This window comes from Symphalangus syndactylus, chromosome 13, assembly GCF_028878055.3.
Source record: "Symphalangus syndactylus isolate Jambi chromosome 13, NHGRI_mSymSyn1-v2.1_pri, whole genome shotgun sequence".
Taxonomy (NCBI): domain Eukaryota; kingdom Metazoa; phylum Chordata; class Mammalia; order Primates; family Hylobatidae; genus Symphalangus; species Symphalangus syndactylus.
Genome location: NC_072435.2, coordinates 38844544 through 38978015, shown reverse-complemented (window position 1 = coordinate 38978015; position 133472 = coordinate 38844544). Strand labels below are relative to the sequence as shown.

At 54.0% G+C, this 133472-nt stretch overlaps 11 protein-coding genes and 2 non-coding genes across 49 annotated transcripts in view; 9 read left to right on the top strand and 4 right to left on the bottom strand.

The window, feature by feature from the left end:
* The window catches only part of HOOK2 (hook microtubule tethering protein 2), a 16596-nt gene extending 8659 nt beyond the window's left edge, over positions 1-7937 (top strand). For 7 of the 14 annotated variants that reach the window (XM_063616091.1, XM_063616095.1, XM_063616098.1 and 4 more), the window contains 12 exons: positions 444-645; positions 2412-2522; positions 2632-2719; positions 3071-3140; positions 4293-4430; positions 4519-4612; positions 4809-4843; positions 5450-5532; positions 5614-5717; positions 6746-6856; positions 6925-6996; positions 7093-7937. In XM_063616091.1, coding sequence (XP_063472161.1) covers positions 444-645; positions 2412-2522; positions 2632-2719; positions 3071-3140; positions 4293-4430; positions 4519-4612; positions 4809-4843; positions 5450-5532; positions 5614-5717; positions 6746-6856; positions 6925-6996; positions 7093-7242 — 1258 coding nt within the window. In that variant the 3' untranslated portion in view covers positions 7243-7937. The remainder of the gene's footprint in view (positions 1-443; positions 646-2411; positions 2523-2631; positions 2720-3070; positions 3141-4292; positions 4431-4518; positions 4613-4808; positions 4844-5449; positions 5533-5613; positions 5718-6745; positions 6857-6924; positions 6997-7092) is intronic. The other 7 variants (XM_063616093.1, XM_055236196.2, XM_055236194.2 and 4 more) reach the window with 3 other exon arrangements.
* A 4753-nt stretch (positions 7938-12690) lies between these two features.
* Positions 12691-19101, bottom strand: BEST2 (bestrophin 2). Its single transcript, XM_055236198.2, has 9 exons — positions 18913-19101; positions 18249-18343; positions 16109-16342; positions 15863-16017; positions 15438-15515; positions 15129-15281; positions 14961-15041; positions 14601-14755; positions 12691-13212 (listed from the first exon to the last, which is right to left on the bottom strand). Exons 1-9 carry the CDS (start codon positions 19062-19064, stop codon positions 12786-12788), a joined length of 1530 nt encoding a protein of 509 aa, XP_055092173.1. The 5' UTR covers positions 19065-19101; the 3' UTR covers positions 12691-12785.
* A 4245-nt stretch (positions 19102-23346) lies between these two features.
* On the bottom strand, positions 23347-36463 carry GET3 (guided entry of tail-anchored proteins factor 3, ATPase). Of its 3 annotated transcripts, none has more exons than XM_063616125.1 (8): positions 36304-36463; positions 33708-33915; positions 32715-32862; positions 26128-26276; positions 25895-26045; positions 24362-24469; positions 24074-24271; positions 23347-23695 (listed from the first exon to the last, which is right to left on the bottom strand). In XM_063616125.1, exons 2-8 carry the CDS (start codon positions 33866-33868, stop codon positions 23564-23566), a joined length of 1047 nt encoding a protein of 348 aa, XP_063472195.1. In that variant the 5' UTR covers positions 33869-33915; positions 36304-36463; the 3' UTR covers positions 23347-23563. The 3 variants fall into 3 exon arrangements, with proteins under 3 accessions (XP_063472195.1, XP_055092174.1, XP_063472196.1); XM_055236199.2 differs by lacking the exon at positions 36304-36463 and adding an exon at positions 34181-34267; XM_063616126.1 differs by lacking the exon at positions 36304-36463 and adding an exon at positions 34008-34230.
* Positions 36464-36614: 151 nt separating this feature from the next.
* On the top strand, positions 36615-41047 carry TRIR (telomerase RNA component interacting RNase). 2 transcript variants are annotated; one of them, XM_055237617.2, is made up of 3 exons: positions 36615-37052; positions 40265-40342; positions 40620-41047. In XM_055237617.2, the coding sequence occupies exons 1-3, from the start codon at positions 36708-36710 to the stop codon at positions 40725-40727; spliced, it is 531 nt and encodes a 176-aa protein (XP_055093592.1). In that variant the 5' UTR covers positions 36615-36707; the 3' UTR covers positions 40728-41047. The 2 variants fall into 2 exon arrangements, with proteins under 2 accessions (XP_055093592.1, XP_055093593.1); XM_055237618.2 differs by lacking the exon at positions 40265-40342 and having other exon boundaries at positions 36625-37052.
* Positions 41048-48356: 7309 nt separating this feature from the next.
* On the top strand, positions 48357-72809 carry TNPO2 (transportin 2). 9 transcript variants are annotated; one of them, XM_063616086.1, is made up of 26 exons: positions 48368-48548; positions 48951-49067; positions 51311-51422; positions 52949-53024; positions 53108-53257; positions 56539-56645; positions 56733-56866; positions 56947-57028; positions 57102-57224; positions 57332-57450; positions 60366-60426; positions 60518-60683; positions 61189-61341; positions 65381-65606; positions 65810-65981; positions 66409-66495; positions 66578-66685; positions 66778-66936; positions 68205-68292; positions 68480-68578; positions 69086-69181; positions 69864-69939; positions 70160-70259; positions 70339-70413; positions 70558-70659; positions 70768-72809. In XM_063616086.1, exons 1-26 carry the CDS (start codon positions 48514-48516, stop codon positions 70849-70851), a joined length of 2907 nt encoding a protein of 968 aa, XP_063472156.1. In that variant the 5' UTR covers positions 48368-48513; the 3' UTR covers positions 70852-72809. The 9 variants fall into 9 exon arrangements, with proteins under 9 accessions (XP_063472157.1, XP_063472156.1, XP_063472158.1 ...); XM_063616087.1 differs by lacking the exon at positions 70768-72809 and having other exon boundaries at positions 48357-48548; positions 69834-69939; positions 70558-70685; XM_063616088.1 differs by lacking the exon at positions 70768-72809 and having other exon boundaries at positions 48369-48548; positions 70558-70685.
* On the top strand, positions 65658-65727 carry LOC129461351 (small nucleolar RNA SNORD41). The gene has a single exon (XR_008650503.1). It is a non-coding gene; the product is annotated as a small nucleolar RNA SNORD41 (small nucleolar RNA).
* On the top strand, positions 68334-68410 carry LOC129461382 (small nucleolar RNA ZL2). The gene has a single exon (XR_008650527.1). It is a non-coding gene; the product is annotated as a small nucleolar RNA ZL2 (small nucleolar RNA).
* Positions 72810-75883: 3074 nt separating the features above from the next.
* On the top strand, positions 75884-84750 carry FBXW9 (F-box and WD repeat domain containing 9). Its single transcript, XM_055236420.2, has 10 exons — positions 75884-76349; positions 77614-77753; positions 77831-77959; positions 81838-81950; positions 82035-82126; positions 83544-83692; positions 83779-83892; positions 84025-84114; positions 84218-84283; positions 84365-84750. The coding sequence occupies exons 1-10, from the start codon at positions 75941-75943 to the stop codon at positions 84437-84439; spliced, it is 1377 nt and encodes a 458-aa protein (XP_055092395.1). The 5' UTR covers positions 75884-75940; the 3' UTR covers positions 84440-84750.
* A 244-nt stretch (positions 84751-84994) lies between these two features.
* Positions 84995-86213, bottom strand: GNG14 (G protein subunit gamma 14). Its single transcript, XM_055236421.2, is given in 3 exon segments — positions 84995-85411; positions 85414-85615; positions 86078-86213. Coding segments are annotated over 2 exon segments (318 nt in total). The 5' UTR covers positions 86078-86213; the 3' UTR covers positions 84995-85295.
* A 5096-nt stretch (positions 86214-91309) lies between these two features.
* DHPS (deoxyhypusine synthase) lies at positions 91310-98257 on the top strand. 8 transcript variants are annotated; one of them, XM_055236801.2, is made up of 9 exons: positions 91310-91721; positions 92963-93127; positions 93362-93483; positions 93565-93661; positions 93741-93827; positions 96569-96674; positions 96754-96857; positions 97839-97964; positions 98047-98257. In XM_055236801.2, exons 1-9 carry the CDS (start codon positions 91515-91517, stop codon positions 98140-98142), a joined length of 1110 nt encoding a protein of 369 aa, XP_055092776.1. In that variant the 5' UTR covers positions 91310-91514; the 3' UTR covers positions 98143-98257. The 8 variants fall into 8 exon arrangements, with proteins under 8 accessions (XP_055092776.1, XP_055092777.1, XP_063472193.1 ...); XM_055236802.2 differs by having other exon boundaries at positions 91385-91721; positions 97903-97964; XM_063616123.1 differs by having other exon boundaries at positions 91385-91721; positions 98032-98257.
* WDR83 (WD repeat domain 83) lies at positions 98148-104432 on the bottom strand. 2 transcript variants are annotated; one of them, XM_055236807.2, is made up of 9 exons: positions 104100-104432; positions 103896-104016; positions 103708-103813; positions 103370-103418; positions 103160-103286; positions 101078-101145; positions 100877-100985; positions 100678-100792; positions 98148-98457 (listed from the first exon to the last, which is right to left on the bottom strand). In XM_055236807.2, exons 1-9 carry the CDS (start codon positions 104200-104202, stop codon positions 98308-98310), a joined length of 948 nt encoding a protein of 315 aa, XP_055092782.1. In that variant the 5' UTR covers positions 104203-104432; the 3' UTR covers positions 98148-98307. The 2 variants fall into 2 exon arrangements, with proteins under 2 accessions (XP_055092782.1, XP_055092783.1); XM_055236808.2 differs by having other exon boundaries at positions 98148-98390; positions 104100-104233.
* Positions 104433-104499: 67 nt separating this feature from the next.
* On the top strand, positions 104500-105916 carry WDR83OS (WD repeat domain 83 opposite strand). The gene is made up of 4 exons (XM_055236810.1): positions 104500-104639; positions 104760-104865; positions 105374-105471; positions 105566-105916. Exons 1-4 carry the CDS (start codon positions 104590-104592, stop codon positions 105630-105632), a joined length of 321 nt encoding a protein of 106 aa, XP_055092785.1. The 5' UTR covers positions 104500-104589; the 3' UTR covers positions 105633-105916.
* Positions 105917-107193: 1277 nt separating this feature from the next.
* Positions 107194-128677, top strand: MAN2B1 (mannosidase alpha class 2B member 1). 5 transcript variants are annotated; one of them, XM_055237195.2, is made up of 24 exons: positions 107194-107425; positions 108164-108266; positions 108445-108618; positions 108987-109180; positions 110209-110341; positions 110583-110728; positions 113288-113404; positions 116397-116479; positions 116563-116683; positions 116766-116844; positions 117344-117453; positions 117844-117951; positions 118212-118328; positions 119018-119203; positions 122121-122218; positions 122311-122428; positions 124986-125104; positions 125196-125297; positions 125774-125861; positions 125986-126066; positions 126800-127027; positions 127612-127767; positions 127875-127977; positions 128452-128677. In XM_055237195.2, the coding sequence occupies exons 1-24, from the start codon at positions 107264-107266 to the stop codon at positions 128562-128564; spliced, it is 3039 nt and encodes a 1012-aa protein (XP_055093170.1). In that variant the 5' UTR covers positions 107194-107263; the 3' UTR covers positions 128565-128677. The 5 variants fall into 5 exon arrangements, with proteins under 5 accessions (XP_055093170.1, XP_063472154.1, XP_055093171.1 ...); XM_055237196.2 differs by having other exon boundaries at positions 107211-107425; positions 116400-116479; XM_055237194.2 differs by having other exon boundaries at positions 107211-107425; positions 116394-116479.
* Positions 128678-133472: the final 4795 nt, after the last annotated feature.

Genomic DNA, 133472 nt, shown 5'->3' with positions numbered 1-133472 from the left:
CCTTCTGTAACCACAAAGGGCTCCGCTGGGCCCCTATAGCATCTCTGTAATGCGAAAGTACTAGTGCACCCCCCAATTGCACTTCTAAGGACCCCATAGTCCTCTTGTCCCACAGCTCCCCCAGTGACTCCAAGGTGTCCTTGGCAGATGCTCAGACCTCTCTAGACTCCCCATCACTCCCCCTATAACCCCACCTACTGTGTCCCCACAATTCCACCCCAAAGGATCCCTGATTATAACCCTGGGCTAACTAACCATTGCTGTAACGACTCTCAACAGCTCCAGGCCCTGATTGACCCCTGACCCTCGACTTTCATGACCCCTTCACCTTGAACCCGAAAGCCTCAGGCTGAACAACACCCTCTGCTCCAAGGGCCACTCCACATCCCAGCTGACCCCTGATCAGAGCTCTCAGTCCTCCCTCTTCCCTCCCACTCCCCTAGGCAGTCCTCGGAGCGTGCTGGGCAGCTGGAGGCCACGCTGACCAGTTGCCGACGCCGCTTGGGCGAGCTGAGGGAGCTGCGGCGGCAGGTGCGGCAGCTGGAGGAACGCAACGCCGGCCACGCCGAGCGCACGCGGCAGCTGGAGGATGAGCTGCGCCGAGCCGGCTCCCTGCGCGCCCAGCTGGAGGCGCAGCGGCAGCAGGTGCGGCGGGGGCGGGGTTAGGGCCTGGGCCCCGCCCCTGGCAGCGAGTCCCTCACCGTTGGCCCGCCCTCCGCCCACCCCTGAGCCCCTCCCTTACTTGTACGTAGGCCACGCCCTCCGGGCCTCCTCCCTCCACCCAGGCTGCTCTTCTGCCTGGGTTAGTAAGCCTTCCCTTACTTAAGGGAAGGTACTTCCCTTCCCTTAAGTACCTTTCCTCTAAATTCTTTGATGCCCGTCCCTTCACCATGCTGCTTGATTTACTTGGGGCTACCTACCCATGTAACAAAACTCGTGATAAATTGAAAATATCCTAAAATGCATACAGGCCAGGCCTGGTATCCCAGCGCTTTGGGAAGCTGAGCCGGGAGGATCACTTGAGCCCAGGATTTCGAGGTTGTAGTGAGCTGTGGCTGCATCACTGCATTCCAGCCTGGGTGACGGGGGAGACCCTGACTCAAAAGGAAAAGGCCAGGTGCGGTGGCTCGCGCCTGTAATCCCAGCGCTTTGGGAGGCCAAGGCGGGCACCCCATAACTCCTTCTGTAACCCCACATCACTTGAGGCCAGGAGTTTGAGACCATCCTGGCCAACATAGCGTAACCCTGTCTCTACTTAAAAATACAAAAATTAGGCTGGGCGTGGTGGCTCACACATGGAATCCCAGCACTTTGGGAGGCCAAGGCGGGCGGATCACGAGGTCAGGAGATCGAGACCATCCTGGCTAACACGGTGAAACCCCGTCTCTACTAAAAAATACAAAAAATTAGCCAGGCGTGGTGGTGGGCGCCTGTAGTCCCAGCTACTCTGGAGTCTGAGGCAGGAGAATGGTGTGAACCCGGGAGGCGGAGCTTGCAGTGAGCCGAGATCGTGCCACTGCACTCCAGCCTCGGCGACAGAGCGAGACTCCGTCTCAAAAAAAAAAAAAAAAAAAAAACTTAGCCTGGCTGGTGGCGTGCGCCTGTAATCCCAGCTACCCAGAAAGCTGAGGCACGAGAATCGCTTGAACCTGGGAGGTGGAAGTTGCAGTAAGCCAAGATCGCATCACTGCCCTCCAGCCTGGTTGAGAGAGGGAGACTCTGTCTCAAAAGAAAAAAGTAAAAGATATTAAAAAAAAGAAAAAGAAAAATAGAGCTGGGCATGGTGACTCATGCCTATAATCCCAGCACTTTGGGAGGTTGAGATGGGAGATCGCTTGAGGCCAGCAGTTCAAGAACAGCCTGGTCAAGATAGCAAGATCCCATCTGTTTTTAAAAAATAATTTTTTTTTTTAAAGAAAATCCATTGAACATACCTTACCTACCGAGCATCACAGCTTACCCTAGTCTACCTTAAACATGCTCAGAAAACTTACCTTAGCCTAGTTTGGCAAAATCATCTACCATAAAGCATATTTTATAATAAAGCGTTGACTATATAGTGCAATTTATTGAAGACTAATTCATTGCAATTGAAAAACAGAATGGTTGTATGGGTTCTTACTGTTAACATTCACAGTTGGCTGGGTGCAATGGCTCACACCTGTAATCCCAGTGCTTTGGGAGGCTGAAATGGGAGGATTGCTTGAGGCCAGGAGTTTGAGATCAGCCAGGGCAACAGAGCAAGACCCTGTCTCTAAAAAAACCAAGCAAAAATCATACACAGCTGAAAGCACCATAGTAAAGTAAAAAAAAAAAATAAGTCAAACCATCCTGGATCGGGGACCATTGTACTCAGCCCCTGCCCCTGCTCCCATCCCTGCAGTCCTTATTCCTCCCCTCTCTGTGTTCAGGTGCAGGAACTGCAGGGCCAGTGGCAGGAGGAGGCCATGAAGGCCGAGAAATGGCTATTTGAATTCCGCAACCTGGAGGAAAAGTATGAGTCGGTGACAAAGGAGAAGGAGGTGAGGCCGAGGTCCCACTGCCCAAGCCCCACCCTGCCAATTCTGGGGTAGCCCATTTCCCAGGAGGCCCAGCCTGACCCGTGGAGTGTCTTGTACCCTGTCCCTGCAGCGGCTGTTGGCGGAGCGGGACTCCTTGCGGGAGGCCAATGAGGAGCTGCGCTGCGCCCAGCTGCAGCCGCGGGGGTTGATCCAGGCCGGTGAGATGAAGCCCCATCCCGGGGTCTTACCTGTCCTGGTGTACTGTTTGGGCAGAACAGGTTGTGTCCCAGTGCATGTCTAGGTTGAGGACAGAGCTAGGCCAGGCTGGAGGTGACCAGAAAGAGGTGACATGGTCAAATTGAAGAGAGAGGCTCAGGGTCTCAGGGTGGAGCAAAGGCTAAAAAGCGAGGCCAACCCTCCCGGTTCTCTATCAAGCCAGAGATGGAGCTTGTGTCAAGCCAGGCTGTTGGCTGAACTTGAAGCCCCAAAAGATGATCCTTGGGAAGAAGACCCTAGGGGCGGGGACAGGGAATGCGGAGAGACCTGAAGACTTTTCTCGCATTCTTCAGATCCCTCACTGGATCCCACCTCCCCACCCGTGGATAACTTAGCCGCGGAGATCCTGCCTGCGGAGCTCAGGTATCTTGGGGTCACTCAAAACTCTGGCCCCACCCAGGCCTGCCAAGGCCCGCCCTCAGCCCCGCCCCCCCTCCCACCTTCTACTAGCCCCGGTTGCTTGGTCTCCGTCCAGGTCCTAGCCGGGCTCCTAGGCCCACTTACTCCTGATTTGGCTCTGTCCAGCCCTACCAGATGACTTTGCCTCTCAAGGGTCTATCCTTAGTACACAAATTATGTCCAACACCTGGCTCCACTTCCTGTACAAAAATCCTGTGCCCTAGCCCCGCTGACTTTGATCCTTTCCCCCAGCGTCCACCCCTGTCGGTGTAGCCTTTGTGAGTTTCAGTCCCCTGTGCCCTGCCGGGATTAACTCTCCCACCCCAGGCCAGGCACGGTGGATCACGCCTCGAAGTCCCAGCACTTGGAAGGCCGAAGCTGGAGGATCACTTGAGCCCAGGAGTTTGAGAGCAGCTTGGGCAACATAGTGGCCCTCTCTACAAAATAAAAATGATTGAAAAATCCCAAAAACGACCGGGCGCGGTGGCTCACGCCTGTAATCCCAGCACTTTGGGAGGCCAAGGCGGGCAGATCACAAGGTCAGGAGATCGAGACTATCCTGGCTAACACGGTGAAACCCTGTCTCTACTAAAAATACAAAAAAATTAGCCGGGCGTGGTAGCACGCGCCTGTAGTCCCAGCTACTCGGGAGGTTGAGGCAGGAGAATGGCTTGAACCTGGGAGGCAGAGGCTGCAGTGAGCCGAGATCGCGCCACTGTATTCCAGCCTGGGTGACAGAGCGAGACTCCATCTCAAACAAACAAACAAAAAGCCAAAACTAACCAAACAAAAAAATAAAAACCCGAAAATCTGTCCCATCCTAGTTCTTCCCATTTCTGCTTCCCGCTTTCCAGCAGTCTCATCCCAGCTGTTCGAATCCACACTTGTAGCTCCGCCCCTGCCTAGCCCCACCACCTACCCCAGCTTAGAGCTCAGTCCACTTTAACCCTGGGCCGGGAGCCTGAACCCCTAGGAGGTCCTCGGTGCTCCAACCCCATGGTCTGGCTGGGCTCTTCCCCAGGGCTCTGTCCCGCCCCTAGCTCCACTCGCCCTAAGCCCCAGCGAGCCTGCGGGGTGACTCGATCCTGGCCCTGCTCTCTCCTCCCGGGTCGGCAGGGAGACGCTCCTGCGGCTTCAGCTGGAGAACAAGCGGCTGTGCCGGCAGGAGGCGGCCGACCGGGAGCGGCAGGAGGAGCTGCAGCGCCACCTGGAGGAGGCCAACCGCGCGCGCCACGGGTTGGAGACGCAGCACCGGTGAGCGCCTGGGGACCTACCTGCGCAGAGCAGGGACAGAGGGGGCCAAAAGTGGGCACAGTCACTAAGCGGCCCCCCACCCTTGCAGGCTGAACCAGCAGCAGATATCCGAGCTGCGGGCCCAGGTGGAGGACCTGCAGAAAGCACTGCAGGGGCAGGGGGGCAAGACCGAAGACGTGAGTGTCACCCACCACCTCCCAGCCTGGCCCTCCCTTGTGCCCCAAAGTAACCCTCCTCTCTCTCCCATGCTGCCCGATGCCCCATACAGGCCATTGTAAGTACCATGGGCCCAGGATGGTACCCCCTACCCTCACCCTGGGAAGGAAGAATTAGGGCCTCTCTGGACCCCCCACTCACCTTGCCTCTTCTCTCTCCCAGTCCATCTTGTTGAAAAGGAAGCTGGAGGAACATTTGTAAGTCACAGAAAGAGAGCACTTCTGGTGGGGGCATGGATTTGACATTAGTGGGGAGTTTCTTAGGCGTGTGCCACCATGCCTGGCTGATTTTTTATATTTTTAGTAGAGACGGGGTTTCACCATGTTGGCCAGGCTGGTCTCGGACTCCTGACCCCAGATGATCCACCCGCTTTGGCCTCCCAAAGTGCTGGGATTACAGGCATGAGCCACCGCGCCTGGCCTTCTTTCTTTTCTTTTACCTGTCTGCTATTGAAGAGATTTGTATTCTAGAAAGATCCTGGCTGCTGGATGGAGTGGTTGAGAGTAGAAGCTAGCAAGGGAAGATGGTGGCTGGACCAACTTGGGAGCTTTGGGATGGAAAGAAGTGGACAGCAGGGGGCTGTTCCAGGGGATATCTGCTAAGGGTGCGGAGGGTTGTGGCTCTGATAGCTGAGGAGCTGGTGGGACCAGGGCACACAGCCCCCAGGCATGAGGGGCAGGCAGAGAGGGCTCTGTGGCCATGTAGGGGCATTTCTGGCTGGCGGGGAGGTCTGTGGCTACCACTGGGACAAAAGAGAAGCCAGCTTGGAGGTCAGCCCACTGCTGCTCATCCCCGGCCCACAGGCAGAAGCTTCATGAGGCAGATCTGGAGTTGCAGAGGAAGCGGGAGTACATTGAGGAGCTGGAGCCACCCACTGACAGCAGCAGTAAGTGAGACCTAGTGACCAGAGGGTGGGGAGATACCAGAGCCCAGCAGCGTGGAGCTGATGGGCCACCTCTTCCGCCAGCAGCCCGGCGGATCGAGGAGCTGCAGCATAACCTGCAGAAGAAGGACGCGGACTTGCGGGCCATGGAGGAGCGATACCGCCGCTACGTAGACAAGGCCCGCATGGTGAGGACACTGGGTGTTCCCACAAGTTGCCTGCCCTGGCTTCTTCCTTTTTGTGCCTCCTATTGAGTCAAACCTCCTACTTGCACATCTGTGCCCGCAACTCATACCTGTCATACCCCACCATATGACAGACTTCTGCATGATTCCCCACTGCTACTGATTGTCACATTAAAGTACTGCACAGATGGCCGGGTGCCGTGGCTCACGCCTGTAATCCCAGCACTTTGGGAGGTCAAGGCAGGCGGAACATGAGGTCAGGAGTTCGAGACCAGCCTGGCCAACATGGTGAAACCCCATCTCTACTAAAAATACAAAAATTAGCTGGGCATGGTGGTGGGCGCCTGTAATCCCAGCTACTCAGGAGGCTGAGGCAGGAAAATAATTTGAACTCTGGAGGCGGAGGTTGCAGTTAGCTGAGATTGTGCCATTGCACTCCAGCCTAGGTGACAGGGCAAGAGTCCATCTCAAAAAAAAAAAAAAAAAAAAAAATGTACCGCACAGCCAGGCGCAGTAGCTCACGCCGCTAATCCCAGCACTTTGGGAGGCTGAGGCAGCTGATCCCTTGAGGTCAGGAGTTCGAGACCAGCCTGGCCAACATGGCGAAACCCCGTCTCTACGAAAAATAGAAAAATTAGCCGGGAGTGGTAGCATGCACCTGTAATCCCAGCTACTCGGGAGGCTGAGGCAGAAGAATCACTTGAACCTGGGAGGCAGCAGTTGCAGTGAGCTGAGATTGTGCCACTTCACTCCAGGTTGGGCAACAGAGCCAGACTCCATCACAAAAATAAAAATAAAGTAAAAATAAAGTACTGGATGGATGGGCACAATGGCTCATGCTTGTAACCTCAACACTTTGGGAGGCTAAGGCAGGAGAATTGCTTGATGCCAGGAGTTCAAGACCATCCTGGGCAACATAGCGGGACTCTGTCTCTATAATGAATGAAAGAATGAATGAATACACACACCCCAGTATGTCCCAGGGGGTTTCAAGGCCAAAGCCACCTGGCTATGACTTTCTCAACCTGTAGGTCATGCAGACCATGGAACCTAAGCAGCGGCCAGCTGCGGGGGCACCTCCAGAACTCCATTCCCTGAGGACACAACTCCGAGAACGGGATGTCCGCATCCGACACCTGGAGGTGGGTGTCCTTGTCCCTTTACGCTGCCTCCAGCGTATCTAGGCCCCTGACACTTGCCTCCTTGACAGATGGACTTTGAGAAAAGCCGAAGTCAGCGGGAGCAGGAAGAAAAGCTGCTCATCAGTGCCTGGTATAATATGGTAAGTGTGGGGTCTGGGCTGTAAGATCTCATGGGTAGAGTATTGGTGGGGGGGTCCTGTGAGCTCACCTGACCCCAACCACACCTCCTCCTGAAGGGCATGGCCTTGCAGCAGCGAGCTGGGGAAGAGCGGGTGCCTGCCCATGCCCAGTCATTCCTGGCACAGCAGCGGCTGGCAACCAATGCTCGCCGTGGACCCCTGGGACGCCTGGCATCTCTGAACCTTCGCCCCAATGACAAGCACTGACAGACCTCACAATCAAGCCAGCCTGGGCTCCACCCACCCTGGCTTCCTCCAACTCACATGGCACCCAGCATTGGGCTTCAGCCAGCTGCTCGAGAGCTTTGAGGCTGTGATCTCTGCTCTTCCCTCTCCCAGACTGGTGGGGAGGGAGGGAGGGAGGGAGGTATAGGCCTGTCCTTTTTAGCAATGTGATTCTTATCATTGATTCTCTCTCTGGAGTTCATGTGCTGCCTGGGGAGACTCTGATTTTATATTGGAGAAAAATAAAGGCCTTCAATCTGCCCTGGCTGTGCTCTGGGCACCAAGGTGAGGGAGAGAAAGTGGGCCAGAGGCTTAGCCCATTGCCTTTAAGAAAAGCTTAGCGGCCAGGTGCGGTGGCTCATGTCTGTAATCCCAGCACTTTGGGAAGCTGAGGCAGGTGGATCACCTGAGGTCAGGAGTTTGAGACCAGCCTGGCCAACATGGCAAAACCCCTCCTCTACTAAAAATACAAAAATTAGCAGGTCATGGTGGTACATGCCTGTAATCCCAGCTACTTGGGAGGCTGAGGTGGGAGAATCGCTTGAACCCGGAAAACAGAGGTTGCAGTGAGCTGAGATCATGCGATTGCACTCCAGCCTGGGCAACAGAGCAAGACTCCATCTCAAAAAGAAAAAAAAAAGAAAAGAAATAAAAGTTCGGCTTGCATTCTTACTAAAGTGTGAGTGACCAATAGCACCATCCAGAGGTAGGTGAGGATCACCTTTGTGTGTCTGTGAATGTGTGGTGGTTTTGTTTTTTGGTTGTTGTTGCTTTTCTTTCTTTTTTTTTTTTTTTTGTGATGGACTCTCACTCTGTTGCCCAGGCTGGAGTGTAGTGGCACGATCTTGGCTCACTGCAACTTCTGCCTCCTGGGTTCAAGCGATTTTCCTGCTTCAGCCTCTTGAGTAGCTGGGACCAGTTGCGCATGCCACCATGCCTGGCTAATTTTTGTATTGTTAGTAGAGACGGGGTTTCACCATGTTAGCCAGGGTGTTCTTGAACTCCTGACCTCAGATGATCCGCCCACCTCAGCCTCCTAAAGTGCTGGGGTTACAGGAGTGAGCCACCACACCCGGCCACTAAGCTTTTCTTAAAAGCAGTGGGCTAAACCCTGGCCCACTTTATCTCCCTCACCTTGGTGCCCAGAGTTACCAGAGTGAGCCACCACTGTGGAACAATCACAGCTCGCTGCTCAGCCTGGGCAACAAGAGTGAGACCCCATCTAAAAAAAAAAAAAAAAAAAAAAAAAAAAAGACAGAAAAAAGAAAAAGACCCAGAAAGGAGGCCTCACCAAGGAAGTGACATTATTGAAGCAGAGACCTGAAGGAGGTGAGGGAGAGGCCATGTTAGTATTTGGGGAAGATCCAGGCAGAAAAGTTTGCACAAAGGCCCTGAGATGACACCTCGCTTGGTGTGCTAGAGGGACAGTAAGGGGACCAGAGTGGCTGGAGCGGAGTGCATAAGAAAGCAGAAGGCTGGGCGCGGTGGCTCACGCTCACGCCTATAATCCCAGCACTTTAGAAGGCCAAGGCTGGCGGATCATGAGGTCAGGAGATCGAGACCATCCTGGCTAACATGGTGAAACCCCGTCTCTACTAAAAATACAAAAAAATTAGCTGGGCGTGGTGGCAGGTGCCTGTAGTCCCAGCTACTCGGGAGGCTGAGGCAGGAGAATGGCATGAACCAGGGAGGCGGAGGTTGCAGTGAGCTGAGATTGTGCCACTGCACTCCAGCCTGGGCGATAGAGGGAGACTCCGTCTCAAAAAATCAAAGGAAAACAGAAGGCCGGGTGCGGTGGCTCACACCTGTAATCACAGCACTTTGGGAGGCCGAGGCAGGCTGATCACGAGGTCAGGAGATCAAGACCATCCTGGCTAACACGGTGAAACCCTGTCACTACTAAAAATACAAAAAAATGCTGCCGGGTGCGGTGGCTCACGCCTGTAATCACAGCACTTTGGGAGGCTGAGACGGGCGGATCACCTGAGGTCAGAAGTTTGAGACCAGCCTGACCAACATGGAGAAACGCCGTCTCTACTAAAAAAAAACATACAAAATTAGCCGGATGTGGTGGCATACGCCTGTAATCCCAGCTACTCGGGAGGCTGAGGCATGAGAATCGCTTGAACCTGGGAGGCGGAGGTTGTGGTGAGCTGAGATCACGCCATTGCACTCCAGCCTGGGCAACAAGAGCAAAACTCTGTCTCAAAAAAAAAAATACAAATACAAATACAAAAAGATTAGCCAGGCGTGGTGGCGGGTGCCTGTAGTCCCAGCTACCCTGGAAGCTGAGGCAGGAGAATGGCGTGAACCCGGGGGGCGGAGCTTGCTTGCAGTGAGCCGAGATGGCTCCACTGGCACTTCAGCCTGCGCGACACAGAGAGACTCTGTCTCAAAAAAAAAAAGAAAAAGAAAAAGAAAGCAGATGAGGGTGGGGAGATTATTCAGGGACTTGTGGGCTGCAGAGAGTACTTTAACTTTTATTCTAAGTGCGGTAGGAACCATGGAAGAGTCTTAAGAAAGGAGGGATGTGACCTGGCTCGGGTGTTCATAGGCGTCCTCTGGTGGCCACTCTGGGAGAAACAGGCTTAGGAGGCCGGGGCCAGAGCTGGAAGACCAGGTTGGTAGTCCAGGTGGGTGGGTGGGTGATAGTGAGGGCTCTGGCCAGGCTGGGGTCCTGGAGGAGTGAGAAATGGTTGGATTCTAGATACAATTTAAAGGCAAAGCTGGCAGGGCACGGTGGCTCATGCCTGTGATCCCAGCACTTTGGCTGGCCAACATGGTGAAACCCTGTCTCTACTAAAAATACAAAAATTAGCTGGGTGTAGTGGGCGCCTGTAATCCAAGCTACTTGGGAGGCTGAGGCAGGAGAATCACTTGAACCTGGGAGGCGAAGGTTGCAGTGAGCCAAGATCATGCCATTGCAATCCAGCCTGGTGACAAGAGCGAAATTCCATCTCAAAAATAAAATAAAAATAAAAATTAAGGCAAAGCTGTTAAGATTTGCTGCTGGGTTGGTGTGGCCGCTGGGTTGATGTGATGGCCCGTGGTGGGAATAGGAATCCACATGACTTCTTTTTTTTTTTTTTTTTTTTTTTTTTTTTTGAGACAGGGTCTTGCTCTTTCGCCCAGCCCGGAGTGCAGTGGTGCAATCTCGGCTCACTGCAAGCTCTGCCTCCTGGGTTCACGCCATTCTCCTGCCTCAGCCCCCCGAGTAGCTGGGACTACAGGCGCCCGCCACTGCGCCCGGCTAATTTTTTGTATTTTTAGTAGAGACGGGGTTTCACCGTGTTAACCAGGATGGTCTCGATCTCCTGACCTCGTGATCCGCCCACCTCGGCCTCCCAAAGTGCTGGGATTACAGGCGTGAGCCACCGCGCCCGACCTTTTTTTTTTTTTTTTTTTTGAGACGGAGTCTCGCTCTGTCGCCCAGGCTGGAGTGCAGTGGCGCAATCTCGGCTCACTGCAAGCTCCGCCTCCCAGGTTCACGCCATTCTCCTGCCTCAGCCTCTCCGAGTAGCTGGGACTACAGGCGCCCGCCACCACGCCCGGCTAATTTTTTTGTATTTTTAGTAGAGACGGGATTTCACCGTGGTCTCGATCTCCTGACCTCGTGATCCGCCCGCCTCGGCCTCCCAAAGTGCTGGGATTACAAGCGTGAGCCACCGCGCCCGGCCACATGACTTCTTTTGGCCTCATCATCTGGAAGGACAAAGCTAACACACAGGGTGGGGCAGATTGGGGGGCTGATTAGGAGCTGGATTTCAAGTGTGTTATGTTTGAAGTGTCTGTGACATCTCTGCAAGGAGACATCTAAGAGGCAGTTGGCTTTCTGGGTCTACAGTTAGAGAAGGGATCCTGGCTGGATTTCTTTTTCTTCCTTCTTCTTTTTCTTTCCTTTTCTTTCTTTCTTTTCTTTTTTAGATGGGGTCTCACTCTGTTGCCACCCAGGCTTGAGTGCAGTGGCACAATCTCACTGCAATCTCTGTCTCTTGGGTTCAAGCGATTCTCCTGCCTCAACCTCTGAGTAGCTGAGATTACAGGTGCCCACCACCTTGCCTGGCTAATTTTTGTATTTTTAGTAGAGACGGGCTTTCACCATGTTGGCCAGGTCTCGAGCTCCTGACCTCAAATGATCCACCTATCTCCGCCTCCCAGCTGGGATTACAGGTGTAAGCCCCACCGCACCAGGCCTTTTTTTTTTTTTTTTTTTTTGAGACAGGGTCTCACTGTGTTACCCATGCTGGTGTGCAGTGGCATGACCATAGCTCACTGCCTTGGCTGGATTTTTATATTCAGGAGTCATCAGGAGTCTGTGTGATATTAAATTAGTAAAACCTGAAGCCCTGAGGGCCTGTGAATGCAGAGGCTTGAGGGAAGAACTCATGATCCTGGGACAGTGGCTGGCTCATTAATGAGTAATGCCAGGGCACTGATGTGGGTGTTTCAGAGAGCAGAGTCTGGGAAGAAGCAAGCAGGGCACCATCATAAAACCTGGAAGAGGTGAAACCCTGTCTCTACTAAAAATACAAAAAATTAGCCAGGTGTGGTGGTGCGCACCTGTAATCCCAGTTGCTTGGGGGCTGAGGCACAAGAATCCCTTGAACCAGGGAGGTGGAGGTTGCAGTGACCCAAGATCGTGGCACTGCACTCCAGCCTGGGTGATGAAGTGAGACTCTGTCTCAAAGAAAAAAAAAAAACCTAGAATAAGCTGGGCATGGTGGTTGTGGTGGTGGAGGAGGAGGAAGAGGAGAAGGAAGAAGAAGAAACCTGCAGCTGGGCTTGGTGGCTCATGCCTGTAATCCCAGCACTTTGGGAGGCAGAGGCGGGTGGATCACCTGAAGTCAAGAGTTCGAGACCAGCCTGGCCAACATGGTGAAACCCCGTCTCTACTAAAAATAAAAAAAAATTAGCTGAATGTGGTGGTGAGTGCCTGTAATCCCAGATACTTGGGAGGCTGAGGCAGGAGAATTGCTTGGGCCTGGGAGGCAGAGGTTGCAGTGAGCAGAAATCACACCATTGCACTCCAGGCTGGGCAACAGAGAGACTCCGTCTCAAAAAAAAAAAAAAAAACCTGCAAGAACTCCCAAATTTTACTTAGGACAATGGATAATGTCTGGCAGGAGAAATCAGACTAACAACGTTTGAGTAAAAATCACTAGCAATTTATTGAGCACCTACTGTATACCAAATGCTTTAATGCCATTCTTTCATCCTCATGACAACGCAATGAGGTAGTCAGTCACATCTTCACTTGAAGGAAAGAATTCAGGCAGGACACTGATGGAGACCTCTCAGGCAGTGGGGGTTGGGAAGTAGAGCTGGTGGTCAGGGCGGGCTGGTCCAAGAGTCTGGAAGAACTCCCGCCCCTAGCACAGCGCCAAACCCAGGCGGGCAGCGGGAGCTGGTCAAAAGTATAGGTGGACTTTACAAAGGCACACGAGGCTTGTGCAGACCGGGGACACCTGCCTGGGTGCCGTGCAGGGACCTGGTTCCCTGTCCTTAGGGGGCTGGGCTCTAAGATCTCAGGCCAGATTCTCCTCCTCCTCGCCAATAGGGCTGGGCAGCCAGGGTGGCGCCGGACCCCGGGGCCCGGGCATGGTCACGATGCTGAAGGGCTCGACAGGCCCAGGGAGGAGGGTAAGCGGTTCGTGACACGCAGGGGGCGGGGGCTCGGGCTCAGGCAGGCCGGGGTCGAGCAGCGAGTCCCCGCAGCTGCACTCCGGGGCCGCGCCTTCGGGGACAACCGCGCATGAGCAGCTGGCCCCAGTAGACGCCTCCGACACGCAGCTGTTCTTGCGGAGTAGGAAGGACAGGCGCCGGCCCAGCGGGCCTCCCGCGGCCATGCCCGCGCCCGCCGGCAGGAGGCGCTGCAGGAAGTCGCCAGGCGCCTCGCCCATCGGTCCATCCAAGCCGTCCAGCCGCTGGAACTGCATGTCTTCTTTGGCCAGCCTGCAGGACCGACAGTGGGCCAGCGCTGCGGCCTCGCCTCTTGTTGACAGAGCAGGGTCCCAGGCGTGCTGATTTCCCTGACCCTACCCACCGCTTTGTCCCACTTATCCCCAAAGACCTTAACTCCTAAACCCAGAGCCTGGCCTCACCCTGTGTTTGCACTTCAACTTGGATCTTCAACCTCAGTTGTGGCTCAGCCCCATTTCCTTTTTTATTTTTATTTTATTTTATTTTATTATTTTTTGAGACGGAGTCTCGTTCTGTTGCCCAGGCTGGAGTGCAGTGGCGCGATCTCGGCTCACCACAACCTTCGCCTCCCGAGTTCAAGTGATTCTCCTGTCTCAGCCTCCTGAGTACCTGAGACTACACATGCGTGCCACCACACCGGCTAATTTTTGTATTTTTAGTAGAGATGGGGTTTCACTATGTTGGCCAGGCTAGTCTCTAACCCCTGACCTCGTGATCTGCCCACCTTGGCCTCTCAAAGTGCTGGGATTACAGACGTGAGCCACCGCACCTGGCCTATTTTTATTTTTTGAAATGGAGTTTTACTCTTGTGGCCCAGGCTGGAGTGCAATGGCGCAATCTCGGCTCACTGCAACCTCTGCCTCCCAGGTTCAAGTGATTCTCCTGCCTCAGCCTCCCGATTAGCTGGGATTACAGGCGTGGGCCACCAAGCCCGGCCAATTTTGTATTTTTAGTAGAGACAGGGTTTCACTATGTTGGCCAGGCTGGTCTCGAACTCCTGACCTCAAGTGATCCACCTGCCTTGGCCTCCCAAAGTGCTGGGATTACAGGCGTAAGCCACCGCGACTGGCCTTTATTTTCATTTTTTAAGAGACAGGCTCTTGCTCTGTTGCCCGGGCCAGAGTGCAGTGGTGTCATTATGGCTCACTGCAGCCTTGAACTCCTCAGCTCAAGCAATCCTCCCACCTCAGCCTCCTGAATAGCTGGGACTACAGGCGTGCACCACCACGCTTGGCTAATTTTTTATTTTTAGTAGAGACAGGGGTCTCACTATGTTGCCCAGGCTCGTCTGAACTCCTGGGCTCACTCAGAGGATCCTCCTGCCTCAGCCTCCCAAAGTACTGGGATTACAGGCGTGAACCACTGCTCCTGGCCTCAGCCCTCACCTCCTTTGGAATCACCTCTGACCCATCTGATCCTCACTGACCTCAGCCCTTAGCTCTGTCCCCAGTCAGTGGCCCAGTCTCAGACCTTGACCTTGTCCCCTGACTCCTATCTTAGCTTCTGCCCTTATCACAGTCCTGAGACTTTAGCTCTTATCCCCATCTCTAGAATTGATTCCTCTTAACCTTTTCAATCAGATATGCCCCACAGAGCCATAAGCCCTGTCCCAAGCGGCCCTGCCCACCCAACTGGCTCACGTGATGTCAAAGGTGGAGCCCTGGAAGGAAGGCTGCCGCAGCTGGAAGACAGTAGCCGCTGTGTATGGGGCGCGAGCCTCGGCTGCATCCCAGTACAAGTCCTTCTCTAGCACAGCCAGGTCATCATACATCTCATCCACTGCCAGCATGGACACCTATGGGTGCAAACACACAGGGTAAAGTGGGGGCAGGGCAACCCTCCGGGGCCACAGGGTGGACCCCTTCAGGTGGGTGGGGACCACAGAGGGAAGGATGGTTGGGGCGAGACCTGGCAAGACTTGGCAGGGGTGGGACCAGAATCCTGTTGGGCACTCCGGGATGATCACCACCTGGAAGTCTCACCTGGAACCTGAGTCTCACCTGGAAGTTTCTATCGATCAGAAAGTTGGTCTCAAAGTCATCATCGTCCTCTCCGAAGGGGTTGATGAGCTGCTCAGCTACCTGAGAGGAGAAGGAGGAGTTAGGTGGAAACTTGGGAACCCCATGCCTGCCACACCCACGAAATTCCAGCCTGGATCACCCACCTACCTTGAGCCAGCCAGCATAGAAGAAGAACTGCAAGAGGGTGAAGATGGGCACACACAGGTCTAGGTCATGGTCTTTGTAACCCTGAGCCGGGTCCAGGAACTGGCGACCAATGAGGCAAGCCAGGAAGTAGCTGTACAGTGCGATCGTCACCACCTGGGCAGGGTGGGGCAGGGCTCAGGGGGGTCTTTGAGGGCCAAGGCTAGGATTGGGCATCATTATGATGGGGGTCTTAGCTAGCTCTCGGTTTCCCCTTGGAAACCAGGCATCAGGGCCACTGACACCGAATATAAAGAGGCACGATGGGGTTACCTGGGTGTAGACGAGGGGTACGCTAATCCAGTCATAGTGAAAAAGCATTCCACATTTGCCCCGAAAAACATTCAGCTCCTGGGGGTGGATACAGGTCATGAGGAGGCCTGAATGGTGAGCTCACACAGGGATATTAAGTGTAGGTACGTGGGATGGAGGTGGGTGGCCACCTGGTGGGAATTGGGAGTGTGCTTTGGGGGTTCCAGGGAGCATATTTTGTGGTGAGTGTGCACCTGGATGAGGGACCATGCACCCAGGGGCTGCCCCTCAAGGGCGTTGGAATCAGCCCCTTGGAGGTAAGAGTGCACCTGGTGAGGGTGTTTGAAATCGGCCTCGTGGGGGTGCTTGGAGGGCCGCCGTTAACACAGCTCCAGGGGTACAATTTCCCTGGTATTCTATACGAATGACTTCCTGGTTGGGCCCACCTCAAGCAGCAGCTTAAGGGCGCTGTTGTCGCGGATGCGGCCTTCGCGTCGGGCCTGCGCCGCCAGGTTGGAGAACCAGACGCAGGGCACCCAGTACTTGTTGTAGGACGAGTTCAGGTTTTCAAACTTCTTGCGCTCCTCGCGGGTCATAAACCCTGGAGGAAAGGGGTCAGGGATAGCTCGCCCCTTCCCCCGCTCCACCCGGTCCTTGCCCGGTCTCTGCCCTGCCTCTGGCCGAGTACTCACCAGCCTCCACCACGTGGTCTATGGTGGGGAAGCGCTTGAACACCGCAGTGCTGACGGAGCGCAGGATGAGCACGGCCGAGAGCCCTGCGTAGCGCATGAGTGTGCGCCGGTAGAGGCGGCCGCGGTCGTCGCGTCCGTGCACGGTGCCCGCCACCACGCACATGAGCGCGTCGGGCAGCGGCATGCATAGGTACTGGCTCCACCAGCGGTTCACCACCAGCGTCACATAAAAGCCTGCAGGGGAGCGGTGAATGGGGGCTCAGTGGGGACACCACGGCCAGAGGTTTGGGGGCCCAGGTTGTGGGAGAGGGGGCAACATAAGGTCTGCATCAGGGAAACCCGAGCGTGATGGCCAACCTGACCACTTTTGGGCTGGGAACTTGGGGGTCCAGCCCTGAGGTCAGAAAGGACAGTTGCCGGGCGTGGTGGCTCACGCCTGTAATCCCAGCTCCTTGGGAGGCCGAGGAGGGTTGATCATGAGGTCAGGAGTTTGAGACCAGCCTGACCAGCATGGTGAAACTCCGTCTCTACTAAAAATACAAAAATTAGCCGGGCGCGGTGGCTCACGCTTGTAATCCCAGCACTTTGGGAGGCCAAGGAGGGTGGATCATGAGGTCAGGAGTTTGAGACCAGCCTGACCAGCATGGTGAAACTCCGTCTCTACTAAAAATACAAAAATTAGCCGGGCGCGGTGGCTCACGCTTGTAATCCCAGCACTTTGGGAGGCCGAGGAGGGTGGATCATGAGGTCAGGAGTTTGAGACCAGCCTGACCAGCATGGTGAAACTCCGTCTCTACTAAAAATACAGAAATTAGCCGGGCGCGGTGGCTCACGCTTGTAATCCCAGCACTTTGGGAGGCCGAGGAGGGTGGATCATGAGGTCAGGAGTTTGAGACCAGCCTGACCAGCATGGTGAAACTCCGTCTCTACTAAAAATACAGAAATTAGCCGGGCGCGGTGGCTCACGCTTGTAATCCCAGCACTTTGGGAGGCCCAGGCGGGCGGATCACGAGGTCAGGAGATCGAGACCACGGTGAAACCCCGTCCGTACTAAAAAATGCAAAAAATTAGCCGGGCTTGGTGGCGGGCGCCTGTAGTCCCAGCTACTCGGAGAGGCTGAGGCAGGAGAATGGCGTGAACCCGGGAGGCGGAGCTTGCAGTGAGCCGAGATTGCGCCACTGCACTCCAGCCTGGGCGACAGAGCGAGACTCCGTCTCAAAAAAAAAAAAAAAAAAAAAACAAAACAAAACAAAAAAAACAAAAATTAGCTGGGCATGGTGGCGCACCTGTAGTCTCAGCTATTCGGGAGGCTGAGGCAGGAGAATCACTTGAACCCGGGAGGCAGAAGTTGCAGTGAGCTGAGATCGCACCATTGCACTCCAGCCTGGGCGACACAGCGAGACTCCATCTCAAAAAAAAAAAAAAAAAAAAAAAGGCAGAGCAGCCCTTTGGGTCACTGGCTACTTGGGAGTCACCTCAGATGTGACATTGGGATCCCAGTATGGGGATAGAGGCACAGAGCCCATGTTAGGGGCACATGGACAGACTGTTGCTTGCTGTGAAGGCATAGGGACCTAAAACAAGGGGAGAGGGGCCTGGTTGTGGGGGTGTACATCAGGGACACCTGGTCAGGCTTGTCACAATAGCCACACCCGGCCCCTGAGCCAAGAACTTCTGAAGGGGTTGGGGACAGGGTCTACATCAGGGAGCCTTGGGCAGGCCGGGGTCACATGTGGTCACTAGGGGTCCAGGACTTGTCAGAGAAATGCCCCCAGGCTGAAATTGACAGGATGGAGTCCCATGGGGTCCTTGGAGGGTTACGGGTTTGTCCCCCCTAGTAACACAACAGACACTGGTGAGAATCCCCAGGGTGACCGGGAATAAGCCTTGTGTGTGAGATGGAGTGTTCCTGGGGGCACCTCAGGGGGCACTGTGACCCCAGGTGACACCCCAGGTCTCAGAGTGTAGGGGCACATCTGGCATCTTCATGATATGGATCCAAAAATGGGGGGGCAGTGCTGTCGGGGTTGGATTTGGGGGAGGAGTCTCAGAGGGGCAGGAATGGGGGCTCCTCAAAAGGCATGAGTGGATATGGGTTTCTCAGGGACATGGGAACGGGGGACTTGGGGTTGGACCGCACCAAGCACGAAGGAGACAGGGATGAGGCTGGCATACTGGTCACAGTAAATCACAAGCTTCTCGAAGTAGCGCTTCTGCCCTTCGGTCAGCACAAAGCTGCGGGATAGAGATGAGGGGTCACAGGTCACAGGGGTGACTCCCTCCCCAGCTTCAGATCTCTCTTGCTGTGCCCCTCACCGTGGCTGGCTTCTTTTATAATAGCTGCCCCCAGCTGGGTGCTGTGGGTCACTCCTGTAATCCCAGCACTTTGGGAGGCCAAGGCAGGAGGATCACTTGAGGTCAGAAGTTTGAGACCAGCCTGGCCAACATGGTGAAACCCCGTCTCTACTAAAAATACAAAAAAATTAGCCAGGCATGGTGGCTGGCACCCATAATCCCAGCAACTCAGGAGGCTGAGGCAGGAGAATCGCTTGAACCCGGGAGGCAGAGGTTGCAGTGAGACGAGCTTATGCCACCGCACTCCAGCCTGGGTGACAGAGTGAGACTCCATCTCAATTCAAAAAATATAGATATAGATACTTGTATATATCTATATTTTTATATATAACATATTATATTATATATATGTGTATATATATTTATATTTATATATATATATATATATATATATATATAATAGCTGCCCCCCCCTTCCCTAGAACATGAGAACCCCGGGGCAGCCTCACCGGTAGGCAGCACTCAGCACCATGTAGAACCCGAGGAAGCAGAGCAGCTCTCGCCACAGGAGTTTGTAGATGCTCCCACGCCACAGCAGCAGCAGCTGCGAGAAGCCACCGAAGCGGGCGTTCGCCACTCGGGCTGTGTAGGTGACGGTCATTGTGGCCCCTGGCAGGTGTGGCCAAGGGAGAGTGGGTGGCCCGGGTGGGGGCCGCGGGTAGGGGGGGAGAGGTGCGGGGATAACTGAGCACAAGGATTCCACTCATGTTCCGGCCAGCCACCCCTTCAGTCCTGACGCTTGCCTGAGTTGCCTTCTCCTCCCAGCTTTACTCAGTCTAGTCCAGCCCCCAGTGCCCCTCCCTGACCTGCGTCTCAGGCTGTCCCCTTCCCTGGACTCCTGGCCGCAGGTTCTGGTACCTGCCGTCCCCCACGACCAAGACCCTTGAGTCCCTGCAGTCAGCTCCCGAGTCACCCTCTGCCCGATCCCCTTCACCTAGAGGCCACCTATAGCATCCCCCATTCCACAAGTCCCCAGTGCCTGAGTTTCTAGGTTCTCAAGGCTCCACCTCCCCCAAATTCTCTCAGCCCCTATTTCTGGCTCCCCCTTCTCCACTTCCCCAGCTCCCAGTCTTGACCCATTCCGCTCCCTGCACTCCCTCTGAAGCCCTGTCCCTAAGCCTCCAGGTCCCCTAGCCCCCCTGCCCCAGCCTGTGCACCTTCCGCTTAATGGCCCTGGCTCCCCCCACTCCCTTTTCCTCCCGGATCCGCCTTGACCTTTCGTCTCTCCATTCCCCTCCAGCCTTCCAAGCCCTCCACTCCCCGCCCCGGGAGGACTCCGGATGCATTCCTGCCCGCAGGTTCCCTCTTCCCTCAGGGCCCCCTATTTCCCCAAGCCTGGGCTCATCTCACCTGTGTTGAAGGTGGCTGGTGCAGGGACCCACAGGGACAGGGATGGAATGGGCGGGTGGCTTTGGTGTTGGGTGGGGCTGGGGAGTGGGCGTGCCCCCCTTTCCTGGTCCTCCTCCCTCGGCTGGGCTGCAGCTTCAGAACTTTGCTTGGAGTGCCACAAGTTTGTTACCTGGCACTGGGAGTGAAATCCGCCTTGTCCTCCCTTGCCCCTCCCTGTTCCCCTCCCAGTTGCTCACTGGCAGGTCCTAGGGATCTGGAACCCAGAGGTTGGGGGAGGAGGCAGGGACGGTCTTTTTCCCAGTCCCAGAAACACACACACTGCTCAGTGAGGCTGGATCACTCCACAGTCACCTGTAATCACCCAGTGTCACAGAGATGCACGCAGAAACACACATCATAGTCCCAGAAACAAATCTAGCTGCTCTTAAGACAGCCTTAGCCAGGCACGATGGCTCACGCTCGTAATTTTAGCACTTTGGGAGGCTTAGGTGGGAGGATCACTTGAGCCAGGAGTTCGAGACCAGCCTGGGCAATATAGTGAGATTCCCCATCTCTATTGAAAAAACAAAAAGACAGCCTCACATAACTATGGTGACCCAGAGGAGCAGTACACACTGTCACAGAACCTTCCAGAGTCACACAAGACACACCTACCTCGACGCCCCCTGCCCCCGTCACGCATATATAAGGCAGGTGGACCCTGACAGCCTAGGCTCTCCTCTCTCACACACACAGTGCTCCCAACGGTCTGAATTCCCTCATGATCACGCCATGTAACAAAGACACCCACACAACCAGCCAAGCGCCAGACCCCACCCAGACCTCAGAATGCCTTCACACACACAGTCATACACCACTGCAAGGAGGTTTTATTCCCGATCTCCCCTGTGCAAAGATGCACCCATGATCACACACCAAATGCAAAAACCCTTTCCTCAGTGCGGTGGCACACAATCCCAGGCTCAGAGCGGGGCCTGAGGTTCACCAATCTTGCAAAGACACACACAACAGCCAACCCTCTCTCAAGGGTCCCCTAGCTATCACCGCTGGTGAAACTCACCAGCATTTGTACACTAATATGTGAGGCCAACTCCCTTTCCAACACTCCCTCCCGGCGGCAGGCCCACACCCACACACACAGGTCTCAGATACTCTCAGTATTGCCACGAACACACAAGCTTGGGGACACAAAACCTTGTCCTGCATTTGGCATGGATTCTGGGCAGATGTTCATTCTTCAAAGACACACCTGTAAAGGGGACACTCCCAGCCTGGTACAAACAGTACCCGCTCCCCCTCCACTGCCCAGCCTGGAGGACATTAACACACAGATTGGTGTAGGAGGGGCGGAGGTTCAGGGGTCAAACCCTGGGATGGGCATCCTAGAGTGCTCAGGAGCCCCTCGTGCATTCTGCATAGCCCCGCCCGAGGTTCCAAGCCCAGCAGGCTGGGACGCCGTGTTCCCAGACTGGCAGATGTTCACCCTGCCCGGGGTAATTAGGAACCCGCCTGGGCTGGTCACCCTGTGACCCATGCCTTCGCTGTCCAGCTGCCGGACAGCCCATAAATGGGGGCAAGGGGGCAGCTGGGGCGGTGCCGTCAGCTGCGGAACCTGGCAAGGCGGTGGCAGGCTCCGTGCTGATGAGCTCAGTTCTCGATGAGCAGCCCCCACTCCCTAGGAAGTGTCCTTGCATTCACTGAAGCTTGCTCCTCCTTTTCATCCTCCCTCCCCCAGCTCACCCGCATCCCCACACACTTCCGACTGCTGAATTCCCGCAGGGGCTGGGGGCAGGCTTCCTGGGCTATTTGATTGGCTTACTAATTGTGACAACGAAAAATAACAAACATTTCTTGGGGTTTCCTGTCTGGTGCCGGTATAAACTCCTTGCGTGTTTCATCTCGTGGAATCCTTACAGGCATGCTAAGTTGGTCAGCTTACTATCCAAGTAGGGAAACTGAGGCTACAATGTCACATCTCATCTTGTTGGTAGCACAGCTGGGATTTGGATCTTGGCAGTTTGGCGCAGAGCCGGCTGTACCATCGTGTTTGTTTACACATGCCACCCCCACAGGCCCACACCTGCTTGTGCACACCCCAGGGAGTTAGAGTGACAAGTCTAGGCTCCTGGTGGGGTTCCCCTTACACACACACCCTGGCACACCCAGACTCTGGGTGTCCACGGTCTGAACACTTTTTTTTTTTTTTTTGAGACGGGGTCTCACTCTATTGCCCAGGCTGGAGTGCAAAGGCGCAATCTGGGCTCAGTGCAACCTCTGCCTCCCAGGTTCAAGTGATTCTCCTGCCTCAGCCTCCCAAGTAGCTGGGATTATAGGTGGGCACCACCACGCCTGGCTAATTTTTGTATTTTTAGTAGAGAGTAGTTGGAGGCTGGCCTCCAACTCCTGACCTCGTGATCCACCTGCCTCGGCCTCCCAAAGTGCTGGGATTACATGCATGAGCCACCATGCCTGGACCTGAACACCACTTTTGTTTTTTGAGACAGGGTCTTACTCTGTCTCGGCTCACTGCAACCTCTGCCTCTGGGGTTCGATTCTCCCACCTAAGCCTCCAGAGCGGCTGGGACTACGGGCACCCCAACACCACGCCCGACTAATTTTTGTATTTTAAGTAGATAGAGACAAGGTTTCACCATGTTGGCCAGGCTGGTCTTGAACTCCTGGCCTCAAGTGATCCACCCACCTCGGCCTCCCAAAGTGCTGGGATTACAGGTGTGAGCCACTGCGCCCGGCCTGAACACCACTTTGACTCATGTGTGTCCTCAGGAACCCCCTTTCTGTCCCCCCTAGCCAGCTCTGGCTTGGAACTTGTAAACTCTCAAGGTCATGCCCCATCCTGAGTCTCCCAAGTGGGGACAACAATAGCAGCCCAGGCAGTGGCAGAGGGAGGAGCGAAGGGCAGGGGATAAGGGGGTCCACTAGGTGCCTTCCAGGCCTGTGTGCCCACAGCCTGAGACCGCTCTGGAGTCAGGATGAGACTTCAGGAGCCCCTCCAGCCAGAGTCCTCTGTCACCCTGCCCACTAACCAGCCCCCTTGCTGCAGCCCTTTGCTGGGAGGGGCTGATGCCATCCCATGGGGGCAGGAATTGGGGGGTGAAGACTGTTAATCCCCAGTCTGGCAGGCCTGGCCTCTCCCCAGGGCGCTCACTAATTCCCAAACCAAACAGCAGGCAGCGCCGGGCCCACTGCCGGCCTAATCCACTCCCCACCAGCCTGGGGCTGGCCAAGGGGCCTCCCAGTTCCCACACTCTGAGCCTCCAAGGAAGTGGGCAAATGCCTCTGTCTTCCATTCCAGGCTTCACAGGCCCAGCAGGGACACCTTAACCCACACAGAATGAGACAAAGGTATCTCTCACCCAAGACACCCTCCTTCCAAAGTTGCCACAGTAAACACGCATCTCTATTAGGTCTCTGTTGTGAATGGGCCCCTCTAGATGTGACACTTCTGTCCAGTGCACAACCTGTACAACTGTACATAAAGGTGCTTACCCTCACCTCCCATTGTCAACAATACAGCAGTTTAAGATCATTTTATTGAAGAGCAAGAGGTGGGAGAGGTAGAGGGCACTACAGCTCCCCACCAGCCCCACCAGGGGGAATGGACCTCTCCCTGCCTCCTGCCCAAGTGGCTCCCCCTGTATTATGGGGGGACTTTGTGCAAACTCTGCCCCGAGGGGGTGGGGAGGGTGGAGGGTGAGTGTGAAATGGCAGTGGTTGGGGCTGGCAGCTGTGCTACTGGGCACTGGGGGGCTTGTAGGGCTCCAGGAGGAGGGCCGAGAAGGTGTTGACCTTGTCTGCCCCCCGCACCTCATGGGGTAACAGCGGCAGCTTCACGATGTGGAAGTCTTCATACAGGTCCTCCATCTGCAGCCAGGGCAGAGGGTAGAAGGCAGTGGTCAGGGGGCAGGAAGGCAGAAACAGAGTGTGGATCAATAGAAGGGGTAAAGCTAGGAAGCTTCCAGGGTCAGGGAGAGAATACAGGGCAGGAGCTTAAGATGTCATAAGTGGGAGTTGGGTCACTATGGTCAGAGATCACTGGGCTAGACCCCCTGCTCTCCAGGGTCACAGGGACCTAGGCCAGGCAAGCCACAGTCCTCCATGGCCGGAATAAGGGTGAAGGATCTGAAATGTGGGGGCAAAGGGCAGGAGGCTAGAGCAGAGGGCCAGAAGGTGGAGCAAAAGATCAGGGAATAAAGGGGCAGAGGTGCCTCTGCTGAGCCAGTGCTGGGTGGGTGGGCACACCTGGTCCAGATACTTGGCCTGGATCTTGTGGCGGGCCTCACACATCTTGCAGGGCTTCTCGGGGTCGGGGAAGACGAGCTGGTTGACGATGATATTGTGCGTGTCGATCTTGCACTTGGCCAGCTCCTGGATCAGCCTCTCTGTCTCATACAGGGACAGGAACTCAGCAATGCATACGCAGATGAAAGTTGTCTGCTCCTACAGGGCACGAGAGAGGACAGTGAGGGGCGGGGTCTGCCCCCATCCTCAGCCCCCAGGCCTCTCACCGCCAGCTAGACCACCACTCACGGGGTCCTTGAACTGTTCGCTGACTGAGCGGATGACGGGTAGCGTCTCCTCCAGCTTGGAGGCCAGCTGGTCTGCGTTCATGTCCCCCAGGCCCAGCATGTTGCACATCTGCAGGGGGGATGTGGGAGGGCTCATAGTTTACCTGGGGCTCCTTAAACCTCCTGGGTTGGGGGTTCACTAAACACCTGAGGGATGACTCCTGATACCTCCCAGTGGTTAAAGGCTCAGGCCCATGAGCAGATTCCTGGGGTTGGTCAAATACTAGCTTTGCCATTTTTCTTTTCTTTTTTTTTTTTTGAAATGGAGTCTCACTCTGTTGCCCAGGCTGGAGTACAAAGGCGTGATTTTGGCTCACTGCAACTTCCGCCTCCTGGGTTCAAGCGATTCTCCTGCCTCAGCCTCCTGAGTAACTGGGATTACAGGCGTGCGCCACCATAACCGGCTAATTTTTGTATTTTTAGTACAGGTGGGGTTTCACCATTTTGGCCAGGCTGGTCTTGAACTCCTGACCTCAGGCAATCCACCCGCCTTGCGAAGTCCTAAGATTACAGGCGTGAGCCACCACGGCTGGCCTCAGCTTTGCCATTTCTAGGGAACCATAGCTAAGGGGCTTGATCTCCCGGAGCCTCAGTTTCCCCATCTCTAAACTTTACCTCCCAGACTTGTTGTACCAGATGAGCTGATGCATATAATGTGCTCAGAATAGTGTCTGGCACACAGTAAGTGCTCAGTGTTACCACCTGAGGCACAGGTCCCCACAGGGGACACATACACACCCACACATGTACATACACCATGGTGGGTGGTGCTGGTGGTGTGCAGCACTGTGGGGGCTTTAGGGTTGTCATCGTAATAATAACCCATGGGGGCTGGGCACAGTGGCTCATGCCTGTAATCCCAGCATTCTGGGAGGTCGAGGTGGGTGTACTGCTTGAGGCCAGGAGTTCAAGACCAGCCTGGGCAACATGGCAAAACTCTATTTCTACAAAAAATACAAAAATTAGCTGGGCATGGTGGTACACGTCTGTAGTCCCAGCTACTTGGGAGGCGGAGGCACGAGAATCACTTGAACCCAGGAGGTGGAGGTTGCAATGAGCCGAGATCACACCACTGCACTCCAGCCTGGGTGACAGAGCGAGACTCCATCTAATAATAATAATAATAACCCATGGGGCATTCTCATGATCTCCATTTGCAAGACAAGGAAGGTGAGGCCCAGAGAGGTGAAGTGATTTGCTTGAGGTCACACAGCAGTTGGGTCACATGGTGAGTGTAGAGGGTTTGAAGGCAGGTTGCCTGGTTCTGGAATGTGCTTTCTGGCTCTGTCTAGGGTATTTAGTGGGCAGGGGCAGGGACACTGAGTCCTGCCTGTGGGGGAGGAAAGACAGCTCCATCCCATCCCCTCCAGGGAGAAGTCCAGAGAGAGAAGGGGTGGGAAGGGAATTGTTAGTGCGCATTTGAGGGTCTGGGGGCCCGGGCCTACTCCCACTCCCGGCTGCCTGGATGGTGCAGGTGGGGGCCCCCGCCGCCTGCCTGTGAGATGAAAGGGCTGATCTGGTTCTTGATCTGCATAAGCCGGCCCAGGCCCCGCTCCACGATGGTGGGGAAGTTGAGCAGCCTCAGTGTGTGGCCCGTGGGTGCCGTGTCAAATACCACCACCGAGAAGTTCATGCCCTTCACCAGCCTGAGGGGAGACAGGGGTCAGCCCTCTGTGTCTGCTCTTCCCCTTCCCCAGGCAGCCCCCACCCCTGCTGGCTGGGCCTGACCTCATGACTTCGGCATAGCTCATGGCCTCATCGATGCCGGGAAATGCGCTCATGGCCTCCTGCATCATCTTCTTGCCCATGCTCAGCATGTTGTCCTCCTCGAAAAACTCGTCAGGCAGCTCCGCCACGCCCAGGCTGGGGTCAATCTCCTAGGAGCCAAAGGGATGAGACTGAGGTTGCTGCTACTGCTGGGGGAGCCTTCCTACCTGGGCACAGGGCCAGGGGGAGCCTGTGGCGGGCTCTGACCACAGGCATTTCATTAGGTCACGGCTAGGGGTACCCTGAGGTAGCACTTAGGGTTTTGTATGGTTGCATAAAGGGTCAAAAACAAGGGGAAAATTGCAAGCTGTGCCCAGGGCCCTCAAAAGGAAGCTGAAACCCACTGCGGGCCATTTATACTGCTACTCCCCACTTGCAACCTGCCACTTGCAACCCCAGATACTCCCATGACTGGGCCATGACCTCCTCCAGGTCATTCATCCCTCCGCTGAGAGATTCCTTGACCACCCTAAATAACAGCACAGATCCACTGACACCCCCTGCCCTGCCTTCCTTTCTCCTTAAGGTTTAGCCCTTAGGAGCTGGGCAGGATAGCTCACGCCTGTAGTCCCAGGTACTCAGGAGAATGAGATGGGAGGATCGCTTGAGCTCAAGAGCTGGACACAGCCTGGACAATATAGCAAGACCTATCTGAAAACAAAAATTAGCCCTTCCTCACATCCCTCATGATTCCCTTATCATGTTTATCATCTGTCTCCATAGCAGGAACGTCTGCCCCTCAAGGGCAGGGGTTTTACCATCTAGCTCACTGCTGTGTCCTCAGCACTTAGCATGAACAGTGCCTGGCACAGAGATCGTCAACACATATAGAGAATCCAGCCAGGCGCAGTGCGCAGTAGCTCACGCCTGTAATTCTAGCCCTTAGGGAAGCGGAGGTGAGCAGATCACCTGAGGTCGGGAGTTCAAGGCCAGCCTGGCCAACATGGTGAAACCCCATCTCTACTAAAAATACAAAAATTAGCCATGCTTAGTGGCAGGTGCCTATAATCCTAGCCACTCTGGAGGTTGAGGCAGGGGAATCTCTTGAACCCGGGAGGCGGAGGTTACAGTGAGCTGAGATCACGCCATTGCACTCCAGCCTGGGTGACAGAGCAAGACTCTGTCTCAAAAAACAAACAAAAGAAAACAAAACAAAACACAAACATATATACAGAATCTATGAAGGGATGGCCATGGCTGGGGTCCCTGGCCAGTCTCAGACTCAATGCCTCCCTCTTTTTTTTTTTTTTTTTCCCCGAGACGGAGTTTTGATCTTATTGCCTAGGCTGCAGTGCAGTGGTGCGATCTCAGCTCACCACAACCTCCGCCTTCTGAGTTCAAGCGATTCTCCTGCCTCAGCCTCCCGGGTAGCCGAGACTACAGGCATGCCCCACCATGCCTGGCTAATTTTTTATTTTTATTTTTATTTTTTGAGATGGAGTCCCGCTGTGTCACCCAGGCTGGACTGCAGTGAGTAGCTGGGACTATAGGCGCCTGCTACCACACCCGGCTAATTTTTTGTATTTTTAGTAGAGACGGGGTTTCACTGTGTTAGCCAGGATGGTCTCGATCTCCTGACCTTGTGATCCACCCACCTTGGCCTCCCAAAGTGCTGGGATTACAGGCGTGAGCCACTGCGCCCGGCCATGCCCAGCTAATTTTTGGTATTTTTGTATTTTTTTTTTTTTTTTTTTGAGACGGAGTTTTGCTCTTGTTGTCCGGGCTGGACAATGGCGTGATCTTGGCTCACTGCAACCTCCGCCTCCCGCGTTCAAGTGATTCTCCTGCCTCAGACTCCTGAGTAGCTGGGATTACAGGCATGCACCACCACCCCAGCTAATTTTGTATTTTTAGTAGAGACGGGGTTTCTCTATGTTGGTCAGGCTGGTCTTCAACTCCCAACCTCAGGTGATCTGCCCACCTCAACCTCCCAAAGTGCTGGGATTACAGGTATGAGCCACCACGCCCGGCCAATGCCTCCCTCTTTATCTTCCTCCTTTGTCACCTCTTCTTGGTGACTTCATGGGTCCCATGGGCAAGTACCCAACTTGCAGGCCTTAGGGGTCATTCCCTGTTGGGGAGCTTGCCCACTCATCACCGCAACCTCTTCTTATGCTTCATGTGTTCTAAGCCTCTTTGGACTACTTCATCCCCTCACCTGGCTCCTGTAAACTGTCAGTGTTCCTCTTGGCTGGCACACTTATCCAGCCCAGCCTCCACAGGTTCCCTCTGCAAACACTCCCTTTCCCCCTGCTGTTGGCAAAATTCCCCACTCTGGTTACTTCCAGCTCTTTTTTTTCTTTCTTTTAGAGATAGCGTCTTGGCCGGGCGCGGTAGCTCACACTTGTAATCCCAGCATATTAGGAGGCCAAGCTGGGCAGATCATTTGAGGTCAGGAGATTGAAAACAGCCCGGCCAACATGTTGAAACCCCGTCTCTACTAAAAAAAAATACAGGCCAGGTGCGGTGGCTCACGCCTGTAATCCCAGCACTTTGGGAGGCCGAAGTGGGTGGATCGCGAGGTCGGGAGATCGAGACCATCCTGGCTAACATGGTGAAACCCGTCTCTACTAAAAATACTAAAAATTAGCCGGGCGTGGTAGCATGCACCTGTAGTCCCAGCTACTCGGGAGGCTGAGGCAGGAGAATCACTTGAAATTGGGAGGGAGAGGTTGCAGTGAACCGAGATTGCGCCACTGCACTCCATCCTGGGCGACAGAGTAAGACTCTGTCTCAAAACAAACAAACAAACAAACAAAAAACCCCAAAAACAAAAATTAGCCGGATGTGGTGGCGGGCGCCTGTAATCACAGCCACTTGGGAGGCTGAGGCAGGAGAACTGCTTAAACTCAGGAGGTGGAGGTTGCAGTGAGCTGAGATCACACCACTGCACTCCAGCCTGGGCGACAGAGTGAAACTCAGTCTCAAAAAAAAAAAAAGATAGCATCTCATACATAGCTCATTGCAGCCTCAAACTCTTAGGCTCAAATGATCCCCCTGCCTCAACCTACCGACTTACTGGGACTACGGGCACACACCACCATGCCCAGCTAATTTTGTTTGTTTTTTATAGAGAAACGGTCTCCCTTTGTTGCCCAGGCTGGTCTTGAACTCCTGACCTCAAGTGATCCTCTTGTCTCAGTCTCTGCAAGCACTGAAATTACAGGTATGGCTTTCTAGCTCTTTAGTATCACTGCACTTGAGGGCCAAACACTCCTGAAGAGTATTCCCATCTTGCTCCCCACCCTTTTGGAGACGGAGTCTCGCTCTGTCACCCAGGTTGGAGTGCAGTGGCGGGATCTCGGCTCACTGCAACCTCCGCCTCCCAGGTTCAAGCAATTCTTTGCCTCAGCCTCCCGAGTATCTGGGTTTACAGGCGCCTACCACCAGGCCTAGGTAATTTTTTTTTTTTTTTTTGAGATGGAGTCTTGCTCTGTCTCCCAGGCTGGAGTGCAGTGGTATGATCTCGGCTCACTGCAACCTCTGCCTCCCAGGTTCAAGCAATTCTCCTGCCTCATCCTCCCGTGTAGCTGGGACTACAGGTGCCGGCCACCACGCAAGGCTAATTTTTGTATTTTTAGTAGAGACGGGGTTTCACCATATTGGTCAGGCTGGTCTCGAACTCCCGACCTCAGGTGATCTGCCCACCTCAGCCTCCCAAAGTGCTGGGATTACAGGCGTGAGCCACCGCGCCTGGCTTATTTTTGTATTTTTTTTTTTTTTTTTTTGAGATGGAGTCTTGCTCTGTCACCTAGGCTGGAGTGCAGTGGCGCGATCTAGGCTCACTGCAAGCTCCACCTCCCACGTTCACGCCATTCTCCTGCCTCAGCCTCCCGAATAACTGGGATTAAAGGCACCCGCCACCACGCCCGGCTAACTTTTTGTATTTTTAGTAGAGACGGGGTTTCACCCTGTTAGCCAGGCTGGTCTCAATCTCCTGACCTCGTGATCCGCCCGCCTCGGCCTCCCAAAGTGCTGGGATTACAGGCGTGAGCCACCCTGCCCAGCTAATTTTTGTATTTTTAGTAGAGATGGAGTTCCACCATCTTGGCCAGGCTGGTCTTTAACTCCTGACCTTGTGATCCACCCGCCTCAGCCTCCCAAAGTGCTGGGATTACAGGCGTGAGCCACCATGCCTGGCCCTTGCTCCCCTCTTCTGAACACAAATCTCCAATGGGCACTTGACGATCCAGACAATTCTGGTTCCCCATGCTACCTTAAGAAGCGTTTATGTGGCATTTTCTCCCTCCACAAACTTCTATCCCGTTCACTGCTGAGACCCTTGCCTGTTCCTTGGTGAGAAAGAGAAGCCATTGCCTGCCAACACCCTCATCTCTGCCCGGGAAGTGCCCCAATTCCTCCTGTTTCCCTCCCAGTCCCTGACCCTGGCAGCGCCCAAGTTCTGGGTCTGTATGCTGGATAGAGCTCATCCCACCTGAGGACTGTCCTCTGCCAGCATCCTCACTCTGCAGCATCTCTTTATTTTATTTTATTTTTATTTATTTTTTTTGTGGAGTCTCGCTGTGTCGTTCAGGCTGTAAAAGCAGTGGCGCGATCTCGGCTCACTGCAAGCTCCGCCTCCCGGGTTCACACCATTCTCCTGCCTCAGCCTCCCGAGTAGCTGGGACTACAGGTGCCCGCCACCACGCCTGGCTAATTTTTTTGTATTTTTAGCAGAGACGAGGTTTCACCGTGTTAGCCAAGATGGTCTCAATCTCCTGACCTTGTGATCTGCCCGCCTCAGCCTCCCAAAGTGCTGGGATTACAGATGTGGGCCACCGTGCCTGGCCTTTATTTTTTTTTTTTTTTTGAGACGGAGTCTTGCTCTGTCACCCAGGCTGGAGTGCAGTGGCACGATCTCAGCTCACTGCAAACTCTGCCTCTTGGGTTCACGCCATTCTCCTGCCTCAGCCTCCTGAGCAGCTGAGACCAAAGGCGCCTGCTACCACACCCGGCTAATTTTTTTTGTATTTTTAGTAGAGACGCAGTTGCACCGTGTTAGCCAGGATGGTCTCAATCTCCTGACCTTGTGATCCACCCACCTCGGCCTCCCAAAGTGCTGGGATGACAGGAGTGAGCCACCGCGCCCAGACTTTTTTTTTTTTTTTTTTTTTTTTTGAGACGTGGGAAAACCTCGTCTCTACTAAAAATACAAAAATTATCCGGGCATGGAGGTAGGCACCTGTAATCCCAGCTACTCCAGAGGCTGAGGCAGGAGAATCTCTGCTTCCTGCGTTGTAGTGATTCTCCTACCTTAGCCTCCTGAGTAGCTGGTGTTACAGGCACCTGCCACCATGCCCAGCTGATTGTTTTATATTTTTAGTAGAGATGGGGTTTCACCATGTTGGCCAGGCTGGTGTCGAACTCCTGACCTCAAGTGATCCACCCACCTTGGCTTCTCAAAGTGCTAGGATTACAGGAGTGAGCCACCATGCCCAGCCCTCACACAGCTTTAAATGCCACCCTTGGGACAGTGACTTCCAAATCAATGCCAACCTCCTCTGGGCTCCAGACTCACATAAACAAGCTATTGTCATGATATTTCCACTTGGATTTCCAGTGGGCAACTCAGATTCACTGTGGACAAAATGAAATTCTTTATTTGTTCATTCTAAACCTACTCCTTTCCTCGTTTTCCCCATCCCAGTTGCTTAGAGAGACAAGAAAGACATGTAATTAATTTATTTCTTTCTCTCACCCAAGTAATCTTACTGGTTTACTTCCAAAATACATCCCTGGTGTGATGTGGTGGCTCATGCCTGTAATCCCAGCACTGTAGGAGGCCAAGGTGGTCAGATCACTTGAGGTCAGGAGTTTGAGACCAGCCTGGCCAACATGGTGAAAATCTGTCTCTACTAAAAATAACAAAATTAACAGGCAGTGGTGGCGCAAGCCTGCAATGCCAGCTACGCGGGAGGCTGAGGCAGGAGCATTGCTTGAACCTGGGAGGCGGAGGTTGCAGTGAGCCTAGATCAGGTCACTGCACTCCAGCCTGGGAGACAGAGGAGTCTTGAGTGTCTAAAAAAAAAAAAAAACTCAAATCTGACTACTTCTCCCCCAACATTCTGCCTCCACCAGAGTCCAGGATGTTGTCATCTCTCAACTGGTTACATCCCCAATCTCCTTGTTAGTTTCCCTGCTTCTACCCTGACTGACAATTAAATCTCCACCTGGCCGTCAGAGGGTACTTTTCAAACAAGAATTTGGCCACGACATTGCCCTGCTTAAAACAAACAGCTTCCCGTTAATAACCTAGAGACAATGCCAAACTTCTTAGCGTGGCCCATAAGGTCCCACACCATGTGGCTCTGATTGGTCTCTCCAACTTCTCCTTCCCCTACCCTGGCTCACTAAGCTTTAGGCACTCTGGTGTGCTTCCTGCTCTGCAATTCCTTACTGGTTCCCTTGTGAGTATGTTGAGGAAGGAGTGAAACAGGAGAGACACAGGATATAGAGTGGATAGGACACGGTGGCTGCTGGTGTGTGTGCACAAGAAAGGCTGGAAGAGGCTTTTCCCAGAAGTGGGGGCTAAGCCCTGCTCCACTCACCATAGCAAAGAGATTGTCATAGCCTTTGACCTTGGTAGGCACCTTTGAGAACTTCTGGTCAAAAGCATCTGAGATGTTGTGAGCTGGGTCTGTGGAGATGATCAGAACACTCTCACGCCCCTTGGAGAGCTGGACTGCCAGGCTGCAACTGAGTAAAGGAAAAGTCAAAAGATAGGGGATGAGGGGATGGGCTCTGTTCCCTGGGTCTGCAAGGGGAGTGGTAGGTTCCCTGGAGCAGGTGACCCGGATCAGCAGGGGCCTTGAGAGGAGAGTATGGGTTACGGTGGGATTGAGCCTCAGTCCCTACAAAGGAACCCTCTCTGATTTATCTACTGACCCCTCTATGTGGACTAGAGAGGTAAGGTTCCGCTGACTGAGTCTGTCTGGCCTAGTGCCTGCTTCTTCTTTGCTGGGCACACAGTGGCATGGCCCAACTGTCCAGCCAGCATAGCTTGACTCCGTGCCCCCTTCCTTAATAAGCTAAGGGGTCCCCCGCATTCCCTGGTAAGCACAGGATGGTTCAGTCCGCCTGTCCAGGATAATCTGCCCCACGGACACCTCCTGCCCGTAGCTGCCTGGGACAGTCTGATCATGTGCCCTCTCCCTCGCTTTCCACCCTCACTCTCGCCTTGGGCATAAAACACCAAGGTTCACCAAACTAGGATTGCTTGTTCTGGTGCCGCCCTCCCCCACAACTCTGGATTCACTCAGGTACGGTCCAGCTGATGGGGACATCCAAGTGCTTCCCCGTCCCCCGGGCGCTGAGTTCACTGTGGTTCGGCACTTGAGCCCCAACACGGATGGTCCAACTCAGAGGGTGCTAGGGCTGCATTGAGGTCTTTCTCATTTGCTCCAGGTAACTTCCAGAGAGTGAAACCCAAAGACCCCCGTCAGCCCCCATGCCCCGGTCGTGGTGGAAAAGCGGTCCTTGGCCTCCCCTTCGCCCAGTGGTATATCCTACACGCCTCCTGGCCCCCGCCGCAGCCTCCTTACCTGCAGGTGGTCTTGCCCACACCACCCTTGCCCCCGACGAAGATCCACTTCAGGCTGCGCTGCTCGATGATGTTGCTAAGTGTAGGCTCCAGCGGCTCCACATCAGGCGCATCTTCGAACTCCTCCGCCTCAACCCCCCACCCGGCCACCCCTGCCGCCATTTTGGAACTGGCTCACGTGATCCAGCGGAGCGCACCATACGAAGCACCTACAGGGGAAATTCTCTATCACATTCCTATCGAAGCTAGGAGCATGAGTTAATTTCCTTATTACTTGCCTTTTAGAAGAAATGTAAATTACATTTTCACTATTCTTTGCTTCCAGGGTTCACTTTGTCAACCTCTGGTCCATAATTTTCCAAGGGTTCCCCCTACCTAGACCTACCATCGGTACGGTCTAGGCTACTCCCCTTCACTGATTGGGCCCTAGGTCTGGCAGCTCTCCTTTCATTGGCTATGTCTTTTCTTATTTACACCAATCACTCTTATGTTCCGGTAGCGCCAACCTCTCCTTAGCAACCAGCCAAACACCCAGTCCATGCCCTTTCGGTGAGGTTAGAGTCCTGGTCCTCCTTGGCCTGACTCCATAGGCTCAACTTTATGTCCATCATTTTCCCTCCATTCTTCACGTTAGGTCCCAACCTCACCTCAGGTCCGCCCCCTCTGTTATTCAATAGGCTGTGAGCCACTTGGCTCTTGCCGCAAACCAATCATAGACGAATTGACTCGGTTGGCGATAGGTCCCCGGGCTGATAGTGGCTTAGAGTGGACGACTCCACAGAGTCTTGTCCTGTACGCCCTGATCTCCCATGCCTAGCAAGCACCGTGCCTGCAATTGCGCTCCTTTTCGTAGAAGGGACCCTAATTCCTAAAAGCCTCCTTGTATTTCAAGAGAAGACTCCAGTATACCATATTTCACGTTTGAACCTCTGTCCTAGAGCAGGAACGGAAACTGGGTTCCAAGCCCTTGATGGAGACCCCAGCCCATGACACTTAACTTTAGAGGGAGACTAGAGACTAGAAATAACCCCGACTTCATCTGAATACTACAGCTCATAAAATAAGCTGATTCTAGGGCCGGGCGCGGTGGCTCACGCCTGTAATCCTACCACTTTGGGAGGCCGAGGCGGGTGGATCACCTGAGGTCAAGAGTTCGGGACCAGCCTTGCCAAGATGGTGAAACCCCGTATCTGCTAAAAATACAAAAATTAGCCGGGCGTGGTGGCACGCGCCTGTAATCCCAGCTACTCAGGAGGCTGAAGCAGGAGAATCGCTTGAACCTGGAGGGCAGTGGTTGCAGCGAGCTGAGATTGCGCCACTTCACTCCACTGCGGCCTGGGTGAAAGAGTGAAACTCCGTCTCTAAATAAATAAATAAATAAATAAAAATAGGCTGGGCGCGTTGGCTCACGCCTGTAATCCCAGCACTTTGGGAGGCCAAGGCGGGCAGATCACGAGGTCAGGAATTCGAGATCAGGTTGAGGCAGAAGAATCGCTTGAAGTCGGGAGGCGGAGGTTGCAGTGAGCCGAGATCACGCCACTGCACTCCAGCCTGGGCAACAGAGCGAGACTCTGTCTCAAAAAATAAAATAAAATAAAGTAATAATAATAATAATACAATAAAAAAGTAAGCTGATTCTCAGACGGGGACCTCAGTTCCACAGAGCCAGCTGTGTCCCCAATAAATGTGAGCTTTATCCCAGAGATGGGTACCCAACCCAAAGATACCCCTATTTCTACTTGGGGGGCCCAGACTAGACATGCTCTCTATTCCCCAGTTAGGGACTCCAGTTCCCAGGTGTCAGCTGAGCACACAGCCCCAAATGAGGTCCTTCCCCTCATAGAGATTATTCTTGATGTCGTCAGACGGGGATTCTAGCCCTGGAAAGCGAATCTGTTCCTAGCCCCAAGTGAAACCAACTCCAGAGAGCAAGCTACAGCCCCAGTCTCAGACGACAGTCTTATTCTCCAGGAGCCCCTGTATGGGGAACACCAGCCCGAGTACTGCTGAATTTTGAAAACCCGAGAGGCAGGGCTCGGTGGCTCATGCCTGTAATCCCAGCACTTTGGGAGGCTGAGGTAAGAGGACTGCTGGAGCCTAGGAGTTTGAGAACAGCCCGGACAACATGACAAAACCCCATCTCCACAAATATAAATAAATAAATAAAATAAAATAAAATAAAATAAAATAAAATAAAATTAGCCAGGCGTAGTGGCGCATGCCTGTATTCCCAGCTACTCCGGAGGCTGTGGTGGGAGGATCACCTCAGCCCTGAGAGGTCGAGGCTGAAGTGAGCCTTTGCACTCCAGCCTCGGAGACGGAGTGTGACTCTGTCTCCAAAACAAGACAAAAAACCAAAAACCAAAAACCAAAACAGCAAGACTGGGCCCGATGGCTCACGCCTGTAATCCCAACACGTTGGGAGGGGAGGCCAAGGCAGGAGGATCACTTGAGGCCAGGAGTTCGAGGCCAGGAGTTCGAGGCCAGCCTGGGCAACATAGCCAGGCGCCCGTCTCTAATTTTTAAAAAACAAGGCCGGGCGCCGTGGCTCACGCCTGTAATCCCAGCAGTTTGTAAGGCCGAGGCGGGCGGATCACCTGAGGTCGGGAGATCACCAGCCTGACCAACGTGGAGAAATCCCGTCTCACTACTCGGGAGGCTGAGGCAGGAGAATCGCTTGAACCTGGGAGGTGAAGGTTGCGGTGAGCCGAGATCGCGCCATTGCACTCCAGCCTGGGAAACAAGAGCGAAACTCGGGTCTCAAAAAAAAAGAAAAAAAAAAAAAAAACAACAACAAACAAAAAAACCCGCGAGACGGGGGCTCCTCCCTCTAGCCCCGCCTCTTCAGGTTGGTTCCCTCATTCGCCCCGCCCCCGCTGCGGACGCTGGGGGGCCGGACCGCTCTTCCCGGCATGCATTGTTCGGGACCAGGCGAGTCGGGCGCCAAGCGCGGGGCCGGAGCGGCCTTCCCGGAGTCCTTTGCGCGGCACCTGGCGACAAAATGGCTGCCCGAGGGAGACGGGCGGAGCCTCCGGGCCGGGAGGCGCCGGGCCCCGCGGGCGGTGGCGGTGGCGGGAGTCGTTGGGCTGAGTCGGGACCGGGGACGTCGCCCGAGAGCGGCGACGAGGAAGTGTCGGGCGCGGGTTCGAGCCCGGTGTCGGGCGGCGTGAACTTGTTCGCCAACGACGGCAGCTTCCTGGAGCTGTTCAAGCGGAAGATGGAGGAGGAGCAGCGGCAGCGGCAGGAGGAGCCGCCCCCGGGTCCGCAGCGACCCGACCAGTCGGCTGCCGCCGCTGGCCCCGGGGATCCGAAGAGGAAGGGCGGTCCAGGCTCCACACTTAGCTTCGTAAGGAGCCGTGGGGGTGGGGGCGGGCGCCACGGCCTGTCCTGGCAGCGGGAGTCGGGGCCCGTGAAGGGGGTTCGGGACCGAGGTCCACTTTCCGTTCTGAATGAGGGGCCCGTCCGGGTCACCCGCTGAGGATGTGGAACTTGGATTCCCGATAACTGGGGTCTGGGGGCGGGAGTGGGGACTCCAGGAGCCTGCCCCTGGGAACTGGGAGCTGAGGAATTGCCTTGGAATCAGCACTGTGGAGAATGAGGAAACGTGGATATCAGGATTCCTGTTTGAGTGGTACCCGGACCTTGGGTCATGGGACCACCACTAATTGTGAGGAAAGGGAGTAAATTTAAGTCTGGACTCTGAGCTATATGCGTTAGACTCAGACCACGTACTGTGTAAGGACAATTACTTACCTAGGGTAATTGCTTGACTTCCTTGTATCTTATTCGACCAACCTCCATTTATTGAGCAATTTATCTCGTGCTAGGCATTGTGCTAGGTGCTGGTATGCAGTGGTGAGCTTGCAGACAAGATCGCTGCTTTCCTGGAGCATCTGGGTTTGCCTACCCTCATTTTCCCTAGTTGCAAAAATAGACATCGCATCTCTTGATGTGGTGAGGGTTTTATGAGGTGATCCTGGGAAAGTGGTTAGCACAGAGCCTGTCTTCCAGGAAGGGCTAAACTGGTGGTTCTCAATTGGGGCAGTTCCCTCCACCCCCACGTTTGGCAAAGTCTGGAGACATTTTTGGTTGTCAGAACTGCGGGAGGGGGTGCTAGTGACATCTATGGGTAGAGGCCAGGGATGCTGCTCAACTTCCTACCATGCGTGGGGCAGCGCCCTCCCACCCCCAAACAAAGAATAATCTAGCTCAAAATGTTATTAGTGCCAGGTTGAGAAACTCTGGATTAAGTAAATAGGGCATATATTGATTTTTGGCTCTGAGCTTGCCATGTCTGTGGTGCTAAGATCAAGTTCCTGTAGCGTGGAGGAAAAAGTTGACTTGAGAATAACAAGACTGGGGGCTCTAGTTCTGGATCCAGCATGTGATTTTGGGCAAGTGATCTAACCTCTGCAAGCCTCAGTTTCTTCATTTGTTAAAAATGGGCGTGGATTGGGTGCAGTGGCTCACACCTGTAATTCCAACATTTTGGGAGGTTGAGGTGGCTGGATCGCTTAAGCCCAGGAGTTGGAGACCAGCCTGGACAATATGGCAAAAACGCATCTCTACAAAAAAAATTTTAAAAATTAGCTGGGCATGGTGCCACACATGCCTGGAGCTCCAGCTACCCAGGAGGCTGAGACAGGAGGATCGCTTGAGCCCAGGAGATTCAGGCTGCAGTGAGCCGTGATTGCACCACTGCGCTAGCCTGGATGACAGAACAAGAAAGTATCTAAAAAAAAAAAGAAAATCGGTGTGAAATAATCCCAGCAGGCCAGGCTCTGTGGCTCATGCCTGTAATCCCAGCACTTTGGGAGGCCGAGGCGGGCAGATCACGTGAGGTCAGGGGTTCGAGACCAGCCTGGCCAACATGGTGAAAGCCTGACTCTACTAAAAATACAAAAATTAGCAAGGCATGGTGGTGCATACCTGTAATCACAGCTACTCGGGAGGCTGAGGCAGGAGAATCACTTGAACCTGGGAGGTGGAGGTTGCAGTGAGCCAAGATCGTGCCACTGCACTCCAGCCTGGACAGTAAGACTCTGTCTCCAAAAAAAGAAAAAAAAAGGGAAATAGTCCCAGCAGCACAGGTTACTGAATGCCTGGTTGTCTGTGAAGCCTGCTGGAGCCCCTGGAGCACAGGAAGCCCTCAATCAATGGGAGAAGGTGGGATACAGGATGAAAGGCTAGAGAAAGACTTTCTTTGAGGAAAGGGTAAGGAAGGAAAAGCATCAGGACCAGGGTTGGTTTGACACCTGCGAGTAGAATCCCCTCATGAATGGGAGTAGCAGTCGTCGTTGCATCTTTTTCATTTGTTCATTGAGGAGCCATTTTGGCTGCACCCTCAAAGAGGCCATGCCAGGCTAGGCACAGGGAAGGCAATGTTGCTTGGTGTCTAAGGATGTTGTCCAGAGGCTTCGACCCACCTGACCCTGAATCAGCTCCATTGTTTGTTGTTAGCATGACCTCTCCTTCTGAAAGACTTTCCTCATCTGTGAAAAGGGGGTGGTTCTTTTTTTCTTTCTTTTTTTTTTTTTTTTTTTGAGACAGAGTCTCGCTCTTGTTGCCCAGGCTGGAGTGCAGTGGTGCAACCTCAGCTTACTGCAACCTCCTTCTCCCGAGTTCAAGCAATTCTTCTGCCTCAGCCTCCCGAGTAGCTGGGATTACAGGCGCCTACCACCACTCCCGGCTAATTTTTTGTATTTTTAGTAGAGATGTGGTTTCACCACGTTGGCCAGGCTGGTCTCGAACTCCTGACTTCAGGTGATCTACCCGATTCCACCTCCCAAAGTGCTGGGATTACAGGCCTGAGCCACCGCGCCTGGTCAAAAAGGGGGTGGTTCTAACTTTCATCTTAGGGTAGCTGTGAAAATGAAAGGAGATGGCCGGGCGCGGCGGCTCACACCTGTAATCCCAGCACTTTGGGAGGCCGAGGCGGGCGGATCACAAGGTCAGGAGATAGAGACCATCCTGGCTAACACAGTGAAACCCTGTCTCCGCTAAAAAATACAAAAAATTAGCCGGATGTGGTGGCGGGCACCTGTAGTCCCAGCTACGCGGGAGGCTGAGGCAGGAGAATGGCGTGAACCCGGGAGGCAGAGCTTGCAGTGAGCCTAGATCACGCCACTGCACTCCAGCCTGGGCGACAGACCGAGACTCCGTCTCAAAAAAAAAAAAAAAAAAATGAAAGGAGATGATACATCCACAGCACTTGGCACAGGGCTTGGCATACAGTACGTGCTCAATAAAGGGAGCTGTTGCCACCTCTTGTGGTCCCTGCTAGGGAGGATGAGGCCTTGGTGTGGAAAGTGAGAACACAGCTGGTCCTTACTGAGGTGGGCACTCTTCTTGCTCCCTGGGAGGGCACCGCCGGCCCAGGGCAGGCGCTGAGTCGCGTGTGCTCCTCTCTGATTGCTGCGCAGGTCGGCCGGCTGGCGGAGCTGGGCGCGGCGTCAGGACGGGCCACCAGGCCGGGCTAGGAAGGTGTAGTGGGCCTCAGCGCCGCCAAGGGCGGTCCCGGCTCCTGTAACCGTTGCAGTCTTCTGTCCCTTCACCCAGGTGGGCAAACGCAGAGGCGGGAACAAACTAGCCCTCAAGACGGGAATAGTAGCCAAGAAGCAGAAGACGGAGGATGAGGTGAGCCGGCTTGGTGCAGGGGGTCCACCCACATTGCCTTTCCCTTCCAGCTTTTGTGCCCAGCCTTCTCCCTCCCTGTCTGGTATCCAGGCCTTTGATGAATGTGCCTGGCAGGGTGTAGGAGGGCTGTCAATGGGTCCCCAGATAACTTGACTTTACAATCTTTAGCTCAAACCCAGAGTCTTCCGGGTGACACTTGGAATGGGTCACCTGTCTCAGGGCAGTCCTGACCCTGGTTCCTGGCACCCCCCTCCTAACCCGTATCCCACTTCCACAGGTATTAACAAGTAAAGGTGACGCATGGGCCAAGTACATGGCAGAAGTGAAAAAGTACAAAGCTCACCAGTGTGGTGACGATGATAAAACTCGGCCCCTGGTGAAATGACCCCCCTCCCCCGCCTGCCCATGGCCTGGGACTCTCTGCGATGTACATAACTATTTAATGCAGCGGCAGCGGCGGCAGCTTCCCCGAGAGGACTTAAAAGCAGAAGGAAACCGAGATGCTTCCCGCAGCCGTGGACGATTCTCCAGGACTCTTTTTTTACCTTGAGCACTTGCCTCATGAGACTTCATAGAACAGTGGTTTACTGTCCCCCCGTTCTCACCTCCTCATTCTCTCTGGCTCTTTCTGTCTTCCTCTTCTCACCCTCCTCCCTTCCCTTAGCCATCACTTCTGGGAAGTAAAGAACTTGACTTAGTGCCGGAGCTGTGTGCTTGGTTTGTCTTCTTTGTGCTGTCGGACCTAAGTCTTCCCCCGATTGCTGGCATTGTACCTGTCAAAGCCTGGGCCTGGCCCAGTAAGGAGCGGGATATGGAAAGGGTAGGAAGGACGGGGCACATCCCCTCCTGTAGGCCTGGACTTTCCCCAAGACCTATCTCCCCTCACTGCTGCATCCCTACCATGCCACCTTAGGCTCACTTTCTTTTCACAGTTCCATTTTGGCTTGGCCAAAGCTGTTGCATTGTGCATTCAGCAGACATTTAGGAGCATCTATAATGTTCCAGGGCTCTTCAAGGCTCCGGACCACAGCTGGGAACACACAGACCACACCCTCCCTGCCCTTACAGAAGGAGACAGACACAAACAAAAAGGGGAAGCCCTTTTGCAGCTAGGGAGGAGGGGGGTATGTCTTTTAGGTGACATTTGATTAGAGTCCTGAGGGAGGTGAGGCAGAGTCCCAGGCAGAGGAAACAGCCAGGTCGGAGAGGGCTTGGGCCTGATGGGGGCCTCATAAGTGAGGAGGATGGATGGATGGATTATGGGGGAGAGAATTAAGTATTTTTTTTTTTTTTTTTGAGATGGTCTCGCTGTGTTGCCCAGGCTAGAGTGCAGTGCTACAATCACAGCTCACTGCCTCGCTGCAGCCTCAACTTCCTGGCCTCCTCCCACCTCAGCCCCGCAAGTAGCAGGGACCACAGGTTCACACCACCATGCTCTGCTAGTTTTTTAATTTTTTTGTAGAGATGGGGTCTCCCTATGTTGCCCAGGCTGGTCTCCAACTCCTAGGCTCAAGTAACCCTCTCACCTCGGCCTCCTAAAGTGCTACGATTACCAGTATGAGCCATTCCCGGCCCAGGATTTTATTCTTTTTTTTTTTTTTTTTGAGACAGAGTCTTGTCTCTGTCACCCAGGCTGAAGTGCAGTGACACAATCTCGGCTCACTGCAACATCCGCCTCCTGGGTTCAAGCCATTCTCCTGCCTCAGCCTCCCGAGTAGCTGGGATTACAGGTGCCTGCCACCATACCATGCCTGGCTAATTTTGTATTAGTAGAGACAGGGTTTCACCATGTTGGCCAGGCTGGTCTCGAACTCCTGACCTGAGGTGATCCACCTCGGCCTCCCAAAGTGCTGGGATTACAGGCCTGAGCCACCGCGTCATGCCCGGGATTTTATTCTTAAGTGAGGAGAAGGCTTTGGGGAGTGTTTGAGGTAGCAACATCATGCGTTTTATAACTTCAGGGGATCCCTCTGGCTCCTGTGGGGAATAGACTGAAGGGGGCTGAGGGTAGAACCTGGGAGACTGAGGAGGGGAGTGGAGGGGACTGCATCTTGGCAGCAGAGGAGGTGAGGAGTGCTGATAGCTGGATTCCATGGGGCTGTGTGCTCCACTGGTGGAAAGGCCACTCAGTCCTCTAGCTACTTGAAGCCCTTCCAGGGAGGCTGGAGTCTGTCCCTTCCATATGCATACACCCTCAAGAGAAAGGGGTTGGCCGGGCGCAGTGGCTCACACCTGTAATCCCAGCACTTTGGGAAGCCGAGGCAGGTGGATCACGAGGTCAGGAGATTGAGACCATCCTGGCTAACACGGTGAAATCCCTTCTCTACTAAAAATACAAAAAAATAAGCCGGGCGTGGTGGCGGGCGCCTGTAGTCCCAGCTACTTGGGAGGCTGAGGCAGGAGAATGGCATGAACCCGGGAGGCGGAGCTTGCAGTGAGCCGAGATCGTGCCACTGCACTGTAGCCTGGGTGACAGAGACAGACTCCGTCTCAAAAAAAAAAGAAAATTTTTTTTTTAAAAAGAGGGTGAGGAGGTTCTCTTTCCAACCTTACAGAACATGATCATTGGCACAGACCTATCCCTTCCATGCCCTCCTCCTGGCTCCACTGCGCATCCTGTTAGAACCAGAAGCTGCCTGGCTCCACCTGTTCACCAAACCCACACAGGTTTTAAGATGCCCTTGCCTCCCAACTCCTCAAACCTGCTGGACCTGGAGCAACGTTGGGGGGTCTCCAGCTATAGGCTCACCCCAGTCTTCCCAGGCAGGAATGGCAGCAGCTGAGCACCCGTGGCACTCCTACCCAGCTTAGGGCTGGGCCCTCTTCCACTTTTTTTTTTTTTTTTGAGATAAAGTCTCCCTCTGTTGCCTAGGCTGGAGTGCAGTGGTGAGATTACAGCTCACTGCAGCCTCAACCTCCTGGGCTGAAGCGATCCTCCCACCTCAGCCTCCTGGGTGAGGTCTACAGGCATGTGCCATCAGACACAGCTCATTTTTTTTTGTATTTTTTGTAGAGCAGAAGTCTCGCCATGTTGCTCAGGCTGGTCGGGAACTCCTGGGCTCAAACCATCTTCCCGCCTTGGCCTCCCAAAGTGCTGGGATTACAGGTGTGAACCATTGCACCCAGCCCCCTCCTTCCACTTTTTTTTTTTTTTTTTTTTGAGACAGAGGCACACTCTGCCCCCAGGCTGGAGTGCAATGGCACGATCTCGGCTCACTGCAACCTCCGCCTCCCAGGTTTAAGCAATTCTTCTGCCTCGGCTTCCCAAGTAGCTGGGACTACATGAGTGTGCCACCATACCTGGCTAATTTTTATCTTTTTGGTAGAGCCGGGGTTTCCTGACCTCAAGTGATCTGCGGCCTCAGGGATTACTGGCATGAGCCACTGTGCCTGGCCCCTCCTTCCACTTTCAATCAAAAGAGGACCAAGACTCAGAGAAACACGGCCTCAGCAAGTAGAGGGTGGAAGGCAGAGGGCTGTGGTCCTGGGAGTGGGCTGAGGTGGGCCCACCCCTGTACACCACAGGCTCTCAGATTTTGCCAGATGCAGTCTGTGCAGGTTGGGGTGGAGCACTGACTCATATAACAAATGATGAGCATCTGCTATGTGAAGTCAGCTACCCAAACAGACAAAAACCCCGCCCTGCCAAGAATGGTGGCTCACATCTGTAATCCCAGTGACTGGGGAGGTCGAGACACAGGTGGATCACTTGAGCCCAGGAGTTCAAGAGCGGCCTGGACAACATAGCAAGACCTTTCTTGCTACAAAAAATAAAAGTTGGCTGGGCGCAGTGGCTCACGCCTGTAATCTCAGCACTTTGGGAGGCCAAGGCAGGAGGATCACTTGAGGCCAGGAGTTCGAGACCAGCCTGGCCAATGTGGTGCAAACCTGTCTCTTCTAAAAATACAAAAAAGCCGGGCGTGGTGGCACGCACCTGTAATACCAGCTATTCGGGAGGCTGAGGCAGGAGAATCTCCTGAATCTGAGAAGGCAAAGTTTGCAGTGAGCCAAGATTGTGCCACTATACTTCAGCCTGGGTAACAAAGTGAGATTCCGTCCCAAAAAAAAAAAAACGAAAAACAGTCTAGCCGTCGTGGTGGCTCACGCCTATAATCCTAGCACTTTGGGAGGCCAAGGCGGGCAGATCACGAGGTCAGGAGTTCAAGATCAGCCTGACCAACATGGTGAAACTCTGTCTCTACTAAAAATACAAAAATTAGCTGGGGATGGTGGCGCACGCCTGTAATCCCAGCTACTTGGGAGGCTGAGGCAGGAGAATCACTTGAACTGGGGATAAGGAGGTTGCAGTGACTACACTCCAGCCTGGGCAACAGAGTGAGACTCCGTCTCAAAAAATTAAAAAAAAAAAAGGATAGGATACCTTTTCTCTTTCACTTCCTGCTAACACACAATAAGGTTTTTCTGCTTTAGTTTGCACATGGGCTGAAAGGTCTCTCCCTCCTACTTTGGGGATGCCAAGCTAGCCCAGGTGTGACTTTGGCCTCGGGGATGGAGTATGGGGGGAGGGAACACAGGAAGCTAATGGAGCCATCCCTACCTCCTCCTCCCCCAAAGCCACCAGCAGAGACTGGATCTTTAAAAAGCAACAGAAGCCTGGGAAGTAGGTCGCCCTGCAGCATCTCAGCCTCTATTCTAGTGTCAAGAGGCAGGAGAGGCTGAAAGCCCAGGCATATCCCTTTACAGTACTTACCCGCTCTGACCTGAGAAAAGTCTGAAGAGGGAGGAGAATCAAATCCAGGTTTTGGTGAGTCACACAGCCCTGGCTTCAAACTATTCTAGTGCCTGTTGACTGTGTGATCTTGGGTAAGTCACTAAGCCTTTCTGTACTTCAGGTTCTTCATCTATCATATAGGGGTAAAATAAAGAAGCATCTCAAGAGTCAAATGCTAAAGTAAGGGCAATATTCATAGAATCTAACCTTGCCATTGTTTAAAACAGCTAGTGCTTTCCAGGGTGAAGAAGTTGGCTTGCGTTTGGGGACTGTGTTAAGTCAGTTAAAGTGCTGACCTTTGAACTCGGGGGACAGTGTGATGAGAGGCTTGGGCAGGGAGGATGTTGTAAATTGAGAACACGTTTGTCTCGCATTTCAGATTCGTGGTTGGACACCAATTCTTTTTTTTTTTTGAGACGGAGTCTCGCTTTGTCGCCTAGGCTGGAGTGCAGTGGTGCAATCTTGGCTCACTGCAAGCTGCGCCTTCTGGGTTCACGCCATTCTCCTGCCCCAGCCTCCCGAGTAGCTGGGACTACAGGCGCTGGCCACCATGCCTGGCTATTTTTTTTGTATTTTTAGTAGAGACGGGGTTTCCCCATGTTAGCCAGGATGGTCTCGATCTCCTGACCTCGTGATCTGCCCGCCTCGGCCTCCCAAAGTGCTGGGATTACAGGCGTGAGCATGAGCCACCGTGCCCGGATGGTTGGACACCAATTCTGTGAGTTTCTTTTGGCACAGAGAGCTTCTAATTGAACTGAGGTAAGTTTGCCAGACATAGGGTTGTTGTGAGATTTGCATGAGATAACATTTGGTCTTTTTTTTTTTTTGAGACAGAGTCTTGCTCTGTCGCCCAGGCTGGAGTGAAGTGGCGTGATCTTGGCTCACTGCAACCTCCGCCTCCCGTGTTCAAGTGATTCTCCTGCCTCAGCCTCCTGAGTAGCTGGGATTATAAGCGCAGGCCACCACTCCTGGCTAATTTTTTGTATATTTTTTTTTTTTTGAGACAGAGTCTTGCTCTGTCGCCCAGGCTGGAGTGCAGTGGCGTGACCTTGGCTCACTGCAAGCTCTGCCTCCCGGGTTCACACCATTCTCCTGTCTCAGCCTCCCGAGTAGCTGGGACTACAGGCAGTCGCCACCATGCCCGGCTAATTTTTTTGTATTTTTGGTAGAGACGAGGTTTCACCGTGTTAGCCAGGGTGGTCTCGATCTCCTGACCTTGTGATCCGCCCATCTCGGCCTCCCAAAGTGCTGGGATTACAGGCGTGAGCCACCGCGCCCGGCCTAATTTTTTGTATTTTTAGTAGAGACAGGGTTTCACCGTGTTAGCCAGGAGATGGTCTCAATCTCCTGACCTCGTGATCTGCCCTCAGCCTCCCAAAGTGCTGAGATTACAGGCATGAGCCACCGCACCCAGTGTTAATGAGACAACATTTGGAAACAGCTTGACATGCAGTAGGTGCTTAAGAAATAGGAAAAAAGGCCGGGCGTGGTGGCTCACGCCTGTAATACCAGTACTTGGGGAGGCCAAGGCAGGTGGATCACCTGATGTCGGGAGTTCGAGACCAGCCTGACCAACACGGAGAAACCCCGTCTCTACTAAAAATACAAAATTAGCAGGGCGTGGTGGCGCATAACTGTAATCCCAGCTACTTGGGAGGCTGAGGCAGGAGAATCGCTTGAACTCAGGAGGCAGAGGTTGTGGTGAGCCGAAATTGCACCACTGCACTCCAGCCTGGCAACAAGAGCAAAATTCCATCTCAAAATAAAAAAAAAAAAAAAAAAGGAAAAAAGGCCGGGCGCGGTGGCTCACGCCTGTAATCCCAGCACTTTGGGAGCCAAGGCGGGTGGATCACAAGGTCAGGAGCTCGAGATCAGCCTGGCCAATATGGTGAAACTCTGTCTCTACTAAAAATACAAAAATTAGCCGGGCATGGTGGCGGGCGCCTGTAGTCCCAGGTACTCGGGAGGCTGAGGCAGAATAGCTTGAATCCCCGAGGCGGAGGTTGCAATGAGCTGAGATCCCACAATTGCACTGCAGCCTGGGCGACAGAGCGAGATAATGTCTCAAAAAAAAAAAAAAAAAAAAAAAAAAAAAAAAAAAAAAGAAAGAAATAGGAAAACACTGGGCCGGGCACAGTGGCTCACGCCTGTAATCCCAGCACTTTGGGAGGTCGAGGTGGGTGGATCACCTGAGGTCAGGAGTTCAAGACCAGCCTGGCCAACATGGCAAAACCCCATCTCTACTAAAAATACAAAAAATTAGCCTGGCGTGGTGGCTGGCGCCTGTAATTCCAGCTACTCGGAAGGCTGAGGCAGGAGAATCGCTTGAACCCGGAGGCGGAGGTTGCAGTGAGCCGAGATTGAGCCATTGCACTCCAGCCGGGACAATAATAGCAAGACACCGTCTCAAAAAACAAACAAACAAACAAAAAACAAAAAAAGCCAGGCGCGGTGGCTCACGCCTGTAATCCCAACACTTTGGGAGGCCAAGGCGGGCGGATCATGAGGTCAAGAAATCAAGACCATCCTGGTCAACATTGTGAAACCCCATCTCTATTAAAAAAAAAAAAAAAAAATTAGCCGGGCGTGGTGGCGCATGCATGTAATACCAGCTACTCGGGAGGCTGAGGCAGGAGAATCGCTTGAACCCGGGAGGCGGAGGTTACAATGAGCTGAGATCGCGCCACTGCACTTCAGCCTTGCAACAGAGCAAGACTCCGTCTCAAAAACAAAACAAAACAAAACAAACAAAAAGAAATAGAAAAACAAAAACAACAAAAAAACAAAAACCCAAAACCTTGTCCTGATTCAGCACTCAAATTCACCAGCTGGAGAGGAAGAAAAAATTCCGTGACCACACAAGGGCCAACAATGTGGACCACACGTGCAGCAGGGGCTACTTTGTTCTGCCCCAAGGCTTGCGGGGGGCCGCTGAAAATTTGCCATATTATATGAAGGGGGTGAACCTTAACAAATTGTCTCCTGCATCCCAAACTCACTCCCCATCTGATCTTTATCTGGGGCAGCCCCCAAATTTGACCAGAAAGCTCTTATCGTTCACACCCGCCCCAGGAACCCCCAAATCCAGCCCCAGCTCCCCAGTCTCACTCTCCTGCTCCCCATGCACCTCGGTTGGTCTAGAGACCCTCCTGCCAATTTGATTCTCAGCCAAAACCCCAGAGCGCGGCGACCCTGGCGCGTGGCAGGACGGGATTTGTAGTTCCAGGGCTTATCGGAGGGTGGGGGAGAGGGAGGCCTTTACGCATGCGTTGGTGGCGGCTTTCTGCACGTGTTTCTCAGCCCAGGTTTCAGTCCAGCGGAACTGGCTACCTCGGAATCCCAACTGCTCCTTTAGGGTGTCTTCCGCGATTCTCCGAGTGGAGTTAGGCGCCTGCCGACACTTCCCTAACCTTGGAGGCCCAGTACTTGCTTTTCATGAATGAACGGAGCCGGGACTGACTTTGCCTACGGCAAGTGGGTTGAGATAGCTGTTCCCCTCCTTCAGGCAGGGGCAAAAATTGACCTGTGCTTCTCACCAGGGTCAAAAAGTTCCTCAGGGAAGGGTGGGTTGTTCTTTGGGATTAGAGCTGATGAATTCATTAAATATCGGTTTAGGGAGGGGCTGAATACAGTAAAAGAACAGCCTTGAGCCTTGGAGGGTAAAGCCACGTTTTTAAGGAACAATTTAGAGCTGGCCAGGTCGTGCTTAACTTGGATGATCTCTAATCGCGCGAACTGCTCTTATACCCATTTGACAAGTGGGGAAACTGAGGCTTCAAGTGGCAGGAGGTCTCCCACTTTGTTATCAGCAGGGCAGGGAGGGGAAACTAAGACGTTCCAGGTCTCCAGCTCTTTACCATCTGCTCCTCTCTCAAGAGAAGGAAAAACGGTGCCCTACTGTCTTCAGACGTCGCAAGGATCAAGAAGATTTCTTTCTTCATTACCCTGCCCTTGCCAGAATTTCCTGCGCTGTTCCACCTCATTCAACTTCAGGTAGGGAAAGGGATTAGGCGTGGTTCAAAGTTTATTTTATTAGTTCATTTCGTTTTATTCAAAAATTTATATCCTTGTGGCTTTTTCATCTCCTTGTAAAAACTATCAAACAGTACTGCAAAAAGTGGCAGAGGCTTCTGTAGGAACCCGGCTTGTCTCAGGCACTTACTTTGTCCTGCTTTCTTTCCTTTGTCTCTGGGGTATAAAGACCACGCTCAGCTCTTTCCTTGCGCACACACAGCGTACTCCTCCCAAGTACCTCTGGATGGGGGAAGGGAGGCACATTTCAATTTTTAGTGGAGGAAGGTGACAAGGAGGGCGCTGGCTCTGGCCGAGGGGTTCCTGGATTCATCACACACAGGAAGTCCCCACGCGCTACCAAACTCCTGGCTCCAGCTAGAGAGCTTGCGGTCAGGTCAGTGTAAGATGCTGGGAAAACGAGACACTGGGAGGACCGGCTGGCTAGAGAGGCCAACGAAACGGCAACTCTGGTCACGTGACCGGGCCTTGTCTCAGCCCGGGTTTCCCAAGTGCCAGAGCACGTGTGAAGGTTGAACCTTCCGATTGGCTCGGCGGGACCAGTTTGAACGGAGTACGGGAGCCGCGGCGGCTCACCTACGGCCGCGTTTTTCTTTTTCTCTTTTTTTTTTTTCTTTTTTTTTTTTTTTTAAATTCTCTCTCTTTGGCTCCCTCCTTCCGCGCGAGTCTCTGGAGAAGCCGCAGCGCGAGTTGCCGCCGCTGCTGCCCGGGGCCGGGTAAGTGGGCCTCACTCAGAGCCCGACCCTCTTGGCCCCGGCTTGCGTCGACCCCCGCCGGGCACCGGGCCTGCGCCGCGCGCGGCCCGGGCGTCGGGGCCGCGCCCGACCGGGAAAAGCCGGGAACCCGGTTGGGCCCGATCCTCCTCGCAGCTAGAACGGGCCGGGCGGGGGAGGGGGGAACCGAGCAGAGCTTAGGGGGTGGGGCCTCGGAGCCAGGCCATGTCGGGGCTCCGCAAGAAGAGGGCCAGTGGGACTGCTGGGGTCGGGCTGGAGGGTATCTGATTGGGGGAAGCGTCTGGGGACTGCTTGGGGCCTGATTGGGGGACGTCGCGAGAATCGGGTGTGTGTAGGGGCATGTTTCGGTGGGGCTTGGTTGGGTCTGATTGGGGGAGGCCGCACTGAAAAGTTGAGCGGGGAGGGGGGAGGGGAGCTCGTTGGGTCCTGACAGGGAGGGGCGTCAGACTTCGGCCTAGAGGGTTTTCCTGGATCTGACTTCGAGGCGTTGCTGGGATCCGTTGAGGGGAATGCCCCGGGGGGTGTTCACCCAGGTCGAACTGGGGGAGGCTGCAAGGATCGGACCAGGGGGTTACTGACACGAGGTGGTGGGGGGCTCGGCCGAACTTGACTGGGAGAGGCAACAGAGATCCGTCAGCAGGGGTTACTGCTGACAGGGTCGGAGGGGATTTCAGGGAGAGGCTTGGCCAGACCTGATTGGGGAAGGCGACTGGGATCCGTCCGGGGGCTCCTATAGTGGGTTGGCCGGGCTTGGCTGGCTCTCATTCGAAGAGGCAGCAGAGACCTATCTGGGGACTGCTTTGGGCCTGATTAAGGGGAATCCTTAGAATTTGGCTAGGCCACAGAGGAGGACATCTGGCATCCACTGAGCTTGAAGGGCAGGAACAGGGGACAGGAGAGATCAGGACGGTCGTCTTGGGACGGTGCATCTGGGGAAGCTAAGAAATTGGACTAGGGCAGGAGGCCTCTGGGATCTGGCAGAGGTTAAGGGCCGAGTGTCGGGGGAAGGGCACTCTTCAGGGACTGTGCCTGCAAGGAAGAGACCACGGGGGCCGGGGCGCTATCACGGTCTGGGGCGGGGCCCGTGGATGTGGAAGCGGCTGGGCCCTCGCCCAGCCGCTGCGAGGGAGGTGGAAGCCTTCGGGCTCGGAGCCAGGGTCGGCGGCATGGGCCACCCTGGGACGAGGGCTCTTCGCTGGGTCCCATGAGGATCCGCCGGGCCCCGCCGCCGCCGCCGCCTGTGGCCCGTTTCCACATCCCCCCTCCCGCGCTCCCGAGCCCGCGACTGCGCGGCCGAGGATGGCGCAGCTGGCGGGGACCCCGCACTTGGGCGGGCGTGGATCGGAGGCCTCCGCCTGTCCGCCGAGGGCGTTCCCGTCGTCATGCGGCCACCGCGGCCTCAGGGGCTCCACCTGGGTCTCACACGGAGCCCCAGAGACCCAGCGCTGACCCCGGCCCCTACCCCCGCAGCTTGCCTTGCGCCATGGACTGGCAGCCAGACGAGCAGGGCCTGCAGCAGGTCCTGCAGCTGCTTAAAGACTCACAGTCGCCCAACACAGCCACTCAGCGCATCGTGCAGGATGTATCCTTCCTTCCTTCCGGGGCTAGGGGAACCGGGTAGATGTGTGCAGTTTCCAAAGGCCAGAGAGAGAAAGAGAGGGACTGACTCCCCTAGTCCCCAGATTTTTTCTGCTGTGCGGAGGATCTGCCCTGGACAGAGAAGGATTACAATTCCTGGGTCCCATTTCCAGAGCTGCGGGGATTGTTATGGAAAATGATGAAAATTCCTAATGCTCATCGAACGCTAGCATCTACTCCATTAACTACTAAAGTAGGCCCTGGCCTAATGGGGTGGCTCATGCCTGTAATCGGAGCACTTTGGTAGGCCGAGACAGGTAGATCGCTTGAGCCCAGGAGTTTGAGACCAGACTGGGCAATATAGGGAGACCCCATCTCTACAAAAAATACAAAAAATAGCTGGGTGTAGTGGCATGCACATGTAGTCCCAGCTACTTGGGAGGATGGCTAGAGCCCAGGAGGTAGAGGTTGTGGTGATCTGAGATTGTGCCACTGTACTCCAGCCACCCTGGGCGACAGAGTCAGACCCTGTCTCAAAGAAAAGATATATAGGCCAGACGCGGTGGCTCACGCCTGTAATCCCAGCACTTTGGGAGGCCGAGGCAGACAGATCACCTGAGGTCAGGAGTTTTGAGACCAGCCTGGCTAACATGGAGAAACCCTGTCTCTACTAAAAATACAAAAATTAAGCCAGGTGTGGTGGCAGAAGCCTGTAATCTCAGCTAATCAGGAGGCTGAGGCAGGAGAATCACTTGAACCTGGGAGGCAGAGGTTGCAGTGAGCCGAGATCGTGCCACTGCACTCCAGCCTAAGTGACACAGTGAGACTCTGTCTGAAAATAAATAAATAAATAAATATTTAAACCATGAGCATGATTCACCCCGAAATTTGGATTCCCTCTTTAAAAAAAAAAAAAAGGCACCATGGCCTGTTAGTGGGGAGAGCTGACTAGTAGCTGCCACTTTAAGAGGAGCAGGATTCTCCTTCCCTCTCCTGCTCTGGCTGGGTCTTCAGGAGTGGATGGTAAACTCAGACATTTCCACCCAACTCCTTGTATGATTTTTTTTTTTTGAGATGGAGTCTTGCTCTGTCGCCCAGACTGGAGTGCAGAGGCGCAATCTTGGCTCACTGCAGCCTTCACCTGCTGGGTTCAAGCAATTCTGCCTCAGCCTCCCAAGTAGCTGGGAATAGAGGCATGCACACATCATGCCCGGATAATTTTTTTGTATGTTTAGTAGAGATGGGGTTTCACCACGCTGGCCAGGCTAGTCTCGAACTCCTGACCTTGTGATATGCTCGCTTTGGCCTTCCAAAAAGTGCTGGGATTACAGGCATGAGCCACCGCGCTCGGCCCCTTATATGAATTTGATGTGTCTGAGGTGCTCTGTGTCATTGTGGGCTTATTAGGGAGCGGGATCCCCCAGGAGCTGGCAGCCTGGTCCCAGTGGTCAGAGATAGTGTCAGGTAGGTAGTGAGGGGGCCTGGCTGGGGGAAGGCCTCTGTCTTCCAAGTTCCTTAACAGCCTGGCAGAAACTCAAACAACTCAATCAGTTTCCTGACTTCAACAACTACCTGATTTTCGTCCTGACCAGACTCAAGTCAGAAGGTACGCCCTCTGCTCCCTTCCATGCGATCGGGAACCTGCTTTCTCCCCCGTGGGCCCCTGAACCTCAGCCTTCCTCCTCCCAGATGAGCCAACGCGCTCTCTCAGTGGCCTCATCCTCAAGAACAACGTGAAGGCGCACTATCAGAGCTTCCCACCCCCTGTGGCAGACTTCATCAAACAGGAGTGTCTCAACAACATTGGCGACGCCTCCTCGCTCATCCGAGCCACCATTGGTGAGAGGGGCAGCGGGGGTTGGCCTCTGAGGACACACTGAACTCTCACTTCTCAGCATGTTAAGTGTAGTGCTTCATGGAATGCTCTGGCACCCTCTATGGTAGTACTATTACTATTGCCATTTGATAGATGAGGAAGCTGAGGCGCTGAGCTATTAAGGGACCTGTCTGGGTAAGCAGCAGAAGTCAGAAACAGCTGAGGCAGTGCAGGGCCACGCTCTGGAACCACTCCCTCCTGAAACAGTCCTTCTTGCCTCTGAGACAGTCATGGAACATCTAGAATTTTGTGTTCGGCCTTGGGCTGAGTGCTAAGCGTATAGCAGTTAAAATAATGCAGGTATTCATGTTTCAGGTGCAATGGAATTAGGTTTTCGGCAGAGCCTTTTCTGACTCTTGGAAGGTGGCCTGAGGAAGTTACAGAAAGATGACTAAGAATTGGCCGGGCGCGGTGGCTCACGCCTGTAATCCCAGCAACTTTGGGAGGCCGGGGTAGGCAAATCACCAGAGGTTGAGTTCAATACCAGCCTAGCCAACATGGTGAAACCCCGTCTCCACTTAAAATACAAAAACTTAGCTGGCCAGGCACGGTGGCTCACGCCTGTAATCCCAGCATTTTGGGAGGCCGAGGTGGGCGGATCACAAGGTCAGGAAATCGAGACCATCCTGGCCAACATAGTGAAACCCCATCTCTACTAAAAATACAAAAAATTAGCTGGGCGTGATGGCACGCGCCTGTGGTCCCAGTTACTCAGGAGGCTGAGGCAGGAGAATCACCTGAACCCAGGAGTTGGAGGTTACAGTGAGGCGAGATGGCGCCCTGCACTCCAGCCTGGCAATACAGCGTGACTCTGTCTCAAAAAAAAAAAAATTAGCTAGGCGTGGTGGTGAACATCTATAATCCCAGCTACTCAGGAGGCTGAGGCAGGAGAATTGCTTGAACCCAGGAGGCAGAGGTTGCAGTGAGCCGAGACTGCGACACTACACTCCAGCCTGGGCAACAGAGCAAGACTCCGTCTCAAAAAAAATAAATAAATAAAAACAAAAAAATACTTTTGGCTGGGTGCGGTAACTCACGCCTATAGTCCTAGCACTTTGGGAGGCCAAGGCAGGCGGATCACTTGAGATCAGGAGTTGGAGACTAGCCTGGCCTACATGGTGAAACTCCGTTTCTACTGAAAATACAAAAAATTAGTTGGGAATTACAGCTGGTGGGCACCTGTAATCCCAGCTACTCGAGAGGCTGAGACAGGAGAATCGCTTGAGCCTGGGAGGCAGAGGTTGCAGTGAGCTAAGATAATGCCACTGTACTCCATCCTGGGCAACAGACTGAGATACCATCTCAAAAATAAAAAGTAACTTTTAGTCCTGCAAAAACCCCCTCCCAGGCCAGCAGGAGGATCTGGACTTCCTGAGCTCATTCTATGTGCCAGGTTCTTCGCTAAGTCGTTGAAACTTACTGATCCAGGCTAAGCGCGGTGGCTCACGCCTCTAATCCCAGCACCTTGGGAGGCTGAGGCGGGTGGATCACCTGAGGTCAGGAGTTTGAGACCTGGCCAACATGGTGAAACTCTATCTCTACTAAAAATACAAAAATTTGCTGAGTGTGGCAGCGGGTGCCTATAATCCCAGCTGTTTCGGAGGCTGAGGCAGGAGAATTACCTGAACTCCGCAGGTGGAGGTTGCAGTGAGCCAAGATTGCACCACTGCACTCCAGCCTGGACTACAGAGTGAGACTCCATCTCAAAAAAAAAAAAAAAAAAAAAAAAAAGAGAAAAAGAAACCTACTGATAACCTTAGTTAGGAGGCTGGTTTTCTTTGTCTCTTCTGAGGGCTGGAAGCACTGAGGCACACAGAGTGAGGGGATGTGGCTAAGGTTCCACAGTCCTCACTGTGTACCTACCCACTCAGCACCTTTCTCTCATTGACAGTTTCCACCCTTGGGAAACACTGCCATCTCGTGGCAGCAAATACCATCTCTGCACTTAACAGAACCCATATCCAGCTCTGTCACCAGATATGTGCACTGTCCTGGCACCTCAGATGCCTGCTGTATGTAACTCCTGGATGTCTAATAGGCAGTACAAGCATCCCTGCCACCTTCCTGCCCTTACCTCCTTTCCCTCTCATCATGCCTGTCCTTACGCCAGACCTTTGCACCACAGAGTCCCCTGCCTCAGATGCCCTTTCCCCAGAAACCTGGATGATTCCTCCCTCGCCTCCTTCACCTCCTTCAGGTCTTGGCTCAGATATCAAGGTGTCACCTCAACGAGGCCTGCTCTGGCCACCCAATTTAAAGTTGCTACCTTCACTTACAGCCCTTTTTCACCATCTTTTCTACTGTATTTCCCCCCTTAGTCCTTGGCATGTGGCCCCTCCCAGTTGTTTGTTTTTGTTTTGTTTTTGAAATGGAGTCTTGCTCCATCCCAGGCTGGAGTGCTGTGGCGTGATCTCTGCTCACTGCAACCTCTGCCTCCCGGGTTCAAGTGATTCTCCTGCCTCAGCCTCCCGAGTAGCTGGGATTACTGGTGCCCCCCACCACACCCAGCTAAGTTTTGTATTTTTAGTAGAGATGGGGTTTCACCATGTTGGCCAGGCTGGTCTCGATCTCCCAACCTCAAGTGATCCACCCACCTTGGTCCCCCAAAGTGCTGGGATTACAGGCATGAGCTGCCCATGCACGGCCCCTCCCAGTTTTTTTTGCTAATTTATCTTTACTTCATAGCTTGCTTCCAGCTCCCAAGGGTGAGGATTTTCTGTTTTGCTCTGTGCTGTGCCTCAGGGCCTGGAACAGAGTTGACTCACAGTAAAGCTCAGGGTACTTACTGAGTCAAGGAGTATCCTTCTACCTATGTCAAGGCCAGGAGCGGTGGCACATGCCTGTAATCTCAGTGCTTTTGGAGGCCGAGGCAGGAGGATTGCTTGAGGCCAGGAGTTTTAGGTCAGCCTGGGCAACATAGTGAGATCCCATCTCTACAAACAATTTTAAAAATTAGTTGGGCATGGTGGCATGTGCCTGCAGTCCCAGCTACTTAGGAGGCTGAGGTGGGAAGATGGCTTGAGGCCAGGAGTTTGAGGCTGCTATGGACTATTGATTGTGCCACAGCAATCCAGCGTGGGCAACAGAGCTAACTCTATCTCTTAAAAAAAAAAAGGAGGGGGGATGTGGAGGGCATACATGGGCTAGGGAACAGAAAGGCAGCACTGGGGGTGCCCAGTGGGAGGGGGAGGTACTGGGCAGCCCCCGCCCAGCCTCAGGCAGCGTCCTTTCCCGGCCGCCCCAGGCATTCTCATCACCACCATCGCTTCCAAGGGTGAGCTGCAGATGTGGCCCGAACTGCTGCCCCAGCTCTGCAACCTGCTTAATTCGGAGGATTACAACACTTGTGAGGTAGGTGAGAAGCCATGGATGGCCAGAGCGGGTATTGGGGGGCTGGGACCACCACCCACCTTTGTCTCTCTGCCCCTCTGCACTCAGGGAGCCTTTGGAGCCCTGCAGAAGATCTGCGAAGACTCATCAGAGCTTCTGGACAGTGACGCCCTCAACAGGCCCCTCAACATCATGATCCCCAAGTTCCTGCAGTTCTTCAAGCACTGCAGTCCCAAGATCCGGTGGGTGCAGCTCCCTGGGGGCTTCCAGGGAGCCTGAAGTGGGCAGGGTCAGGGTGACCCATGTGTCTGCTCCCCGCCAGGTCCCATGCCATCGCCTGCGTGAACCAGTTCATCATGGACCGGGCCCAGGCACTGATGGACAATATTGACACCTTCATCGAGGTGGGCCGCTGGGCTGGGGGTGGGCAGGGAGAGGACTGAGGGCCCCTACAGCTGACCCTGTTCCTCCCTGCAGCACCTATTTGCCCTGGCCGTGGATGATGACCCCGAGGTGCGGAAGAATGTGTGCCGCGCCCTGGTGATGCTTCTGGAAGTGCGGATCGACAGGCTCATCCCCCACATGCACAGCATCATCCAGGTGTGCATGGTCGAGGCCAGCCCAGGCGGGCAGGCAGGGGGCCGGTGGCAGGGGTCAGAGAGCCACCCCCAGCCAGGCCAGGCCTCAGCTTTTCCCCCCTACCACAGTACATGCTGCAGAGGACCCAGGACCATGATGAGAATGTTGCCCTTGAGGCCTGTGAGTTCTGGCTGACGCTGGCCGAGCAGCCCATCTGCAAGGAAGTCCTGGCCTCCCATCTGGTCCAGTGAGTGCTGCTGCTGCCCGCTGTCCCACCCCAGCTTCGACCTCTTGCTATGCCTCTGCCTTCCCTTCTGGTCACCTGCTGTGCTTCTCTCAGTCCACATCCTTGTCAGTTTACTTCAGTATATATTTATGTGTAAGCGGTAAGAATGCCACTTTTTGAAGACTTCAAAATTAGGTAACTGATAAGTGGAAAGAAATGAAAAATCAATGGCCACACGTGGTGGCTGATGCCTGTAATCCTAGCACTTTGGGAGGCCGAGGCGGGCAGATCACGAGGTCAGGAGATCGAGACCATCCTGGCTAGCATGGTGAAACCCCGTTTCTACTAAAAATACGAAAAATTAGCTGGGCATGGTGGCCTGCTCCTGTAGTCCCAGCTGCTCAGGAGAGTGAGGCAGGAGAATTGCTTGAACCCAGGAGGCTGAGGTTGCAGTGAGCCAAGGTCGCACCACTGCACTCCAGCCTGGGTGACAGAGCAAGACTCCATCTCAAAAAAAAAAAAAAAAGAAAGAAATGACAAATCAACAAAGGCTTCAGGTATGGCTGTATCCAGGAGCTCAAAGGATGTGAAAGGCATCTGTGTGGTCTCAGATCTGCTTCCCTTCTGTTGGCTTCATTCTTAGGCACAACCTTCCCTGTGGGTAGTGCTGTAGCCTTCTGTGCCCTTCTAGCTTAGGAACTTCAGAGTAAAGAAAAGTGTTTCCAACAAAAGTCCTAAAACTGACCCTCCTTGACAAACTTGGATTGCTTGCCTCTCTCCAAATCGTTTTTTTCCTTTTTATTTTGAGACGAGGTTTTGCTCTGTCATCCAGGCTGGAGTGGAGTGGCATAATCATGGCTCACTGCAGCCTTGACCTCCCAGCTGAAGCAATCCTCCTACCTCAGCCTCCCAAGTAGCTGGGATTACAGGCACATTCCACCACACCCAGCTAATCTTTTCTAAGTTTTAGTAGAGATGAGGTCTTGCTAAGTTGCCCGGGCTGGTCTCGAACCCCTGGCCTCAAGCAGTACTCCTGTCTTGGTCTCCTAAAGTGTTGAGATTACAGGTGCAAGCCACTGCAGCCAGCCCCCAAGTCATTATTATTATTATTTTTAAATTTTTGTTTTTGAGACGGAGTCTCACTCTGCTGCCCAGGCTGGAGTGCAGTGGCACAATTTTGGCTCACTGCAACCTCCGCCTCTCGGGTTCAAGGGATTCTCCTGCCTCAGCCTCCTGAGTAGCTGGGATTATAGGTGCCTGCCACCATGCTCAGTTAATTTTTGCATTTTTAGTAGAGACAGGGTTTCACCATGTTGGTTAGGCTGGTGTTGAACTCCTGAGATCGTGATCCACCTGCCTCGGCCTCCCAAAGTGCTGGGATTACAGAACCACCACGCCTGGCCTTATTTTATGTATTTATTTATTTATTTATTTGAGACACAGAGTCTCACTCTGTCGCCCAGGCTGGAGTGCAGTGGCACGATCTTGGCTCACTGCAACCTCCACCTCCTGGATTCAAGTGATTCTCCTGCCTCAGCCTCCCAAGTAGCTGGGATTACAGATGCGTGCCACCACGCTGGGCTAATTTTTTGTTTTAATTTTAATTTTTATTTATTTATTTATTTGGAGATGAAGTCTCGCTCTGTCACCCAGGCTGGAGTGCAGTGGCGCCATCTGCGCTCACTGTAACCTCCACCTCCCAGGTTCAAGCGATTCTCCTGCCTCAGCCTCCCAAGTAGCTGAGACTACAGGCGAGCGCCACCAAGCCCAGCTGATTTTTTGTATTTTTAGTAGAGACGTGATTTTGCTGTGTTAGCCAGGATGGTCTTGATCTCCTGACCTTGTGATCCGCCTGTCTCAGCCTACCAAAGTGCTGGGATTACAGGCGTGAGCCACCGTGCCAGGCCAATTTTTTTTTATTTTTAGTAGAGACGGGTTTTCACCATGTTGGCCAGGCTGGTCTTGAACTCCTGACCTTGTGTTCCGCCCACTTTGGCCTCCCAAAGTGCTAGGATTACAGGCGTGAGTCACCGTGCCCAGCATATTGTTTGTTTGTTTGTTTGTTTGTTTATTTATTTATTTATCATTCATTAGAGGTGAGGTCTCACTATATTGTCCCGATTGGTCTCAAACTTACGGGCTCAGGCAATCCTCCTGCATTGGTCTCCCAAAGTGCTATAATGACAGGTGTGAGCCCCCATGCCCGGCCCCAAATTATTATTGATAACAGTCTAGGGCTGGGCGGACGGCTCCTGGGGAATAACGAGACCTAGATGAGCAGGTAATGGAGGCTCTGTCACCTTCAACTCTGGGCTGCAGCTGAGGGGCTGGCTGCCCAGTCTGTTTGCTCCCCTACCCTGGCTAGTCTCTGCCCTATCTCAGGAAAGTGGCTAGGAATAGGACCGCACGTCCCTGCCTTAATGTTGTGCTAGGGACCAGGCACCGTACCAAGATTTTCAGTGTATTCAGGGGTCTGTAATTCACTGAGTGGCCAGGCCTGGGTCAAGAGCTTTCCTGCAGGCTGAGTGCCATGACTCATGCCTGTAATCCTAGTACTTTGGGAGGCTGAGGCAGGAGGATTGCATGAGCCCAGGAGTGTGAGGCTGTGGTGAGCTGTGATCGCACCAGTGCACTCTAGCCTGGGTGATAGGGTTAGACCCTGCTTCTAAAAAAAAAAAAAAAACCTTTCTGTGGAGGTAGGAGTGGTATCATTTATATCCTAATCATAGCAGCAGAGACTAGATTCCAATAATTCCCCAGAGGGAAATGGATCGATTTGTACCTAGCAGTACCATCATGCTCTGCAGGGTCTGCTCTGTGGCTGATTGGGGGGCTGGTCACTCTGTTGACACCTGTTTGCCTCCTCCCCAAGCTGTGCCTTCCCCCAGCTTTTGCCACGGCCCCTGCATCCCCATAAACAGCCCCTCTCTGTGCAGGTTGATCCCCATCTTGGTGAATGGGATGAAGTACTCGGAAATTGACATCATTCTGCTCAAGGTCAGGCAGGGCCCACCCAGCATGGGTGGGCATGGGCGTGGGTGTCATGGCTGTGGTCCCCAAAGTACTTAACAGTCTGCCTGTCCCCCAGGGGGATGTGGAGGAGGATGAGGCTGTCCCCGACAGTGAGCAGGACATCAAGCCACGCTTCCACAAGTCACGCACAGTCACACTGCCCCACGAGGCTGAGCGGCCTGATGGCTCCGAGGACGCGGAGGATGACGATGATGATGATGCTCTGTCCGACTGGAATTTGAGTGTGTGCCCCTGCCTTGGGGTGGGGTTGGGGTGGCAAGCCCTGGACTCCCTCTTGGGAGGTGACTAGAAGCTGATTAGAAGCTGATCGTGGCCGGGCGCAGTGGCTCACGCCTGTAATCCCAGCACTTTGGAAGGCTTGAGGTGGGCGGATCACGAGGTCAGGAGATTGAGACCATCCTGGCTAACACAGTGAAACCCCATTTCTACTAAAAATACAAAAAATTAGCTGGGCGTGGTGGCGGGCGCCTGTAGTCCCAGCTACTCGGGAGGCTGAGGCAGGAGAACGGCATGAACCGGGGAGGCGGAGCTTGCAGTGAGCCGAGATAGCGCCACTGCACTCCAGCCTGGGTGAAAGAGTGAGACTGTCTCAAAAAAACAAAAAAAAAAAGAAGCTGATCGTGAAGATTCTGATCATGGTCTCTGATCCTGGGAGTGCAGTCAAGGAAGGTCGGCCACCTGCCTGAGGGGCCGCCCTGAGCCTCCCCATTGTCCCCCCTTCCCCAGGGAAGTGCTCAGCGGCTGCACTGGACGTCCTCGCCAATGTCTTCCGGGAGGAACTGCTGCCCCACCTACTTCCGCTACTCAAAGGCCTCCTCTTCCACCCCGAGTGGGTGGTCAAGGAGTCGGGCATCCTGGTGCTGGGCGCCATTGCTGAGGGTGAGTGCACCTGATCTCTGAGCCCTGTGCTGGCATGAGACTGTAGGGCTGGCGCACATTACTGGCCACACCAATGCCTCAGCTCTCCCTGGAGGCCTACTCACCCCACTCCAAACAGCTCTGAGATTTCAATTCTCCCCTTGGTTTTTCGGCCTAAAAGGAACCCCTGGAGCCCCACAGTGCAAGGCCTCTTGTTCATTCTCGCAGGCAGGCAGTTCTTTCATGTTGTAAGCGTAATTACAGCAACAATGATAATAACAGCAGGCAAAGCTGCATGCTTGCCTTGTGTACTTACGTAGACAAACATCCTTGGCCCTCACCACCACCTGATGAGGTGGGTGCTGGATCCCAGTCTCAAAGATGGGGAAACTGAGGTACAGAAAGATCGATGCCACTTCCTTACAATCACCCAGGGTGTGTCTGGGCCTTAAACCTGTTCCTGGCTGCCAGGCTGGCCTGCCAGAGTCAGTAGTAACCCATGGTAGGTGGTGTTTCATCAAATTCAACCTGGTGTCCTGTAATTGGTGGGGTTTTCAGGCTCCCATGGTCCCGATGGGACATAAAACTTGTTATAGGAGGGCTTTGTGAGTCCGTTGGAGGCATGATATACCATTGCCTCAGCATCCAGACCTGTGCCAAAAATTTCAGGCATGGCAGCAAAAACCCTTAACCTTGTAAGCTTTGAAAGTTTGTCTAAAATTTGTCTAGTTACTGTGGTGCACGCCTGTAATCCCAGCTACTCAGGAGGCTGAAGCAGGACGACTGCTTTAGCCCAGGAGTCTGAGACCAGCCTGGGCAACGTAGGGAAACCCTCTTTCTACAAAAAATTTTTTTTTTTTTTTTTTTTTTTTTTTTTTTGAGACAGAGTCTCGCTCTGTCGCCCGGGCTGGAGTGCAGTGGCGCAATCTCGGCTCACTGCAAGCTCCGCCTCCCGGGTTCACGCCATTCTCCTGCCTCAGCCTCCGAGTAGCTGGGACTACAGGCGCACAAAAAAATTTTTAAAAAGGCCAGGTGTGGTGGCTCATGCCTGTAATCCTAGCACTTTGGGAGGCTGAGGCAGGCAGATTGTTTGAGCCAGGGTGTTCAAGACCAGCCTGGGCAATATAGTGAGATCTCATGTCTACCCAAAACAAAAACAAAAACAAAAAAACCTGATAAAATTAGCTGGCATGGTGGTAAGTGCCTGTAGTCCCAGCTAATTGGGAGGCTGAGGTGAGAGGTCCAGGCTGCAGTGAGCCATGATTGCGCCACTGCATTCCAGCATGGAGAACAGAGTGAGACCCTGTCTCAAAAAAAAATTGTCTAAAGAAATGTTTTGACATGTAATATGTGTTTAATGTATCTCATGTTAATAGGGTATGTATCACACAATACGCTTACATATGTTAATAGATTACATAAGCTGTGTTATTTATTTATTTATTTGAGACTGAGTCTTGCTTTCTTGCCAGGCTGGGGTGCAGTGGCACGATCTCGGCTCACTGCAACCTCCACCTCCCAGATTCAAGTGATTCTCCTGCCTCAGCCTCCCGAGTAGCTGGGACTACAGGTGCATGCCACCATGCCCAGCTAATTTTTTTGTATTTTTAGTAGAGACAGGATTTCACCACGTTGGCCAGGATGGTCTCGATCTCCTGACCTCATGATCTGCCTGCCTTGGCCTCCCAAAGTGCTGGGATTACAGGTGTGAGCCATCTTGCCCAGCCAGCCACTGCGCCTGGCCTCTTTTTTTTCTTTTTTTTTTTTTTTTTTTTTTTTTTGTTGAGATTGAGTCTGGCTCTTATTGCCCAGGCTGGAGTGCAGTGGTGTGATCTCGGCTCACTGCAACAACATTCTGCCTCCTGGGTTCAAGCGATTCTCCTGCCTCAGCCTCCAGAGTAGCTTGAGATTACAGGAATCTGCCACCAGGCCTGGCTAATTTCTTTCTTTTTTTTTTTTGAGACGGAGTTTTGCTCTTACTGTCCAGGCTGGAGTGCAATGGTTACAATCTTGACTCACTGCAACCTCTGCCTCCCCGGTTCAAGAGATTCTCCTACCTCAGCCTCCCAAGTAGTTGGAATTACAGGTGTCCACCACCACACCCGGTGGATTTTTTGTATTTTTAGCAGAGATAGGGTTTCTTTCACCATGTTGATCAAGCTGGTTTCGAACTCCTGACCTCAGGTGATCCATCCACCTCAGCTTCCCAGAGTTCTGGGATTATAGGTGTGAGCCACCGCACCTGGCCTGTATTACATGTTTATGGTAAAAAGATCTATAGGAGTTGAACTCAAACTGGTAAACATAGATCTTGTGTCTTGGGTTATTGGGGGATATGCTATTATCTTTGTTCTCTTTAAATAAAAGAGCAGTGTTCGTGATCTTTTAGAAAAAAAAAACAAAAAAAACGCTGGGTGTGGTGGCCCGAGCATGTAATCCCAGCACTCTGGGAGGCCAAGGCGGGTGGATCACCTCACGTCAGGGGTTCAGGACCAGCATGGCCAACATGGCAAAACCCCATCTCTGTTAAAAATACAAAAATTAGCCAGGCGTGGTGGCGCATACCTGTAGTCCTAGCTATTGGGAGGCTGAGGCACGAGAATCACTTGAACCTGGGAGGCAGAGGTTGCAGTGAGTGGAGATCACACCACTGCACTCCTCCTTGGGGGACAGAGCGAGGCTCTGTCTCAAAGAAAACATTAAAAAATTTTTTAAAATGGCTGGGCACAGTGGCTTATGCCTGTAATCCCAGCACTTTGGGAGGCCGAGGTGGGTGAATCAACGAAGGTCAGGAGTTCAAGACCAGCCTGGCTAGCACGGTGAAACCTCATCTATACTAAAAGTATGAAAAATTAGCCGCGCATGGTGGCCCACGCTTGTAGTCCCAGCTACTCGGGAGGTTGAGGCAGGAAAATTGCTTGAATCAGGGAGGTGGAGGTTGCAGTGAGCCAAGATTGTGCAACTGTGCTTCAGCTTGGGCAATAGAGCAAGACTCCGTCTCAAAAAATAATAATAAATTAAAAATTAAACAAAAATAAGGAGAAATAGAAAAATCACAAACGGCCGGACACCTATAATCGCAGCACTCTGGGATCTGGGAGGCTGAGGTGGGATCACCTGAGGTCGGGATTTTAAGACCAGTCTAGCCAACACGGTGAAACCCCGTTTCTACTAAAATACAAAAATTAGTCGGGTATGGTGGTGGGCGCTTGTAATCCCAGCTACTTGGGAGGCTGAGGCAGGAAATCACTTGAATGTGGGAGGCAGAGGCTGCAGTGAGCCCAGATCACGCCACTGCAGTCTAACCTGGGCGACAGAGCAAGACTCCATCTCAAAAAAAAAAAAAACAAAAAAAACCTCACAAACGTCTTAAGAACTGTTTCAAATGCAAGGTGCTTTTATTCCATTTGGGTCACTGCTGCCCCATAAAACCCCACTCACTATGTAACGGAACCAATTTTGAATTAATGCATGAATTCAATTAACACATGAATTAATGCATGAATTGAATTAGCACGATAACACGGGGCTCTTTGGCTGGGCGTGGTGGCTCACACCTGTAATCCCAGCACTTTGGGAGGCCAGGGCGGGTGGATCATGAGGTCAGGGGACTGAGACCATCCTGGTCAACGTGGTAAAACCCCATCTCTACTAAAAATACAAAAAATTCTCCGGGCATTGTGGCAAGGGCCTGTAATCCCAGCTACTCGGGAGGCTGAGGCAGGAGAATGGTTTGAACCAGGAGGTGAAGGTTGCGGTGAGCCATGATCATACCACTGTGCCCCAGCCTGGGCGACAGAGTGAGACTCTGCCTCAAAAAAAAAAAAAAATAAAGATAACCCGGGGCTTTGGGATGAGAGGCTTCTGCTGTTTCCCCTCCTGTGCCTGCCTTTACCTGGCTCTGTGAAATGAGTCTGGGCCAGTGATTTAACCTCTAAGCCTCAGTTTCCGTATATGTTGTGTGCGGCTGACTCTTCTCTCCATAGGGTAGGTGTGGCTGGGCCCAGCTTGTTCCTGGGGCCCAATCAAACTGCCCCCTCTTGGTTCCCTTTCCTTGTAGGCTGCATGCAGGGCATGGTGCCCTACCTGCCCGAGCTGATCCCGCACCTGATCCAGTGCCTGTCGGATAAGAAGGCCTTGGTCCGCTCCATCGCCTGCTGGACGCTGAGCCGCTATGCCCACTGGGTAGTCAGCCAGCCACCCGACATGCATCTCAAGCCCCTGATGACAGAGCTGCTCAAACGCATCCTGGATGGCAACAAGAGGGTACAGGAGGCGGCCTGCAGGTGACCCTGGACCCCTGATCCCACAGCCCCTACTCTCCCCCGGCCACCCTCTGGGAAGTGATGACACCTTTGACCGTTGATGTGGAACTGATTTCTCTCATATTCGTACTGGCTGATCCTGAATTGCCTTCCCTGACTGCCCATGGCCCAGTGTCACCTGCCATGGTCCACTGAGCCCCCCGCCTCATCCTCCCTCCCACCAGTGCTTTCGCCACCCTGGAGGAAGAAGCCTGCACGGAGCTGGTGCCCTACCTCAGCTACATCCTGGACACCCTTGTCTTTGCCTTTGGGAAATACCAGCACAAGAACCTGCTCATCCTCTACGACGCCATTGGCACCCTGGCCGACTCTGTAGGCCACCACCTCAACCAGCCGGTGAGACCCCAGAGTGGTCCCGCCTCCTGATCCCCGTGCCCCTGGGCATCCAGTGACCTGGTGGCAACCCCGTGTTGCACGCCAGGGACGTGGCCGTGACCTCGACAGGCAGACAGACAGACCCGGCCCCGCCCTCGCCCTGCTCCCTGTCTAGTGGGGGAGAAAGACAGTTATGAGACAGCGTGGTAAGTGCTGTGCTTCGGGAACCAGGAGGCGGTGACCCAGGCTCCCAGGGGGGTGGGGTGGGGAGGGCAGTGCTTGGACAGGTGAGAAGAATGAAGGCTTTGAGGTCTAGCCGGATGGCAGGCCTTTCAGGGTCCCATCAGCCGCGGTGAGGCGCTCAGGCCTCACCACTCGGGCAACAGGTGCCTGAGTCACAGTGTGCCACCCTGACCCAGGGAGCGCCAATTTCGTGCTCCCTCTCCAGGAATACATCCAGAAGCTGATGCCCCCACTGATCCAGAAGTGGAATGAGCTCAAGGACGAAGACAAGGACCTCTTCCCCCTGCTGGAGGTGAGTGGGCTCCTGCCCCTCACCCGAAGCCCATCCTGCCCACCCTGCCTGAGTTCTCCCCACCTGCCTTCCTCCCTGCCAGTGTCTGTCATCGGTGGCCACCGCCCTGCAGAGTGGCTTCCTGCCTTACTGTGAGCCCGTCTACCAGCGCTGTGTCACCCTTGTGCAGAAGACACTGGCTCAGGCCATGGTGAGCACCCCTAGGCCCGTCACCTGTGCTTCTGCATTGGCCTGCCTCAGGCCTGCTCCACTCACCCATGCCCCATCCCCATCTGTGTCTAGATGTACACCCAGCACCCCGAGCAGTATGAGGCTCCCGACAAGGACTTCATGATTGTAGCACTGGATCTGCTCAGCGGCCTGGCCGAGGGCCTGGGTGGTCACGTGGAGCAGCTGGTGGCCCGCAGCAACATCATGACATTGCTGTTCCAGTGCATGCAGGTGGGTGGGGACCTGGACAGTGATGACACCCAGCAGCCTGCGTGGGCTGCCCCGGCGGGAGTCAGGACCTGGTTGTGCCCAAAGGAAATCAGAGAAAAGGCGCTGTTCTAATTATTTTAAAGAGTAATCCTGGAGGCCAAGGCAGGAGGATTGCTTGAGCCCGGGAGTTTGAGACCAGCCTGGGCAACACGGTGAAATCCCGTCTGTACTAAAAATACAAAAATTAGCCAGGCGTGGTGGTGGGCGCCTGTAATCCCAGCTACATGGGAGGCTGAGGCAGGAGAATTGCTTGAACCCAGGAGACGGAGGTTGCAGTGAGCTGAGATCATGCCACTGCACTCCAGCCTGGGCAATAAACTGAGACTTTGTCTTCAAAAAAAAAAAAGAAAGGAAGAAAGAAGGAAAGAAAATAGAAAACGTGAAAGCCCAAGTCCCTGCCCCAGCACAGTTGGCTGGGTTCTACATCCCAAGATTCAAGCAACCTCAGATTGAGAATACTCAGAGGAAAAATTACGTCTGTACTGAACGCATACAGACATTTGTTCTTGTTATTATTCCCTAAACAATACAGTATAACAACTATTCCCATATTGTTGACATTGTATTAATGATTTAGAGATGATGCTAAGTGTACAGGAGAATGTGCATAGGTGCATATGCAAACACTATGCCCCCCCCGCACTGCCCCCCACCTTTTTTTTGCGACAGAGTCTCACTCAGTCACCCAGGCTGGAGTGCAATGGTGTGATCTTGGCTCACTGCAACCTTCACCTCCAGGGTTCAAGCAGTTCTCCTGCCTCAGCCTCTCAAGAAGCTGGGACTACAAGCGTGTCCCACTATGCCTGGCTAATTTTATTGTATTTTTAGTAAATACAGGGTTTTGCCGTGTTGGTCAGGCTGGTCTCAAACTCCTGACCTCAAGTGATCGGCCTGCCTCGGCCTGCCGAAGCGCTGGAGATTACAGGCGTGAGCCACTGCGCCTGGCCCTAACACTATGCCACTTTATATCAAGGACTTGCACATCCGTGGATTTTGATATCTGCGGGGACCTGGAAAGAATCCCCCACGGACACTGAGGGATGACCGTTGGGGCACTGCCATCTCCCATTTGCAGATGTCGGCTGGAGACTAGGGAGGTTAAGGAACAGCTGGGAGCCCTAGAACTGGAAAGCAGCAGAGGCTGGACATGCAGCAGGGACTGTGTCCCCTGAGCTGTCCTGGTTAGGAGGAGGGGAGCCTAGCCACACTGATCTTTCTTGAATCCCCAGGATTCGATGCCTGAGGTCCGGCAGAGCTCCTTTGCCCTCCTGGGAGACCTCACCAAAGCCTGCTTCATCCATGTCAAGCCCTGTATCGGTACGACACTCGCCTTGTCCCTAACCCATGACCCCAGCCCCAGCCTCAAGTGATGGAGAGCAATACCCGGGGATGACTGTGACCACATTGGGATGTATTCGTACTGTCTGATGGGGCCTGCTGGACTAGGTCCTGCAGCTTACCCTGGCTGGCCCTCCTTCTCAGCACCCCTGTTTCTTCCCACCAGCCGAGTTCATGCCCATTCTGGGCACCAACCTGAACCCAGAGTTCATCTCCGTCTGCAACAATGCCACCTGGGCCATTGGTGAAATCTGCATGCAGATGGGTGAGTGCCTGCAAGTGGCAACATGCCCCCCCCCGCATTAGCCTGTTCTTAACCTGGGGGCGGTAGCCTAGCTCTGACTGACAGCTTCCTTCAAGGGAAGTCTCTGGGGGGTCGTCAGGGGTGGATCCAAGCAGAAAGGTCATTTATGATTGGCTTCTCCAAAGAGGAAGGATAGGATGGCTGTTCTGATTGGACCGTTTTGTGTAGTTGGCTAAAACTCATTCGGATTGGTTGGGTGACTTTGGCTTTTTTTCTTTTGACTTGGGCAGCGTGTTGTCACCTTAGCGACTCCAGGGAAGCCTCTGATGTTTGGAGGGTGTGGGTCTGTCCCTGGTTGGCCAGGGATTCTGGGTGGGGATTAGCCGGAGGAGGTCTTTCGTTTCCTCACTGGTAGTGGTTGGCCAGTCTTTAGTTGGAACTGGGGTGAGTAGTGAGTGAGGGAGGCGGCCCCCTGGCCCCCTGTGGGTGGCGGGGGCTGTGCAGAGCTCTGATTGGGTGCTCCCCCAGGGGCAGAGATGCAGCCTTATGTGCAGATGGTCCTCAACAACCTGGTGGAGATCATTAACCGACCCAACACACCCAAGACACTGCTGGAAAACACAGGTGGGCACCTGGCCCGGCTGCTGCCTGCACCCCTGCCCGCCTTCTGGAGGTGGGGTTCTGGGCTGGGAAGGGCATCAGAAAGGGCCTTGTCAAGGAACCAAGGAGGGTGTCTGGAAGTACCTGGAAGGAGGCACTGGGAGAAGCCCCAAGAAAGATGCAGCCTCAGGCTGGGTGCAGTGGCTCATGCCTGTAATCTCAGCACTTTGGGAGGCAGACCACCTGAGGTCAGGAGTTCGAGACCAGCCTGGCCAACATGGTGAAACCCCATCTCTACTAAAAAATACAAAAATTAGCCGGGGGTAGTGGCACATGCCTGCAATCCCAGTTACTCGGGAGGCTGAGGCAGGTTGCACTGAACCAAGATCATGCCACTGCACTCCAGCCTGGGCAACAGAGCAAGACTCCATCTCAAAAACAAAACAAAACAAAAAACAAAAAGGAAAGAAAGAAAAGGAAAGGGGAAGGAAAGAAAAATAAATGCAGAGAGACCTGGGAAGAGACTCAGGTGTGATGAGGAGGACCCCTGGCTGGGCCAAGCTTGGGGGACCAGGGTGGCTGCAGTAGCCATTCCCTTGGGGCTCATGGGGCGGGGCTTGGTGCCTTGTGCCAGAGGCCCCGCCACGTACCGTCCCGGGGCCACTCGGGGTTGCAGGTCGCCTGACGAGTCCCTCTGCCATTCCAGCCATCACCATCGGCCGCTTGGGCTACGTGTGCCCCCAGGAGGTGGCACCTATGCTGCAGCAGTTCATCCGGCCTTGGTGTGTGTCCACGTGTCAAGCCTGCTGTGTGGTGGGCGGGACGGGCCCAACCCCCTCCCTCGCCTGTGCACTTCCAGCCCCATTTGCCTACTGACTCCCTGCCCCGCCCCACCCCCACAGATGCATGTCCCAGGCCCACTCACTGATACCCAGTGACCCAGCCTTCCACAGATGCATGCCCTGCCTGCCCTCTGACCTCCAGCTGCTCACCTTCCCACAGGTGCACGTCCCTCAGGAACATCAGGGACAATGAGGAGAAGGACTCAGCCTTCCGCGGCATCTGCATGATGATTGGTGTCAACCCGGGGGGCGTTGTGCAGGTTGGGGCAGCTGGGCTCTGAGGGTAGGTGCGGGCGCTGGGCTCGGGCGGCCCCTCACCTGGGATCCGTCACATTTCAGGACTTTATTTTCTTCTGCGATGCTGTAGCCTCCTGGGTGAGCCCGAAGGATGACCTTCGGGACATGTTTTATAAGGTGAGGCTCTGACTGGGCCCTGATCTAGTTCCGGGAGCAGGCAGGGGTGAGACCATCTGGTAACAATGGGGCCTGGAGATGGGGGAAGAGGCGCACTCCCCTTGTTCTGCCCCTGCCTACCCCTCACCACCACCCTCCGCACAGATTCTCCACGGCTTCAAAGACCAAGTTGGGGAAGATAACTGGCAGCAGTTCTCTGAGCAATTCCCGCCACTGCTCAAGGAGAGGCTGGCGGCTTTCTACGGGGTCTAGGTGATCATGGAGACTGCCAGGTGAGGAGACTGCAGCTGGCAAGTCAGCACTGTCTTGGGGGCCGAAAGGTCCCAGGCCATGACCTTCCTCCTCCTCCTGCAGGTTTCTGTCTGCGTCGTCGTCGGAGGGATTACTGGGGAGTGCGCTGCATCCAGAAGTCGCTGTGCCCTGGTTGAGGGGGGTTAGGGAGGAGTGAGTGGGACTCAAATCCAGATGCCTTCCCCGTCTGTCCGTCCGTCCGTCCACCTGCCCTCCTGGCAGGTGGGTGGGGCCACCATGCTCATCCTACAAACGGGGAGGTGGGGGGGACTTCTGGTGGGCAAGGGCCCCTGGGCTCTAATAGGATCATCTCTGGCAGCCCACTTGGGCCGGCTACATGGGAGGGAGGAATCTACACAGCTGACCGAATCCGGCTTCGGATGAGGTGAGAGAGGAGCAGGTCAGGAGGGGGGCCCTTGTAGGGACGCGTACACTCACACAGACACACATGGCCACACGCATGTGCAGGTGCCATAACCGGCGAGGCTGGGCCAGCCGCTCCACCATTTCCCCGACTGCATGGAGACAGTAGAATTAGTGAACCCCTGAGTTAACCCGTAAGGCCTTCCGTGTAACCTGCATCTAGAGTTTAAGAAGCTTCTGCTGTTTTGCTGGAATTGGCGGTGACTGGGGAGGGCTGGGTGGGTGGGGGGCCTCAGGCGGGATCTCGGGGCGGGGGGAGAAAGATGGTGACCTTGGGAGTCGCCCTGTCAGCACGCACATGCTTGGGACCCGCTCCACACACTCCCTGCCAGCTTTGTTGCAGCCTCAGCTGGTGTGTCTCCGTCCTTGTCCTAGCCTGGCTCGCAGGGTGAGAACCACTGGAGTGGCTGGGGCTGGCCAGAGGTCACCCTTTCTCCTTCCTGTGTGCTCCAGTGGCTTTTGAAGACACTGGGTTGGGACCTTTTTCCTGAAGAGAGCTGGGTGTAGCCAGAGCTACTGGCACCTACCCCTAGCATCTCTCTCTGTAAGCAGCTTCAGGGGCAGTCCGTTTCTCTGTGCTTCTGAAAGCCCCCTTCTCACGTTTCAGGCCGGAGTTTTAACTCAAGGGTCGGGGCAGGGGCATTTGTTTGATGATGACAGAGGACACAGGTTTATGCTTTGCCAGCAAAAAGGAAAACCAAGGCTTGGTGGAAGGGAAAGGTGGTGTGTCCCCTGTGCCCTACTCCATCTCCCTGGGACTTCCTGCTCATCATAGTACCCAGTGAGCCCAGAGATCCTACTAGACTGGGTCAGCAATTCTAGAGAACCTTCCGGAATAGTCTGGGAACATGGTCAAGGTGGGAGGGGCTCCCCTAGAGAGGGTGGGGGTGTAGTTACTTCCCAGTTGGCCAGAAAACTGGGCCCTGCAGACCCCCTTAGCATTTTTTCCCTTTTTTTCCTTCCCTGCTTTCTACTTCTTTGGGGAGCCCCTTGTGTTTTGGAGTTTGACTGGAGTCTTGCATCCTGGGGCCTGCTCCATCTATCCCTCCTCGGCGCCAGACCCTCCATCCACGCCCTGTGTCTTTCCATAGTCAGGGTCAGGCCCTGCCTCTATTCCAAGGGGCACTCCGTACACATTCCATAAATTAGCTGGGTGTCCCTGCACGCCCACCCCATGAAACTCGAGCAGGTCTCTGGAAGCCATTTGTTAAAAAAAAAAAAAAAAAAAAAAAAGTTTTAAAAATACCTTTTAATTTTCTGGTAATTCCAGTTCTTTGGAGCATCCTCTGCTGGGTCTTGGGGTGTGTGGATGGATTGGCTGTCTGATGGGATTGGTAACCCCTCACTACTCAAGATGGGGGGATACAAACACCTTCAGGGAAGGGGAGCCTGGTTCTTCTCATTTTCCTTTTTTTTTTTTTTTAAAAATATTTAATTTTTTAATTTATTTTTGGTTATTTTTTGCACAATGAAGTTTCAGCTTCTCAACCTTCTCCCCTACCCAGGGCTGTGGACCCAGACTGGCCTTGAGCCACAGTCCCTCTTTCCCTCCTCCCCCTCTTCCCCCTGCGGGCTCCCGGGTCTGTCCATTTGTTACTGTGCTGTGCTGGGGATTGGCGCCAAGGTGGCGTGAGATTCCACTTGTGTAGAACTTTGTTGAGTAAAGATCAGTTTCTTGTGAACTCCTTAGTCTGTGGCTTCCTGTGTCCTTGGCTTTGGTAGTGAAGAAATGTGGGGGGGCACTGGGGATACTTGAGAGTGGGAACATAGATGAATGTGAAAGATGGAAGATTAAATTTGTAACATATATGAAATGTGCAGCTCATTCTCTGGGACTTCAACTAAGGGTGAGCCATTAGTGTCACAGCCCAGGTTCAAGATGCCCCTCTGCCGTAGTTTAAACTGAGTGGTAAGGGGTGAGGCCTTGCCACACTCTTACCATCAGCTGACCCTGGGTCAAGGTTTTCCTAGAAGGCTCAGCCCAGCCCTAGGCCTGAGGGTAATTTAATTAATATTAGTTACAATTACTCAGGCAAATGAGAAGTAGTTTCAGCTGTGGGGGAAAAACCCACAATCTTCAGAATAAAATGTTTTTTTTTTTTTTTTTTGAGACCAGGTCTTGCTCTGTCACCCAGGCTGGAGTGCAGTGGCACAATCATGGCTCAGTGCAGCCTCAACCTCCCTGGCTCAAGCAATCCTCCCGCCTCAGCCACCTAAGTAGCTGGGACTACAGGTGCATGCCACCATGCTGGCTAATTTTTTTATTTTTTGCAGAGGGGATTTTCGCTATGTTGCCGAGGCTGGTCTTCAACTCCTGGGCTAAAGCAATCCACCTGCTTTAGCCTCCCAAAGTGCTGGGATTACAGGTGTGGGCCACCGCCCCCAGCCAGAATAAAATCTTATTGCAACCCTGGTGTGGCCCAAAGATCAACGTGGGAAAATTAAAAAATACTGACACACATCCAATATTCAACAAATAAGGCCTGCATTCTAGTGAGATGATAGACTATAAAAAGTGGAACTGTGCTAAGTCCTATAGAGAAAAACAGGAAGGCAGAGAGAATGGTGGGGGAAACGGTTGAAATCTTATGTAGGGTGACCTGCAAAGGCCACACTGAGAAGATGATGTTTGAACAGAGCCATGTAGAGAAGAGTGTCAAGTAGAGGAAACAGCAAGGACTGCTCAGATGACCTACATGGATTGGTTAGCTGCCTGGCTCAGAAGAGGCTTTCAGTAAATACCTGCAGTTTTTTTGTTTGAGACAGAGTTTTGCTCTTGTTGCCCAAGCTGGAGTGCAATGGTGCCATCTCAGCTCAATGCAACCTCCGCCTCCCAGGCTCAAGTGGTTCTCCTGCCTCAGCCTCTCGAGCAGCTGAGATTACAGGTGCCTGCCACCACGCCCGGCCAATTCTTTGTATTTTTAGTAGAGACGGGGTTTCACCATGTTGGCCAGGCTGGTCTTGAACTCCTGACCTCAGGTGATTAACCCACCTTGCCTCTCAAAGTGGTGGGATTACATGCCTGAGCCACCGCACCCAGCCAACATGCTGTTTTAAGTGTGATGTTAGTTAGGCCAGGCGCGGTGGCTCACGCCTGTAATCCCATCACTTCAGGAGGCTGACGCGGGCGGATCACGAGGTCAGGAGTTTGAGACCAGCCTGGCCAACATAGTGCAACCCCGTCTCTACTAAAAAAATACAAAAATTAGACGGGTGTGGTGGCGCGTGCCTGTATTCCCAGCTACTCTGGAGGCTGAGGCAGGAGAATCGCTTGAACCCGGGAGGCGGAGGTTGCAGCCAGCCGAGATCGCGCCACTGCACACCAGCCAGGGCGACAGTGTGAGACTTAGTCTCAAAAAAAAAAAATGATGTTATTAAAAGTAACTTTCTGCCGGGCGCAGTGGCTCATGCCTGTGATCCCAGCACTTTGGGAGGCCGAGGCGGGTGGATCACAAGGTCAGGAGATTCAGACCATCCTGGCTAATATGGTGAAACCTGTCCCTACTGAAAATACAAAAATTAGTTCAGCTGGGCGCGGTGGCTCACGCCTGTAATTCCAGCTCTCAGGGAGGCAGAGGCGGGAGGATAGCTTGAGCCCAGGAGTTTGAGACCTGCCTGGGCAATATAGCAAGACCCCGTTCTCCACGAAAAGGAAGACAAAAAAATAATAAGCATAAAAATTAGTTCGGCGTGGTGGCGTAGTCACTTCTGTAGTCCCAGCTACTCGGCAGGCTGAGGGGCAGGAGAATCGCTTGAACCCGGGAGGCGGAGGTTGTGGTGAGCTGAGACCACGCCACTACACTCCAGCCTGGGCGACACAGTGAGACTCCGTCTCAAAAAAAAGAAAAAGGTAGCTTTCCACCAGGAGCGGTGGTTCACGCCTGTAATCCTAGTACTTTGGGAGACCAAGTGGGAGTCGGATGGCTTGAGCTCAGGAGTTCGAGAACAGCCTGGACAACGTAGTGAAACCCTGTCTTTACAAAAGAATACAAAAATTAGCCGGGTGCGGTGGTGCTCGCCTGGAGTCCCAGCTACTCGGGGGGCCGAGGCGGAGGATCACTTGCGCCCAGGAAGCGGAGGTTGCAATGAGCCAAGCACTCCACTTGGAGGACTGCACTGCTGTCCTCCAAGGTTGGGTTGGGGAATGGGGTCTGGAGAGGTAGTTCTGAGGCCCCAGTTCCTTTCTCAAAAAAAAAAAAAAAAAAGTAAATAAAAGTCACTTAACTGAGGCCTCTGCAGTGTAACTGCATATTTCAGGCTCTGGGAAAAGAGGCAAGAGTTCCAATCGCTACTCCTTAAACTCGGAAAGGGGCCTTTGGGTTTCTAAGCTCAGTGTCACATATAACAGATGCCTTCGTTAAAGCAGTGTTTATTTTATGTCTAATTTAAAGAGACAGGGTCTCACTATGTTGCGCAGGTTGGAGTACAGTGGCGTAATTACGGCTCACTGCAGTCTCGAACTCCTAGACTCAAGGGATCCTACCCCTTCACCTTCCTGAGTGGCTGGAACTACAGGCGGGCGCCACCCCGCCTGGCTTGAGTTTCGTTTTTAGCTAGAGTTGGCTGGCTCTCGGTATCGGCACGACAAGAGATGCTAGTTTAAAAAGCGCAGAAACAGGAACCTGCATTTTCCAGCCTAAGGCCGACGCAGTTGCAGGAGACCCCGTAAGCGGGCCATGTTTTGTATTAAGTCAGTGACTGACTTCGTTCGCTCGCTTCCGGTGGGCGCAGAAACGTCATCAGACAGCGCCGGAAGTGCCCTCGTGCTGCCTAGGAGACAAGACGCGAGGCCGGCAGCGCCCACCCGGTCGCCATGGAACTTCCCCTAGGGCCTTGCGATGAATCCCGCGCCTGGGACGATGACTCGGACCCAGAGTCAGAGACAGACCCAGACGCGCAGGCCGAGGCCTACGTGTCCCGCGTTCTCAGTCCGCCAAAATCCGGGCTGGCGTTCTCGCGCCCCTCGCAGCTATCCACGCCCGCCGCGTCCCCGAGCGCTTCGGAGCCTCGGGCCGCGTCCAAGGTTTCGGCCATAAGTGAGCCGGGCCTTCTGAGCCTTCCCCCGGAGCTGCTGCTCGAAATCTGCTCCTACCTGGACGCCCGCCTCGTGCTTCACGTCCTGTCGCGGGTGTGCCACGCGCTGCGCGACCTCGTGTCTGACCATGTCACCTGGAGGCTACGCGCGCTGCGCCGCGTACGCGCGCCCTACCCAGTGGTGGAAGGTGCGCGCACTCGGGGGCCGGGGGCGCCCGCCCAGGTCAGGCTTGGGGCGGGCAAGAGGTACATGGGGTGTTCCGGATACAGCCTCTGGTGCAGGCTTCATGGCTGTCCTGGCTCAAGCTGGAGGCTGAGGTAGTTACTGGTGGTGCCGAAGCCCCTGAGGATCTCTGGGTGGACCACGAGGCAGTCAGGCACTTGGGGTCCTGAGGCTGTGAAACCCTAACATGGGGCTGTGGTCCCTGGACGACTCAGGATCCAAATATCCTCAGTCTTGGGGTCTTGTGATATTAAGCCCCTGACCCCTGACTGGGGATTGACACAAGGGCTTGAAGTCTTAGGCTCTGGAGTTTATGCTGGGGCTCAAAGTGAGCCCAAGGATCCTCAGGTTCTGAGTCCAGCTTAGAAGCTGAGACAGCAACTGTTGATGTCAGAACTCCTGAGCCCTAGAGCCTTGAACCAGTTAGGGGTGAGACAGTGGCTCTTGGCCCTGAGCTGATTGGTTCCTGAGGGAAGACAGTTTTGGACCTTTGAATCGATATTGTTGATCCTGAGATATTGTTGATTCTGATAGAGCTGGATACTCAGGCCCTTAAGCCAAGATGTATTACAGCTTGGGTGTTTGATACCCTTATCCTGGAAGCTTTGATTCTGCTTCCAGGTTAAGATAATCAAACACTCAACCTTAGAGTGGAATCAGGATCACTCCAGGATCAGTGATTCTCAAGGTGTTGCCATCCAACCCCCTAGGTCAGACTCTCCGAAACAGCTTAATAAACATAGATGCTTGGACCCCGTCCATACCACTGAATCTGCATCTGGGGCTTGCATTCTGCATCTTGACAAGGCTCCCCAGTTTCCAGATACTGTTTGAGAAACAGCCCCCTTGGTCTGGTTCAGATGGCTGAGGCAGGGTTAGTAATGAGGTCCCAGCTTCTATGCGGAGCCTGAGGTCAGACCTCAACATCCTGAGACTGCTCTGCCCTGAGTTTGGGTTTGGGGATGGCGCCTGGAGAGGTAGTTCTGAGACCCCAGTTCCCAATTTCTGGAAATTGGAGTGAGTAGTCCTAGACCTGCCTGGCAAATGGGCAGGCAGGTGGTCCCAAGACCAGAACCTGGGTCAGCTTGGGGCGGGTGTAGGGATCTCCATGGGGTTCTGTCCAAGTCTGGTGTAGGGTGGGCTCCCTGGAAGCCAGGGTTGGGCTTGGCCAACTGGCATGGGTGCTAGGGTCCCTGCCCACCGGGCACCCTACTCGTGGTAACCCACAGAGAAGAACTTTGACTGGCCAGCAGCCTGCATTGCGCTGGAGCAGCACCTGTCCCGCTGGGCAGAGGATGGGCGCTGGGTCGAATACTTCTGCCTGGCCGACGGGCACGTGGCTTCCGTTGACTCAGTGCTGCTGCTCCAGGTGAGACGGGGTCTGTGGGGGGCCAGGCAGGGGTGGGCCAGGGTGGCCCTGACAACATCACCTTGCTTCCTTTCCAGGGTGGGTCACTCTGTCTGTCGGGCTCCCGAGATCGCAATGTCAACTTGTGGGACCTGCGGCAGCTGGGGACGGAGTCCAACCAGGTTCTGGTCAAGACCTTAGGCACTAAGCGAAATAGTACCCATAAGGTGAGGGGTCAGGTGGGGATAGGAGGTGTGAGGCCTCAGTAGGGCATCTTGGTTAAGGCCCCAAGTTTTGGTACAGGACCGCATAGATTTGAATCTGACTTTTCTATCCTTGGTGTGACTTTTGAGTGAGATGTGTGACTTCTCTGTGCCTCAGTTTCTACTTCTGTCCAGTGGGTGATTAGGATGAGGATGAAGGAGATGCATTATGCATTAATGTGGACATGTATTAAGCTCAGGCTTTTTTTTTTTTTTTTTTTTTTTGAGACGGAGCCTCGCTCTGTCGCCTAGGCTGGAGTGCAGTGGCGCAATCTCGGCTCACTGCAAGCTCTGCCTCCCGGGTTCACGCCATTCTCCTGCCTCAGCCTCTCCGAGTAGCTGGGACTACAGGCGCCCGCCACCACGCCCGGCTAATTTTTTTTTGTATTTTTAGTAGAGACGGGGTTTCACCATGGTCTCGATCTCCTGACCTCATGATCCGCCCGCCTCAGCCTCCCAAAGTGCTGGGATTACAGGCATGTGCCACTGCGCCCAGCTAATTTTGTATTTTTAGTAGAGCCAGGCTTTCTCCATGTTGGTCAGGCTGGTCTCAAACTCCCGACCTCAGGTGATCCACCTGCCTCGGCCTCGAAGTGCTGGGATTGCAGGCGTGAGCCACCGCACCGGTCTTTTTTTTTTTTTTTTTTTTTTTTTGGAGACGGAGTCTCGTTCTGTCACCCAGGCTGGAGTGCAGTGGCATGATCTCAGCTCACTGCAACCTCCGCTTCCTGGGTTCAAGCGATTTTCCTGCCTCAGCCTCCCGAGTAGCTGGGACTACAGGTGCATGCCACCACACCTGGCTAATTTTTTTTTTTTTTTTTTTTTTTTTGAGATGGAGTCTCACTCTGTTGCTAGGCTGGAGTGTAGTGGTGCAATCTCGGCTCACTGCAACCTCTGCCTCCCAGGTTTAAGCAATTCTCCTGCCTCAGCCTCCTGAGTAGCTAGGACCACAGGTGCCCACCACCACGCCCAGCTAATTTTTGTATTTTTAGTAGAGATGGGGTTTCACCATGTTGGCCAGGATGGTCTCGATCTCAGACCTCGTGGTCTGTGCGCCTCAGCCTCCCAAAGTGCTGGGATTACAGGCATGAGTCACCCGGCCTTTATTTATTTATATTTTTATTGAGACAGAGTCTCACTCTGTCACCCAGGCTGGAGTGCAATGGCATGATCTCGGCAACCTCTGCCTCCGGGATTCAAGTGATTCTCCTGCCTCAGCCTCCCAAGTAGCTGGGATTACAGGTGCCTGCCACCATGCCCAGCTAATTTTTTTTTTTAAATGGAATCTCACTCTGTTGCTCAGGCTGTAGTGCAGTGGCTCAATCTCAGCTCACTGCAACCTCGCCTCTTGAGTAGCTGGAATTATAGGCACGTGCCACTGTGCCCAGCTAATTTTTTTGTGTGTGTATATATATATATATATATACACGTATATATATACACATATATATATATAGTTATTTATATTTATATATTTTTTTTCTTTAGTAGAGACGAGGTTTCGCCATGTTGGCCAGGCTGGTCTCAAACTCCTGGCCTCAAGTGATCTGCCTGCCTCAGCCTCCCAAAGTGCTAGGATTACAGGCATGAGCCATGGTGCCCGGCCAAGCTCAGGCTTTGACACACAGTAGGTGCTCAATAGATGTCAGGTACACCTTGAGAGGCCCAGTGCAAAGCAGTTATGAGACTGCCCTTGGAGATCAGCCAACTCTGAGCATGACTGTCATCTCGTGAAAAGTGGCTGTGGAGGAGCATCTCCACCAGTCGCTAAGGTGGTCAGGCTGGTGGCTGAGAGCTTGGGCTTGGGGCCAGGATGCTGGGTTCAAATTCTCACTGGGCTGCTTCCTGGCTGTGTGACCTTGAGTGAGAAACTCAGCTTCTCTGGGGCCCAGTTTCCCCATTTGTAAAATGAGATACATGATAGTGCCCTCCTCAGTGGGATTGGTGGGCAGTAAGTCAGCATTCACCACCCTGTGCATATTAGCTCCTGAGGCAAGGGATGTTTTCTGCCCAATTTGCTGATGAATGAACTGAGGGAGGTGATACGGTTTGCCAAGTCACAAAGTAGAGGCCACACTCTTAATCACTTGTCATGTGGCTTCAAACCACCACTGGTGCTGAGTCTCTGCAGAACTTGACTTAGAAATGTTATTGGGCCAGCGTGCAGTTAGTTGCTCAGGCCTGTAATCCTTTTTTTTTTTTTTGAGACGGAGTCTCGCTCTGTCGCCCAGGCTGGAGTGCAGTGGCGCAATCTCGGCTCACTGCAAGCTCCGCCTCCCGGGTTCACGCCATTCTCCTGCCTCAGCCTCTCCGAGTAGCTGGGACTACAGGCGCCCGCCACCACGCCCGGCTAATTTTTTGTATTTTTTAGTAGAGACGGGGTTTCACCGTGGTCTCGATCTCCTGACCTCGTGATCCACCCGCCTCGGCCTCCCAAAGTGCTGGGATTACAAGCATGAGCCACCGCGCCCGGCCCAGGCCTGTAATCCTAACACTTTGGGAGGCCGAGGCAGGAGGATTGCTGAACCCAGGAGTTCGAGACCAGCCTGGGCAACAAGGGAGACCCTGACTCTACAAAAAGTACCAAATAATTAGCCGGGCATGGTGGGCAGGCACCTGTAGTCCCAGCTACTCGGGAGGCTGAGGCAGGAGAATGGCGTGAACCCAGGAGGCGGAGCTTGCAGTGACCCAAGATCATGCCACTGCACTCCAGCCTGGGCGACAGAGCAAGACTCCGTCTCAAAAAAAAAAAAAAAAAAAAAAAAAACCGGTGTGGTGGCTCACGCCTGCAATCCCAGCACTTCGAGGCCGAGGCAGGTGGATCACCTGAGGTCGGGAGTTTGAGACCAGCCTGACCAACATGGAGAAAGCCTGGCTCTACTAAAAATACAAAATTAGCTGGGCGCAGTGGCACATGCCTGTAATCCCAGCTACTAGGGAGGCTGAGGCAGGAGAATTGCTTGAACTTGGGAGGCGGAGGTTGCAGTGGGCCGAGATCGTGCCATTGCACTCCAGCCTGGGAAACGAGCAAAACTCCATCTCAAAAAAAAAAAAAAAAAATTAGCAGAGCGTAGTGGCATGCGCCTGTAGTCCCAGCTCTTTGGGAAGCTGTAGTACAAGGATCGCTTGAGCCTGGGATGTGGAGGCTGCAGTAAGCCATGATTGCACCACTTCATTCACGCCCGGGTGATACAGCAAGACCTTGTCTCAAAAAAAAAAAAAAAAAAAAGAGTTCCTGGCCAAGGCACAGTGGCACACGCCTGTAATCCCAGCACTTTGGGAGGCTGAGGCAGACGGATCACCTAAGGTCAAGAGTTTGAGACCAGCCTGGCCAACATGGTGAAACCTGGTCTCTACTAATAATACAAAAATTAGCGGGGCATGGTGGCACAAGCATGTAATCCCAGCTACTAGAGAGGCTGAGGCAGGAGAATCACTTGAACACGGGAGGCAGAGGTTGCAGTGAGCCAAGATCAAGCCACTGCACTCCAGCCTGGATGACAAGAGTGAAACTGCATCTCCAAAAAAAAAAAAAAGTTTCTGGGTGGAGTGTACCTTTCCTGGACTCTGAAGTCAGGCTGACCCATGGACACAAACTTTAATCTGTACTCAACTTGAACTTGCTCTGGGTTCATCTGTGCAATGGGGGTGATCACCTGGAGCCAGAGTTGGGTGTTGCACTTACTGCAGCATCTATCACAGTGGGCATTGGGGAGGAAGAGCTATGTGGCTTTGGGTGAGTCTCTTGACCTCTCTGAGCCTTACCTGCAAAAACAGAACGATCCTAGTCTGGGACCCCCATGGGCTGTGGCAGGTGTGTGACTGCTGCTCCTGTCCTGCAGGGCTGGGTGTGGTCACTCGCAGCACAGGACCACCACGTGTGCTCCGGCTCCTGGGACAGCACAGTGAAGCTCTGGGACATGGCAGCGGATGGGCAGCAGTTCGGTGAGATAAAGTGTGTGAGGGCCTGGGCAGGGGGCCTGCGGGGATAGGACCCTGTCCGGCCACAGCCAAAGCCCTGTGGTCTGTGTGTCCCTAGGGCCAGCTCAGCCGTGCTGTGCCTCTCCTACCTGCCTGACATCCTGGTGACTGGCACCTATGACAAGAAGGTGACCATCTACGACCCCAGAGGTGGGCCAAGAGTCCTGGGGCCCAGATTGGGAGATGTCGTGTTGGGAAAGGAGACGCTGGGGCTTCACAGCCTGGCTGGGGTCATAGTCACATAACCAAATACTCACCACTCAGAGTGGCCATGCTGTGCTGGTACAATACAGGCAACTTGGGCAGTGGGTGCAGATGAAGCTTGGGCAGCCCTGGGGGCAGGTTAGAATCCTGGCTGTCCCACTTCCTAGCTGTGTGACCTCCAGACAAGCTTAAACCTTGGTTTCCCCATCTGTGAAATCCAGATAATAATACCACAGCAGCCCCATGGGGTTAATGGGGGAAGATGATAATAGCAACAGTGGTGGTTTAACTATGTCTTTTTATGCTGGATGTGGTGGTGCCCACCTGTAGTCCCAGCTACTCCAGAGGCTGAGGCAGGAGGATTGCTTGAGCCTAGGAATTTGAGTCCAACTTGGACAACATAGTGAGACCCCATCTCTAAATGAAAATTAATTAAAAATATATAAATAAATTCATTTACATAAGCACCTAGAAGGAACACTTCCTGGAACATAAGTATTTTCTGTTATTTATCCATTCATTTTTCTTTTTTTCTTCTTTTTCTTTTTTGAGACGGAGTCTCACTGTCGCCCAGGCCGGAGTGCAGTGGTGTGATCACAGTTCACCGCAACCTCCACCTCCACCTCCTGGGTTCAGGGACTCTCCTTCTTCGCCTTTCGATTAGCTGGGATTACAGGCGCCTGCCACCATGCCCGGCTAATTTTTGAATTTTTAGTAGAGATGAGGTTTCACCATGTTGGCCAGGCTGGTCATGAACTCCTGACCTCAGGTGATCCACCCACCTCAGCTTCCCAAAGTGCAGGGATTACAGATGTGAGCCACCGCGCCCGGCCATTTTTCTTTTTTTTAAATAGAGAACGAGGTCTTGCCATGTTGCCCAAGGTGATCTTGAACTCCTGGGCTCAGATGATCTGCCCGTATCAGCCTCCCAAAGTTCTGAGATTACAGGTGTGAGCCACTGTGCCTGGCCTATTTATTCATTCTGCTTTTGTTAATTGAAGGGCCAGTGTACCTTGTCCAGGCAGAGCTGGAGCGGGGCTGCGGGATAGAGGCATGTTTCAGGCCAACCTGAGGGTGGATGCAAGACTGAGACCACCTTGGTCAGCTCTGTGCTAATAACAGTAGATGGGATCCGAGGAGGGATATGGGATGTGGACGGGGATGGGCAGAGGCCTGGGGTTCCTGTGGAAGCCTAGATTTACCTGAGGTGGGAGAAGAGAGATGGGTCACTCTGTGGGGTGGGGGAATGAGCAGATCGAGGGTTTTGCCAGACAGGATGGAGACCTGGGATGCTCCCGTGGGCTGGGCGGGGGGCCTTCGAGGGGCTCTGATATCCCTCCTCCCCGGCCCATCACCCATGAAGCTGGCCCAGCCCTGTTGAAGCGCCAGCAACTACACTCCAGACCCGTGCTGACCCTGCTGGCGGATGACCGGCACATCGTCTCAGGCAGCGAGGACCACACCCTGGTGGTGGTGGACCGCCGAGCCAACAGCGTCCTGCAGCGTCTGCAGGTGGGCCCTCCCCAGGGTCTGGAGGGATGGGGACTGTTGCAGGCTCAGCCCGGCCTGAGCTGTCCTGTCCCTTGTCCCTCTTATAGCTGGACTCCTACCTGCTCTGCATGTCCTACCAGGAACCCCAACTCTGGGCTGGTGACAACCAGGGCCTGCTGCACGTCTTCGCCAACCGCAACGGCTGCTTCCAGCTTATCCGGGTCTGCTGGAGCTCCTGCCCCTGACTGTCCCTCCCCCTGGGCTTCCTTCCTACCCCTGAGCCCCTGGTGGTGTGGGGGAGGGTGGGCCTTGGGAGAGCCTCGCCTGAGTGTTGCCTGATCCCCCTCCTGCAGTCCTTTGATGTGGGCCACAGCTTTCCCATCACTGGGATCCAGTACTCAGTGGGAGCCTTGTACACCACATCCACTGACAAGACCATCCGGGTGAGGCTCCTGCCCAGCCCCCACCCCAGGACAGTCCCTGCCCCTCCCCTACCTCCATCAGCCAGGGGCACACCTCTTGACTTTGCCCATTGCCCCTCACTAGGTGCACGTGCCCACAGACCCACCAAGGACCATCTGCACCCGAAGGCATGACAATGTGCTCAGTAGGGTAAGGTCCTGCCCCATGTGCCCTGCCCAGCTGGCCAGAGCGCCATCGTCCCTGACTCCTCATGTTCCTCCCCATTCCCAGGTCTGTGCTCAGGGCAACCTGGTGGTGGCCGGCTCTGGGGACCTGTCGCTAGAGGTCTGGAGGCTGCAGGCCTGAGCAGGTGGATGTGGATGTGGATACTGCCTGCTGGAGGCTGGGCTTCCTTCTCTGTTCTTGGGGGACCATCCCCAATGTTGGTGCTGCCTCCACCCTCACCCTGTGGGCCTAGGGCACAAGGAGTCCCGGCCACATTCAGGTGAGGGTCCTGGCCTGGGCCTATGCCCGGGGGAAGGGTGAAATTGGGGTTCAGGCCCACCCAGGGGGCTGCTCCCCACTCTTGGGCCCTGGTTTTGTTATGATTTGGATGCCCTGCTCTCAGGTGAGAGCGAAGGAGAAATAAACCTGACACGTTGGTGCTTGGGCCTGGAGTGTGAGTGTGGTTTGCCTGCTGGGGCTCTGCCTGCGCCTGCTTGGGGCTGGGGGGCTGTGGGCCTGCGTGGGAGTGACTGGGAGAGATAGCAAATCTGGGCTGGGGGGTGCGTGTCAGCTGTTGCTGTGCATTTGTTTGAAGAGGGAGAGTCGTGAGGATCATGGGCACCTGTGTCTATGATGTTACGTGTGTGTGTCATGTGATGCGTGTGGTGTATAGATTATGACTCAAATCCTGGCCATTTGCCTGCATGGTGGGAAGGGGTACCTGCTCAGGGTATCCCATGGGTGCTGGGGAGGGCAAGAGGAATGGTGTGCTGTCCGTCCAGGTCTCCAGGGTGTGTGTTTGCTGCTATGGCTGTGACCCCAGGGGCAGGCCAGGGAGGGAGGGAGGCTGGGCCAGTTATGCACCTGGCCCCTGCAAGCCCAAAGTCCCACTGGTCTCCCATCTCAGCCAGGCTCAGCCATGCCCTAAGAAGTATTCACTTCATATTTATTGAGGCCCCCTGGTTTGCCCAGGCCACAGGGTGGCATTGTCCTGGGTTCATAGGATGGCATAGGGCTTCTTCTCCTTGAAGGGGTTGGTGGCGGCCGGGATGCCAAGGAAGGGGTCCCTCTTGGCCTGCTCCGTGCAGAACTGCAGCACATCGGTGGCCATCTTGGACACCTGCAGACCAACTGGGTCAGCCAGACCAGACCCAGGCATGCACCTGTCCCCTGGCCCATGTGTTCCCACCTCTTCCCGCCTCCTGCACTGGCCCCGACCCTCACCTTCACTCGGTCGATGCCTGCCTCCATCTGGAGCTGCTCCACTGCCCAGAGGGCCTGCCCAGTGTCACTGTTGATGGCCACCTTGCTGGACATCTGGGTAAAGTGGGCAGGCTGTGGGCAGCAGGCCCAACCTCAGTCCCCTAGGGGGAGCCTAGGGCTGCCCGAGGGTTCCCGCACCTCCTCCTATGTTCTTTGGGGGCTGCAGGATGAGGGTGGCTGCTCCTGGACCCATCAGGCCCACACACCTCGGCTAAGGGCTCCAGCCCAAGCCATGTCTGGCTGCCTGGTCCTCTGGTGGCCACCCTGCTGTGGCTCCCTCCCCAGCCCGGCCTGTCCTCTCCAACTCCCTTTTCTCCCTCTGCTACCCCTGCAAAGACTGAAGCCAGGACTCTCATGGAGTGAAATGTCACCAGCTGCAGCAGCAGCAGCTGCCTCGGCTGAGGGGGTCCCTGCCCCAGGAGGCTCTGTGGCTACCCTGGTGTCACGTGTTACCTGGGTCCCTGTGGGCTAGGTGCCTTGGCTGGCGGAGTGAGGAGGCCCTGGCCTCACCCTTACCTGCTGGATCTCCTGCTAACTGTTCCCAACACATCTGCTTTGTCAGCCTCTGCCATCTCCAACATGCAGCCTTGCCTCTCCTCCTCTCGCCACTGCTCAGGCCCAAATCTCCAATGCCTCCATTCTCCATTCTTTTTTTTTTTTTTTTTTTTTTTTTTTTTTTTTTTTTTGAGAGAGAGTCTTGCTCTGTCACCCAGGCTGGAGTGCAGTGGTGCAATCTCAGCTCACTTTCAACCTTCACCTCCCGGGCTCAAGTGATTCTCCTGCCTCAGCCTCCTGAGTAGCTGGGGTTACAGGCATATGCCACCACACCCAGCTAATTTTTTTTTTTTTGAGATGGTATTTCGCTCTTGTTGCCCAGGCTAGAGTGCAATGGCGCTATTTCGGCTCACTGCAACCTCCGCCTTCTGGGTTCAAGCGATTCTCCTGCCTCAGCCTCTCGAGTAGCTGGGATTACAGGCATGTGCCACCACGCTCGGCTAATTTTTTGTATTTTTAGTAGAGACGAGGTTTCACCATGTTGGTCAGGCTGCTTTTGAACTCCCGATCTCAGGTGATCCACTTGCCTCGGCCTCCCAAAGTGCTGGGATTACAGGCATGAGCCACTGCGCCCAGCCACACCTGGCTAATTTTTGTATTTTTAGTGGAGAAGGGGTTTCACCATGTTGGCCAGGCTGGTCTCGAACTCCTGACCTCAAGTGATCCATCTGCTTCGGCCTCCCAAAGTGCTGGGATTACAGGTGTGAGCCATTGTGCCTGGCCTTTTCTTTTTTTAAGCCCAGGTTCTCGCTCTGTCGTCCAGGCTGGAGTGCAATGGTACAATCATAGCTCACTGTAACTTCAAACTCCTGGGCCCAAGTGATCCTCTCACCTCAGCCTCCTGATTAGCTAGAATTATAGGCGTGAGCCACCGTGCCCTGCTAATTTATGTTTTTAACTTTTTGTAGAGATGATTCTTACTATGTTGCCCAGGCTGGTCTTAAACTGGCCTCAAACGATCCTCTTGCCTTGGCCTTCCAAAGGAATTAGAGGCATAAGCCACTGACCCCTGCCCCACCTGAGATTCTAATATGTGCCCAGCACTGTGCAAAACCCAAATTAGCAATGAAACAAGACAAAACCTTGCCCTCATGGAGCTGCCTTTCTAGTCAGGCAGGGATGGACAACAGAAAATGTACTCAGTGAAAGAGTATACATGTGAAAGGGAATATGAAAGAAGAATAAAGGGGAGAGGAGTGGTCAGGGCAGGCCTCTCAGAGGAGGTGACATTTGAACTTAGGCCCAAAGGAGGAGAAGGAACTGAGAAATGGGGTGTTCTAGGCAGGAGGAGCAGCAAGTACGTGACTCCTTGGACAAAAAAGAGCTTGGTGGGTTCCAGGATAGCAAAGAGGTCCATGTAGCTGGAGAGGAGAGAGGGAGGGAGGGTCAGCATGGTGGGAGATGGGAGCAGGGAGGTTGAGAGGTGCCTTTTAAGGCCACTGTGAAAAGCTTGGATGTTACTTCCAGAGGGAAGCTACCATGAGGAGGTTTTAACAGTGACGTGTTTGATTTATGGTTAAAGAGCTGTGGCATGCGCCTGTAGTCCCAGCTACTGGGGAGGCTGAAGTGGGAGGATCACTTGAGGCCAGGAGGTCGAAGCTGCAGTGAGGTGTGATTGTCCCACTGCACTCCAGCCCTGGTGACAGAGTGAGACCCTGCACCAAAGAAAAAAAAAGCTCTCTGATTTTAGCTGTTAGGTGGGAGATGGGTTGGAGGAGACCAAAGCCAGCTTGTAGGCTATGGGGATAAAGAAAATACCTGGATTTCGGACCTACTTTATAGGTAGAGGTTGGCAGACATGCTGAGAAGGATGGATGTGGGGTGTGAGAAAAGGGGAGACAGCAAGCTCCACTCCTCATTTTAAATTTTTATTTATTTATTTTTGAGACGGAGTTTTGCTCTGTCACCCAGGCTGGAGTGCAGTAGTGCCATCTCGGCTCACTGCAACCTCCACCTCCTGGGTTCAAGTGATTCTCCTGCCGCAGCCTCCTGAGTAGCTGGGATTACGGGTGTGCGCCACCACACCCGGCTAATTTTTGTATTTTTTAGTAGAGACGGTGATTCGCCATGTTGGGCAGGCTGGTATCTAACTCCTAACCTCAGGTGATCCACCCGCCTTGGCATCCCAAAGTGCTGGGATTACAGGTGTGAGCCACCGCGCCCAGCCCCAATCCTTATTTTTCAGTCTAGTGGATGAGTGGAGGGTGGGGCCGTTTGCTGAGATGCAGAAAGATCAGGGATAGGTAGAGAGGGAACTGAGGGGGCAACTTTGAGATCCAAGTGAGGACGTCAAGGAGGATGTCTGTCTTCTCCAACAAGGTAGGCTCATTCCAGCCTCATGGCTTTTGCTGTTCTGTCTTCCCATGTGCAAGGAATGGCCTCCCTGCATCTTCACATATGGGGATTTTGTCAGCCTTCTGGCTTTGGCTCAAATCTCACCTCCTTGGCGTCCTTCACCCGTCCCTCCAATTAAAATCCTGAACTTCTCCATCTAAAGACTCAAATCATCCTCTTTAAATCCTGATTGCGCTGGGCGCAGTGGCTCACACCTGTAATCCCAGCACTTTGGGAGGCCGAGGCAGGCGGATCACAAGGTCAGGAGATTGAGACCAGCCTGACCAACATAGTGAAACCCCATCTCTACTAAAAATACAAGAATTAGCCGGGTGTGATGGCGCATGCCTGTAATCCCAGCTACTCGGGAGGCTGAGGCAGGAGAATTGCTTGAAACCGGGAGACAGAAGTTGCGGTGAGTTGAGATCATGCCATTGCACTCAAGGCACTCACCACTGTTGTTAACTTTCTATCTTCCCAGATTGTGGGCTCCAGTAGGGCAGGGTCCACATCTTGGTCTTGTTCACTACTAAATCCTTAGTGCCTAGCACAGAGCTCACCATAGAGAATAGATTACATGAATTGTAGAGTGAGTGAATAATCCTGTTGGCCGTATGCACTGTTAGGAGGGTGCGTTTGAGATACAGACAACACCGAGGGTCTCACAGTCTTGCAGGAGGGAAAGAGACGTCAGCCCTGGGTCCCAGAAGAGGCCACTGACCCAGTGGAAGTGCAGGGAAGGCTTTCCAGAGGAGGTGGAGATGACAGCTGCAGCTATAAGGGAAGGAAGAACAGAGCGTTATGCAGTATGTGAAGGCTTTGGAGACTTGTGAGGGCACAAACCGGGCTCATTATCCAATTAGACAAAAGTGGCCGAGGAAGGCTGAAACTGTATCTAACTCTGCCTGGTGACAAGTCCTGTCCATGGGTGACGCTTAAGAAGTGACCCTCATAAAAAAATTAGCTGGGCACGGTGGTGCACACCTGTAGTCCCAGCTAGTTGGGATGCTGCGGTGGAAGGATGACCTGAGTCCGGGAGTCAGAGGTTGCAGTGGGCCGAGATGGCACCACAGCACTCCAGCGTGGCGACAGAGTGAGACCCTATCAAAAACAACAGCAGTCCAGGTGCGGTGGCTCACGCCTGTAATCCCAGCACTTTGGGAGGCCGAGGCGGGCGGATCACGAGGTCAGGAGATTGAGACCAGCCTGGCTAACACGGTGAAACCCCGTCTCTACTAAAAATACAAAAAATTAGCCGGGCGTGGTGGCCGGCGCCTGTAGTCCCAGCTACCATGGAGGCTGAGGCAGGAGAATGGCGTGAACCTGGCAGGTGGAGGTTGCAGTGAGCTGAGATCGTGCGACTGCACTCCAGCCTGGGCAACAGCGCAAGACTCTATCTAAAAAAAAAAAAACACACACACACACAAAAACAGCAACAACAACAACAAGAACAACAACAAAACCATCCTCCCCTCTCGAGGGGACAGAACAGAAACGAATGAGCGAGTGCTGGGCAAAGCGGTGGGTCTCCAGCAGGCGGCATTAAAATAGGAATCTTGGCCGGGGGCGGTGGCTCACGCCTGTAATCCCAGCACTTTGGCAGGCCGAGGCGGGTGGATCACCTGAGGTCAGAACCAGCCTCGCCAACATGATGAAATGCCATCTCTACTAAAAATACAAAAATTAGCCAGGTGTGGTGGTGGGTGCCTGTAATCCCAGCAACTTGGGAGGCTGAGGCAGGAGAATCGCTTGAACCAGGGCGGCAGAGGTTGCAATGAGTCGAGATTGCACCACCGCACTCCAGCCTGCGCAACAAGAGCATAACTGTCTCAAAAATAAATAAATAATAAAAATAAAAAAGAATCTTCACTCATGGGAAGTCGAGAACACATGAAAAGGAGTAAAGGCCAGGCGCAGTGGCTCACGCCTGTAATCCCAGCACTTTGGGAGGCTGAGACGGGCGGATCACCTGAGGTCGGAAGTTTGAGACCAGCCTGACCAACTAGGAGAAACTCCGCTTGTACTAAAAATACAAAATTAGCCAGGCGTGGTGGTGCATGCCAGTAGTCCCAGCTACTCGGGAGGCTGAGGCAGAAGAATCCCTTGAACCCGGAATGTGGAGGTTGCGGTGAGCTGAGATTGCGCAATTGCACTCCGGCCTGGGCAACAAGAGTGAAACCTTGTATCAAAAAAAAAAAAAAAAAAAAAAAAAAGAAGAGACCGGGTGCGGTGGCTCACGCCTGTAATCGCAACACTTTGGGAAGCCGAGGCGGGCGGATCACGAGGTCAGGAGATCGAGACCATCCTGGCTAACACGGTGAAACCCCGTCTCTACTAAAAATACAAAAAATTAGCCGGGCGAGGTGGCGGGCGCCTGTAGTCCCAGCTACTCGGGAGGCTGAGGCAGGAGAATGGCGTAAACCCGGGGGGCGGAGCTTGCAGTGAGCCGAGATCGCGCCACTGCACTCCAGCCTGGGCTACAGCGAGATTCCGTCTCAAAAAAAAAAAAGAAAAGACCTAAAGGCGCCGGGCGCGGTGGCTCACGCTTGTAATCCCAGCACTTTGGGAGGCCGAGGCAGGCGGATCACGAGGTCAGGACATCGAGACCACGGTGAAACCCCGTCTCTACTAAAAATACAAAAAAATTAGGCCGGGCGCGGTGGCGGGCGCCTGTAGTCCCAGCTACTCCGGAGGCTGAGGCAGGAGAATGGCATGAACCCGGGAGGCGGAGCTTGCAGTGAGCCGAGATCGCGCCACTGCACTCCAGCCTGGGTGACAGAGCGAGACTCCGTCTCAAAAAAAAAAAAAGAAAAAGAAAAAAAGAAAAGGCCCAAAGGCTCCTCGAGGCTTCCGTATTACGGAACACACGCGCAAAGATGGCGGCAACCTGGTTTACAGGCCCTTAAATGGTCACGTGATAAACCAACTTCCGGTCTTTCTCCCAAAGCGTTTTCCCTACTTCCTGTGCTCTTGCGGAGACGCGTGCGTCTGGGTTTAACGCGTTTCTGGGCCGTCGTAAGCCCGGCCTAGGGGCAGCTCTGACTCGAGAGCTGGCTACAGGCTCATGGAAGGTTCCCTGGAACGGGAGGCGCCAGCGGCGGCGTTGGCCGCCGTGCTAAAGCACAGTTCGACTTTGCCGCCCGAAAGCACCCAGGTCCGGGGCTACGACTTCAACCGCGGTGTGAATTACCGCGCACTGCTGGAAGCCTTCGGCACCACTGGCTTCCAGGCAACCAACTTCGGGCGCGCTGTACAGCAAGTCAATGCCATGGTGAGGACGGGGGTGGGACTTCTAGGGACGCGGAGGGGCGTGGCTTGTAGAACCAGTGAGGTACTAGACGGGGGCAGCGTTTCCAGTGGAGGCGATGTGCCTTTTATTTGAGCGGCCCAATAGTTGGAGGAAGGGCCGGGCGCGGTGGCTCAAGCCTGTAATCCCAGCACTTTGGGAGGCCGAGGCGGGTGGATCACGAGGTCAGGAGATCGAGACCATCCTGGCTAACACAGTGAAACCCCGTCTCTACTAAAAAATACAAAAAAAATTAGCCGGGCGTGTTGGCGGGCGCCTGTGGTCCCAGCTACTCGGGAGGCTGAGGCAGGAGAATGGCGTGAACCCAGGAGGTGGAGGTTGTGGTGAGCCGAGATCACGCCACTGCACTCCAGCCTGGGGGACAGAGAAAGACTCCGTCTCAAAAAAAAAAAAAAAAAATAGTTGGAGGAAGGCGGGACCTATTCTGGGCGGGAGTTTCTGTCCCGGGAAGGGGATTTTGCACTCTAGTAGTTACATGCTAGTACAGTAACCTGAGGAGGCAAGGACTGATTCTCGGTGTGGGGGCGGGTTCTAGGTAAATTTAAAGCTTTCTGGAATGGGCGGAGCCTGGGGCAAGACGAGGGAGGATATGGGAGGAGGAGCCTAAATCTAGGCGGTTGTTGAATTTAGATTTGCTTTTCCCAGCGGGGAAGGGACGGAATCTGAAAGGAGATGCTCTCTGATTCCTAAAAGGGTGGGGGCTGGCTGGGCGCGGTGGCGCATGCCTATAATCCCAGCATTTTGGGAAGCCGAGGCGGGTGGATCACGAGATCAGGAGTTCGAGACAAGCCTGGCCAACATGGTGAAACCCTGTCTCTACTAAAATGCAAAAAATCAGCCTGGCATGGTGGTGCGCGCCTGTAGTCCCAGTTACTCGGGAGGCTGAGGCAGGAGAATCGCTTGAACCCGGGAGGTGGAGGTTGCAGTGAGCCGAGATCGCGCCATTGCACTCTAGCCTGGGTAACAAGAGTGAAACTCCGTCCAAAAAAAAAAAAGGGTGGGGGCAAATCCTGAACGCGTGTCCTAAGATCTGGTCTGGGAAGGGGCAGAGTTTACACAGGAGATGTTCCTTGGTCCCCTGTAGAACTGGTCCTGTATCCCTGAGTGTGCAGGGCCTGGGGTGAAATCTGTTTCTGGAGCCCACCTGGAGTCCTGAGTCTGAGACTGAAGGCCAGTGCTTAACTCGACTTGGCCCTTACTCCCAGATCGAGAAGAAGCTGGAACCGCTGTCACAGGATGAAGACCAGCACGCGGACCTGACCCAGAGCCGCCGCCCACTTACCGGCTGCACCATTTTCCTGGGATATACATCCAACCTCATCAGTTCAGGCATCCGTGAGACCATTCGCTACCTTGTGCAGCACAACATGGTGGGGACCTGGTGGGGCCGTGGCCTTGGCCTCTGGGTCAATGGGCGATGCAGTTATTGATCGTTTGAGATGGGGAGATAGGGGTCTGTTATAAGCAGAGGAATAGAATCAAGTTTTGTTTTGTAGCAGAGCTCCCTCATAAGAGTCACTGGACAAGGATGAGGTTAGAAGTCCTGCCCAGAATGAGGGCTGGGGCTTCCTTCTTGGGCCAACATCACTGCCTTGTGGCTGCAGGTGGACGTATTGGTGACCACAGCTGGCGGCGTGGAGGAAGACCTCATCAAGTGCCTGGCGCCCACATACTTGGGCGAGTTTAGCCTCAGGGGGAAGGAGCTCCGGGAGAACGGGATCAATAGGTGAGAACTCTGAGTGGTGTTGGGCAGGGGAGCTGGAGCAAGGGTCCTGGGGCCTGATGCCTACATGCCTCCTGTCCTCAGGATCGGAAACCTGCTGGTGCCCAATGACAATTACTGCAAGTTTGAGGACTGGCTGATGCCCATTCTGGACCAGATGGTGCTGGAGCAGAACACAGAGGTGGGGCTCGGGCAACCTGGAGGGGCCAGTCCAGTGGGAGTCAGGGGAGGCATGGCCTGAAGCTCGCATCCTCTCCTAGGGTGTAAAGTGGACGCCTTCTAAGATGATCGCCCGGCTAGGCAAGGAGATCAACAACCCGGAGTCCGTGTATTACTGGGCCCAGAAGGTGAGGACCTAAGCGGGAGCAAAGTAGCTAGACTTTGGCATGTGTTAACTTATTTCATCTTTCCAGCCTCCTGGGGATTCACTACTGTTATTCTTAGCATCCTCACTCTTAGATGAGGAGACTCAAACACAGATAGGCATGGTAATTTTTTTTTTTTTTGAGACAGGATCTTGCTCTGTCACCTAGGCTGGAGTGCAGTGGTGCGATCACAGCTCACTGCAGCCTCAACCTCCTGGGGCCAGGCAGTCCTCCTACCTCAGCCTCTCGAGTAGCTGGGACCACGGGCACATGCCACCATGCCCAGCTAATTTGAAAAATGTTTTGTAGAGATAGGTGTCTCCCTATGTTTCCCAGGCTGGTCTTGAACTCCTGGCATCAGGCAGTCCTCCCACCTTGGCCTCCCAAACTGCTGGGATTACAGGCGTGAGCCACTGCACCCGGCCAGGCTAGGTAATTTTGTCTGAAGTCACACAGATAACTGGTAGGGCCTCAGCATCCTTATGCTCCTCCCAGACTATCTCTAGAACAGTAGGGGCAGCACTTAGCAACTCCACTGGGGCCTGGCTCAGGGTCCCACACTCCCAGATGCTATAAAATAAGAGCTACCCACTCCCTTTAATTAGAGAATCAGAACCTGAAAAAAAAAAAAAAAAAAAAAGCTACGTACTGTTATTTACTTATTTATTTTTTTGAGACAGAATCTTGCTCTGTTGCCCAGACTGGAGTGCAATGGTATCATTTCAGCTCACTGCACCCTCCGCCTCCCAGGTTCAAGTGATTCTCCCGCCTCAGCCTCCTGAGTAGCTGGGACTACAGGCACCCACCATCATGCCTGGCTAATTTTTGTACAGATGGGGTTTCACCATGTTGGCCAGGCTGGTCTCGAACTCCTGACCTCAAGTGATCCACCCACCTTGGCCTCCTAAAGTGCTGGGATTACAGGTGTGAGCCACCACACCCAGCCTACTTACTCTTTCTTTTTTACGAGACAGGGTCTCATTCTGTTGCCCAGGCTGGAGTGCAATGGCACAATAATGGCTCACTGCCGTCTTGAGCTTCTGGGCTTAATCGATTCTTCTGCCTCAGCCTGCTGAGTAGCTGGAACTACAGGTGCGTGCCATCATGCCTGGCTAATTGTTTTCGTAGAGATGGGAACTCACCATGTTGCACAATCTGGCTTTTTTTTTTGAGACGGAGTTTCACTCTTGTTGCTCAGGCTGGAGTCCAATGGTGTGATCTTGGCTCACAGCAACCTCTACCTCCTGGGTTCAAGCGATTCTCTTGCCTCAGCTTCAAGTTCCCAAGTAGCTGGGATTATGGCATGTGCCACCATGCCTGGCTAATTTTGTATTTTTAGTAGAGACATGGTTTCTCCATGTTGGTCAGGCTGGTCTGGAGCTCCTGACCTCAGATGACCCACCCACCTCGGCCTCCCAAAGTGCTAGGATCACAAGCGTGAGCCACCGCGCCCGGCCACAAGCTGGCTCTTTAAAAAAGAGATAGAGTCGGTCCGGGCGCGGTGGCTCACGCTTGTAATCCCAGCACTTTGGGAGGCCGAGGCGGGCGGATCATGAGGTCAGGAGATCGAGACCACGGTGAAACCCCGTCTCGGCCGGGCGCGGTGGCTCACGCTTGTAATCCCAGCACTTTGGGAGGCCGAGGCGGGCGGATCACGAGGTCAAGAGATCCAGACCACGGTGAAACCCCGTCTCTACTAAAAATACAAAAAAATTAGCCAGGCGTAGTGGCGGGCGCCCGTAGTCCCAGCTACTCGGAGAGGCTGAGGCAGGAGAATGGCGTGAACCCGGGAGGCGGAGCTTGCAGTGAGCCGAGATTGCGCCACTGCACTCCAGCCTGGGCGACAGAGCGAGACTCCGTCTCAAAAAAAAAAAAAAAGAGGGCTGGGCACGGTGGCTGATGCTCGTAATCCCAGTACTTCGGGGGCCAAGGCAGGTGCATCACCTGAAGTCAGGAGTTTGAGACCAGCCTGGCCAACATGGTGAAACCCCGTCTCTACTAAAAAACAAGGCTGGGCGCGGTGGCTCACGCTTGTAATCCCAGCACTTTGGGAGGCCGAGGCGGGCGGATCACGAGGTCAGGAGATCGAGACCACGATGAAACCCTGTCTCTACTAAAAATACAAAAAATTAGCCGGGCGTGGTGGCGGGCGCCTGTAGTCCCAGCTACTCGGAGAGGCTGAGGCAGGAGAATGGCATGAACCCGGGAGGCGGAGCTTGCAGTGAGCCGAGATTGCGCCACTGCACTCCAGCCTGGGCGACAGAGCGAGACTCCGTCTCAAAAAAAAAAAAAAAAAAAAAAAAAACAAAATGCAAAATTAGCTGGGTGTGGTGGCACACGCCTGTAATCCTAGCTACTTGGGAGGCTGAAGCAGGAGAATCACTGGAACCCAGGAGGCAGAGGTTGCAGTGAGCTGAGATTGTGCCATTGCACTCCAGCCTGGGCAATGAGTGAAACTCCGTCTCAGGAAAAAAAGAGAGAGAGAGAGAGAAACAGCTCAGCAAGCTAAGAATAGGCTGGTTCTTTATGTGCCGGGCACTATCCTAAGTGTTTTCTGTGGGTTTTCTCGTATAGGCCTCATCTGTGAGGTGTTTCTGTTATGCTTACAATTGAGGAAACAGTCCTAGAGAAATTAGGCACCCCGTCCACAGTCAGGTAGTGATGTAGCCAGCACGGGGACGAGGCTCTGAGCTCCAGCCACTGTCCTGTCATGTTCTCTGCAGAACCACATCCCTGTGTTTAGTCCCGCACTTACAGACGGCTCGCTGGGTGACATGATCTTCTTCCATTCCTACAAGAACCCGGGCCTGGTCCTGGACATCGTTGAGGGTGAGGTGCTAGGGCCACAGAGGAGAGGGGAAGGAGGGCCGGCTGAGTCCAAGGCCTGACTTTGGCCCTCTTCCCCCAGACCTCAGGCTCATCAACACACAGGCCATCTTTGCCAAGTGCACTGGGATGATCATTCTGGGCGGGGGCGTGGTCAAGCACCACATCGCCAATGCCAACCTCATGGTGAGTGGGGGTGGCGCTTTGGCCCACTGTGCAGATGTGCTGTGTACTAGGCCTATGCCATGTGCTGGGGAGACAGCATGAACTAGACAGGCCAGGATCCCTGCTTCCCTGGGACTGATGTTCTAGTAGGGGAGATAGCAAACAAGTGACATCCATGTCGGGGCAGTCATTGCTACGGAGAATACTGGATGATGGGATGAGAAGAGAAAGGGGTGCTGTCCAACGAGGGGTTTAGAAGGAGGCTTCTGGAAGTGTGAGTTGGGAGCAGGGGTTTGGGGAGGCATCTCCCAGGAGCCATGTGGTTGTCTCCCATGTCAGGAGTTTCTGCTGCTGTGCTAGGATTGAGCTTCTGGATTGCAAAGTTCCCAGGACAGGGAACAGCCATTGCAAAGACTCTGGGGTGCCTGAAGTAATCCAGGAACAGCTGGGTACCTGGTGAGGGGAAAGTGGAGTGGTGAGGGCCAGGAGGTGATGCAGGGAGGTGCCACAGGGAGCCTGCTGGGCCCTGTGGACTGAGGCGGGGCTTTGGCTTTTGCATTGAGGGAGGTGGGAGAGGACTTGACTCGGGTTTCCATGCTCCCCCTGGTGGCCATGTGGTGAACAGATGGTGGCAGGTGAGTGAGAACTCCAGTCCAGGACAGTGGTGACCATGCAGGGATCAGGGTGGGCCCTGTGGAGGCGGGCGGTGGTTGGATTTGGAGGGCTTCTGAAGATAGAGTTGCTGGCAGCTCCTGCCTTGCAGATGGGGCAGCATTGTTGACACTTGGCTGTTGGGTCTGGGGAAACACGGCCATCGTTGCCCAGCAGCTCTAGTGACCCCAGACATTGACATGGGCCCTGTCTGGGAGCGAGGGTCTGCGAAGGGCTTTCTTCATCTGGGACACACCTCTCAGCTTGTTTGGCTATAGTGTCCTCCCTCTGTGTCTGTCTGTCTCCTGTGACTGGTTGACTGGGCCCTTGGTGCCCCTCTCCTCCCCACAGCGGAACGGGGCCGACTACGCTATCTACATCAACACGGCCCAGGAGTTTGATGGCTCTGACTCAGGTGCCCGACCAGACGAGGCTGTCTCCTGGGGCAAGATCCGGGTGGATGCACAGCCCGTCAAGGTAAGGGCTGGCTGGGTGGGGCACAGGGTCTCTGGGACGATGGGCGTGGGTCCCATGTCTTAACCAGGTTCCCCCCACCCAGGTCTATGCTGACGCCTCCCTGGTCTTCCCCCTGCTTGTGGCTGAAACCTTTGCCCAGAAGATGGATGCCTTCATGCATGAGAAGAACGAGGACTGAGCGGCTGCGGTCCCAGGAAGGTCTTACCCCGTCCTCTATTTATTAATTTGCAGACCCAGCCCCTCCCCTACTTTTTGGTCTGCCATGTGTCTAGAATAAGATGGTCTCTGAAGTCCTTCCGCGTCTGTGTCTCGGTCCTTGGTCCTGTTGGTGGGTCCCCTGTCTTCAGCCTGCTCCATCCTCTGCCTCATAGGTCTCCTCCCGCCAGCACTGGACGCTGCCTCCCGTGGCGGTCAGCAGGCAGGGCTCTGTGGGGTGGTAGGCCAGCGACTGCACCACACCGCGACCCACAGGCAAGGCCAGAGCCAGGGCACCCTGTGGAGCGAGGGGTAGGGAGTGGTTTTCTGTGGCTGGGCTGTCCCCTGGTTCCTGAGGTCCCTGGGCACCCCCCATCTCAGTCCTGCCTGAAGCCCTCAGTCACCTCTCCCCTGACCTTCAGCCACCTGCCTCTAATTGCCTCCTGGACACTGCAAAATTAATCTACCCCAGACTGAGCCCCTCAGTAGCTCTGTCCTACCAGGTGTTCAGGCTGCAAGTCTTGGGAGCCTCTTATTGATTTTTTAAAATAACAGAGATGGGGTCTTACCATGTTGCCCAGGCTGGTCTCGAACTCCTGGCCTCAAGTGATCCTCCTGCCTTGGCCTCCCACAGTGCTAGGATTACAGGTGTGAGCCACCATGCCTGGCTTTGGGAGTCTTTTCTTTTTCTTCTTTTTTTTTTTTTGAGATGGAGTCTCGCTCTGTTGACAGGTTGGAGTGCAGTGGTGCGATCTCAGCTCACTGCAACCTCTGACTCCCTAGTTCAAGGGATTCTCCTGCCTCAGCCTCCCGAGTAGCTGGGATTACAGGCACGCACCACCATGCCCAGCTGATTTTTGTATTTTTAGTACAGATGGGGTTTCACCATGTTGGCCAGGATGATCTCTATCTCCTGACCTCATGATCCACCCCCCCTCTGCCTCCCAAAGTGCTGGGATTACAGGTGTGAGCCACCGCGCCTGGCCAGGAGTCTTTTTCTTGTACCACACTTTCCTCTATCAGTCATTCCTTTTGGCTCTGCTTCTAGACTGTGTCCAGAGACTGCTGATTTTCTGCCACCACCAGGCTTGGAGCATGCCTTGCTCGCAGCTTGCCCGTTCCCTGCCACCAGCTGGGCTCCATCCTGTCTGCTTGGCAGCCCCAATGATCCCCACTTTCCCTGGTCACAACACAATGTAAACAGTTCCTCAAGCAAGTCATGGTTCCTCTTTCCACCTTGAAAATGTCCCTTGATGTGCCTGCCCTCCCAAGGCAACTTCTGTTTTACTGGGCCCGTAAGAAATAGGTGGAACATTCTTGCTATCTTAGCTCCTGAAGCAAGAGTATGTCCACCAAGCCTCCAGGGCTCCCCCTGTTCCCTCCATCCTCTTATGGGCCTTAGTTCCCCTGACCAAGCCCAGCGCTGATGTCTCCTTTGCCAAGATTCCCCCAGCTCTGACCCCACTACACCAGGATGGTCTATTTCTGGCCTGACTCCCCACCAGGCTGGGACATGTAAAGGACAGGGCTCAGGGCTTGAAACCATGCACAGGCATGCTAAGATGTAGCTCCAGTTTCTTGAATGACTACAGCCCTGTCTCACCCAAGGTTAGACATGGCCGTCAGCTCCCCCTTGCCCAGGGGTCAATGCCAGTTGCTTGGCCTGGCACCTGCGGCCCAGCCTGACCCGGATCTTGCCCCAGCTGCCACCACCCTGAAGCCTTTGTTTCCTGACTGATGCATGCGCAGGCCACACCTCTACACCTTAACATATGCTGTTCCCTTTGCCTGGAATGCCCTTCCTGCCTCATCTTCTCTCTAGCCCAAGTTGGGCACGGTGGCTCAGGCCTGTAATCCCAGCACTTTGAGAGGCCGAGGTGGGTGGATCACTTGAGGTCAGGAGTTTGAGACCAGCTTGGCCAACGTGGTGAAACCCCATCTCTACTAAAAATATAAAAATTAGCCAGGTGTGGTGGTGGGGGCCTGTAAACCCAGCTACTCGGGAGGCTGAGACATGAGAATTACCTGAACCCTGGGGGGCAGAGGTTGCAGTGAGCTGAGATGGCGCCACCACATTCCAGCCTGGGCAACAGCGTGAGACTCCATCTCAAAAAAAGAAAAAAGGGCCGGGCGTGGTGGCTAACGCCTGTAATCCCAGCACTTTGGAAGGCCGAGGTGGGTGGATCATGAGGTCAGGAGTTCAAGACCAGCCTGACCAACATGGTGAAACCCCGTCTCTACTAAAAATACAAAAATTAGCTGGGCGTGGTGGCACGCACCTGTAATCCCAACTACTCAGGAGGCTGAGGCAGGAAGGAGAATCGCTTGAATTTGGGAGGCGGAGTTTACAGTGAGCCAAGATTGCGCCACGCATTCTACCCTGGGCAACAAAGCAAGACTCACCTCAAAAAAAAAAAAAAGATCCTAGCCTTCAGGCCCTGGAGTGACTGAGGTAAGGACAGGGCTGAGATGGGGCAGGCACCTAGGTATGAAGTAGGGCTGGGCTGGGGCACCTCACCTCCACCAGGTCCCAGAAGAACACCTTCCCGTCCTCAGAGCAGCTGACCACATGTGTGTCACGCTCGCTCAGGCAGCAGTCCAGCTTGTATTCCTGGTTCTTATGGCCCTTATACCTAAGGGCGGACAGGATCGGGGGCTTGGTCCTCTCCACGGGTGGGAGAGGAGGGAAGGGGATCCCCATGACCACAAGGACTCACTCGCCCAGCAGCTCCCCTGTGTCTTTGTCCAGGAGGCGTAACGTGGAGTCCAGGCTGGACACCAGGGTGCACTGCCCGTCCCGGCTGAAGCAGGTGCAGGTGATGGGGCCTTGGGGAGGGGGGGGTAGGTGAGTGAGAGTGGGATGCCCCTGGCTGGCCCCCCATCTTCCCTGCCTGTCCCACATCCCCGGCCACACTCACTGCCCACATAGTCTGAGAAGAGCTGCCCCATCCTCAGGTCATAGCGTCTCACGCGGCCGTCCACGGAGCTGCAGGAGAGGGTAGATCCAGCGGGAGCCTTGCCTAGGCTCCATGGCTCCAGGCAGCCCTGTGCCTTCCCAGCCCGCTGGGCCTGCCCTTCCAGTGCACAGGAGTGGAATTCTGAAGCTCTGGCCTTGACACTCAGGCCCAGGGCCAGTTACATCCTACTCCATCGTTTCCAAGACCCACACCCCCTTTCCAAACCCTTGGAGTCCTTCCGATTCCCCCTTTTCTTTCTTTCTTGTTTTTTTGAGACAGAGTTTTGCTCTTGTTGCCCAGGCTGGAGTGCAATGTCGTGATCTTGGCTCACCGCAAGCTCCGCCTCCCGGGTTCAAGCGATTCTCCTGCCTCAGCCTCCCGAGTAGATGGGATTACAGGCATGCGCCACCATGCCCGGCTAATTTTGTATTTTTAGTAGAGATGGGGTTTCTCCATGTTGGTCAGGCTGGTCTCGAACTCCCGACCTCAGGTGATCCGCCCGCCTCAGCCTCCCAAAGTGCTGGGATTACGGGTGTGAGCCATCTCACCTGGCCCAATTCTCCCTTTTCCTGCATTCTTCAGCTCCTCCTCCTCAGTCCCACCACTCAATCCCACCACTTTCCCCACTACCCAGCACCAGCATCTAGACTGTTCTGGTCTCCTTGCACCCCCACAGCCACCAGAGGGAGCACTTTTCAAAGTACAGTTGACCCATGAACAACACGGTTTGAACTGAACGCGTCCACTTATATGTGGATTTTCTTCTGCCTCTATCAGTCCTGAGACACCAAGATCAATCCCTCCTTTTCCTCCTCCTCCGCCTTCTCAATGTGAAGATCTTTATGATGATCTCTTCACTTTCACTTAATGAATAGAAAATATATTTTTTCGGCGGGCGCGGTGGCTCACGCCTGTAATTTGAGCACTTTGGGAGGCTGAGGCGGGTGGATCAAGAGGTCAAGCGATGGAGACCCTCCTGGCCAATATGGCGAAACCCCGTCTCTACTAAAAATACAAAAATTAGCCGGGCGTGGTGGCGTCTGCCTGTAGTCCCAGCTACTCGGGAGGCTGAGGCAGGAGAATCCCCTGAACCCAGGAGTTGGAGGTTGCAGTGAGCTGAGATCACGTCACTGCACTCCAGCCTGGCGACAGAGCGAGACTGCGTCTCAAAAAAAAAAAAAAAATCTTATGATTATTTTTATTTATTTTTTCTGAGACGGAGTCTCGCTCTAATGCCCAGGCTGGAGTGTAGTGGCGCGATCTCGGCTCACAGCAAGCTCTGCCTCCCGGGTTCACGCCATTCTCCTGCCTCAGCCTCCCGAGTAGCTGGGACTACAGGCGCCTGCCACGATGCCCAGCTAATTTTTTGTATTTTTAGTAGAGACGGGGTTTCACCATGTTAGCCAGAATGGTCTCGATCTCCTGACCTCATGATCCACCCGCCCCAGCCTCCCAAAGTGCTGGGATTACAGGCATGAGCCACCGCACCCGGCCTATTTTTATTTATTTTTAAAAATCATTTTATTTTATCTTTTTTTTTGAGATGGAGTCTCACTCTGTCGCCCAGGCTGGAGTGCAGTGGCACAATCTCGGCTCACTGCAACCTCCAATTCCCAGGTTCAGGCGATTCTCCTGCCTCCGCCTCCCGAGTAGGTGGGATTACAGGCTCCCGTCACCACACCCAGCTAATTTTTCTATTTTTAGTAGAGACGGGGTTTCACCATGTTGGCCAGGCTGGTCTCAAACTCCTGACCTCAAGTGATCTGCCCACCTCGGCCTCCCAAAGTGCTGGGATTACAGGTGTGAGCCACTGTGCCCGGCCAGATTATTATTATTTTTTAGACAGTCTCACTTTCACCCAGCATGGAGTACAGTGGTGCTTCGAACTCTTGGACTCTGATCCTTCCACCTCAGCCTCCCAAGTAGCTGGGACTACAGCTGTGTGCCGCTGTGCCCAGCTGAGAGTAGGTTCTAATCTGAGCATGGGGGCAGCTATGAATCCCAGTAGCACCTGGGGTGAGACCAGATCCTGGCTCCACTCACCCTGCCAGGACCTCGTGGTCTGACACCTTCACGCTGGACACGCCATCTCTGGCCTCGTCCAGCGTCTGCACTGGCTCAGGCCTCCGTGAGCGGCAATCCCAACAGCGGATACTGGAATCAATAGAGCCTGTGAGGCCAGCATGATGGTGAGGTCAGGTTTGGAGGGGGAGGGCAGCACCCTGGGCCCCCCTGCTTAGGCCCCAGACTCACCGGACAGGATAACTGTGGCCTCTTCATTAAACTGCACCGTGTTCACCTTCTGGGAAAGTTATTGCCACTCAGAGGAGGCTGGACTTTGGAGGATTGGGATAAAGGCAGGGTTCCCAGTGTCAGTTAAAGCAAGGGCAAAGGCTAGCAAAAGGGGAGGTGAAAGGTTTTGGGGGAACAGCAAGGATAGGGGTTGGTGACTGCCTAGCCTGGCATGCGGAGCGGGGGGATCGTCATCTGGGGAAGGGATCCTTACGGTGTAATGGGGGTGGCCTTGTCACCACCTATGCGCTAATACGGGTCCCCTCCGCTCGAATGAGGGTCTCCAGGCTTTCACTCACCCCTGCGTGGCCCCGGAATTTGCGCACGACCTGCCCTGATGCCACATCCCACAGAACCACCGCCTTGTCCCCGCCGCCGGAGCAGAGATTGCTGTTGTCAAAGGAGCTGGAGTACAGGAGGAGGAAGATCAGCATCGACCTCGGATCCCAGCCTCAGCGCTCCCATCCCAGCCTGGTCCCCGGCTCACCCGGCCGCATCTAGCACCTCGTAGCCGTGGCCGCTATACGTCCGCAGCAGCGTCCCCCGAAGCGGGTTCCACAGCTTCAGGGTCTTGTCACTGCCGCACGTCAGGCAGTAATTGCCATCCACTGGGGAACACCAGGCGGGGGTTACTGGGCCGCCGACCTCAGGAGGCGGGAGGAGGACCCGGAATGAAGACGAAGGCGCTCACCATTAAATCGTACGGCTCGTACCGCCCCTTGCCCGCAGTCCAGCGTCTTCAACCGTTTCTGCGGCAGCTCCGGAGGCCGCGGCTTTGGCTCAGGGAAAGCCATGCTCCCATGACTCCTTCCTCGCAGCCTTAAATCGGTCTGTACGGAAGATTCCGCGCCTTCGAAACCCACGTTTGGGTGTAACCTTATTATTGTTCTTCCTGACCTACTTCCTGTTTATCACTTTCGGGTTCATCATTTTGGCATTTGGGTGATCGGGTTGGAACTATTGAAGCCCGCTTTCGGGTTCTTTTCCCCATTTCCCCTTTGCAAGGAAGATTTCTGGCTTCTCCGAAATCTCCGTTCTCTGGGTAGGGGGAGTCCAAGCCTCTGTTACGAGGAACGGAAGTGCGAGGGCCTCGAGTGTTACTCCAAAATCCGCCCTCAGCTTGCACGCCGGAAGCTTCAATTCCTGCAGCGGAAGAGGCGTGACCTGGCCTTCGACTCGCTATGTCTACTAACAATATGTCGGACCCACGGAGGCCGAACAAAGTGCTGAGGTGAGGACCCCAGCGTCATGGCCACGGGTTCGGGTTGTGGGTGTGGATCGGGGTCCTGGGAAGCGCCTGTCTATCCCGGGGGCACGACCTGAGCGCCCCTGACCCTCGAGCCTGTCGCAGGTACAAGCCCCCGCCGAGTGAATGTAACCCGGCCTTGGACGACCCGACGCCGGACTACATGAACCTGCTGGGCATGATCTTCAGCATGTGCGGCCTTATGCTTAAGGTGGGCGGGGTTGAGCTTCTATGGGTGTAGCTGGACCTGAGAACGAGGCCCAGGGGCGGGTTTGGTATGAAGCCGGCGTCTTGTCTTTGCTGATGGGGCGGGACCTGAGATCGGCCGGGAGTGGGGCTGGGATGACGCTGGGCCAAGAAAGCCCCAGTCTTTGGTGAAGTCAAGGATTCGGGTCAGGGTGGGGTTGTGGCAGATTGGTCTGCGGGTGGGGCCAGGCTTTGAAGCAACTTGGAGAGGACTCGTGGAAAAAAGGCAGGGTCTTAAGCATGTGGGATGTCAGAGTCTCTCTTGGCCCTGAGAGACGCAGGCCAGACAGTAGAACTAGAAACCATGTATCTGGAGTATGCCATGAGCAGGTGGGACTGAGGAGTTCCAGGGGGGCAAGGTCCCAGCTGCATTGGATGGAATCAGTGGGCATGAACTGGTGTCTGGAAAGGTGGCTTCGAGGACTCATTGTTATGCCTTTCACTGACCTGCCCACCCACCTACCTTTCCCCAGCTGAAGTGGTGTGCTTGGGTCGCTGTCTACTGCTCCTTCATCAGCTTTGCCAACTCTCGGAGCTCGGAGGACACGAAGCAAATGATGAGTAGCTTCATGTGAGACTTGGCCTACAGAACAAGTGACTCTTGAGTAAGGGGTGGGGGGACCCCAGCCTGCCCATCCTAGACTGACAACTCTCTCCTGTCTCAGGCTGTCCATCTCTGCCGTGGTGATGTCCTATCTGCAGAATCCTCAGCCCATGACGCCCCCATGGTGATATCAGCCTAGAAGGGTCACATTTTGGACTCTGTCTATCCACTAGGCCTGGGCTTTGGCTGCTCAACCTGCTGCCCTCAGCTGCCATCCTGGACTTCCCCGAATGAGGCTGTCTCAGTGCCCCCAGCTGGATGGAGGGAACCTGGCCCTTTCCTAGAACACCCTAGGCCTACCCCTCCTGCCTCCCTTCCCCTGCCTGCTGCTGGGGGAGATGCTGTCCCTGTTTTTAGGGGTATTCATTTGCTTTCTCGTTGAAACTTGTTAATAATAAAGTTTTTCACTCTGGCTGTCAGCCTCTTCTGTTCATTGGGGTGTTCCTCCTAGCTGGCAGGAAGGGCTCTAGCCCCATAGGCCTGGCGTGGGGCCCCAGTCTGGAGGCTTCTGGCTGTTCACTTGCTTACTTCATAAACCTTGTGTCTTAAGTCAGGTGCTAGGGACAAGACAGTGACTTCTGCCCTCTGGCAACTCACCAGATGGCCTGCTGACCTAGATAATCTGGGCTTTGGTTTCCTTTTTTTTTTTTTTTTCTTTTTAAGAAAAAAAGAAAATGGCTTTGATCTGTCATGCAGGCTGAGTGCAGTGGCACAATCTATGCTCACTGCAGCCTCAAACTCCTGGGCTCAAGCAATCCTCCCACCTCAGCCTGCCACGTAACTGGGACCACAAATGTGTGCTACCATGCCCAGTTAATTTTTGTTTTTTTTTTTGAGACAGAGTTTCGCTCTGGTTGCCCATGCTGGAGTGCAATGGCATGATCTTGATCTCGGCTCACTGCAACCTCCGCCTCCCAGGTTCAAGTGATTCTCCTGCTTCAGTCTCCCAAGTAGCTGGGATTACAGGCATGTGCCACCATGCCCAGCTAATTTTTGTATTTTTACATTTTGTGTAAAATTACAAATTTTGTGTTTTCAAACCCGTTTCTACAAAACAACCCATGTTGCCCAGGCTGGTCTCAAACTCCCGGGCCCAAGTGATCCACCAGCCTGGTCCTCCCAAAGTGCTGGGATTGCAGGCTTGAGCCACTGCGCCTGGCCTGGGCTTTGTTTTCTTATCAGAGAATGAACTGGTAGGAATTGGGAAAGGCATGAGAGACTCGGGGTCCTTCCCCACTTGTCAGACCCTCTTTTTCTCTCCGGAACACCCAGGGATCTTTCTCAACCAGGCTGGATCCCATCCCCAGTACTCCAAGGGTATTTACCCAACGTCCCAATCCCCACAGTATAGGACTCTTCATCAAATCCACCTCTTAGGCAAGCTAGGTCCTTCGGGGATCCTAACACTGAAGGTCCATGGGACACCCTGGATTCTCATGGACACACTATACCGGCTAGGAAAACCTGGCCCCCTTAGGAAAAGCACTTCTGCTCCTACTGGCATTAACAGGCATTCCAAGACTTTTCATAGCCCGTGAGACGCCAATGTCACCTTTAGCCCAACCAGTGCCCTAAGGGTGGCATTTTCCTACCTTCCTATAACGACCCCCGGGATTGCCCAGGGCTACAGCTTCTGTCCGGTGAGCCGCCAGGCCCTGGCCCCGCCCCCATCCCCCCGATTGGCCCGGCCGGGTCTGGGGGCGGGGCGTTTGCCCGGCCTTTCCAGGGCCCGGGAACCCCAAGAGGAAGCTGCTGAGCCATGGGCGCCTACGCGCGGGCTTCGGGGGTCTGCGCTCGCGGCTGCCTGGATGCAGCAGGCCCCTGGACCATCTCCCGCGCCCTGCGGCCATCGCTCCCGCCTCTCTGCTTTTTCCTTTTGTTGTTGCTGGCGGCTCCCGGTGCTCGGGCCGGGGGATACGAGGTGAGTGGGGCCTCCAAGCGGAAACGTACAGTAGGCAGAGTGAAACCCCGAATACAGTCTAGAGGTGTGGGTGGGTCTGTCCTGTGGGTGTCTAGTGAATGGATAATGATATGACAGTGTGGTCTGAGTGCGTGCTTTGTGTCATTGCGAGGTCTGGCTGTGCGCATCTGAGTATAGGACTGTGTCTGATTGTACCTGCCTCCGTGTCTCCGGGATGCTTGCCTACACTTTGTCTGCACTTAACTGTGGGATTGGAGGGGCAGGAGGTGGCAGGGGGTGAGCAGTGTATGTGTGGCGGGAGGTGCTGGCCGAGAGCTGGGACTCTGGAGTCTGCCTGAAATTCCAGCCTAGCTCTTACACTTCCTGAGTGTGTGACGTTGGGCAAGTCACCTATCCTCTCTGAGCCTCAGTGCCTTCATCTGGAAACTGGGGATAACATCACCCCACCTCCCAGGGTGGCCGTCTGCTGTTGGCAAATGCTGAACAAACATCAGCTACTTCTATTATTATTTTCCCAGAGTGTGAATGAGAGCTGCCCTGTGGGATTGTGCAAAGTGGGAGTTGTATCTATGAGCACAACTATGTATGTGTGTGTCCTGCCTGGGAGGGCCTGGCCTCCTCTGCACATAGGCGAGATCAGGCCTCTCTGAGTCACTCACCTCCAGATCAAGACTTACTCTGCAGCCCCCGACCTCCGGGGTTATTGACAAGGTATGTGTGTTTGGGGTCCCTGTGCAGACATGCCCCACAGTGCAGCCGAACATGCTGAACGTACACCTGGTGCCTCACACACATGATGACGTAGGCTGGCTCAAAACCGTGGACCAGTACTTTTATGGAAGTGAGTAGAGGATGGGGACTGGTCCCTGGGATCCCCATGGTCCCGGTAATCCCTTCTGGGTCCTGGACATTAGGGTGGGGCCAGTGTCACCCTAATATCCAGGGCTTGGGCTTCTGTGTCTAGGAATAACCCCCTTGGCTCTGCTGTGCCCTGAGAGCCTTATCCCTGTTATCCACAGTCAAGAATGACATCCAGCACGCCGGTGTGCAGTACATCCTGGACTCGGTCATCTCTGCCTTGCTGGCAGATCCCACCCGTCGCTTCATTTACGTGGAGATTGCCTTCTTCTCCCGTTGGTGGCACCAGCAGACAAATGCCACACAGGAAGTCGTGCGAGACCTTGTGCGCCAGGGTGAGCCTGCCCCAAGGAAGTGAAAAGAGGAAGCCCAGCCCAGCTTCTGCTTCTGCATCTCTGGTTTCTGAGATTTTATTATGCCATCTGCAAACTGTACAACATGCGTGTCGCTCCACCTGCCTGGACTCTCCATTTGGAGAACTCCTATACATCCCACAAGGCCCCACCTGCCGTGCATCCTCTGGAAAGCCTGCCATGCAGGCGGGCCTGTTTCCCATATCTGGGAACTATGGCCTGGGAGCGACCCCTCTTGTCCTTCCGCCAGAAATGAGTACACAGGCAGGCTTTCACATTCCCAGTATCAGCCACCCTGCTCCCACTCCTGGCTCTGACCGCTGACCCTGACCTTGCCTGTCCTGGCACAGGGCGCCTGGAGTTCGCCAACGGTGGCTGGGTGATGAACGATGAGGCAACCACCCACTACGGTGCCATCGTGGACCAGATGACACTCGGGCTGCGCTTTCTGGAGGACACATTTGGCAATGACGGGCGACCCCGTGTGGCCTGGCACATTGACCCCTTCGGCCACTCTCGGGAGCAGGCCTCGCTCTTTGCGCAGGTGCGACCCGGGACCTCTCTTGGGCCCACTCCTTCACTCGCTCTGGCTCCTCCCTCGCCCACTCAAACCCCGCCCCCTCCCTGCAATCTCACAAGGACCTGCCCCTTGAGTGAGCCGTAAGGCCAGTGACTTTGGAGCTCTGGCCTCAGCTGGCTATGCCCAGCCCCAGGCTGACCCAGCTCCAGCTGGCTCCGCCGTCTCCCCTAATAGGCCCCTCTTGGTGCCTATCATCACGATCACCTGGATCTTCATCACGCTGAATGCTCATGTAAGGTTCTCCTTTCTCTATGCAAGACTGTCTCTGTCGACTTTCTTTCTCTAAAGCAGCTTCTGCACAACTCTTTTTTTTTTTTTTTTTTTTTTGAGACGGAGCCTTAAAAACAGCTTCATTACCTGTGCTCAGACCCTATCCATCCTCAGGCTATGGAAGGGGGAACCTCATTCCTGGAGTCAGGCCTGCTCTGAGCTTTGACAGCACTGGGGAGGTGAACCTGGGTTCTGATGTTGGACCTGCCCTCTCCCTGCTAGCCCAGGGTGGTGAGTTCTGAAACTTCCCCAAGCTTGGAAATAAGCTGGAGGCCTCTCTGTTTCAGCCCTACGTGTTTTTGTTTTGTTTATTGTTTTTTGTTTTTGTTTGAGACAGAGTCTTGCTCTGTCATCCTGGCTGGAGTGCAGTGGTGCAATCCTAGCTCACTGTAGCTTCAATCACCCGGATTCAAGCGATTCTCCTGTCTCAGCCTCCCTAGTAGATGAGACTACAAGAGCGCACCACCACGCCTGGCTAATTTTTAATTTTTTTGTAGAGACAGTCTGCCTGTGTTGTGCAGGCTGGTCTCAAAAACTCCTGGATTTAAGTGATCCTCCTGCTTTGGCCTCCCAGAAGGCTGGGATCACAGGCAAGAACCATCACACCGACCTAGTGCTGCTTTTTAACCTGTGCTCTGACCTGCCCCTCCCAAGCAGAGGGGAGTTTGGTGGTGAGAGGGCTGGGCGCTAATTCACACTGCCTTTTCCTCCCTCATCCCCAGATGGGCTTTGATGGCTTCTTCTTTGGGCGCCTTGATTATCAAGATAAGTGGGTACGGATGCAGAAGCTGGAGATGGAGCAGGTGTGGCGGGCCAGCGCCAGCCTGAAGCCCCCGACCGCGGACCTCTTCACTGGTGAGGGGGCTTGGTGAGGGCAGGGCCAGCCATGGTGCCACACACTCAGAAGGGTCCTGGGTTTGATATCTGCTTTGCTGTCACTGTCCTGGAATTCCTATAGTCTGGGAATAAAGGCCCTGCATTTCCTTTTGCATTGGGACACAAATTCTGAAGCCCATCCTGGGTGGGACATGGCCGGCTTTGAAACCAGGGCAGGTCTGGGTGATGGGCCACCCCTTGAACCTGGTGTGACCTGCAGGTGTGCTTCCCAATGGTTACAACCCGCCAAGGAATCTGTGCTGGGATGTGCTGTGTGTCGATCAGCCAGTGGTGGAGGACCCCCGCAGCCCCGAGTACAACGCCAAGGAGCTGGTCGATTACTTCCTAAATGTGGCCACTGCCCAGGTAACCCTGGTGTCCAGAACCTTCGAGTCCAGTATATACAATGCAATGAGCCCTTTCCATGGTACAGGCATCCCTTAACACGTTCTCCTTATTTTTAATTTTTTTGAGACAGAGTCTTACTCTGTCACCCAGGCTGGAGTGCAGTGGTGTGATCTCGGCTCACTGCAACCTCCGCCTCCTGGGTTCAAACAAGCACATCCAGCTAATTTTTGTATTTTTGCACTGGAGTGTCATCATGTTGGCCAGGCTGGTCTTGAACTCCTGACCTCAAGTGATCCACCTGCTTTGGCCTCCCAAAGTGCTGGGATTACAGGCGTGAGCCACCATGCCTCTTTATTTTTAATTAATTCATTTTTTTTGACATGGAGTCTTGCTCTGTCACCCAGGCTGGAGAGCAGATCTCAGCTCACTGCAACCTTCAACTCCTGCATTCAAGCGATTCTCCCACCTCAGCCTCCCGAGTAGCTGGGATTCCAGGCGCGCACCACCACATCCAGCTAATTTTTTTGTATTTTTATTAGAGATGGTGTTTCACCATGTTGTCCAGGCTGGTCCCAAACTCCTGAGTTCAAGTGATCCGCCTGCCTTGGCCTCCCAAAGTGCTGGGATTATAGGCATGAGCCACTGCACCTGGCCTCTATTTTTAACATTTTTATTTATTATTTATTATTATTTTTTTGAGACAGAGTCTTGCTCTGTCACCCAGGCTGGAGTGCAGTGGCATGATCTCAGCTCACTGCAACCTCTGCCTCCCGGGTTCAAGCCATTCTTCTGCCTCAGCCTCCTGAGAAGCTGGGATTACAGGCACCTGCCACCATGCCCAGCTAATTTTTGTATTTTTAGTAGACAGGGTTTCGTCATGTTGGCCAGGCTGGTCTTGAATTCCTGACCTCAGGTGATCTGCCCGCCTCAGCCTCCCAAAGTGCTGGGATTACAGGTGTGGGCCACTGTGCCCAGTCTATTTTTAACATTTTTATTGAGAATTCCTTTTTTATTTTTTTTAGATTCACTCTGTCGCCCAGGCTGCAGTGCAGTGGCATGATCTCGGCTCACTGCAACCTCCACCTACTGGGTTCAAGTGATTCTTCTGCCTCAGCCTCCCGAGTAGCTGGGATTACAGGTGCCCACCACCACACCCGGCTAAGTTTTATGTCTTTTTAGTAGAAAGGGGGTTTCACCATATTGGCCAGGCTGGTCTCAAACTCCTAACCTTTTGATCCACCAGCCTCGGCCTCCCAAAGTGTTGGGATTACAGGCGTGAGCCACCGTGCCCAGCCTTTAACATTTTTATAATTAAAAAAATTATTTTTTCACAGAGATAAGGTCTCACCATGTGGCCCAGGCTGGTCTCAAACTTCTGAACTCAAGTGATCCTCCTGCCTTGGCCTCCCAAAGTGCTAGGATTATAGGTGTGAGCCACCATGCCTGGCGTAACACGTTCTCCTTAAAACATTTTTTTTCCTTTCTTTAAAAATTGATGGCCGGGCATGGTGGCTCACGCCTGTAATCCCAGCACTTTGAGAGGCCGAGATGGGCAGATCATCTGAAGTCAGGAGTTCGAGACCAGCCTAGCCAACATGACGAAACCCTGTCTCTACTAAAAATACAAAAATTAGCCAGGTGTGGTGGCACACGCCTGTAATCCCAGCTACTTGGGAGGCTAAGGCAAGAGAGTCGCTTGAACCTGGGAGGTGGAGGTTGCAGTGAGCCGAGATCATGTCACTGCACTCTAGCTTGGGCAACAGAGTGAAACTCTGTCTCAAAAAAAAAAAAATTGTTTTAGATTAATTTTTTTTTTCTTGAGACAGGGTCTTGCTATGTGGCCCAGGTTGGTCTTAAACTCCTAAACTCAAGCGATCCTCCTGCCTCAGTCTCCTGAGTAGCTGGGATTACAGGTGTGAGCCCCTGTAATCATGTTCTCATGCCCCTTGGAGGAAGATGCTATTCTATTCACCATCACGATATCCCCCTCCTGGATTTATGTGCATTCCTCATTAGAAGAGATATCATAGGCCGGGCGCAGTGGCTCACGCTTGTAATCCCAGCACTTCGGGAGGCTGAGGCGGGTGGATCACGAGATCAGGAGATTGAGACCACGGTGAAACCCCGTCTCTACTAAAAAATACAAAAAAATTAGCCGGGCATGGTGGCGGGCGCCTGTAGTCCCAGCTACTCGGAGAGGCTGAGTGAGGCAGGAGAATGGCGTGAACCCGGGAGGCGGAGCTTGCAGTGAGCCGAGATTGCGCCACTGCACTCCAGCCTGGGCGACAGAGCGAGACTCCGTCTCAAAAAAAAAAAAAAAAAAAAAAGAGATAGCATAGGCTGGGCAAGAGATAGCATGGCATGGTGCCTGGATGCCCTCTTCTAGGTAGTGGGTCCAAGAGAACTGCTCAACAACCAGTGGCTACTTTTATCTGTGTCCCCATGCTCCCATGTGCCATACCCCCACCCATGCCTGTATGTGCACCCAACATCCTTGACCCCATATACATCAAAACACAACTATACACAGGGATGGCCCAGGATTCTCTGGCCTCAGGACTCCCCTCTTGCCTGCAGGGCCGGTATTACCGCACCAACCACATTGTGATGACCATGGGCTCGGACTTCCAATATGAGAATGCCAACATGTGGTTCAAGAACCTTGACAAGCTCATCCGGCTGGTAAATGCGCAGGTCAGTGTGCCTACCCTGTGGTACCCTTGTGCACATGTGCGCTTGCATCCGGGGGCCTTGGGTCATGTGCATAGCTCTCAGTGCTGTCTTTGTTTTCTATTGTTCTATTGTGGTCATTCTATAACAAATGACCACACACTTAGCAGCTCAAAACAACAGAAATACATTGTCTTACAGTTCGGTAGGTAAGAAGTCCAGCATGAGGCCGGGCGCGATGGCTCACGCCTGTAACCCCAGCACTTTGGGAGGCCAAGCCGGGCGGATCATGAGGTCAGGAATTCGAGACCAGCCTGACCAGCATGGTGAAACCCTGTCTCTACTAAAAATACAAAAATTAGCTGGGTGTGATGGTGCGCACCTGTAATCCCAGCTACTCGGGAGCCTGAGGCAGGGGAATCACTTGAATCCAGGAGGCGGAGGTTGCAGTGAGCCGAGATCATACCACTGCACTCCAGCCTGGGCCACAGAGAGACTCTGTCTCAAAAAAAAAAAAAAAAAAAAGTCCAGCCTGAGTCTCACCAGGCTATAATCAAGGTGTTGGCAAGGCTGTGTTCTTTCTGTAGTCTCTAGGAGAGAATATCGTTTCCTTGCTTTTTCCAACATCTAGAAGTTGCCCACATTCAAAGTCTTGGCTCCATCTTCAAAGCCAACCACATAGCATCTTTCTGACCCTGTTTCTGTAATCACATCCCTTTCTCTCATTCTCACCTCTTCTGCCTCCCTCTTCTACATTTTTATTTATTTATTTATTTACTTACTTACTTACTTACTTAGAGATGGAGTCTCACTCTGTCGCCCAGGCTGGAGTGCAGTGGCGTGCTCTCGGCTCACTGCAACCTCCACCTCCCGGGTTCAAGCGATTCTTCTGCCTCAGCCTCCCAAGTAGCTGGGACTACAGTCGCGTGCCACCATGCCCAGCTAATTCTTGTATTTTTGGTAGACAGGGTTTCACTGTGTTGGCCAGGATGGTCTCGATCTCTTGACCTCGTGATCCACCCTGCTTGGCCTCCCAAGGTGCTGGGATTACAGATGTGAGCGGTGGCCTAATTTCCCTACTTTAAGTTTAGCTGATGAACAACCTCAATTCCATCTGCAACCTTAATTCCCCTTTTGCCATGTAGTCTAATGTGGTAATAGGTTCTGGGGATCAGGACATGGACACTTTTGGGCAGTTATCATTTTACCCAACACAGATGTGTTAGTGTTTTGCACTAAGTGGCCTGTGGCTGTGGCCGTGGGCACAGTCAGTCACTCTCATCAGCACAGAAACTTGTCTCCCCTCTCCCATCTCAGACACCCCTTCCCATCAATCTTGTCCTCACTACGGTACAATCTCCATTCCCACCTTCCACTCACTCCCAGCACTATTTGACCAAAACAGCTCTTTTATGTCATGTATTTTTATTTATTTTTTCTTTTTAAAATTTTATTTATTTATTTATTTATTGAGACAGAGTCTTGGTTTGTCACCCAGGCTGGAGTTCAGTGGCACGATCTTGGCTCACTGCAACCTCTGCCTCCTGGGTTCTAGCGATTCTCCTGCCTCAGCCTCCCAAGTAGCTGGGACTACAGGCATGTGCCACCAACCCTGGCTAATTTTTGTATTTTTAGTAGAGGCAGGGTTTCACTATGTTGGCCAGGCTGGTCTCAAACTCCTGCCCTCCTGAAGACAGGAGTTGGAGACCAGCCTGCCCAACATGGTGAAACCTTGTCTCTACTAAAAATACAACAAATTAGGTGGGCGTGGTGGCACTCATCTGTAAGACCAGCCACTCCGCAGGCTGAGGCAGGAGAATCGCTGGAACCTGGGAGGCAGAGGTTGCAGCGAGCCGAGATCGTGCCACTGCACTCCAGCCTGGGCGACAGAGTGAGACTCAGTCTCAAAAAAAAAAAAAAAAAGTTTATTGAGCACCTACTGTGTACACTGGGGACACAGCACGTGCAAAACAAACATCCTTTTCCTCACATAGATCACTTTCTTGTTCCTCCACCTTGCTCAGGTGAAAGTACACCTCCATTCATTATAAAAATTGTGTCTAGGCCGGGCACGGTGGCTCATGCCTGTAATCCCAGCACTTTGGGAGGCCGAGGCGGGCGGATCATGAGGTCAGGAGATCGAGACCATCCTGGCTAACACGGTGAACTCCGTCTGTACTAAAAAATGCAAAAAATTAGCCAGGCGTGGTGGCAGGCACCTGTAGTTCCAGGTACTCATGAGGCTGAGGCTGGAGAATGGCATGAACCTGAGAGGTAGAGCTTGCAGTGAGCCGAGATTGAGCCACTGCACTCCAGCCTGGGCGACAAAGCGAGACTCCGTCTCAAAAAAAAAAAAAAAGTTGTGTTTTTTGGTAACAATCTGACGGTCCTGCAAAACGATTATTCCTGCCCTATAATCTCACACTGAGTTTTTCGACAAAAGTTTTTTTTTTTTTTTTTGAGACGGAGTCTCGTCTCACAGGCTGGAGTGCAGTGGCGCGATCTCGGCTCACTGCAGGCTCCGCCCCCTGGGGTTGACGCCATTCTCCTGCCTCAGCCTCCAGAGTAGCTGGGACTACAGGCGCCCGCCACCTCGCCCGGCTAATTTTTTGTATTTTTAGTAGAGACGGGGTTTCACCATGTTAGCCAGGATGGTCTCCATCTCCTGAGCTCGTGATCTGCCCGCCTCGGCCTCCCAAAGTGCTGGGATTACAGGCGTGAGCCACCGCGCCCGGCCTCCACAAAAGTTTTTAATAATAAAGTTGGAATTATTGTAAAAGTTTAGTAAAATTTCAGGTTTATTCTTGCATCTCTGAAATCCTTTTAAAAAAGGCTAGTGGTCATGTTTGACTTCAGCCAAAATTCATTTTCACACCCGACCATTGGCTTGCACGCCAAATATGTATTTAGAGAAACTGAACCTACGGGATGCATGAATGTGCACACATATGTGGAAGTGTGGGCCCCCAGGAAGGTGCGGACTCCCGAGGGCTCACTCCGTCGCCTCCCCCAGCAGCAGGCAAAAGGAAGCAGTGTCCATGTTCTCTACTCCACCCCCGCTTGTTACCTCTGGGAGCTGAACAAGGCCAACCTCACCTGGTATTTGGGGAAACTGGGGAGCTTGGGGGGGTTGGCATGCCCCGTGGGTCACGACCCTGCCCTCAATGCCCCTGCCGCTGTAGGTCAGTGAAACATGATGACTTCTTCCCTTACGCCGATGGCCCCCACCAGTTCTGGACCGGTTACTTTTCCAGTCGGCCGGCCCTCAAACGCTACGAGCGCCTCAGTTACAACTTCCTGCAGGTGGGTAGGAGCTGGGCTAGAGGGGGCATGCACCCCTGAGGCCCGACAGGCTGAGCGCCCCAACATACCCCTCTGCCTCCAGGTGTGCAACCAGCTGGAGGCACTGGTGGGCCTGGCGGCCAACGTGGGACCCTATGGCTCAGGAGACAGTGCAGCCCTCAGTAAGTGTCGGGCCCAAGAGGGGAAAAGGTTTGCGGCTGAAGCTGGAAACCAACCCTAGGCCGCCCCCCTCGAGTTTCTTCTTTTTTTTTTTTTTTTGAGACGGAGTCTCGAATCTGTCTCCCAGGCTGGAGTGCAGTGGCGCGATCTCGGCTCACTGCAAGCTCCACCTCCCGCGTTCACGCCATTCTCCTGCTTCAGCCTCCCGAGTAGTGGGACTACAGGCGCCTGCCACCACGCTCGGCTAATTTTTTGTATTTTTAGTAGAGACGCGGTTTCACCGTGTTAGCCAGGATGGTCTCGATCTCCTGACCTCGTGATCCGCCCGCCTTGGCCTCCCAAAGTGCTGGGATGACAGGCGTGAGCCACCGCGCCCGGCCGTCCTCGAGTTCCTTCTTAAAGCCTCTAAGAATCCTGCCCGCCAGCACCGGACCTTTCGCTTCCCCTTGGGGTCTGAGCTGAGTCCCACAGAACCTCACCGGACTCATTGTCTATGAGCAGATGAGGCGATGGCTGTGCTCCAGCATCACGACGCCGTCAGCGGCACCTCCCGCCAGCACGTGGCCAATGACTACGCGCGCCAGCTTGCTGCAGGCTGGGGGCCTTGCGAGGTGCGCGGGGCGAGACTTGGGAGACACGGGGGTGGAGACAGGAAGGGGCGGGGCCAAGGCCTGAGAAAGGGGACAGAGACGGGTGTGAGGCGTAGCCGAGAGCCGTGTGGCGGGGCTAGAAGGGCTCGTGGGGGCGGGGCTTGTAGGAGGCGGGGAAAGATACAGGAACGGGGCGGGGCTTTGGAGGGGAAAAGGAGGCGGAGAGTGGGCAAAGAGGAGGCGGAGACAGCTATGGGGTGTAGTCAAGGGCAGCAGGGTGGGGTTAGAAGGGCTTTTGGGGCGAGTCTTGAGGGAGGCGGGACAGAGACCGGAACGGGGCGGGGCCTGAGCAGAGGGGAGGAGTCAGGCCTGGCGTCCAGAACCCACCGATCCCTTTGCGCTCTTCCGCAGGTTCTTCTGAGCAACGCGCTGGCGCGGCTCAGAGGCTTCAAAGATCACTTCACCTTTTGCCGACAGCTAAACATCAGCATCTGCCCGCTCAGCCAGACGGCGGCGCGCGTGAGCCGGGACGGGAGGGGTGGATCTAGGTCAGACGGGCTTTAGAGGGGGTAGTTGGAAAATGTTTTTGGAGGACTATACAGGAGTGAAATTACGTGGGCTGCGAAGCTGGGTCAGGACAGAGAACAACGCATCTCGAGGGGGCTTGGCCTTAAGTGCCGTGACCACACCAGGACCACCCAGGGGCGTTTCTGTGCAAAGTGGGTGGGTTTGGAGAAGGCCGGCTGTGACCCATGCCCTCTCTGACCCTCCCTCCCCAGTTCCAGGTCATCGTTTATAATCCCCTGGGGCGGAAGGTGAATTGGATGGTACGGCTGCCGGTCAGCGAAGGCGTTTTCGTTGTGAAGGACCCCAATGGCAGGACAGTGCCCAGCGATGTGAGCCCAGACAACGAATATTTCCCCGCTGGAACTCCTCCCCCAATGGGCATTTCCTCATCGTCCCCATGGATACCGCCTGCCTCCATGAATATTTCCCACTCATGCGTATCTCTTCCCCCCTCTTGTATCTTCACCCTCTGCCCCTTAATATCAGTCTCCCCTTAGGAACATCTGCCTCCTGTGAGTGGTCCTCCCTTTTTTATTTTTTTTTGAGACGGAGTCTCGCTCTGTCACCCAGGCTGGAGTGCAGTGGCGCGATCTCGGCTCACTTCAAACTCCGCCTCCTGTATTACAGGCATGAGCCACCGTGCCTGGCTAGTCCCCCATTTTAATACCCCGCTTCCCCAGGAAAATTTATTGCTGTTTATGGACATCTCCTTCATTCCAGAAAACGTCCTCCCCCAAACCTCTTCCTCCCCAGAGAACGTGCCTCAAGGGTTTCTTACCCTACTTCCTCCTTCACTACCCCGACTCCGTAGTCTCTCCGCCCTCTCAGTGGGTTTTTTTCCACCTGGTGAATCTTCTCTGCAATCATTTCCTTGGAATCTGACTGTCCCCCCACCACACACACCTCCATTTCCTTTCCCCATCTCAGGACTCTTTTCCTTCCTTGAGTTTTTTGTCTCCATGCATGTATAGCTTTCCATGGGTACTCTTGACTCAGTTTCCCTCCTCCTTTATCCGAGGTGGTGATATTTCCCAGCTCAGACAGCCAGGTGCACCCTCCGGAGCTGCTGTTCTCAGCCTCACTGCCCGCCCTGGGCTTCAGCACCTATTCAGTAGCCCAGGTGCCTCGCTGGAAGCCCCAGGCCCGTGCACCACAGCCCATCCCCAGGAGACCCTGGTCCCCTGCTTTAACCATCGAAAATGAGGTGAGACCCCATTTCAATCCCCTTTCCTGCTCCTGTGACAAATTTGAAGTGTCATGGTGAGCTGTGTGGACTCTGGGTCAGCAGGTCCCTAGGCTCATGACCTCCTGTCACAACTCCCCTCATTGTGTGTCCTTGAGCAAGTGGCCTTTGTCTAAGCCTCAGTGTCTTTTCCTGGGACTGTTATGAGGACCCAGTGTGATCATGGGTGACACTTGAAAGATATGTCAGAGCTGGTGGCAGGTGGTGGTTTGCAATTTTGGCGGGGACGTTTCAGGGAAGGTGTTCCCGATAAAGGTGACATTTAAGATATGACCTGAGGGAGGGAGCCATGTGGCTATTTGGAGGAAGAGAGATCCAGATGGGGAGAGAATAACAGGCACAAAAGCCTTCAAGCAGGAGAGTGTGCAGAATTCCAGGAGCCACAAGGAGCTCAGTGTGGCTGAAGCAGGGTGAACGGGTGACAGGTCAGACCTTGAGGGCCTTGAGGACCAACAGGAAGACTTTGGCTTTTGCCAGTCGTTGTTTCTCATGTGTCTAATCCTGGCTCTTTGGGAGGCTGAAGCGGGAGGATCACTTGAGCCCAGGAGTTGTCCCAGCTAATTGGGAGGCCCAGATGGGAGGTTTGTTTGAGCTGGGAAGTTCGAGGTTGCAGTGAGCAATGATTGTCCTACTGTACTCCATCCTGGCAACAGAGTGAAACCCTGTTTGAAAAGAATAATAATAAAATAGGACGGGCATGGTGGATTATACCTGTAATTCTAGCACCACGGGAGGCTGAGGTGGGTGGATCTACTGAGATCAGGAGTTTGAGACCAGCTTGGGCAACATGGTGAAACCCAGTCTCTACAAAAAATACAAAAAATTAGCTGGTCGTCGTGGTACATGTCTGTAATCCCAGCTACTTGGGGGCTGAGGAAGGAGGATTGCTTGAGCCCAGGTGGCAGAGGTTGCAGTGAGCCGAGATCGTGCCACTGCACTCCAGCCTGGGTGACAAAGTGAGACCCTGTCTCAATAAAATAAAATAAAATAAAATAAAAGAAGTTCTGCAGTAGGACTGTTCATGTTAGGAAGAAAACATCTTTTTTATATTTTTATTAAAATAAAATGAAAGAAAAGAAGTTAAAACATTCCCACAGGCCCCTAAAAGTCTTGTGAGTTCTGGCATTGTGGTTCACATATCAGATGCCCAAGTTGGCCCTGGTCCGCAGCAGAGGAGGGCTTTGATGAGACTTAGGGTATCACAGGTGTGCTCTGGCTGTTGTGGGAAACAGATTGTAGGCAGCCAGTGTGGAAGTGCAGGGACCTGGAAGAGGTTGACTGCACTAGCCCTGGAAGGCCCTGGTAAGAGGTGGCGAGATTGAAAATAAGGTTGGGGGGCCGGACGCAGTGGCTCACGCCTGTAATCCCAGCACTTTGGGAGGCTGAGGCAGGCAGATCACGAGGTCAGGAGATCGAGACCATCCTGGCTAACACGGTGAAACCCTGTCTCGACTAAAAATACAAAAAAATTAGCCGGGCATGGTGGTGGGCATCTGTAGTCCCAGCTACTCAGGAGGCTGAGGCAGGAGAATGGTGTGAACCCGGGAGGAAGAGCTTGCGGTGACCCGAGATGGCGCCACTGCATTCCAGCCTGGGCAACAGAGCGAGACTCCGTCTCAAAAAAAAAAAAAGAAAAAAAGAAATCCTGGGGTGGGCACATTGGCTCATGCCTGTAATCCCAGGACTTTGGAGGCGGACAGGTCACCTGAGGTCAGGAGTTTGAGATCAGCCTGGCCATCATAGTGAAACCTCGTCTGTACCAAAAATACAAAAATTAACTGGGCGTGGTGGTACCTGCTTGTAGTCCCAGCTACTCAGGAGGGAGAGGCAGGAGAATCGCTTGAACCCAGGAGGTGGAGGTTGCAGTGAGCCGAGATCATGCCACTGCACTCCAGCCTGGGGGACAGAGCAAGACTCTGTCTCAAAAACAAACAAAAAAAAGAAAATCAGGTTGAATGGCTGGGTGTGGCACACTGCTTGAGCCCAGGAGTTGGAGACTAGCCCCAGGCAACATAGTGGGACCCCCATCTCTAGAAAACAAATTAAAAATTTTTTTTTTTTAATTTAGTAGAGATGGAGTTTCACCATGTTGGCCAGGCTGGTATCAAACTCCTCACCTCAGGTTATCCACCCAACTCAGTCTCCCAAAGTTCTGGGATTACAGGTGTGAGCCACCGTGCTTGGCCCTAAAAAGAATTTTAATTGAAAAAAGAAAAGGGGCCGGGCGCGTTGGCTCATGCCTGTAATCCCAGCACTTTGGGAGGCTGAGGCGGGTGGATCATGAGGTCAGGAGTTCGAGACCAGTCTGGCCAATATGGTGAAACCCTGTCTCTAAAAATACAAAAATTAGCCAGGCATGGTGGCATGCGCCTGTAATCCCAGCTACCCAGGAGGCTGAGGCAGGGGAATTGCTGGAACCTGGGGGCAGAGGCTGTAGTGAGCTGAGATTGCACCCCTGCACTCCAGCCTGGGCGACAGAGCAAGTCTCTGTCTCAAAACAAACAAACAAAAATCCGGCTGGGCGTGGTGGCTTATGCCTGTAATCCTAGTACTTTGGGAGGCCAAGGTGAGCAGATCACTTGAGGTCAGGGGTTTGAGACCAGCCTGGCCAACATGGTGAAACCCCGTCTCTACTAAAAATATGAAAATTAGCCAGGCGGGGTGGTGGGCGCCTGTAATCCCAGCTACTTGGGTAGCTGAGGCACGAGAATCACTTGAACCCAGGAGGTGGGGGTTGCAGTGAGCCAAGATTGCACCACTGTACTCTAGCCTGGGCTACAGAGTGAGACTCAGTCTCAAAAAAAAAAAAAAAAAAAAAAAAAAAATTAAAAAACACATGCACACACACAAACCCACCTGTGGACCCTTTTCTGCCCAGCACATCCGGGCAACGTTTGATCCTGACACAGGGCTGTTGATGGAGATTATGAACATGAATCAGCAACTCCTGCTGCCTGTTCGCCAGACCTTCTTCTGGTAAGGGAAGATCACCAGGCCTGAGGGTGGGATGGTGGTGCTCAGCATGGAGCTAGGGCCCCTTACCTAACTCTCACCTGCCCCAACCCCAGGTACAACGCAAGTATAGGTGACAACGAAAGTGACCAGGCCTCAGGTGCCTACATCTTCAGACCCAACCAACAGAAACCGCTGCCTGTGAGCCGCTGGGCTCAGATCCACCTGGTGAAGGTCAGGGACTAGAAATGATGAGTGGGCAGTTGGGAATGGGGGAGTTATGGAGCCCAGGAGGGTGGTGGGCCATGTGTAGAGTGAGGGGAGGGGAGGATTTACTTTTCCTTCAGATCAGTGGGCTAAGACCCACAGATCGGCGGGGGGAATATTTGAGGGTCCTTCCATAGAGTTGATATTCATGGCTGGTTGTATGAGAGTCTCCCCGTAGGACACATCATACAAAGCCATTCACATCTGCTGTGGACATTTACATACTTAGTGTTGGAAATTGGGGGTGGGGCGTTCCCACTTGGCCCATGAATCAGGAGAGCCAAATATCACTGCTTGAAGAATTCACCAAAGTCTATATAGTAAGAGGAGCTTCTATCTGGAGTGGATATTTGAGAGTCCACCCTTGGATTGATTGGGTTTGGGCGAGTCTCAGGGTGAATGCCTGTGGGTGCATCTGTCTAGGAACAGTGGTTTCCCAGGGCCTCTCATTGATGTTTGACTTTCATAGATGACAAAACTCACATTTGTCCACATTCAAGAGCCTCGCATTTCATGTGAGTCCCTTTGAGATGAATGTCTGCATATCTGTATATAGTTTTGCCTGTTCTAACAGAGTTAGCCAAATTAACTGTGACTAGAATAAGAGAAGAATATTTTCTTCTAACAAAAAGTCTGGCTGTCAGTCCAGAGAAGGTGGGGTGGTTCCGTAATCACCCAGGACCTCCTCTTCTTTTTTTTTTTTTTTTTTTTTTTTTTTTTGAGACGGAGTCTTGCTCTGTCGCCCAGGCTGGAGTGCAGTGGCGCAGTCTCGGCTCACTGCAAGCTCCGCCTCCCGGGTTCACGCCATTCTCCTGCCTCAGCCTCTCCGAGTAGCTGGGACTACAGGCGCCCGCCACCGCGCCCGGCTTATTTTTTTTTTTTTTATACATTTAGTAGAGACAGGGTTTCACCATGGTCTCGATCTCCTGACCTCGTGATCCGCCCGCCTCGGCCTCCCAAAGTGCTGGGATTACAAGCGTGAGCCACCGCGCCCGGCCTTCTTTTTTTTTTTTTTTTTTTTTGAGATGGAGTCTTGCTCGGTCGCCCAGGCTGGAGTGCAGTGGTGCAATCTCGGCTCACTGCAAGCTCTGCCTCCCGGGTTCACGCCATTCTCCTGCCTCAGCCTCTCTGAGTAGCTGGGACTACAGGTGCCCACCACCACACCCGGCTAATTTTTTTTTTTGTATTTTTAGTACAGACGGGGTTTCACTGTGGTCTTGATCTCCTGACCTCGTGATCCGCCCGCCTCGGCCTCCCAAAGTGCTGGGATTACAAGCGTGAGCCACCGCGCCCGGCCTGGGACCTCCTCTTCTATCTCATTGCTCTGCCTTCCCCAATATTCAGTTTCCACCTCATGGTCCAAGATGGCTGCTGAAGCTCCAGCCGCCACATCTGTGTTTGAGTCAGTAGCAGAGGGACAGGGGCAAGGAACATTGTTGACACCACGTGGATCACTTTCTATGGGGCAAACTGTGGTCACTCAGCTACTGATAGCCTCAGGGAAGACTGGACAATATAGCCTTTATCCCAGGTAGCCATGTGCCAAGGTAGAATCCTGTTCTATGGGGCAATGGTTAACAGGAGGCATTTATGCCACACTCAGGAGTGACGTGGCAAGCCGGGTGCAGTGGCTCATGCCTGTAATCCCAGCACTTTGGGAGACTGAAGCAGGAGGATCACTTGAGCATAGGAGTTCAAGACCAGGTGGGAGCATTTGCTGATCAGGTGCCTACATGGTGATGCCCTGTCTCAAAAAAAAAAAAAAAAAAAAGAGGCTGGGTGCAGTGGCTCATGCCTGTAATCCCAGCACTTTGCGAGGCCGAGGCAGGCGGACCATCTGAGGTCAGGAGTTTGAGACAAGTCTGGCCAACATGGATAGAAACCTCATCTCTACTAAAAATATAAAAATTAGCCGGGGGTGGTGGCAGGTACCTGCAATCCCTCTACTCGGGAGGCTGAGGCAGGAGAATTGCTTGAACCCAGGAGGCGGAGGTTGCAGTGAGGTGAGATTGTGCCACTGCACTCCATCCTGGGCAACAAGAGCAAAACTCTGTCTCAAAAAAAAAAAAAGAAAAAAGAATTATGTGGGCCAGGCGCGATGGCTCACGCCTGTAATCCCAGCACTTTGGGAGGCTGAGGTGGGTGGATCACGAGGTCAGGAGATCAAGACCATCCTCGCTAACATGGTGAAAACCTGTCTGTACTAAAAATACAAAAAATTAGCCAGGCGTGGTGGCGGGTGCCTGTAGTCCCAGCTACTTGGGAGGCTGAGGCAGAAGAATGGCGTGAACCCAGGAGGCGGAGCTTGCAGTGAGCCGAGATCGCACCACTGCACTCCCGCCTGGGCGAAAGAGCAAAGACTCCATCTCAAAAAAAAAAAAAAAAAAAAGAATTATGTGGCAGTGACTGAAGGTTGACCTTGTTGTAGGCCTTAATGGGGTTTATGGCCAGGGTTGGGGGACATTTGTAGGACTCACCTCTGCTCAGGTACAGACTGACACCCACCTCACCCGTGTGCCCACAGACGCCCTTGGTGCAGGAGGTGCACCAGAACTTCTCAGCCTGGTGTTCCCAGGTGGTTCGCCTGTACCCGGGACAGCAGCACCTGGAGCTAGAGTGGTCGGTGGGGCCGATACCTGTGGGGTGAGTGGCACAGGCTGGGAGAGGGGTGTGGAAGCAAAGGCAGAGTGGGGTTTATCCAAGGCTCACAACCTTGCCATCCCATTGGGTACAGCGACACCTGGGGGAAGGAGGTCATCAGCCGTTTTGACACACCGCTGGAGACAAAGGGATGCTTCTACACAGACAGCAATGGCCGGGAGATCCTGGAGAGGAGGTTGGGGGTGACTGAGAACACTGACGGGGTGGTCTGTGGTGTGTTGGGGCCCAGGGGTGGTGGCGGAATTTGCTGATTACATGAGTGTGGGAGACAGAGGATGAAGGAAGGGTGAAGAGCGGGGGAGCCAGGCCGGGTGCAGTGGCTCACACCTGTAATCCCAACACTTTGGGAGGCCGAGGTGGGCGGATCACGAGGTCAGGAGATCGAGACCATCCTGGCTAACATGGTGAAACCCCGTCTCTACTAAAAATACAAAAAACTCAGCCAGGTGTGGTGGCGGGCACCTGTAGTCCCAGCTACTCGGGAGGCTGAGGCAGGAGAATGGCGTGAACCTGGGAGGCGGAGCTTGCAGTGAGCCGAGATCACGCCACTGCACTCCAGCCTGGGTGACAGAGCGAGACTCCATCTCAAAAAAAAAAAAAAAAAGTGGGGGAGCCAGATCCCAAGCCTGACCAGCTCACCCCCAACCCCAGGCGAGATTATCGACCCACCTGGAAACTGAACCAGACAGAGCCTGTGGCAGGAAACTACTATCCAGTCAACACCCGGATTTACATCACGGTAGCTCTCCCCCACCCTGCACCTCCCCACCTCGATAGAAAGGGAATCACCCCTTATCTGCAGCATCTCAAAGCTGCCTGGGGTTGGGGTTGACTGCCCTCCACTTTTACCCTTCAACCCCCAGGATGGAAACATGCAGCTGACTGTGCTGACTGACCGCTCCCAGGGGGGCAGCAGCCTGAGAGATGGCTCGCTGGAGCTCATGGTGAGTGGGTCAGAGCCCCATCCAAGCCAGGGTCCTCCCAACCCGGCCCCCTGCTGGACCTTGAAGGCTGTTTCTAGCCCAGTTCTCTGCTTTCGGGCCCCACTAAGCTGAGGACTCCGTTTCTTTCTTTTCTTTCCTTTGAGACAGAGTTTTGCTCTTATTGTCCAAGCTGGAGTGCAATAGTCCTATCTCAGCTCACTGCAACCTCTGCCTCCTGGGTTCAAGCGATTCTCCTCCCTCAGCCTTCCGAGTAGCTGGGATTACAGGCACCCACCATCATGCCCGGCTAATTTTGGTATTTTTAGTAGAGATGGGGTTTCACCATGTTGGCCAGGCTGGTCTCAAACTCCTGACCTCAGGTGATCCACCCACCTCGGCCTCCCAAAGTGCTGGGATTACAGGCGTGAACCACCGCGCCCGGCCAAGGACTCCATTTCTGTGTGCAACGTTTCCTCTCCGTTTTTCTCCATTTCCTACCCAGGCTCCCTCCAGGCTCTGGCGTGCCATATCCAGGCCCCCCTGTTAGGCACTTACCTCCTTCCGGCCTGGTTCGCATGCCTACTTGGATCCTACCTCTGCTGGGGTTGCCCTACCAGACCCTCACCTTCATCCTCATCCGTTCCTCCCACCCTTTAATTTCTCTTGACATTCCCACACGCCCTTACCCAGTTTCTGGCCCAAGGACACCCACAAACCCACGACTCTCACCCGCTCCTGGCCACTCTCCCCCCAGGTGCACAGAAGGCTGTTGAAGGACGATGGACGCGGAGTATCGGAGCCACTAATGGAGAACGGGTCGGGGGCGTGGGTGCGAGGGCGCCACCTGGTGCTGCTGGACACAGCCCAGGCTGCAGCCGCTGGGCACCGGCTCCTGGCTGAGCAGGAGGTCCTGGCCCCTCAGGTGGTGCTGGCCCAGGGTGGCGGCGCGGCCTACAATCTCGGGGCTCCTCCGCGCACGCAGGTGAGGGGCAGCGGTGTAGGCAGAGAGGACTGGAATGAAGTCTACCAGGGAGCCGGGTTTGGGTGCGGATTTTCCTAGGCTCAGCGGGGATCCATTTGGCCATAATTAGCCCCAAACCCTCGGGCCAGCCCCATCCCCTGGGCAGTCCCCGCCCAGTGCCAGCCCAGTCCCAACCTCCCTGGACTGTGTAGAGGCACAGCCCTAGCTCATGCCCCTAAATCACCAACTCACCTTCGGCCCCGCCCATTTCACTTTAGCCCCGCCCTCTCGCCCTCGCACCTCCCCCAGGCTCTGTCCCGCCTCACCCCGCCCCGCGGCTTCAGCCCCGCCGTAACTCCCAAAGTCTCAGGTCACATCAGTTCTACTCCTTCGGGACTCGAACCCTAAGCTTGGGACCGACCCATTTCCCCATTGGCTCAGCCCTCCCTGTCATGGCCCTGGCCGCTCCTCTCGGCTGTGCCCTGCCAGTCTCCGGCGAAACCCCGCCCCTACAACCTAGCCCTGCCTCCTGACCTGGCTTGGCCCCGCCCTTCTCCATCCAGGCCCCGCCCCTCTCCAACTCAGCCCCGCCCTCTCTCCCGCAGTTCTCAGGGCTGCGCAGGGACCTGCCGCCCTCGGTGCACCTGCTCACGCTGGCCAGCTGGGGCCCCGAGATGGTGCTGCTGCGCTTGGAGCACCAGTTTGCGGTAGGAGAGGATTCCGGACGTAACCTGAGCGCCCCCGTTACCTTGAACTTGAGGGTGAGAAGGGCATAATTGAGAAGGAGATCGGAGAGAGGCAAGAGAGAGGGAGAGAGGGGAAACCTGGCTTTGCCCCAACTCATCAGGGCCCATCCCCTTCCCCGCAGGACCTGTTCTCCACCTTCACCATCACCCGCCTGCAGGAGACCACGCTGGTGGCCAACCAGCTCCGCGAGGCAGCCTCCAGGCTCAAGTGGACAACAAACACAGGTGGAGCCCTGGTCAGGGGTAGGGAAGGGGTGGAGTCTTACCTGGGGCCGGCAGGTGGGGGCAATGTGTGAGGCATGGGATGTTGGCCGGGACCCAAAAAGGTCATGAGGGTATGGTGCAGAGTCCAGACCCAGGTTAGGGGCTTAAAGGATCTGAAATGGGTGCGGCAAACCAGGAATGCGTCTTGAGGTTTGTGGGTGGTGTTTAGTCCCAAGAACAAGATTTGAAAATCCCCATCCGTGTCTAGTTCTGGGAGGGTGTTCATCACCCCTAGGGTCAGATTGAGGGTATGAGGACATTGGACCTGGGGGTGGTATTCAGGGCCGGGGAAGCAGGTTAAGAGTCTGGGATTGAGGCCCTGGAGACAGATTCGGGGATGTGCAGCTGTGTCTAGACCCAGGGGAGGAAGCATAGTGGGGTGAGTCAGAGGAAGTCTGCACCTCCTCACTCCTCCTTCCCCCTGCACCTCTCCAGGCCCCATACCCCACCAAACTCCCTACCAGCTGGATCCGGCCAACATCACACTGGAACCCATGGAAATCCGCACTTTCCTGGCCTCAGTTCAATGGAAGGAGGTGGATGGTTAGGTCTGCTGGGATGGGCCCTCCAAGCCCAAGCCTCCTGCTCTGGGGGCAGACCAGACTCTCACTCTCCTCTTGGGGCTGCTGCCATTAAAATGCTACTACTAAGACTCAGGTCACTCTGTGGCTGAGTGTGGATTTTTTTTTGTCTGTTATTTGCTTGTTGGAGGGGGACAGAATTTATGACCCAGAGCCAGGTGTGGTGGCTTGCTCCTGTAATCCTAACAACTCTGGAGGCTGAGGAGGGAGAATCACTTGAGCCCAGGAGATCTAGACTAGCCTGGGCCACAAAATGAGGCCCTGTCTGTACAAAAAATTTAAAAAATTAGCTGGGTGAAGTGTCTGTATTCCCGACTACTTGGGAGAATTGCTTGAGCACAGGAGGTCAAGGCTGCAGTAAGTGATAATCACACCACTGCACTCGAGCCTGGGCAAGAGAGCCAGATCCTACCTCTTTGTGTGTGTGTGGGGGACAGAGTCTCCCTCTGTCGCCTAGGCTGGAGTGCAGTGGCGCAAGCTTGGCTCACTGCAACCTCTGCCTCCTGGGTTCTAGCGATTCTCTTGCCTCAGCCTTCCGAGTAGCTGGGACTACAGGCACCCCCCACCATGCCTGGCTCATTTTTGTATTTTTAGTAGAGATGGGGTTTCACCATGTTGGCCAGGCTGGCCTCAAACTCCTGACCTCAAGTGATCCACCTGCCTCTGCCTCCCAAAGTGCTGGGATTACAGGCATAAGCCACTGCAACCAGCCTGGATCCTATCTCTTGAAAAAAAAATTAAAAATTAGAAAATTGGCCAGGCGCGGTGGCTCATGCCTGTAATCCCAGCACTTTGGGAGGCCGAGGTGGGCGGATCACGAGGTCAGGAGATCGAGACCATCCTGGCTAAAACGGTGAAACCCTGTCTCTACTAAAAATACAAAAAATTAGCCGGGCGTGGTGGCGGGTGCCTGTAGTCCCAGCTACTCGGGAGGCTGAGGCAGGAGAATGGCGTGAACCCCAGGGGGCGGAGCCTGCAGTGAGCTGAGATCGCGCCACTGCACTCCAGCCTGGGTGAAAGAGCGAGACTCCGTCTCAAAAAAAAAAAAAAAAAAATTAGAAAATTATCCAGATAGGATGGCGTGCATTTATAATCCCCAGCTACTACTCGGGAGGCTGAGGTGGGAGGATTGCTTGAGCCCAAATGTTTGAGGCTACAGTGAACCATGATGGCTCCACCGTACTCCAGCCTGGGTGACAGAGCAAGACCCTGTCTCTAGAAAAAAAAGTAGGCAGGGCGTGGTGGCTCACACCTGTAATCCCAGCACTTTGGGAGGCTGAGTCACATGGATCACAAGGTCAAGAGATTGAGACCATCCTTGCCAACATGGTGAAACCCCTTCTCTACTAAAAATACAAAAATTAGCTGGGCATGGTGGTGCACACCTGTAGTCCCAGCTACTCAGGAGGCTGAGGCAGGAGAATCACTTGAACCTGGGAGGCGGAGGTTGCAGTGAGGTGAGACTGTGTCACTGCACTCCAGCCTGGTGACAGAGTGAGACTCCGTCTCAAAAAAATAAATAAATAAAAATAAAAAGTTTTTAAGTGTTCTGGGGTCAGTTTGCAAGCACCAATAGCATATGTTTCTTAGGCCCCCTCTGATGACAAGGACTGGCCCAGGGTGGACAGGGAAGCCCAGGGAGGTTGGTATCATGTTGGCCCTCTGATGTTTCCTCTGAGAACCCCTCCAATGGGCCAGTTAGCATGGGCCACCTAGGGATGCCAGGGTGGGGTGCCAGGGGACACTTTGCTGTGGTCCCACTTGAGGCATGGTCACCAGATGTGCTGTTTTTCTTTCTTTCTTTCTTTTTTTTCTGAGATGGAGTCTCGCTCTGTCGCCCACGCTGGAGTGCAGTGGTGCGATCTCGGCTCACTGCAAGCTCCGCCTCCCAGGTTCACGCCATTCTCCTGCCTCAGCCTCCCGAGTAGCTGGGATTACAGGCGCCTGCTACCACGCCCGGCTAATTTTTTGTATTTTTAGTAGAGACGGGGTTTCACTGTGTTAGCCAGAATGGTCTTGATCTCTTGACCCCGTGATCTGCCTGCCTCGGCCTCCCAAAGTGCTGGGATTACAGGCGTGAGCCACCGCACCTGGCCCAGATGTGCTCTTTTTCAGGTTTCCTTCTTGATGGAGGGCTGGGCCAGCTTGTGAGGCCTGAAAAGGGCTCCCTGCACCCATCTGCCATATTGGACCTGTTACTGGAGGTATCACCCCCACCAAGAATATTTCTAAGTTCCCTCCTATGGTAGTGACTGGCCTGGGCTGAGTAATAAGGACTGTGTAGTACTCTCCAGGCTCAGCCCTGGTCCCACGTGCGCCCCTGTTTTAACATGTGACCCCCACAAAAAAACTTTTATAAGTCCCTCTCCAGGAAGAGAGATTGGACCTGGCCAACCAGAGAGGCCTGGAGAGGGTGACCTGAGTTTGCCCACAGCCCCATGTGGGCTCCTTCATAGGAGGCTCTGAGTGCAAAGGTTCCTGTGTCCCAGCCAGTGGTAGGGACTGGTCGTAGCCAAAGAAGGAGGCCAGCAGAAGGATCACAGGTGGGCTGCCATCCTGCGGAGGCCTCTGATTGTGAGATGTGCCTCCAGGAAATATTTGTAAGTCCTTGGGGATGGGGTGGGGATAAGGAAACAGCTTAGGCCAGCTGGGAACCCTAGGGCAGAGCACCCCAGGCCTAGTTTTGGTCACACATGGGGCCTGGTTCCTGGATGTGCTCCTTGAAAATTTGTCTAAGTCACCCTCTAAAGACAGAGATTATTACAGGTGAGCCAGAGAGTTGTCCTGCTGCATAGAATCTGGCCACAGGATGAACCCCCTGAAAACTTTAAAATGTCTCCTTCTGATTGAGACCATCCTGGCCAACATGGTGAAACCCCATCTCTACTAAATATACAAAAAATTAGCTGGGCATGGTGGCGGGTGCCTGTAGTCCCAGCTACTGAGGAGGCTGAGGCAGGAGAATGGCATGAACCCGGGATGGGAGACTGGGTCTCCCTCTATCACCCACGTTGGAGTGTGCTGGCCTGATCAAAACACACTGCAACCTCAGAATCCTGGGCTCAAGCAATCCTCCCGTCTCAGCCTCCCAAACTGTTGGGATGACTTGCTTGAGCTGCCATGCCCAGCATCTCCCAAATTTTTCTAAGGCCACCTGTAGAGGCTGGGAATCAGCACTGGCTATTCGGGGAATCCGTGGAGGGTGGCCCGGGCCCAGCAGGCTATCCTCTGACTGCTTTGGGCGGAGATACAAGTTGGAGTGAGACCCTGACCAGGTGGCATCTGGTGGGGTAGGGGAAGGTCCAGGTCCAGCGAAGTCTCACCGGTGGTCGGGCGCCACTTGGTGATCACTCTGATATCGTCCCTGGAGCTCGGTTGTCTCGTGTGAGGGACAAGATCCGGCCGGAGAGCCCAGGACAGTGTTCTAGGAGACCGAGGGGGATGGCAAGGTCTTCTCGGCCACCACACGCGGTGCTGCATAACAGACTCTCCTGAGATAGTTACTGTGGGATCTGGGGGAGCCTGAGATCATTACTGCGGGATGGGAGTCCACGGTCTTTGAGAATCGCAGAAGAAGAGTGGCATATGAAGGTCTCTCTGCCCTTGGAGACCGACTGGTGCCGTCGCAGGTGAATGGGGTAGGGCGCCCTGGGCTCAGCCGCTTTCTCATCTGATGCCAGCTTGTTCACAGCATCACTGGATATATTTTCGTTCTTTTTTTTCTTTTCTTTTCTTTTTTTTTTTTTTTGAGATGGAGTCTCGGTCTGTCACCCAGGCTGGAGTGCAGTGGTGCTCACTGCAAGCTCCGCCTCCCGAGTAGCTGGGACTACAGGCGCGGCCAACTTTTTGTATTTTTAGTAGAGATGGGGTTTCACCGTGTTAGCCAGGGTGTTCTCGATCTCCTGACCTCGTGATCTGCCCGCCTCGGCCTCCCAAAGCACTGGGATTACATAGGCGTGAGCCACCGTGCCCGGCCTCTTTTTTTTTTTTTTTTTTTTTTTTTTTTTTTTTTTTGAAGACAGAGTCCCGCTCTATTGCCCAGGCTAGAGTGCAATGGCACGATCTCGGCTCACTGCAACCTCTGCCTCCTGGGTTCAAGCGATTCTCCTGCCTTAGCCTCCCGAGTAGCTAGGATTACAGGCCGTGCCATCACGCACGGATAATTTTTGTATTTTTAGTAGAGACAAGGTTTCACCATGTTGGCCAGGCTGGTCTCAAACTCCTGACCTCAAGTGATCTGTCTGCCTCGGCCTCCCAAACTGCTGGGATTACAGTCATGAGCCCACGCCCAGCCTACTGGAAAAGTTTTCTAGGTCCCCTTCCTGGGGCCAGGATCGCAGCCAGGGACCCCAGAGGGCGCACAGCTCCTGACCATTGACTCACATAAGGTACTGTTGCAGAAAGTGCGTCCTGAAATTTTTTCCAAGGCCCTTCTTAAGAAGGGATGCTGGCCCAGGTGTACAGGGAGGATGAAGGAGGGCACCCAGACCCCAGCTGCAGTTTCCATGGCGACCATTCATCGGACACCTTCAGAAAACGTCTGGAGGGATGACTCGGGCCAAACAGGGAGGGCTAGGGGTGGGCGACTTGGACTTGGTCACAGTCCTGTGCAGACGCATCTGAAGCACCTGCTGAAAACGTTGCTAATTCTGAGTGATAGGAGACAGGAATAGGGGCATGAAGAGAAGGACGGGGAGGGTAAAAGGAGGAGGATCACTGGGAGCCGCAGAAGCAGTGGAGGGGAAAGCGGGGGGAAGGGGAGGTAGAGGGATGGTTTTGATGGGAGAAAGAGGTTCTGAGTAGGATATTGTTGTGGCTTCATTCCCCTGTGGGCCTTCCCAAACTTTCCTTTTTTTTTTCTTTTCTCTTTCTTTT

Bases quoted from the DNA above. Each gene is read 5' to 3' on its own strand.
- BEST2 (XM_055236198.2), bottom strand. From the start codon at position 19,064: ATGACCGTCACCTACACAGCCCGAGTGGCGAACGCCCGCTTCGGTGGC. The intron at 16,343-18,248 runs GTGCGGTCCAAC...GCTCCCCTGCAG, and splicing joins CCCTGTCTCCTTCGTGCTTG to GCTTTTATGTGACGCTGGTG. The intron at 16,018-16,108 runs GTGAGTACTCGG...CCTTTCCTCCAG, and splicing joins AGACCACGTGGTGGAGGCTG to GGTTTATGACCCGCGAGGAG.
- GET3 (XM_063616125.1), bottom strand. From the start codon at position 33,868: ATGGCGGCAGGGGTGGCCGGGTGGGGGGTTGAGGCGGAGGAGTTCGAA. The intron at 26,277-32,714 runs GTGAGTGGAGCA...TTTGGCTCCTAG, and splicing joins ATGACAATCTCTTTGCTATG to GAGATTGACCCCAGCCTGGG. The intron at 24,470-25,894 runs GCAGGCGGCGGG...TCCCCCCTGCAG, and splicing joins TCAGCCCTTTCATCTCACAG to ATGTGCAACATGCTGGGCCT.
- TRIR (XM_055237617.2), top strand. From the start codon at position 36,708: ATGGCTGCCCGAGGGAGACGGGCGGAGCCTCCGGGCCGGGAGGCGCCG. The intron at 37,053-40,264 runs GTAAGGAGCCGT...CCCTTCACCCAG, and splicing joins CAGGCTCCACACTTAGCTTC to GTGGGCAAACGCAGAGGCGG. The intron at 40,343-40,619 runs GTGAGCCGGCTT...CCACTTCCACAG, and splicing joins AGCAGAAGACGGAGGATGAG to GTATTAACAAGTAAAGGTGA.
- TNPO2 (XM_063616085.1), top strand. From the start codon at position 51,045: ATGAGGATCCGCCGGGCCCCGCCGCCGCCGCCGCCTGTGGCCCGTTTC. The intron at 61,342-65,380 runs GTGAGTGCACCT...CTTTCCTTGTAG, and splicing joins GCTGGGCGCCATTGCTGAGG to GCTGCATGCAGGGCATGGTG. The intron at 65,607-65,809 runs GTGACCCTGGAC...CCCTCCCACCAG, and splicing joins GTACAGGAGGCGGCCTGCAG to TGCTTTCGCCACCCTGGAGG.
- FBXW9 (XM_055236420.2), top strand. From the start codon at position 75,941: ATGGAACTTCCCCTAGGGCCTTGCGATGAATCCCGCGCCTGGGACGAT. The intron at 81,951-82,034 runs GTGTGTGAGGGC...GTGTGTCCCTAG, and splicing joins CAGCAGTTCGGTGAGATAAA to GGCCAGCTCAGCCGTGCTGT. The intron at 82,127-83,543 runs GTGGGCCAAGAG...TCACCCATGAAG, and splicing joins GACCATCTACGACCCCAGAG to CTGGCCCAGCCCTGTTGAAG.
- DHPS (XM_063616123.1), top strand. From the start codon at position 91,515: ATGGAAGGTTCCCTGGAACGGGAGGCGCCAGCGGCGGCGTTGGCCGCC. The intron at 93,128-93,361 runs GTGGGGACCTGG...TTGTGGCTGCAG, and splicing joins ACCTTGTGCAGCACAACATG to GTGGACGTATTGGTGACCAC. The intron at 93,662-93,740 runs GTGGGGCTCGGG...ATCCTCTCCTAG, and splicing joins TGCTGGAGCAGAACACAGAG to GGTGTAAAGTGGACGCCTTC.
- WDR83 (XM_055236807.2), bottom strand. From the start codon at position 104,202: ATGGCTTTCCCTGAGCCAAAGCCGCGGCCTCCGGAGCTGCCGCAGAAA. The intron at 104,017-104,099 runs GTGAGCGCCTTC...GGTGTTCCCCAG, and splicing joins ACGAGCCGTACGATTTAATG to TGGATGGCAATTACTGCCTG. The intron at 103,814-103,895 runs GTGAGCCGGGGA...CCTGTACTCCAG, and splicing joins GAGGTGCTAGATGCGGCCGG to CTCCTTTGACAACAGCAATC.
- WDR83OS (XM_055236810.1), top strand. From the start codon at position 104,590: ATGTCTACTAACAATATGTCGGACCCACGGAGGCCGAACAAAGTGCTG. The intron at 104,640-104,759 runs GTGAGGACCCCA...AGCCTGTCGCAG, and splicing joins AGGCCGAACAAAGTGCTGAG to GTACAAGCCCCCGCCGAGTG. The intron at 105,472-105,565 runs GTGAGACTTGGC...CTCCTGTCTCAG, and splicing joins CAAATGATGAGTAGCTTCAT to GCTGTCCATCTCTGCCGTGG.
- MAN2B1 (XM_055237194.2), top strand. From the start codon at position 107,264: ATGGGCGCCTACGCGCGGGCTTCGGGGGTCTGCGCTCGCGGCTGCCTG. The intron at 110,729-113,287 runs GTAACCCTGGTG...TCTTGCCTGCAG, and splicing joins TAAATGTGGCCACTGCCCAG to GGCCGGTATTACCGCACCAA. The intron at 126,067-126,799 runs GTGAGTGGGTCA...CTCTCCCCCCAG, and splicing joins ATGGCTCGCTGGAGCTCATG to GTGCACAGAAGGCTGTTGAA.